This window comes from Pieris napi, chromosome 19, assembly GCF_905475465.1.
Source record: "Pieris napi chromosome 19, ilPieNapi1.2, whole genome shotgun sequence".
In the NCBI taxonomy this organism is placed as follows: domain Eukaryota; kingdom Metazoa; phylum Arthropoda; class Insecta; order Lepidoptera; family Pieridae; genus Pieris; species Pieris napi.
The window spans coordinates 4,135,854-4,259,852 of record NC_062252.1 but is presented as its reverse complement, the minus strand read 5'-3'; the positions used below and the strand labels follow the sequence as shown (position 1 = coordinate 4,259,852).

Below are 123,999 nucleotides of genomic sequence, written 5' to 3'. Positions count from 1 at the left end.
TCTAAATAACACAAGTGACAAAGCGTTTATTCTAAGTAACTGTTTAACTTCGACAATGTTCATAACTTAAATACATACACAGTTTGTTTCGACAAAATAATTATTGATAATACGACAATTTGTAATTAGAATACATCGCCTACACCCAATAACCTATCTCAATCCATAATCTACCATCTGAGATAGTTATCTTAATCCAAATGTTGTAACAAGTGTGCCAATAACCAATAGATGGATTGTAATAGCCATCTGTCGATATAAGCTATCGATGGGAGGTCGTATGGATGTCTGCGGATAGACCTTTGTATGAAAATGCTCGATTTCAACAGTTAATTATTTTAAAAGTTTTTTTAAATAATTAAAAAAAAACTGATTATTATGTTTTAAACATACTCATGTATATGTTAATGTTATTTTTACGGTTTTATTTACTTTATTTGGTTTACATTAATTATTAAATATGAGTGAAAACTTGGTAAAATGGAACGACAAAGATCAATTTATCCGTCGCCAAAAAATGGAATGATCTTCGTAGTGTTTGGTTATTGGGATGCAGATAGGAGATCGATCGACTGTCACGGTCTGATTTGATTGAAAACAATCTGAGATTGTGGATTGATTATTGGGTTCAGGTGTATATGGATAAACGTCTTGACGTGCCTAGATAGATTTATGGTTGTCAAGTAAAGATCCATATCTCATACGATTTAGTGGTTTTCAAGAGAAGTCATCCTAAAATGCCAATAAGGATGTAGGAGGTTGCAGGATAAAAGGTTGCAGGGGTCGGCAGATGTCTGTAGGCGGCAACTATAACTTATTGCTTGCGTGAAGTATCTCTATTAACAAATAAACAGACAAATAAATAATTTAATATCGACGCTGTGACACAAGTTATTCTTAGCTTATTATCTCTTTTACATTTTTTTTTCTGCATAATAAGCCAATTAATCACCGTCATCGTTCCTGCGATGGTTATCAAGATCCATTACACAAATATCGCCGTTTAGAGAAATCAGAAAGTTTACAAAAAAAACTTTGGTTTGTACAATATTTACTACAAATTTGATATTATTGGTGAACGCCTAAATAATTTTGAGATAAAATCTGAATTAATTTAACATCTATTAAAAACTCCTTACCATCGATTTTTAAAATTATTTATATACATATATATTCGGTATTAATATATAAAACTATCGGGTAAGCGAAAATAAGGCGACTCAAAGATAACATTATTAATTCCATTAAAATAAATTACAGACATTTTCGGAGCCACTTTTGTACAGACACATTAAGGTAAGACACTCCACGGAAGTAATAATACATCTTTTAGCATAAATCTCATATTCAGCCTTTTTCAAATCGTTTAAAAAACCAATACAAGAAGCAAAAGCTATGAAAAAGCCATCCAAGCAATCACTTTTGGATCAACACAACAATAGCCATAATCACCTTACTTTAGTGATTGCCATCGCATGTCAGCAACCAGATAACCTGGACCAGCTAGTTATCTGAGGTGGCTATCACTATCAGAGGAATCTCATAGTTACGCGACCTTCAGGAACGAAGAATGAATTAATAAGATAAAAGCTTTAAAGGTAGAATAAAAAAAGAGAGAGATTCCTATTATGCTGACAGCAAATAAAAACCTTGCGTTAAACTAAGTTTTTAGCTCGTACAATATCCTCCGATATTACCCAATATAGATATTATGCTTGACAAACATCAGTATATTAAATTGATATGTCAAACCTGTATCCGGCTGCAAGATGAACAAACTTTATTCAATTTTTACAAGATATGAAAGTATGCGAATGACATTTACTGACGACTTATTTCTAGAATTTACTATCAAATAGTTTCAATATCCTTAGCATACTTTACCTTACCTCGTACCTCGGTCGGCACGTAGACTTAAAATTTTGTAACTCAAGTCAGAATCACTATTTGGGGATAGAGAATACTTGTGAATGGTTTTTTAGTGCTTATGGTACAGTTTTCGCTCCGTAAGTAAGATACGTGACTATAAGGCTGCGGGTACGAAACTTGCGTTGGCCGGAGCGATGGCGGGGCGGGGCGGTTCGGCGCGGGGCGAAGAGATAGCGGTGTCTTGCGTGTGTACGAAACAAATTTCCGCGAAGTCGCGCTCACGTAGTGTTGTGATAAACATGAATTCACGTCGAAGAGAACTATTACCTTCAACATTCCCGAAATTGGCGTTTTATTTCCTCCCAACACTTTATTATACCTAACTGTTTAGTTTTTATGGTGTACGTTTTTACTGTCCCATATAGCCGATTTTTTCAATTTCCTTAATTTCCATATTATTACTGTGATAAAAATGCAACACTATGTACCCGCGCGAGCGGCGAAACCAAACTAGTTTGTTCTCGTCGCTCCGCTCTACCGCCGCCCGTGCATCGCTCGATCGCGCCGCTCGCCGTCGCCCGTTTCATACACAGCGCTTAATGTTTTTAATGCATTTGATTACATCGCCGTCGTGCTGCCCCGCCGTCGCTCCAGTCGTCGCAAGTTTCGTACCCGCAGCCTTAAGGTTTATGAAACATAAGAAGTATAATTTTAATTAGAATTGAAAGGAATGTTTATAGACGACTTTGGAATACCTTTTATCTTAAAGAAAATTAATTGCAATTAACGACTAAGTGGCTTTATACTAAAAGGCTTTCACTTCAAAGGATTATATCATCCACATTATTTATAAATGGAAGAAGCTATGTTGTATGGTCGTTGAAAGATTATTTCTATTGAAATAAATGAAATTATTATCATTAAGGTAAAAGTTAGAACTACTATTGTTTGATTTTTATTTGTTGACATTAGGCAATATAAATAATGCGTATGTTTGGTGTACTTATCATCATATATAGGATTATAAATATACAGAAATAACTTTAGTCTAGTTCGAGATTTTTAAAATCGATTAAAAATAGAATTTGCAGTTCCGTTTGTGGAGAATTTTATGCATAAAGTTATACTTGCAGTTTGGCTCATAAAAGCTACACGTAAGGTTACTAAAAGAGAATATGACATTGTGTAGTATGAATACAAAATTTTAGACGCTAGTCCTTGAACTCGCAGTGGACATCTTAGCTGGTCTCACATACACAAGGTACTGAATTTCAGTCCTGCAGATGAATCTGGTACGCATTACAAATAGAAATTAAAAATATAGAAACACACTTATTGTTTTGTGATTATGTATTTATTTTTTCTTATATGCAAATAGGTATCATCTAGCCTTCTGTTCCTGACACAGGCCATCGACTTTTTGTCGTTGAGAAGCGTTGCCGTTGTCCTGATGATGTTTTCCTTAACCGTATGAGTACCGTACAACAGAGACACCTGGACTTTCTGTCCATTTTTGCAAATCCAGGGCCTGAACTTACGACCTCAGGGATGAGAGCCCCATGCCGATGCCACTTAGCCATCACTGTTCTAGTTACATAAATGAATATGTTAAAATCAAAGTCTTTAAAGTCGTAATTATGTTGTTATCGCCTGTAACAAATTTATTAATAAATTGCCTAACAAACCTTAATTAAAATTATATGAGGATTGTTATACTTAAAATGGCCTATAGGTACCTATACCTAACGTCCGACCTAAACATTTTGTCTTAGTTTGTTAAAATAGCTGCTATATTTTGTTAAATACATAAATCTCTCTCTCTGCCTTGCGATTCTGTAACTCACTTTTCAAACTCTCACAGCGGCTGTCGCTGATGCTGTGTTTTACGACTGATTTGAGCGCGACCGCCGCTGTGAAAACCGCTGTCGAAGTTTGAAAAGTGAGTTACAGAATCGCAAGGCTGTACTCTGAAATCTTATAGCATAGACGCGTATCGATTACACCGCTATGGTGGCTTTTGTCAGGCGCATGATAATTGTACTGCGCTGGCCGTTAACGTATTTTATGTTACTTATGTTTATGTTTTATGTTACTCGTATGTGTTATCTTTAAAAATACCTACTCCAATATACACTAAAATGTATAAACGTATTTTTCTTGCTTGCGAATTTAAAGCGAATTAAATATATATTGTATTCAGTTTTTTTACAAATTAAGACCTTATAAGGCAAATGTTTATCGAGCAACCTTAACCGATAGGATGTAGGTTGATAAATTATGGATGCAAAAGCGAATAGCACAAAATATCGATCAATACGTCAATAGAAACCAATTTGTTGGTATAGAAATATGATTGTTTTTTATTTCAAGTGACCACTAAAAAAAATCTTACCCAAGTCCACTTTTAAGGAAGAAACTAAAAAACAAGTAACCACTTAGCTACCTGTTATTTAGATACTATTAAGAAATAGTGATTTCATAAGTGATGTTGAAATCGTACGGACCTTGGTCGTCCCACTTAAGAAAGATCTTGTCCTGATTAGAATTTGATAAATATGTCAAAACTACTCGAAGTTTACGTACATGGCAAACAAAGATTTTATCAATTTAATCAAATAAATATTTGTTGCCAATAGTAATAATAATCGTTGAAGATAAATTGCTACTTTGTCAACGTATGTGCAGGGGGTAATGCGAAAGCATACGCGGAATTATCCGATATAAAACTTTTACCATGAAGTTCTTCCCACAGTCCGAAAACTATCCTCTCACTGGATATCGCGACTCTTGTGTAATGGGCAAAGTAGCTTCTAAAATAAGTATTTCTATTGGATTATAGATGCCTTCACTAATGAGTGGATAAGTTATAAATTAAACAGTTTACCTATGCTATACTTTAAAAGTCACAGAAGCAAAAAAGAAAGTCTAATTACAACTTACAACAAGTCATAGCCATGTCATTCTACAAAATTGATATGGCCCAACGTTGATTAAGATATAAAATGTCGACGTGGCCATTCCAAGATTTCATTTCAGCGGTCACGTACGATAATTTTGAAGACAAGACAGAGAAATGACTTGTGATAAAACTTAATTAATCGATATAAACACGAATTTATTATATTTAGATAAATCGATAGATCGTGTACATCGTGGTTCTGGTCTCAGCCACTAAAGTAATTTTATTTCAATCTGTAGTACTCGCGACCAAAGATAATAGAAGAACATTTAATTTGTTGCAACTTAGCAACATTCACTGCTATGCGGATGACAGCACTGGGGATATTCTTTACACTGGCCGGGCAGGTATTTCTCGGGCAGTTGTTGATGAGTACCGGAACAAACTTGTGTCTGAAGTCGAAACTCTACTACGTGGAGTCTCAGACTGGGGCAGACAAAACCTAGTCCAATTTAACCCCAAGAAGACACAAGTTTGCGCGTTTTCCGCTAAAAAAACACCCTTTGTCGCTACTCCTCTTTTCGAAAACACTCTTCTTAAAGCCACAGCCAGCATTGGAATACTTGGCGTTGACATATCGAACGACGTTCAGTTTCGCGGTCACTTGGAGGGAAAGGCTAAATTAGCCTCCAAAAAGCTTGGTGTGCTCAGCAAGGCGAGGCGGTACTTCACTCCGGGCCACCGCATGCAACTATATAAAGCGCAAATTCGGCCCCACATGGAGTACTGCTCTCACCTCTGGGCGGGGGCTCCCCAGTACCAGCTCCTTCCACTTGACCGTATACAACGCAGAGCGGTTCGAATCGTCGACGACTATCCCTCTCCGAGCGGCTTGATCCTTTGGCGTTGCGTAGAGATGTGGGGTCACTCTGCATCTTCTACCGCATTTACCATGGAGAGTGTTCAGAGGAGTTGTTCGGATTAATACCTGCAGCTGAATTTCATCATCGGACGTCGAGACAGAATACGAAATTCCACCCGTATCACCTCGACGTCCGCCGTTCCACAACTGAGCGTTTTTGAAGGCAGTTTTTGCCGCGCACAACCACTATGTGGAACCAGCTGCCCACTGAAGTATTTCCGAACCAATTCGACTTAGGGTCCTTCAAGAAAAGAGCGTACCTATTCTTAAAAGGTCGGCAACGCACTCGCGAGCCCTCTGGCATTGAGAGTGTCCATGGGCGGCGGTATCACTTAACATCTGGTGAGCCTCCTGCCCGTTTGCCCCCCGTTCTATAAAAAATTCTGAGCATACAATTACAAATATACAAACAATAGCCAGCTAGTAGTCATTTATAATTTTACTGTATTACATGTTAAACAAGCAAACAAAATATGATTATTTTATAGGTACATTTATAAATGTCAATTCAAACAATTAAATGATTTTAGATTTAAATAACAGGCAAAAAGCTATTCCACACTCTATTAACGGTCAAGTTATTAAGCTATTGCATAGCTTCTATCGCGGGCCTCGAGCGTGGAGACCGAATCCAGAAATTTCGTAACGAAAAAAACCTTACGCGTTAGAGTGGGACAGAACGCATACTGCGTATTCACTCGGATCTCTCTGACGAGATCGGTGCAGCCGGTGCGCGTTAGAGTGAGACAGACTATATAGTAGGGTGGGTCAAATATGTATGAAGAAAAAAAAAAAGTTTGGTTTTTATAGGAGCACAGTGACTAAAAGGTGCTAAATGGTGACTGTAAATAGAATACGGAATTTGATAGCATTCGGAATTAATCTTCTGCCTCCGGAGTCATGTGAAAATTAAAGAAATATAGTAAAAAAGGGCCATTGCATATTGACAAGCAAAGATCTTTTGTTTTTAATATAAAGACCGAAAATCATAAGAATCTTTTGTTTATTAATAGAAGAATATTAAAATAGAGTAATAACAATTCTCATTAGCTAAATTATTATTTAATTGAAATGTTTAGGTGCCGTTAAAATCCTTCTTGCTGTCGAATTTTCGCATCGCATTCCTTCAATCTAGCTGGGCGTCTATGAATCCCTCTCTTGATGTTTTATCGCATATAGTGGCTGAAACTTCTGTCACGGCTTTAACGGCTCTTTCTACTGCTTGAGTGTGACAAGATAGACGTAGTAAATCCGGTTCTCCTTCTCCTTTCTGTTCAATAAATAATATATTTTTTTTCGGTAACAGACTTTAATAGCGGTGGTCCAGTAAAACTTTTCTGCCAATTTAAAAGGTCGTAGTATGCTATTGCGTCAAATTTAATCTTTGGTAACTGAAAAAGACACAGTGGTTTTAATATTGCTGATCTAACATGAGCTGAACTTTCAAAATTCGACGTGCAGCTAATTCGCGAATTTTCCGCTGGGGTCTGTTAACAATTCAAGCATTTTCTGGGTGCGTCAATAACAGCCTTCAATGCTGTTGGTGCATATTGCGTTTACTCAATAAGTTTAAAGAAAGGCCTCGATCCATCATTACAGCTTGAAAGAGTTTTTATGGAAAAACATATCGGCACGTAAAACTTAACAGCTTACGTTGCAAGAGTGCTTCATTCATCACATTCGTTTAAAGAGATTTTCAGAAGGAGTCTCTACTTTAGCATACAGATGCAAAATCTTATTGTCTCGTTGGTTAACCATGGGGCATGAGACATTATGCCTGGTGATTTGTTCGCTAAATTGCTGGGAAATGTGCCTGTTGAAACTGCTTCGACTATTCTGTACAAGTAGTTCTGGTCTGTACTAACAGAAAGCTCCAGTAGGTTCGTAGGAATAGGAGTAAACTGAGTTATCGAAATCTGTGAGAGGGCTCACAGATTTTAAGCTGCTTACTAATTCCTCTTAAATGTTTTGGGCCCAGACGTACTGCCGTCAATATGTTGAAATAACTAATTTTGTCATCTGTTTTGTTGTGTCGACATCTATACTACCAATTACCATTTTTCTCGCGGATCATCGATCTACTATGAAGCTGTGTTTTCTTGCAGGTACTTTTTACCCCAAAAAGGGGCAAATCTCGACACTTGCAAGTCGAAACGTCATTCCATGACGAAAATCTTCGATCTTAAATCTAGGTTTTTTGGGTGAGATTTTAGCAAATTTTTGCATTTTAAATGATATGATTTCAGCATTTCCTTCATTTTTTTAGGTTCAACTGTAGGAATAGAAGATTTCGCCCATATTTCTATTAGTTTTGCAATCACACTACCCTCAATTTCTTTATCTCCCGAATTTTAGCTTGTGTCGGTTTCACCCATACAAATTCATCACATATTCATATGTGGGCAATATTATGTTGTCTTTCAAATCATATAGACTACCAAATAACGGATAATTCCAACATCTTTTCGTACGTTTCATTCTTAATAATTCGTTTAAAAGTGACTTCACTTAATTACGTAATGCGTGCAGACATAGATTGTCTTTGCTATAAGTCGTGCGTTTCTTGTCAAATCTAACACCACACCACACTGGTACCAACCCCTCTTTACACTTTTGTCCTCGAACTAAACAAAACAAAAGATGCACTATTCTTTTTAAAAACAAATAAGCGCTAATAAAGATTTAAATAAAGTGAAAAAAAAATCTCAACATGGGCTCAAAAATTAAATTTTTTAATAAATTCTATCTCAATCCGGAGGCAGTAAAATTTAAAATAATTATATTTCAACTTTACGTATCAATCATTTACGGCATTTAGCACCTTTTTGACGCTGTGCCTGTACGAATAACTTGATTTAATTTTTTTGGCCCACCCTACTATATAGGCGAGTTTGTCTGAGTCTGGTAGATTGAATTAATTTATCAAAGAAAAAACTTGAATTAATATTAAAGAAAAAAAATACTGCATAAATAAATAATTATAATTGCATAAGTTGAAAAAAATAATTAAGCAATAGCTTTACCGCGGCAGTCCTCGAGTGCCACACGTTTTTTTATTTTTTTACAAAACACAACGCTGATCTAATGAATCCTAATCATTAAAAAAATAGAATTACGTTTAGTTAGAATCATAAAGAAAAATATTTATTTATTTATTTACTCTTCGTTACTTTATACAAAAACAAATACAATAAAAAAGGCCGGTTACATAAGTATAAATAGTAGGTTTCTACAAAGAAATAGTTTCAAGGCTTGACAATTTTGTGTAATAAAAGAAATTAGCCCAACAATGTCACTAGTAGTGTCGTAATTAGATGAATCGTCATTATTTAGAAAAATCACCTTCAAGTGTTTAATAGTGCATATAGCAGAGACGCTGACTCGATACAATTTATTTTATTTTATCTGCTTCATGAAGGAAGTTTTAGACAAATTTGTGACATATTCTATAAATAACGTATATTATGGATATACAATAATTTTCATAACAATATAAATCATAGAACCAAATTTTCTGTTTTTGTTAGATCCTAATGGAGCAGGCGAGTTCAATCAAGTATTATTAGATATAAAATAACTATTGTTTTGTCCACTGAATTGATTAACATTGTTCTATGCTAGACATTACGTATGTTCACCGGATACAGCATCCATCAAAATACTACGTGTACTTAATATTATACTTAACGATTGACCGATTGCGCGCAGTTGTTCCGCAACGTTGCGTTTGATTGTAAATTAAACTCAATGAAGAATTTAAAAAAGTCTAGCGTCATGCTCTATGTGAATTATTAAGACAGTCAAAAAACTGTCGCTGATAAATTATTTACGCTTCCGTCTTAGTTCATGAAATTACAAGTCAAGTGGGTAAAGTATAAATACTTTATTAGTAGTAGTTGTTTTATTAATGTACTCTTCGTCGGCTCTGTCATACTAAAACGCCACATATATAAAAATATAGCCAATGAAATAAAGCAAAACTTGAGAAATTAATAATAGAATACATTCGATCACTTAAAAAAGCGATGGCTCTGATGCGTCCAACTATCGTATAATAGCTATAACAACCTTGTTCTTTAAAATAATGGAAACCAGCCAGCTTCTAAGGTATCTAGAGGGCCACCAGCTGATTTGGGATTAATTATCGATAGTGGTACTGGTCCCTCAGCTGGTGACGTCCTGCACATAGATGGGCAGAGGCAATTTAGTCCAAGGGGGAGGCTTGCGGAAACTTTGGACATAGCCAAAGCCTTCGATCGGTGTGACCTGAAGTCGAAACTCTGTTACATGGAGTCTTGGACTAGGGTAGACTAAATCTTGTCCAATTTAACCCCAAGAAGACTCAAGTTTGTCAAGGATGCCATGGCGTTGCGTAGAGATGTGAGGTCTCTTGTATCTTTTACCGTATTTATCATGGAGAGTGTTCAGAGGAGTTGTTCGGTCTAATACCTGCTGCTGAGTCATAGGTTGGTGGACTCAGTTTCCGCACTTAGACTAATAATTGGTCCGTTGTGTGTAGACGCTGCTGCTGCAGCTGAGTTTCATCATCGGACATCAAAGCAGAATACAAAATACCATACGTATCACCTCGACGGCCGACGTTCCACTGCCACCACTATGTGGAACCAGCTGCTCACTGAAGTATTTCCGAACCAAATCAACTTAGGGTCTTTCAAGAAATGAGCGTATCAGTTTGTTAAAGGCGAGCCTTCCATCAATGGGACTGTCCATGGGCGGCGGTATCACTTAACATCAGAAAAGCCTCCAGCCCGTTTGCCTCCTGTTACATAAAAAAAAAGATTAGGTCTGATTCAATAGAGTATTATTTTTCGAACATGTCAACTGCGAAATGGGTATCTAAAGCCAGAATTGAAGTGATAAAAATCAATCATTGTTCTGAATTGAATGATCATTTTGCTACTTTTTAATTACTATTGTGATTAAAGTGTTGTCCATTCGTGACTTGTTTGCACTCGTGCACTTGTTATAATTAACTTCACAAATCTTAAAAATATTCTTACATTATAATAATATTCTGGCATTATTGTACAATTTTAATATAATATAAAAATCGCCGTAGTTTCCTTATTAATTATGGCTTCAGTCACATTTACGTACTGGATTTTATTTGAAATTAAGTTTTTTTTTGATAATTTTTATTACTACTTTTTAGGTTAAGAAAATTGTAAATACTGTTTTGTTAATTGCTGACTTGAATGACTTGAAAAATAAATAAATAAAACATATCGATTTGATTAATGTTGCTTGCTTACATTAAAATAAATACGACAATATATTGTTGGATATATCCAACTCAACTCAAAGTTGCTATAGTAATAACTTCGTATTCATTCGTAGTTTTTGAATATAGGTAGAAGTTAAAGTTCTCCGGATCAACTTGACGCGGTGGGATTGTTACAGATAGTTATAGAAATTTTTAATAAGATGAATTTTCCTTATACGATATTTCTTAATATAATGATCTAAAGGCACTCTAGTAAGTACTTTACATCTACTTTGACAGCTAAATAATATAATATATAAGTGTCTAATCTTCTTACGGTCTATACTAAGACGACGACACTTTGTTAATATGTTTTTAATTTTTTTTATGGCTTCAAACAAGCAATAAATTTAGACTAATCTTTGTTGCCATGGTAACAATGATAATAGTACGGGAGCTAGCAATGTTTTCGAGAAAGAATTTCAGGTCAGCTGATTTTGTTATATATCTTCCTTCTTCGGTTAGAGTCTCAATTGTTTCTCTCGAACTACTAGCATCATACTGCAATACTTTTCATGACTTTTTCATTTTAATTCAAAGCTTAACAATCGAATTAATGTCTGGAAAATTAATTTTTAGTTTTTCTTATCTTTAAATAACATAATATTAAAATTACAGACACTATAAAATACTTTGAAATTTTTATATAAAAAAATTGCGTATGCCACATAGCATTGTCAAAAATGTCTGGCAATAAAAAAAGTAAGTCAGGTAGACTTATTTAAAAACGAAAAATTAAAAATTACGCTTTTTAAAATCCAGGATTATTACCTGGACAGGTAGGATGCGCACTAATAAACGCAACTGCTACCGCCAGCCAGATAGCCCAGACTCTAACCGAAAGTGAAGAAACACGAAAATCAGCTGACCTAAAATTCTTACTTTTCAAACTTTGCTAGCTCCCGTACTATAATTCCATCTAAAAATAATGGTCAAAAATTCCGTTCTAACTTTAATTCACGAATTATGAGGCCTGTGGGGTACAGAAGCTGGATAGCCTCGACATTCACATTCGATATCAAGCAAAGAACTTACACTATTCGCTTCACTATTCAATCATCTGCAACAAACACTCTAACTACTACACTGAGGCAGATATAGTACTAGGAGTAGAAAGATATACTCAAATAAAAAGATGAGCGTCGAATTCTATAGCACTTATAATTACGATTTTGGCCGTCTTGAAGAAAACCAACCAATTTTTTTAAATCCAAGAAGGATACATATTTTTTGTACTTACTTTTATAATTTTCATTGTACGTAACTGATTCTATGCGGGTGCTGTAAGTGGGTGCTTTATCATCGCCATTTGGTGATGATGGACAGCTATTTTGAAAATTATTTTGTTACCATACTTCAGTCCCTGTGGAATAAATTGTTTCGATTGCGGTGTCACATGATTTGGATTCGCTAATCGATCCCACAGAAAGGCTTTGTAAAGCGTAGGTTAGTGTTCAGGATATTAACCGAATAGCCTTGAAATGATGAATGAATAAATGAATGTTTTATATTCTCAGTAACATTGATATTATGTTGAGAAATGTTTTTTGATCGAACTTTATGATAATCTCACAAAAAAATGTATTTTTTTTAAAACCTTATACGTTAATTTTTTTTAAGGGGATGCCCAATGTAATCTTTATGACCTTTGTATGTAAGTAAACTTATCAACACTAAAGTAAGAAAAGTTAAATAATACATACATTTTAGTGTTAATTACGCATACGGCAGCATTTGCGCATTTGTTTTATAAGAGTTCTGTATCAATTAAAATGCGATAGTTTGGTATTAAAACAAATATTTTACATTAAATTGCAATCGGTAAAAAAAAATGATAATGCTCTGACGAAGGGCGTTGATACTTAACAGCCTTGGTGGAATACACTCAACTTTGAGTTTTATATATTTGTAATAAAGCATAAACTACGTGAATGTCATAATGGTCAGTCAAAATCTCGCGCAAAATTCTTCGTTCAGCCAGTCGTATAGTAAATGTCGCAGTGCGCAGCAGTGGCTTTTTCTATAATGCGCATAACCTCGTGATTACTTACGCTTTTTGACTCAATTGTAAGTTTTTTTAATTATATAGTTTATTTACTAAATTAGTAGGTATTGATGCAGAAAATTATTTTTTCTAAACCTATTTTTCTGCATAACTCTATTATAAACTGCTGCCCTGCGATTCTGTAACTCACTTCACGAACTCACACAGCGGCTTTCGCATCGGCGGTCGCTCTCAAATCAGTCGTGAAGCAGTCATTTTATGATTTGGCATTCTGAAAAGGTGGGAGCTTGTACTTTATTGTTTATCAGAATGCCAAATCATAAAATGACTGCTTCACGACTGATTTAAGAGAGACCGCCGATGCGAAAACCGCTGTGTGAGTTCGTGAAGTGAGTTACAGAATCGCAGGGCTGGACTGAATTTAATGATTTTTTTTGGATTCAATTTATTTTTTAAGAATTATGACCTGCAATTGTGTAGGTTTGAGGTATACGGGTTACTGAATTTTAAATCGTCAAGTCGTACAATACTAAGTCGTACAATACTAAGTCGTATTTTATTCTATACTATTTTTAATTTAGTTTGATTTAATTTAATAATAAAACAATTTTTTACCGGATTGAAGTTATGTATTTACAATTATTTTTCATAATTTTAAATTTAACCGACGTTTCGCGTGTGTACAACACTATTTATTTATTTATACTTGATGACCTTAATGAAAAACATATACATAACAAAAATAAAAAAGCAGGTTACAAAAGTTATAAGGCAACGGGCGGCCTTATCGCTAACAAGCGATTTCTTCCAGGCAACCCTAAAGTGGAACAATGAAAAAGAAACACCTACAGAGGGTAGAGTACAAGTAATGCAAAAATTGCAACCATTGAAAGTTGTTGGCGAGAATATTTTGCCGTTCCTGTGCGGGTACTGTGTAACTTTAAATAGCGATTGCGACAGCTATTCCGAAGTTTTTATACTATTTCAATATCATTATTTTCTTCGTCATCTGAACAATGATGACTCATCCATATACTGTAAAGAATAAACTTATGCAGTCATCTGAATGCGCCGACATGAAAGAGCCGATCAACTAGCAAAGGAATCAAAAGGAAACTAGATGAGGCCCTCGTGTATATTAGTTTCCCCATATCGCATCTGAAGAATGATAGAAAAATCACTCAGGAAGCGATACAGCATATCAAAGTTATTCCTACCAAATGTTCTATCGGCCTTTTTAATGATTAAACATATAAAACCAACGGGATTGATAACGCAGATGTTGACAGGTCACGGTAGATGCTTGTCGCATCTTCACAAGTTCAGAGTTAGTGCTGCCAGTCCTTGTAACAATACAGCTGAAGAGACCGTGTTACCTCCTAATTGTCTTATTTATGGCTACGAAAGGTATAACACTAAGCATATGGGTAAAAGAAATAATGTTGGACATATACATAAGTTATTAAATACCTCCGACGATAATATCTTTTGATATTCGTATCTTTGACATTTTTTATGATATTATCTAAAAGGTAACACCAATATATTATAGGAAGTTATTTTCCGCGCAAAAACATCAGCGCGTGAGAAGATTTAAACAGAGATGGCTACGGTCACTAATATACAATGCTTTGAAGTGCTCTAGCAGTCCGAGTTGTCATCACTTCCGTACCTGACAAGTTGATAGTATGAGCTGATGTACTGGGCAGACGTCAGACTCCATAAAGCTAAATGTTCAAAAATCGACTGCATGTATCAGTAACAAGAATATTTAAGAAAACGGATACAAATCTGAGGTACCGGAGAAGGAGAACCAAGAGTTTGACATACGAGAGAATCTAAGTCTCCACTCTGAATTTTACTTCATGCGTTGTAGACCTAGTTTTTTGATGACATAACTGTTTCTTCTTAAGGAACAAATGAGTACAGTTATTAGAAGAATTACAAATTCATTCAATAATTTTTCATATAAAATCTTATTAAATACTAGCTCTTCGAAACACTATCCACGCGCCGTTTCATCTGGCTTAATGCGGTTCTAACGTAGATTATTAATGGACTATGCAACATAAAATATTGTTTTTAATACCCTTTAAGTACAATTTAAATGCCCTAGTGACATTGCTATCCAGAAAAAATATCAATAAAACCGAAATGACCCAAGCTTCAATGTTATTATAGGATCAGGGATCTTGAGTTACTGCACTTCACAGTATTATTTAAAGAATTTAATGAAATATTTATTTCTAACAACTATTAAATAATATTTGTCGCCCCGACGAAAATAGGTTAAAATAGTTGAAAACTATTATAACGTAAGCTTCATGAATATAGTCAAATAATCGAATCCCTGAATTGATAAGATTAATACATTTTATTACGACCGACATTTTACAACAAGTATTATTAGATGTTTGCAAGGATCGATCGTAAGTTCTTTACCTCTTAAAAACTAATATTTAACAATCGATGTTTCCATATTCATATCATATCAACTTTGGTCAATTGTCATGTTAAGATCCATGTTTATTGTGTCTTAGTGATCTGTGCGCATGGCTGTTGACTTGTGCATTCTAGTATCTAAACCTCTATCTTCATTCTGTCATAACTTGCACCCAGAGTTTTTAAACCCGGAGTTGTAATTTTTATATGTAGTTTTGCGTCGATAATAATAGTGTGTTTAGAAACAATAACTAGTTGTATTATAAATAATCATTCACTTTAAAGGTGAGCACAAAATATGTCTGGAGTCTGGCATATCTAATCATAAATTGTTATTTTATATTTGCAAAGTATTCTACTGCTGTTAAGCGTATTCAATTAAGTGTATACACGAAATTTAGGCAATTTAAAAGACAGAAGTTTATAATAACACACGTAATAAAAGCAAAATTATTATACCGACCTCGAGACTTCGTGAACAAGGATCGGTCCATTCATGGTAATTTCAATAAATACATTTCAGGGAATACGTTTTTTTCAACAAAATCCCTAGCAAGCAGCTGCAGCCATTACCAGTAAATAAATTCTAGTCACATATACAAATATAGCTCTTCTATTACAATATAATCTAAATACTTATTTGATTAGGTTTTAGTGAGCAAAACACACTCAAACATTCATAAATTGTAAAAAAAAAACAGTTGCAATTTACGTGACTTTAATCGATAGTCTTTTATGTAAAATAATTGAAAATTTATAATAAAACATAACTTCAAATCCGTTAAAAAAGTGTTTTTCTACGATCATGTGTTCTATCATAAATTAATATTATGATCTTTCTATATCATATTGAATCATAGAACTGATAATTTCGTGATATGGTTGGCCACAATTAATTTACTGATTTATCTTTCTCAAAATGTAGTCGACTGTTTTATTTATGTAATATATAAACACAACAATGGTTTCCATACTTCTACGTTATTATTTTTTGTAATTACCTCATGTATTGTCTGTGAATCTATCATCATACAAGGAAAACAGCATGTTTTTCCATTTCCTGTCTTGAGGCATCTGATTAATTTCATCGTTGCTTTTTTAAATAATTTTACACAAAAAAATATTTTATATAATCAGCATTGTTAGTCTAGACTTAAAATTATACAATACTAGCTGACCCGAAGGACTTCGTACCACCTTACAGTCAATGAATGTCGTGTTATAGATTAGCTGAACTTAATTTTTGATTTTAAGAAAGTTATACAATGAATATAAAACAAATAATAAGAAATAAGCGTATTTGTCCACTACAAAAAGAAATAAGTGTATTTGTCCACTACAAAAAGAAATAAGCGTATGAACGCACGCATAAATATTTGACCACCAATATTTATATGTCGATCCTTTTCCATTACTTATATTATTTTACATTTTTAAAATCTTAAATACCCCATAATCCGATTATTGTGGATATATCTTCATCATCTCCATTCTTATTTAATTATTATTATTTAATTTATTTATTCATTTCCTCCAACTTCGATTCTGTTCCCTTTGGAGTAGAACTGTACTCTTGGGACGTGGGGTTAACGTGCACAGGCGCTTAGTAAAGTTTTAAGTTGGCACCTGGTAGATAGTACCGGTGAGCCCAGAGCTGGTGCTTTCCTGGCTCAACGAATAAGTATCGCAATACAGCGAGGACATGCTGCCAGCGTTAAAGTTACACTGCCACAGGGACCAAACTTTTTAAATTTGTTTTGATTTTCTTTTTAATAATTTTACTAAGAAAATTGTAAATACTTGATTGTAATCAATGAAATTTAAATTGCAAATTTATTTAAATACGTTTTTCAATTTGATTTGAAACTCTCCGTTTCTAGACTTTTTTTTCTCAATTTTCTAATGTTTTTAATAGTTATTCTGCATTACATTCGGAGACACAAAAATACAAAACATCAATAACCATGAAAATCGATCCAGTCAACAAATCCAACTTTGTTATATATGATACTAGCCGTTTCGCGCCCCCTTTGCTGGACGAATTAAAATAAATTTTATGTTTCATTATTTTATTTTTTTTCATATTTTTATTATTCTTCTTTTTAACTTCCCGCTAAGAAAATTGAAATATTTCGAAAATCGAGTTTTTAACAGATGTTGACGTTTAGAGGTTCTAGGAAGCGTCCCCGAATGTTTCCGCGGTGAAGTCCGTATGGATAAATTTTCATAAAAGTAAAACAGCAATAAAAAAATGAAGGAACGTTGGAATTTAATAAATAAATAGCCATTAACCATCTAGGAAAAATTTCGCATCGAATGGTGGTAGTTTTATGTCGATAAGATCAGTGGTTTAGGCGTGATTGAGCCTCAAACGAAAACCATTTTCATTATATATATATAGAAGACTAGCCGTTTCGCGCCCGCTTTGCTGGACGAATTAAAATAAATTTTATGTTTCATTATTTTATTTTTTTTCATATTTTTGAAGTGAAACTTCTTTATCGGGGTTGGAAAAAAATTTAGTGTAACATTTTTTCGTTACGCGTCACATGTTTCGGTTACGCGTCACATTTGACCGTTACGCGCGTCTTTTTCTTGTCCCTACCACGGTTGATTCAAAGAGATTCTAAACCATTAATAACAAAAATGTATAATAACGATAACAATGATACCTACTAAAAATTCTATTACAATTTATGAAATTCTGTAATAATCTTAGTGGTAATAAGGTAAAATGAAATAATTGTATTATTTGTATTCAAGTATGTGACATTAAAAGCCGTTTGTTAAACTTTATCTAATTTAACTTAATTTAATCAATTTCTGTAAAGTTGCATATAGATAATTTTTCGAAAAATAAGGTCATAAAGAAGTTTCACATCTAAAAAAAGAAATTAACGTGTGTACACTAGTACACGCACATTTTTTTCTATTCTATCTATGTCTATGATAATAAAAGCCATTTTTTAACTTTATCTAAGTTAACTTAACCAATTCCTGTAAAGTTGCATATAGGAGATCATTTTTCGTAAAATAGGGTCATAAAGAAGTTTCATTTCTTACGTGTGTACATTAGTACACGCATACATTTTTTTATTATTCTTCTTTTTAACTTCCCGCTAAGAAAATTGAAATATTTCTAATAGCAAAATAAGTATTTAAAAAAAATAAAGTATCGACTGTTAGGCGGTACGATGTTCGCCAGGCCAGCTAGTATATATATAGATTACGTCAAAAATACTAAAAATGTAAATACTCGATAACTCAATTTCTACAAACCTAATGATTTATCAAAATCAAATTGGCATCCATTATTTACGGAGGATGGAGAAAAGATTGTAAATATAACATCAAATTGACACAGACACAAATTTGCATGATTAATTTGCTCGCAGTTTAATATAATTTCGTTGCCCTTGTACTTGGTCATAATGTTTTTCTAATTTGTAATAGCGGCCTCGTATTGTGGAGCTACTTTGCGTAATATCTATGATTGTCTGAAATAGGATGTCAAAATAATTACTATTCTATTATTATATGAGTAAATCTTAAGGTTTGAAGAAATTGATCGAGTATTTAAATTTATAGTATTTATTATTATAATTGACGACTCATTGGTCTAGTGGTTAGTACCCCTGACTGCGAATCCATGGGTTCAATCCCCGGCTGAGACGAACATCGATGTGATGAGCATTTGTTGTTGTGCTTAGGTCTTGGGTGTTTAAATATGTATTTATATGTCTAACTATCTATAATATGTATGTATATCCGTTGCCTAGTACCCATAACACAAGCTTCACCAGCTTAGCATGGGACTCGGTCAATTGGTGTGAATTGTCTTTAAAAAAAAAATGTTAAATACTTTTGAAATTCACGTGACACTACCACAAGGAAGTATGTGGTCCTACAAAAAAGACTCACGAGGGGTGAGAGGTGAGGCTAAACAACCTTTGATGTGTGCACTGCACTACACATGCGTAGCCGGCCCATGACTTCTACGTAGTCTGAGCACTAGGTAGGGCTTTTATAAAAATTAAATTAATGAATTCGTATACGAATATGGGGCTTAAAATTAGCTGTAATTAAACAAGACATTGAAACACCGTCTCTATATAGAAATGTTGAATGTTTATGTTAAGTTTTTATATTAATTACACACGTTAAACTTAAGTTCATTAATAACTTTTACAGGAACATTTAATACGTTCCATTATTGTAAAGATTTCTACCGTAAATAAGCCTCCATATATTTTACCTACCAATGGTGTATATGAAACACTTCTCTCATTGATCACGACTTGGGTCAAGTAAATAATTAATTCCTTTACATTCGAACCCTGTACTCCATTAAATCAATCGTTATCGGAAATTAACTTTAGGACCGAGTTGTACCATATACTTATTTTACTACAACAAGAAAAAATTTAAATAGTCTCGTTACAGTTCATAGGTTAGGTTAGTGTCGACATTTAGAAGACTTTCGTTTTATTATCACCCCTAATTTTATATTCAGTACATTCAAATTCAAACTCAAAATATCTTAATTCATATAGGTAAACAGTACACTTATGAACGTCAAAAAGAAGTTAAAATCATTGTAAATTTACATTTACTACCAGTTCGCAAGTCAAGGGCGTAGAGCGGGTAAGAAGAACTGGCTTTTAATCGCCAAGTATTGTCATACAAATTGTTTGAACTGGAGCAAATCAATCCCAATGATTAGGATCATTTAAGTATTCCTCAAATTTATAAAAAGCTTTATTGATTAATAAAGAATGTTGTATCAATACATTAAGATTTGAATTGTTGTCTGTTAAAGAAACGGTAGCGAGTAACGTACTTTGAAACAAAAACAAGCTACAAAAGAAGGGTTTTAAACCCAACAAACAACAAATTATGTATTTGTTAATACTGTACCTCCATTATTTGCGTAACAAAAACTTTGTGAAATTTTCCTTGTTGAATATATTTCCGTCATATTAATTGTTAACGTTCAGTGGGAAATAGCGGTCTCTTGATAGATATATAGCTAGCTTTTGATAAGCAATCAAAACGTTGAAATGTTCCTCAAAGTGATAGAATCTCCAAGGGTGTATGGCACTCGTTTGAGTCTTTTTCATCTATGACGATTTTGGTTTAATTATGTTCAATTTTCAAACGATAAATATTATTATCAACACGGGTATAAAGCTGAAGTTTTGAAGGTTTTACCGTAAAAGGACAATAATATTAAAATATTTCCTTTTGTTCGCATGTAAGTTATAAGGATAATTATAGTTGTTTAATGACATTTATGATTCAGGAAGTGTATTATTTTTTATAAAATAAATCATTTTTTATTATTAATTACATATTGTATTCTCAGAACAATACAAATATTTTAGTTAGCCAATGTTTTGTGTGTAAGCAATGAGAAAAGTGTTTAAAAATAAAGGATGTATTTTTTTTATAAAAGCTAAATATCACACGAAGCACAAATGCCTTTTACGCCCTAAAGTAATTTTATATTTTGTTAGGTTTGGTAGTTGCAATATACATATTTCTTTTTTGAATATATTTGTTTGTAAAGTATCACGGAAGCAAGAATATAATGTAATTATAAAATTTATCGATACGAAATCATAAGCTGAACAGGAAGAACAAAAACAAGGGGCAAGCGGGCAGGAGGCTCATTAAATCATTGTTATCGGAAATTAACGTTCGGAGCGAGTTGTACTCTTCTATATACTTATTTTACTATAACAAGAAATAATTTAAACAGTCTCGTTACGGTATATAGGTTAAAGTTCAAGAGTCGACATTTAGAAGATTTTCGTTTTATCATCACCGCTAATTTTCTATTCAGTAGGTACATAGATCATAATGTAGAATTATTAACTATTGTTAGAATATAATGTAATTGTAAAATTTATCGATAAGAAATCATTAACTGTACTGGAAGAACAAGGAGCAAATGGGCAGGAGGCCCATCTGATTTTAAGCGATACCACACACAGAGACTCTCAATGCCAGAAGGCTAGCAAGTGCGTTGCCGGCCTTTTAAAAATTGGTGTGGTTGTGGTGACTCAATTTTAAGATAAATCGATTACGAAAGACGTTAAAACCCTTTAGCAAACAATGTAAAGGTTGGTCTACAACAGACAAGGCGTTGTTTTAATTTGTAATTAGTGCTTATAATAAAAGAAGCATTCAAAGATGCTTTTACATTTTTTTTTAAATTAAAGTTCAATGAAAAATTTATAAGTATAGAAAATAACAGTACAAACGTTAAAATCTAAATATCATATATATACCTAAATTAATGTACATTTATGTAAGTCGATACAAAATTTATTCTCAATTTACATTTACAACCAGGGCCCTTGCCTCTAACTTATCGCGGTACCGAATGCGTTCCCGATCGCAATCAGTTTTGTAGCAATTAAGTCTCCGTTACTCAGCATAAGAAAAAACAAAAGTTTGGCCTCTATCAGCCATAGGCACTAGGCATCGGTAATATGAAAAGTAAAAAAGCAAATTTAATATGTACCTTTGACTCCATGTTTTGTGTAAGGCTACACGAAAGCCTTATTACAGGTAGAGGTTTATAAGTGTAAACATTGTTGAAATATCGTCTTATGAGAATTTTAACTAAAATAGTTCTATGGTTATAGAATCTTTATTTATATTTAACAGTTACACAACACAAAAAAGATTACAATCTTTTAACAAATCACACATATTTTATAGCCTATTTTATGTTAAATACATATAAGATGTTTTGAAATAAATAACTAACCTTAACATAATATAATAACTAAAATATATTATTAAAAGGAGTCCCTTTAGGCAAGCGTTCTCTCTTTGAATAGCTGGACTAAAAGACTAAAAACTTTGTCCGAAGTAGCTGTCAGATCTTCAGTCTTATGTGATGTCGACTAACCTTTTTGATATTTCTTTAAAAAGCCTATATTAAGATTTTTTTTTAATTAAACTTGAATACAGTCAAGCAATTAATATCACTGCATGAAATGATACTATAATACACAAAGTTAATTCGGTCTTGTCACCAAATCCTTCGTAATTTTTATTAATCTATGAACATTAAAAATAACCATTACTGAAACGACATACTTACTGTTACAGCTATTACGAAATTAGGATACCGTCTGTATGCGCCATAAAAACTCAGTACTTACCCAAAACTATCCGACTCATTTATTATAACACAATTTCTTACGTATAAGAACTACTAACTAATATTCTACTAACTGTATTTAGTATTTACTGATATTCTACGGTTTCGATATTTGTAAATATGTGAGGAACATGTATACTAACTTTTTTAGTATAGTAGTTTATTCTAAGAGTACATTGTCTTCACATATAATTATTTAACAAATGTAACAAAATATTGTAAACCTATTTTAAAAGAGTAAGTGTGGAGTTTCTTGCCCATTCTTCTCCACACGAAACTACCTTTTGGAAGGGGCAACTAGAATCTTCTTTGTATATTTTTTTTTGACGTACAAAAGTGCCATTTTAGATGGTCTAATTGAAATAAATGATTTGACTTTGACTTTGACTTTGTAACTTAGCACCTCAGTATTCAATTAAATATTCTATATAGCCTGTACGCTGTTATTAAATTTAAAAAAATCAGTAACGCCCTCATATTTCTGTATGGGTTTCGTGATAAAAAAAAATCTAATAGGCTGATCTTCTGTACATGATGCACGCTGTTGACGGCGTAGATGGCGTAAAATTTCCAACAGAAGCATAAATTACTAATTGTTATTTGTGATGTCGCTTCTCTCTGACCACAACTGCTTAAGCACCCGAAACGTCGAGTTCTGTTAATAATGTAATAAATTCGCGTTAAATCGGGAATCTAGGGAACACAATTAAACCAAAACGCCGTTACCGAAATCTCTAAATCAACAACTTTGACGACCGTTTATTTTTATTTTTATTTTGTATCTTAGAAACATTTACATTTTAAAAATAGTCTAAACTATACTAAGTCTATGTCATTTATGTTCTACACTAGTACTCGACCTCCTACAATTCTTCCACGTGGTATTCCTCGGGACAATTATTTCAATTCTGCCCCGCTATCCCTTTTATTCCATCTTCCCAAGTTTCTGGTGGGCGTCCGCTCTTTCTTCTTATTACTGGGCTATTCCAAGTAAGGGTCTTCTTGACCCATCTGCCATCATAAATGCGGGAAATGTGATCGGCCCATTTCTACTTAAACTCTTTTGGCTTTTATGTTTGGCTTCGTATTACACCGTTTTTAACTTAAAATATTCTTTAAATTTCAATCGAAGAATCGAACGCTCCTTCCTTTTAGCCCTTTGGCGTACTCCAATCTTCTTTTGTTTTATATCGTATTTTGTTTTATATTGAATCTTATTTATTTAAAATTCTCAAATAACGTCGCTAAAGCTTATCTCGTTACCTACATTATCTTTAAACGCGTAAGGGTTTAGCTGTATGACAGCTGAACACGTGAAGCAGATATTTTACGTAAATTGAGATTATCGTAACAACATGATTGAATATAGATTTTAATATCAGTTTCATCATTCCAATCTGACAGAAATCACATGATTAGAAACAGTAGTCCATATACCTTCAATTGAGAGGCTACATTCACGCCGTTGACCTTGGCATAGGTGGCACTGAAAGTCTTTAGAACCGGCTGGTTAGAAACATTGGCAATGAAATTATTAAATTTCGATTATACAACTTTGGTTACCCAATGTATTCAATTGGTATTGCATTACAGTTTTCACTTACGGGAGTCATATTTAACTTTACTAGCCGACTATTGAAACTTACACTGAGACATGCCGACTTCCTCGCAATATTTTCCGTATGAGCAAATGTTTTTCGTACAGGATTCGACTGCCCGACATCAGGGTGGCGAATCTCACGTTTACTAACTAGGCTGCTAATAATATGTTTTGCAGAAAATGCGAAAAACAGACATAAGGTAAAAAAATACGTGTGGCACTCGGGGACTGCCGCGGTAAAGCTATTGCATAGCATTTTTTTATAAACTTATGCAATATAATTATTTATTTATTTTTGCAGTATTTTTTTTCTTTCATATTAATTCAATCTACCACTTTATCAGACTCAGACTAACACGCCTATCTGATCAGTGATCACGCTAAACTGCACGCACTGTGCGTTCTGTCCCGCTCTAACGCGTATTGGCCGCACCTATATTACGTCATCGTGTGTTAGGTTTATTTAGTTACGGAATTTCTTGATTCGGTCTCCGCGCTCAAAGCTTGCGGTAAAATATATGCAATAGCTTAAAATAGCTTAAAAATAAAGTAGGTAAAATATGTAATAATCAAACTAGAATGGAATTTCTTGCGGAAAGGTGAACAATGTTCTTCCGTCAACATAATGAATAAAATGATGACACTGGCGGACACTGGCGGATACTGGCGGACACTTTGACACATGCCTCGTAACAATATTTATCTTAAGCCAACATACAAGACATGCCCTAATTTAAATTTCGTGATTCAGATACTTGGGTTCAAAGTCCGAAACATAAGAACCAATTTTTTGTTCCAAAAATATCTTTATGAATTTGCAAATATTATAACTTAAAAGTTTCGGAAAAAAAAACCCTGGCAAATTAAATCCTTCTTTATATTGATTTCGTTTGATTAATAGTATTAAATGACGTAGTGGGGGCCTTGTGATATCAGCGAGTAACTGTTATTCCTGAAGTCGTAGGTTCAAACCCCGTCTTATCACCAATGGAGTTTCTGTCTGTGCATTGCAACATTGCCTCAGACCGTGTAGGCAAAATCGTGAGAAAACCAATGTATCTTAAATACAAAAAGCCGACGGCATGCAAGGCACAGAAGGTTCACCTACCAACGGATTTTTTATGTATAATAAAAGTACTTATTGAAAGAGATTTAAGAATTTGTGCTAGTTCAAATGCCCATGAACTAAAGAAATTAAACTGATTATATTAGTCTCCGTTAGTAATTGCGTGATTAAATTTAAAAGCAACATATAATAATCACATAATTAATAGTTAATCATAATTGGAAACAGTTAAGTAATTATAGTATTCGTATTTTTAATAAATGAACTACCCATATTAATATATTAGTCAGCATTTCAAAAGATGTTTTAAATAAGTTATTGTTGTTACGTTATTATAACTAAATTTTTCACTAGACAAAATATGTAGCATTTTATAAATAGCCCTTTTATTCAGATTCACAATTCCCAATGTCAATAAGGATTTGTACTTAATTAGATTCATCATTGAATGCATAGGAAGTTTTAGTTTCAATTTCAATATACATTGAATTTTTGGTCGCTCAAAAGTGGTTTAAAGAATAGTTTTAAAAGTTAATGATGACGACATTATTAATAATTGCTTCATCTTAATTTGATTTCAATTTCACGCCAGTATTAATAATAGCAATTAAAAGAAAAATTCATTGTAAATCTATAAGTGTTCATTTGTTAAAGAGAGATAAGTAATGATTTATTAATGAAATATATATTAATTTGTAAGAAGTATAACATCAGAACTGTGATGGATTAGTCGTGCGACGGGCTTATTATTTGTTATAAAGTATATTCGTTTAAGTGCAGTATAAAAGTTTTCGAATTAATTGTGTTTGTGATAGTGAATATAATTTTTAGGTTAGTAAACATTTTTTAAACGTTTATTTGTCCTTTTTTGTATGTATCTATTACATGTTCATGTATAACATTCTTCTACCAACTGTCTTCGTACGCTAGGAGGGCTGTATAAAAAGGCTTGGTAAACATTTGTCTATAAAATAAATCAATTAATATTAAATTATTGCATGGAGCCACAAATGCTTCAGTTCCTCTACATTTAGTTAAATACCTTAATTTTAAGGACGTTATTCCCGTGAAGTGATTTCTTTAGTTTGGAGAAGGTGATACCTACTTTATACAATGAAAATGTAAAACAGAAATAGATGTGTGGTTTGTGGAAAAGCTAGGTACCCAAAAAATTAACTTAAAGCTGTAATTTTTCCTTTAAGACTCCGTTCATAGTATCTGATTAAAGTTAAATCCAAGATAAATCTAAAATTATTCTAATTATAAACTTAGACTATAAAATATAAATACAATAAAATGTCATTTTTACACATTGTGTTACGAGTAGATATGAAAAGAACGTGCATAATTTACATAAACTCTTGCAAAATAAAGTTATGTGAATCGCTTATAACTTTTGAACAATTGAACCGATCGGAATTTACCAAAAGGCGTTCTAAAGAGTTCCCTCAAACTTAGATTTCCTACATGGAAAGAAAATTGAAGGAGTTTTTACTATTTTATATATTTATTTATTTATTATTATTTTATTCATTTCCTCGAAGATCCTCTACAGGGCACAGCTTTTCATTCTCTGAAATTGAAATAGTGACTATTCACTATTTCGTAGTGCAATGTATACCAAGCGGTATTCTTCACACTACTAAATAGTGAATATCTCTAATTAAATTATGCGTGAAAGTATTAAATTTTACATTAATCTTGTCATCTTGTCAACATTTTAATCTTGTCGATATATTCACATTGTGTTTAATAACGATAGTTAGAAAACTCTAGATTTAGATCCCATAATCAAACGATGAGAACTATTTTATATACGTATGTTAATACAAATTTATTAGTTATCACTGCAACTAATATTCGCAGTAACAAAACTTTTACTATCCATGAAATGTTAAGCTATGACAGAAGGTTAAGGTTATAATCGACATTCAGTACATAAAAAAAGAGAGCGCATGAATATACTATAAATTAATTTATTTTTCAAATAAAGTCGCTTGCGACTTATAATTTTTAATGAGATACTTGTGAGTCCAAAAAATTGTAAGTCACTATCTTAGTCGACTTTTGGCCTTCGAACATTTAGAGTGAAAATTGTAGATCAAAACTGTATAAGATTTCATATTGAATTTGAAAACAATACATACAGTCCATCTACAAATTAACTAGACTAAGAACCGATCAAACTTTTAAAACTTTTTAGTCTCATTAGATTAGAAACAGCATAAAATATTCATAGCTGCTCAATTATTTTACTAAAAAGTTATTTTATACTTGAAACAGATCAAAAATAAAAAAGTAGATCAAATATAGATGAAAATGTTTTTAAAAATTCAAATATAGATCAATAAGTTCAAATGCGGATCATTTAGCTTAAAATCAGTTTAAATTTTTCGACCCAGGTTTTCAATAATCAATAACTAAAATCTTTCTGCGAATAAATTGAAAGAAATGGAGCAAATGAACTGATAAACACATATCACATGACTATTCAAGTAACCAACCAAGATGTTGGTAACAACTAGTAAAGCGTTACTACAGCATAGCGATGTTGTATGGAAAAAGAATAATAAGCTCCTTATTTTGCTTTATTGACCTATGACATCTATAAGATACTACATGCAATTCACTGGTAAAATAACTGATGAAACAAACAGAAATAGTGCCGTAAAAATGCCGAGTTTAAGGTAAATTTTTATCGTAGCTAGAATTTTCAAGTTGTTTTGAGGTCCTAACTTCTTAGCTAACGATAGATGCATATCATGCATTTTGAATGATGGCGATCTATTGATGAGTGAACTAATAGTGTCAGACGATACACAGCAGCATACAAAACTTACTATAACTATAAATAAGCTATTAGAACTTAAGACGTTATTTAAACCGATGACAATTTAATATAATCATAAATCATAACTAATTCAATAACTTCAATATTTTGGCGCTAAGCCCGTTAAAAGTTACGTGACCCTCGAACCCTTTTATCTAGTTCTGATAACAAGACTGTATAAAAGATTTAGTTAAGTTATATCATAATGTTCACTAGAACTATAATCGTATTCTTCGTGGCTGTCAGTACTGTGACGTGCAGTGTTTCATGTAAGTATTGATTATTAATATTATAATGTTTGTGTCTATTTAAAAAAAAAGTAAGTGTACTTATGTACGCGCGTAAAAAGTTATACTTCTTTGGCATTATTAAAAATAGTTTTTGATAGCATGCCAATAATTAATTACAATTAAATAATCAAAGACTGGAAAAAGAGTCATTATAGTCAATAAAGTTCAGTTTACATTTGAGAAATTAAATAAATAAATATTTATTATTATTCTCTTACATTAAGTGTAACATAAATTATATTATTATTCGAATGTTGCTTTTAAATTATGTCCAATGCATCTTCCGTGGGCGACTTCATTCTGTTAATTTTGTGTCACGGTGCGCGCGCATCGTAAAATTTCATTCTCATCAATTATTCATAACGCGCCTAAAGAAGTATACTTAACTTCAAAAATTATTAAACTAAAATTGATTATTGATGCATTGAAGTTATAAATGTGTCAATCTTTCCTCCCTAAAAGTGTTCTTCTTTTTTGTAGACGGTCAATCATGGGAAGATGCGTCGTCATAAAGAGTATGAGCCTTTATATCCTGATATACTCGACTTAAAACATGAATACATGGAACCACATGATGATATGGGACGTCTACCACCCAGATACGAGAACTTGGTCTACAGACTCTATGATTATCTGATTTGCCCAAGTGAAAAGTACATAAAGGTACTCTCAAAAAATAGCTTTATCTTCGAACAGCCCCCTGGCTACGAATCTGATGATATGTACATCTTCTGGAATAGCTTACCTGTGAAAGATTTTCTCAAGAATCCCAAGACGAGAGAATGGTTTGTGATGAACATCATTCAGGTTGCGCTGAACCAGCTTAGAGAATCTTGTGATGAACTAGAGAAGATAATTAACCCGCTGATCATCAATAATTATGAATCAACGGCTATGGAGAATGCTAGTGGATTGAATACTGAAGAAAATCAATTTCACATGAAGGTAATCTTGCTAGAAGCAAATTCAGCGACATTAGTGTTGCGGGATCTTCAAAATCGAATGGATTTCTACAAGAATAATATTGACCTCGCTACACAGTTAGAAAAGAAAATCGGAGGATTGAGTCTGCAAGGGCTTCTGAGGTACACCGTTTATGTAATGACATCAGTACGTGGCTCTTGGATTGATTGGAAAATCTTGTCACATTATTCCAATGTGGCTAAGCCTTGAAAAATTGTCACACCACTTGTTTGGAAACTATTGAATATTGAACCTAGTTATTTTAGTAAAAGCATGCATTGTATAATTACTTGTTTTATTTGAACAAACCCTTAAAGTTAGAATGTAAAAATCGATGGCAATTAAAATGCCGTAGCAATAGTTCTCCTGTGGCGCCAAGTTTCGTTCTCAAGCCAGACTACCGAGTGTGTATATATAGCAGAACGGTTTTTTGAGGTTAAACATTATTTTTCAAATTTATTTTGTTTTGTTTTTATATAATATTTTATAATAGTAGTTTTTGCTTTTTATTACGCGTATTACTTGATTATTATCAATTATCTTTATAATTTATATTTAAAATTATTAAAAATAATCAGCACAAACTACCGCGACCCAGATTTTTAGATTTTAACTTTTTTTATGTAAAAAGCGGACGGCCAGAGACTAAATAATATAAGGATGTATGCTAATCTTATAATCTGAACAAAAACAGTTTAACTGTAATAAATTGCACCAAGTACACGTTCACAACTTTTGATTAACAAAAATACCATGGAGAAATTATCACTTTACAAAAAGATGTAAAAAAAAAGACAGACCAAGTAGCTGTTATGATTTTTAATTGAAATCTTTTTGTGGTAAATTTAACAATTACAAACAACTTTTCAAACGTACTTGGCGTGCGTCATTCAGTACCCCAAATTTTTATTAAGTTTCATTTTAAAACTGAAACAATCTTTGCGGAAATTAACACAATGCCATAATTAATGCCTATATGTTTCAAAAGGACTGTTGCAATTACATATGTGAGTCTGCAAGCAAACAACGAAACGATAGTGGACTATGGTTGTTGTGGTCCAACATGCAGTGGTGTAGTTCCAATAGTACCGTATCACCTGATACGGTATACGATATACGGGTTAAACTTCGTATGCTGCGTTGATCTCTGTTATTGTACTAGAAATGTGACAGGGAAAAGACAGAAGACAGGGAAGAGTGGAGGAAGTTGTCCGGCGGCACTAACACGTCCTTCAGAAATGAAGTGTGCGACTGAAGAAGAAGAAGACCAGCCAACAATCAATCAGCAGAACTAGCACGTAAAACGCGACCCAGTTTGCAATGAATAAATATGTCATCTTATATTGATTATATTAATGTCAAGATGAAATGTACTTAAGATGGCTAAGTGGATTTAAAACAATATAAATTATGAATCAACAAGAACTGGTAACGCACGGCTAAATTTTTTTTATAAATTTAAATGCAGTTTGTTTCTTGTTTATTAGGAAGTATTTTGGTGTAAATTGAGTAAGTTATATAGGTATAGATATTATGCCTACGTCATTGGAGGCAATTTCTTATTGAATTGTGGCGACGTCAAACACATTACAGCTGTCCTTTCATTGATCGTTAATAGGGCTATCTATTATATGTATACCCATATACATTTTATTACATAAATAAGCATCGTTTGCCTGGAATGGAATTTTCTATCGAAATTGTTATCAAACAAACGGGAAGTATAGTGTCAGACACAGAAGATTTGTTTCATCTGGAGACTCATCTGCTGTTAAGTGATAGAACCGCCCATGGACACTCTCAATACCAGGGCTCGCGAGTGCGTTGGGAGCCTTTTGAGAATTGGTACGATCTTTACTTGAAGGACCCTAAGTCGAATTGATTCGGAAATACTTCAGTGGGCAGATGGTTCCACATATTGGTGGTGCGCGGCACAAACTGCAAAGGTTAAGTTATCATTGCCCATTAAGAATATTTATTAGAAACTAAAGAATGTAGTAAGATTTTTAATCTTATTAATATGTCATACTTAGGTTTAGCTTAAAATGCATAATTTGCTGATTAAAGTCAAGTTTGTCGACTTAAAACACGGTGTCGAGGTAATGCACGACGCAATGAAATCAAGGTTGCTTATATTAACGATAATTACTATGTACTACTTATAATAAGATTACGTGCGAGGCTAATATATAATACCCTAATTATACATCACCATCCCAGGTAATTTGCGAGAGCTGGTGTCTCCTTAATACCTTGTTAGAATGATTTGATGATTTTAGTGTGTCGGATCTCTGAATAGCAGAGATTCTAAAGTGAGTTGAATGACAAAATTAGTTTTTAGGACACAAAAATAAAACGTAGTTGTAGCAATGTACAAGTAATAATTTGTCGAAATACTACTAACACAGTGATGATATAAGTTTTTTTAGATGTGATTTCCTCTATCACTAGATATTGAGTGAATTTTTTTACCACTAATTGCAAAGTATCCAAAATACCATATAAAGCAAAACATTTTTTAAAATTTATACAATAAAATATAATAAAACAAAATTCAATTATATTTTAACAGCGGCTCGCAGTATTTTTAAGCCAGTTAAATCCAAACAAAATAACAACTTTTACTTTTTACAAAATTGGTATCTTAAATAAACTGAAATCAGGCTATATATGAAATAATAGTGACACAGTGGTTGTAACCAAACTCCTTCGCAACGGCTTGATATAATAAAAAACAAAATTATCATAGCCTAGCGGTCATATTAAGTGGCAGCTAGGTGAGGGGTACCGGGTTCGATTCCCGGTTCGAGAGCAAGTTTTAATTTAATTTAAATTTGTTCTCGGCCTTTGGGAGGGTTGTGTGGTACCGGGCAAGTGCCTAAACCGTACATGGAGGACATGGTCGAATTTCTAAGGCAAAAAGAATTATAAAAATCTTATACTTGACGCTGGTTAATGCACAAACCATGCCAGAGCCATAAAAAATAAGGCCCCATAAAAGTGGCCCACCTCATTTTTAGGACGTTTTTGTGTTTTTTTAATGATTTGGCATTAAAAAATACATATAACCGTTACTTAAACTTATAACAACGTTTTCCGGGTTTGCAAAATAATTGAACTAAACTATTTATTTCCGGTTCTATTTGGTTCTTGTTTGGTTAACAAAAAGTATATAGTACTTTATCAATTCAGATAAAGTTAGAGGTATAGTTTAACAGTAAAAAAACATTAATATTGGATATTACTTATGTATCTAATGATTGAATTAATTATAAACTTGCTTTTGTTTCAGATATCTATCATAATGTCTTCGAAGGAGAAGCCAGTCTCTGAAAACTTCAAGTCTACGTAAGCGTTTTTATACTAGCTAATACATGACACTTACTTGCTGTAGATTTCAAGGAACTTGCATTTAGGTATATCCGGAATTAGGAACAAAACATGAATAATCACTAATAGTGGTAAGTGATTTGTGCGGTGCAAAGCTAAATTCTAGTCAACTTGGGTAACATTTAGCTCGCCCACCGACTTACTCTCATAAAATGTCCTCTCAACATCCTAAGCCCTCTTCACTTGACATAGAATTGTAATTGTTACAAACCTTGTAACATTTATAATCCTTCCACCAAGAACATTACGAACTAACTTTCATATTTATGCGAAATTAATAGATTACTTGATCCTGCCGTAGTAGTAGTTACTGAGTTTCGAGAGATTTATTTAGTCGATACGAATATTCATGTAGTTAAAATCAAATGAATACTTGACGAAACATTTGGCTGTATTAATGCTTTCCTTATTTTTTTATTTAATAGATCAGATGATTTATTTTCAATTCATTATATAGATTCATGTTGTTAGCTGTCTTAATAATATATTTTAATTTTATGAAACTATTACATATTTAATAAATTCTATACATTATACATTGAAATAAATAACTAACCTTAACATAAACTAAAATATACTATTAAAAGGAGTCCCTTTAGGCAAGGTTCCGAAGATACTGGCAGCGTTCCCCCATTGAATAACTAGACTAATTCTTTGTCCGAGGTAGCTACCAGATCTTCGGTCTCCTGTGATGTCGACTAACCTTTTTGATATTTCTTTAAAAAGCCATAAAGCGCAGGACCCCACGGACCAGGGGTCTCGACACCGAATGGGACAAAATCAATCTGAGCCTAGACCCCAAAAATAATCTGATTAATAATAATTTCTGTCTTAATTACAGTTCTTTAAACATACTATATATAATATTGTTCAATAAAATTATTAGAGCATTGAATCGAAATCCTGGTGTAACGCTTTGGAAAGTCAGCTTATCATAAAACAACAATTCAATTGAGGATTAGTTCCACTTAATTTATTGAATGAAGTCTCATGAATTATATTGGTTAATTGCTAAGTAATTGTAAGTGATAAAATATCGATGGTAAATATTGATAATAAAGTTGTAAACACATCTGATTACGAGAAAAATATGAATTCGCAAACCACGATTCTATTGTTGTGACCAATTTCGGACAGTATTATTAACATTCAAGAATATAATTGAAGATAGTATCGATTTTATTCAGTACAAATTTACGTGTTCCTTGTATAATGTAACACCAATTACCATTTAATCAAAATTATGAAAGTATTTATTCTGTTTGACTGTTCTTAAGTGTTAAAATAATTTATGGAATTATCATGAAATAATTTACAATAGATTAAAAAAATCGTTCTAGTAAACTTTGTCTACAATTCCTATTCTCATTCACGTAATTACCACACCATTTACCTACTACAAATGTATGATAAGAAAAGATGATAACAAAAGCATTTATTTCCTTAGACTTGCGAAATGCGAAATTTTTATGCTGTATTTCAGATTATTTAATGAACGACACATTTAATTACTAGCCTACGTATTCAATAATTTTGGCCTTGTCATTTGTACGTTATGTCATCAACAACCCCCAGGATTTGTAGAGAACGAATACATTTGTTTAGTATCAAAGTCAGCATGGAACAATAAACAACAGCTAGTTTATTCTGATTTTCAAGACTGTCATAAACTTAAAATATATGCACATGTAAACGTACCCTAAAGCAATCGCCGTTACGTTTCTGCTGCTTTTTCGTTGACGGGCCTATTGCACATAAAACAATAATTGTGTCACTTGATTGAACACAAGACCTCGAAAACGAATAACAAAGCAAACACGGTAATTATTAAATTATCAGAAACACCACTTCAACCTTTTGTATTGTATTTATAACAATTCATTACTGGATATAAAACAAGTTTGACACAATCTTCATGGTCTTCTCACACACACATAAGGAAAATGTAGCACATCCATACAATATTACGATGGTTGCTTATAGAGTTTGAAGGGCTTTCGTTTTCCTTGTTAAATTTCCCACTTCCGTAACGCCAGAGGAATAGGGAAGTAAAACTTTTGTTTAATGATTCAAACCGAGACTCGTGAGGGAGTGAAATAAGGTATAATTCTTGTTGTAAAGTAAGATGAAGAGTGATAAAGGTGTGCGCCTTATGAACGAAATTCGTCATGAATTAGTAAGTTTGTGACATCGGCTTTATTTACAATATGAACACAAATTACATTTGAACAGAGCTGTTCGAACGTTCAACACACGATTTTAGGGTTCATAAGCTCTAGTATAGTCTAGTCTAAGTCACAACTCTGTATAATTTAAAACAATTATAATAAACTTGTATTGTAACAATTTAAAATTAAGAACTTTAGTCTATCCAACAAACTACAAAGATGCAAGGAACGAAGATGGTATCAAATAGCCACTTCTTCTTTGTATCTTTGTATGTGTATCATGTTTGTAGAATAAAAAAAAGCAAGCTTACAACCAGCTTCACATTAATACCTACAAACTAATTCCCGCGTCGGAGTTCTTAAGTTTATATTCAAAATACTAATAACTTATTATACGTGTAATTTAAACTTGTATTTCAGTGCTGACTTAACAAGCAATGTAGGATTCCAGTCGACTCTCAGCATCGAGTCAAAGGATGCTTGTCAGGAGAAGGCTTACAATCCATTTGAGCATAGACAAGTGGAACATCCTACAACGTGAGTTCGAATTATCTTATTAATTAATTTCTACTAAAAAAAATACACAGAGGTGAAACAACTCTTTGATGACGTTGTCTGTTTCTTGATATTTCAAGTAGATGTAATTTTGTATTGTATTGATTGTGATTTTTGGGTAAAAGAACCTATGCGGAAACAGGCGCGATGTCCTCACAATGTTTTCCTTCCCCGTACGAGCGAATGTCAAGTCGAATAGCCATAGAAAGACATATTTGTGACAAAAATTCGTGATTTAAATGAAGGATCTCCGGGCCGAAGTAAGAGCAGTAGTTTGGCGTGAGCCGCTAAATTACTACTCTTACTTCCACTAGCTCTGTAAAAAATATAGGATTGTATTTACCATTTTAGTTCCAACGTAGGTTCGACAAACTATGAAACTCTAAATTAAATGCGCAAAAAAGTCTTTATTTTGCAGTTGAGGGACCTTAGCCTTACTTTGTGAAACTCATAGAAGAATTACTAAAAAGGCATTGTCACCGGAGTTTGACAAAGGCGAGATATATTTCAAATTCAACTACAATAAGTGAGCTCCTATAATAATGATGGTTAATTAATTAAAGCTTAAATGAATTTAACGTATATCTGTCCCAGTTATAAGCATTATTTTCTCTAATTAATTAATGGAATGAACAGTGTTGGTCTAGTGGCTTCAGTGTGCGACCCTCATTCCTGAGGTCGTAGGTTCGATCCCCGGCTGTGCACTATTCTTTCTATGCGCGCATTTAACATTCGCTCGAACGGTGAAGGAAATCATCGTGAGGAAACCTTACCTTAGACCCTTTTGGGTCGACTATGTGTGTCAGGTACAGGAGGCTGATCAGTGATCACCTACTTGCCTATTAGATAAACAAATGATCATGAAACAGATACAGATATCAGAGGCCCAGGTACAAAAGATAATATAATTTATTAATTAATGGAATGTATAACTTGGAGGTCTGTATTATATGGAATGAAATCTATCGCCTAGATGTATAATATACTGATTAATTTAATTGTTTTCTTTTACATTAGAAAATAATATGGAACATGCCATTTATTCGTTAAATAAAATTCAAAACATATAAATATGGAATATTATGTTCGCATATCACCATACCATATAGCCACCCTTCTTTAAAGTCGTCATTGAATCCTATGGAATCAAAAGAGAAGCAACAATACATTCTTTTTGTTTCTCTTTTGTACTCACAACGTACTGAAAATGTACTTTTGTTTCAGTACATTTGGTGCCATAGCTCATATCTTGAAAGCATGCATAGGGACAGGAGTGTTGGCTATGCCAGCAGCATTCAAGAACTCAGGGCTCGTCGCAGGTGTTATAGGAACATTATTCGCTGGACTGGTCTGCACCCATACAGTACAGCTTGTGGTACGTATATGGCAGAGATTATGTATGTATACGTATATGACATCTTGCAGGCTGTAAATACTCAATGGGTCAAAGTCAATTTGTCAGTAGTGCGTTGAATTGACCGTTGAGTTCAGTTGCTCTTTTGATAGGCGTGTGCATTGGATGTTGGACATTGTTTCTTAAAATTAAACAAAAATGTCCAACGATGGTGGTGATAACTTCTTGGAAAACATTAACCGCTTGAAATATGCGTCAAAACCTATAATAATACATCCAAAATCATAAAAAAATTGTCCTGTATAAACAATACTAACCTTATGGGTTCACATATAAAAGTCGTTATTGCTATTTTAAGAATATATTTAACGAAAAGAAAAATATAAGATATTTTATTACTAGATTAAATGAGAAGTAATAACATAATATAAACATAAACATACGAAAATACAATTATATTGAGTAGCTTTTGACGCTTTAATGTATTCAGTGTTGTAGGAAAAATAGGTTGTACAGAAAATATTACGATCATTATTCATTTTCAGTTCAAGTAATCAAAAATTATTACTCCAGGGAGTGCGATTATATAAACAACTGAACAAGAAAATTTAACATCAATAAAGCTTAACTTTAAAGTCAAAAGTTACCCTAATAGAAACAACAAATAAATGCTTCTAATACTTTTAAGGTTTCAATATCGCAAAAGGTTTGCACCGAAGCTAAAAAGCCCTCGATGAGTTTTGCGGAGACTTGCGGCGCGGCGTTCGAATTTGGACCTAAAAAGCTCCGCCCATGGAGCTCCTTTGTTAAGTAAGTCGACGCCTCAAAGAATTTAAATGGCAAAGTTATTACATGGTAGTCTTGCTCTAATATTTTCGAAGGAATAAAAGTTATAATAATAAACATTGTTCCAGGACATTGATTGATTACTCTATAGCGGTTACTTACATTAGTGTTCTATGCGTCTATGTAGTTTTCATGGGTTCATCGTTCAAAGAGGTAAGGATTATCGATAAGTATCTGTTATTCTTATATAATATGTAGTTTCATTGATCCAGCATTACTGCGGTTGAGGTTCCGGGTTCGATTCTCGTGTGGGCCATTTACATAGATCACCGAAAAAATTTAATGTGCTACCAGTAAGTTTATGAGATTGTGGTTAAACACCGTGGTTTGTGGGGCGAATGAGTGTAAAGCTGTCAGTGTTTGCCCTGCTCTCGCGTTACCGCAGTTGTGTCGGACAAGCGATGGCCCGCTTTGTAAGAGTTATGAAATAGAGAGTGCACTTCCCTACGTATACACTCGTGCACTATATCCCCTGCATACTTAGCAATCTCAATGGGGATAAGCCGCCGTGGCCTAGTCAGGCACGAAGTAAAGATTGATAAAGATATACATAATGTATATTAGAATAATTTGTGTTTTTATGAACAATCAATATTTTTATCAGCAATTTCAATATTGTATAAGCCAAATACGCTTTACTGTGCCTTTCTATAGTTCTAACTTTTAATTCGGCTACTGAAATGTATACACAAGCTAAGCTAGACTAAAGGTTATTTCTAAGAAAGGATAACAAACATTTATTTTGAGTTGCTAAGACACTTTCATTTTGATATGTTTATCTAGAAGCTTTGAAAATAATTTTGTTTTTGACACATCTAAGTGATTTTTACTCCACTTTCTTTATTCACTATTTACACATCCCTTTGTTTTTTTAGTAAAAAGCAAGAATAAAATAAGTTAAAAGTACTTTAATATAATATTATAACTCCAAACTCGTATCAAGAATATCTACGTATATATATAATTGTATTTATTGTCCAGTGAAATACAGGAATTGCCAATTTAAAATAAATGAATTTTCTTTTCAGGTCGTCGACTTCTACTTTCCATCTGTAAATATTTCTATTCAGATGTACTGTGTTTTAACGTTAGTACCCTTAGCATTGCTATGTCAGATACGGAATCTGAAGTACCTGGTACCATTCTCTACAATAGCTAACATCTTATTGTTAGGTGTATTCGGTATCACACTCTACTACGTCTTCTTAGACCTACCACCGATCACAGACAGAGAAATGGTAGCAAGCATTACCACCTGGCCCCTGTTTATGAGGTAATAAAAAAAAGGGTGCGTGTACTTATGTACGCGCGTAAGAAGTTATACTTCTTTGGCATTATTAAAAATAATTTTTGATTGCATGCAAATAATTAATTACAATTAAATAATCAAAGGCTGGAAAAGAAGTCATTATAGTCAATACAGTTCAGTTTACATGTGAAAAATTAAATTAAAAAAAATATTAATTAGTATTGATTTAAATATTCAATTTAAATCACTTCTGATTACAATTCAGGCGCACATATAAAATTCGCACTTGTATAATGAAAACACGTGCTTTAAATGTAGAAACTCAAAGCATGTGGATAAATATATGTAAATACACAGTGAACAGAGGCGGCGTGCGTGCCAACATGCGCCACTAACTTCATTCTGTTAATTTTGTGTCACGGTGCGCGCGCATCGTAAAATATCACTCTCATCAATTTTTCATAACTCGCCTAAAGAAGTATAACGTCAAAAATATAATTGCTTATAATAATATATAAGATATTATCCACGGTCCAAATATAACCTAAAGATGAAGTGAAGTTCTTCTTCTATGTGTTTTAATTTATGGCACTAAGCATACCCATCAGGTAATTGGTATCCTACAATACAGATCTCTGTGTTTCTCTACATCTTAAGAATTATACAACACAGACACAACAAAAATAATTATGACAAAGTATACAAAGTTTACAGGTTTTATTAGATTGTCTAAAAAAATTATACATATTATATTATTTCAGTACGGTGATCTTCGCTATGGAAGGTATCGGTGTGGTAATGCCAGTTGAGAATGAGATGAAAAATCCTCAGCGGTTCTTGGGCTGTCCTGGAGTATGGAACACATCTATGGTTATCGTAATATCTCTATTTGGAGTTGTGGGTTTCTTTGGTTATGTCCAATATGGTGATGCAGCTAAAGGCAGCGTTACTCTGAACTTGCCTGAGGATCACGTGTAAGTATTATATTTGATTTTATTTTATTCCGTATTTCTTTTCATTGAATTTTATTTCTGTATTATTTTTTTACACCTATTCTAAGTGTTAAATTGTTGATTGTCATTTGCCTAAAATGAAAATTTAATTAATATCATTATAGTAATTATAACTATCGAACATTGAATTGTCGTTAATTTATATATCTAGGGATATTAGCGAAAAGAGCTACTATTAACCGTTTTGAACCGATTTGACTATGAAGCTGTTGATGTATAAGCTCTGTGACATATTATGACAGTGGCAGCTGACATTAACGCCATTGCTCCGACATATACATATTTAGATCGCTTAAAGGATGATTCACGGTACACCGTGTCGCGACCGGGCCGGGACAGTGGTTCATGTTACACCGGGCTGTTTGGGTGTACGCACGTACGTGTTTGGACGTCTATATCTGTTTTTGTCAAAAAAAAAAACAAAAAAAAATTTAACCTCACTAAGATTTGACGTTGACTGCTCTGCGGGTGCCCGGGCGCCTACGTTCATGTTACGACGTGCCGGGGCCGGACCGTGCCGGAGCCGGGAAACAATACCCACCGACATTACAACGCCGTGCCCCGGCCGGGGCACGGCCGGGGCACGGCCGAGCCACGGTCAGGCATGAATTACTTCATACAAAAGTATATCATTAATGTAAGGCCGTGCCCCGGCCGGGACACGGCCCGGTCGAGACACGGTGTAGCGTGAATCAGCCTTAATGGTTTAATAAAGACAACAAGATACATATTAATATACTAAACTATGATATTTAATCTAGTAGCAAAAAATTAACCCTTAAACCCTTATAACAGGGAATTAAATAAAACTGTAGAAAAAATGTTATTTCTTTTCAAATTTTGTCAAGGAATTCCGGATAGAATTTATTAAACAACTCTTGTATCTAGAGTCTTTTAAAATCCCTTTCCCAATTGCTCAGGTTTGGTCGAACACATTCCTGCGTCTGTTTCTTTGTCCGCTGATACATCCAAAAATATTACCAACTTAATATTGAAGTAGTTAATCTTAGAGGCCGTGTTAAATAGTTAATAAAGTTGTACAGTCTTCTAAAAATATTTTATTTATACCAGGATTGCTCAAGCCACAAAAGTGCTAATGGCGGTGGTTATATTCTTCTCATTCGCTCTACAATTCTACGTGCCAATGGAGTTCATAGGTAGATTACTGAAGAGCAGACAGTCCAATAGATATGACAATATTATTCAGATTAGTATTAGAACGGTCATCGTGACTGCAGTTGGTGAGTTATTAATTTCATATAACATAAAATCTCAATTATAAATGTCTGCACACTGCAACTGTTAACTGCAGGGTTAACGATTGCTGCAAAGCTCAGGTCAGCTGAGTAGTAACAAAAGTAACATCCAAAAATCAAAAGGTATTTTCAAAAGTACCTATTATATTTCAATTAAAGTAAAGCCCGAAATATAGATACTCGAAATAAGCAATTTTTGTAAAAACGGAATTCCAAAAATACGATTTATATATAATGTATGCAACTATTATAATAAAATTCAAATTTAAACTAAAACATTCTTAGAGAATGTTCTTGGAAAGATTGTAATAAAACTTTCAAATTAACTTTATTATGCTGGTTGAGGCTATCCATATTAATATGGGAACTATTACCGGACGTATTTTCATTTTGTGCGCTATTTTATTAATAAATTCCTGACATTGATTGTACTGTGGATTGTACGTTAAAATATTGATTCATTTCAGTTGGAATCGCCGCCGCGTTTCCTAATTTGGAACTTGTGATCAGCTTCGTTGGTGCTATCTTCTTTTCATCACTCGGCCTCCTGATTCCAGCAACCATCGACATTGTTTACAACTGGGACCGTGGTTTCGGATTCCTTAAATATAGGCTGATTAAAAACATTCTTATTTGTATCATCTCCATAGTGGCATTGATTTCAGGAGCTTATGTGTCCGTTGTAGGAATGATTGAAGATTTTTCTAAGGAACCGGAACATGTTAATACCACTTTTGTTTAATTGCCATAATAACTAGACCATAATGTAGTTAAGTAATGAACAAGTACACAAAAACTGACGATAATTTATTATTGTGATATTTTTACGTAAGTTTACAGAGTCAGTGAAGTTACTATTTAAATTATTTTGTGCTAATATCAAATTTCTGTGGTTTTGACATTACCATTATAAATATTTAATCAATACTAATAATCCTTATTATTTATTTTATTTCTTACAAATTGTTATCAGTACTTTGTCTTTAAAGTATTACGTATTATTCAGCAAAACATGACATATATTAAAAATAGCTGCCGATTTACAATATTAACAACAATTTCTTTAAATTTATTCTATAGTGTCACAATTACTGGAGAATTCAATTAATGAAAATGTTATATCATCCTATTTAAATAATTTTAATTAGAGCCTCGAATGTTTGTTTGAATTACCCCAATTAACTTTTAATTATAGATCAAACATAATTGATGAAAATTTATTTCATAAAGTTTTGAGTTTTCGCATACTTTGTATCAATAAATTTTGTTCATTAACAATCGACTAGTCAGACATTTTATAATAATGTATTAGCTTTTTATTTGTTCATACATTGATCATAATGTTAGTATGTAAATAAATGTGTAAATAAGTTTAAATAAATTATAAAAATTATGTGTTTGTTTTAATTGAAAACTGATTTATATGTTCCGGCTTATAGCTTTGTACTAAATGGTAGGTCACCATTATTTAAAAAAGGTATCATTTGTAGCCATTAAGTTCGTAACAAATCAACGTAAACAGTAACATGATGAATTATTGAACTTTAATAAAAAATACCATTGCAATACTACATATGTGACATGTACATTTATCCAAATCATAAATAAAAAGATTATTTGTAAATAAATATTTTATAGATCTATCGGCTTCAGCGTGCGACTCTAATCCCGCTGTAGAAGGCTTAATCCTCAGCTGTGTACCAATAAACTGTTCTATCTATATGCTCTAACATTCGCTACAACTGAAAAAACCGGCTTAAAATAGACGGCGTTCCCAGTCACATTGATTAAAGTCACAAGAGTCAAATTGATCACGGACCTCATATGAAGCGCAGCCGCCCGGTCATGCGCTACGCGTGCTGAATTCAATCTAATAGAATATAATAACAAAGCAATATGTTTTAGTATCCAAAATTGTACTTTTAGAATTATACTAGCTGATCCGGCAAACGTCGTTTTGCCATGTTGTTTGCCAAAAAAATAGGGGTTGATCATAGAGGGGTGAAAATTAGGGGTTGTATGTATTTTTTAATGCTGTATCATAAAAAAATAGAAATTAATTTTGTCTAAAAAATAAAAATAAAAATTTAGGGGTGGACTACCCTTAACATCTGGCGGGCTGATTTGTGAATCTAAACCATTCCCAGATCCCCTTGAAGACACACAAAAAATTTCATCAAAATTGGTCCAGTCGTTTAGGAGGAGTTCAGTCACATACACACGCACACAAGAAATATATATATTAAGATATACATTTTTGAATTTTGAGAAAGTCCCGTACCCAACTCGACTCGTGTGTAACTATTTCCGTCTTGCTAATTATAATCTAGTAATAGATAATTATTATCTTTCATCTCTGACATGCTTCCTTTCTAATAGTGCCGGCAGTTAGAGTGAAAATTATGTTACAGAGTTACATTAACTTATATAACAAATCAATTATATACCTCGACTAGCGAACAATTCCGCTCTTCTAACGCGGTACAATACTATATTTAAAAAGAGTGCGTGTACTTATGTACGCGCGTAAGAAGTTATACTTCTTTGGCATTATTAAAAATAGTGTTTGATTGCATGCAAACATTTAATTACAATTAAATAATCAAAGACTGGAAAAGGAGTCATTATAGTCAATAAAGTTCAGTTTACATTTGAAAAATTAAATAAATAAAATTATTTATTACTATTATCTTACATTAAGTGTAACATAAATTCTATTATTATTCGAATGTTGATTTTAAATTATGTCCAATGCCTTAGCATCTTCCGTGGGCAACTTAATTCTGTTAATATTGTGTCACGGTGCGCGCGCGTCGTAAAATTTCACTCTCATCAATTTTTCATAACGTGCCTTAAGAAGTATAACTGCAAAAATTAAGTAACTATGAGTAGTCAGACCAAATGATTTGAAATGTTTGTAATTATAATGTTATTTTATTGCACAGGGGCTAATTTAATATTAAAGTTGGCGCCTTATAGATAGGTCCGATGACTCGAGCTAGTGATTTCCTCGCTCATCGATTAAGTATCGCAATACAGCAAAATGCTGCTAGCATTCAAGGCACACTGCCACAAGGACCAAGCTTTTTATTTTTTTTAAATGTTCTGTTTATTCATTTTTAAGTTTTATAATTACTATGTAGGTTAAGAATATTGTTAATATTGTATATTTGTGGTTTGGAAATGAAATACATTTTGTTTATTAGATTATAAAGTCTATACAACTAACGATTTAATCAACGAAGTCCGAATAAATGGGATTCGAATCATCAAGCAAATGGATTTTGACATATTAATAATGTTTAAGAACAGTTTCTAAACGATTATGTCAATATCAAGTGACATATTAATTGTCAATGGTTTGAGTTACAATATGGAGAATGTATACTACCCAAACTAACGATAAAGCTTTATTTAATTCTATTAAATATAGAAGTTATATATACCACACAAGATATTTGTAGTAAGTAATAAAATAAAATAAAGTTTATATGAGGTCGTCAGCAAAAGCCCTCAAGGAATTTCAGAAGTTTGGTTGTCCTATATTTGGCCCATCTAACACAAACCTCATTTTGACGTATCTTGTATTAAGAAAAATACATATAATGGCTTTTTAAAATCGTTACCTGTATTCAATAAACAAGAAATTAAAAAATTATATACGATACTAATGCCACCTGTTGCGTTAATTCACATGAAAAAGCGAACGAAGTCGTTTTGTGAAATAGTAAATTTATATCGGGCCACGATCTGTGATTTAAGAAAAAAATTGGTTGGCGTAGTAAACCATTAAGATAATAGTATTTACGGTATATTAGTATTAATAATTACACGATAATACTTTAGATAAAATAAACATGTCAGTTCCTATTCAGTTATAAGAACCGATAAAGATATCCTATATCAGATTTTGTACATTTCGCGTCGCACTATTATATTATAATATGTTATTTACAAGGTATTAAATAATAGTTTCATTTATTTGACCATCGTATTAAATATAGCTATTCTGTTTGTCATGTTTTACCTTGTACTATCCTATTATCTCACTTGTCTTTTCTCCTCTTTCCGCCTGGTGTTTTTCTCTTTTGTCAGATAAACACATCGCTTAAACATTTAGCATTGAGTATAATTTTCAGTCACTAAACAGACCTTCCTTTTTAACTTCGACTATATTTGTTGATTTCATGTCAAGATAAAGGCGTAAACTATGTAAGATACGACCGCCGTAACTATGATATATAAAGATTTGGTATGCTAATTAGTTAATTTTCTTTCATTGCCCGCCTTGGAGTTGCACCGTATAAAAACTAAACATGGTGTCAAAATCACTACTGGAAGTTACAGAGTACTGGCTTGTTACAATAAAATTAAATAAATATATCAATGTCGCTACAATCTTTTTTTATTGGCTTGTTTCAATACCTGATTCTTTTCAGCTCGACAATACATTGGATCTGTAACATTACATATTCATACGACTGAGTATATCTCATAAATGTAATAGGAATGTCAAAAAGGAAATACGATCGAGGTTATAGGTGAAAGTTAAAAGACAAAGCGAATTAAGATTTCTCGAAAACGATTTTGTATGGAAAGCTATTGGTGATTATTGTTTTAATACTCTCACATATGTTTGTCATTTATATTCAACAATTTCATGTCATAAATGTATTTGTGATTTCTCTTGATATCGGCAGTATAAAGTATCTGCCTCGCGGTTTCAATGTTTTGTTTACTTTTCAATGCGCGATTGTTTTGACTTTCAAAACAAAACTTATTGATGTCTAATCAATAGCTTCTAACATTAGCGAGTTCAATAAAATACCTCTGCAATCCTTTTTTATATTAAATGATAATACTTATTATAAATTTATAGGTGCATTTCATTCCCGGCAACTCCAACCACAGTGCAAAGAAAATAGCAATTTAGTTGCCGCTAAGGTATAAAAGAATAAAATGAATATCTACAATGAAATTGCGCAAACAAGTGGTATTTTTAGAAACTAAGGCCGTTTGTCCACCGCCGCCGTCACCGGGACGTCACCGAGAATGAGATGACGGCGCCGATTTAGCGATACATACATTTAATATGGCCGTGTGTCCACCGCACGCCCGTCACCCGAGCGCCGTCATCCCAGCCGCCGATATTTCGAGTAGTTCGGCGTGACCGCTAGAACTCGGCCCGGTTTTACGACGGGCCGATGTGCCGGCTATACAAAACACGTTTGTTTTTGTCCACACGTGTTGTTCACACTTGTTTGCGTGTTGTTCCCACGAAAATGTAAGTGCTTACTCCTATTTCACCATGCCTCCGGCTGATAGAGGACAAATCTTTGTTTTTAATTTATTTTATTATTATTTATTACTTAAGATGTCATGTGAAACATGGTGTAATGGTCGCAGCTCCTTACAAACTGAACTGAACTACTAATATATCTATAATTTACTTAGAACTGAGCCACCGATATATCGGCGCGGTGGACACACGATCGCCGTCACGTCATCTTAAACTCGGCCCGAAATAATCTCGTTCTCGGTGACGTCCCGGTAACGGCGGCGGTGGACAAACGGCCTAAGAGGTCTACTCGTTTTCCCCTGAAAAAAAATAAAATAAAAAGATCATTAAAAATATGCTAATACCGTCCTCCTTTGATACACGACATAAAGGAAAACATTTTCACGGAAATAGAATCGGTATTATAATCACCTAGCGTTCAATTTGGCATCCACATATTCATCATTATTTGCAAGAGTGAAAGGCAAACGACACCTGCTTTCATACCTCAAATAGTTACAAAACCTCAGTAACTTTTGATATTTGATTTACTGATGTATTAATTATAAATACTTTCTCTAAATCATAATTTATATACGAGCATCGTTTTTAGAAATCTGAACAAGTTATTTATTAATTTATAATATATTTGAAAAAATTAGACTATGATTGAGACTTGCAGCAAATATGAGAAAAACATTCTGAATCCGTAACAGTTCTCTACTATAATACAGTACGGTACTCTTTAAATTACAGCGACTTGTTGTTATGCATTTTCGATGTAATAATAATCTCAGCCTCCTGTGCCTGACACACTCCTTCGACTGGCAAGCCGGTTAACGGTATCGGAATATGAAGTACTGGTGCTGGTCGACATGGTTTCCCTTGGGTAGAATGCCTGGCGAACCCTGACATCCCATCTTAAGGGCGTGTGAAGGGCTGTGGTGTTTTTAGTGGGTGGGGTCTCGCTACTTCTCTGAATAGCAGATGGATTTGAGTGTAGTGCACACTGCACAGTCCCCGCGTCAAGCTTATCTTATATATCGCGATATGCGCCGGCCTGCGTAAGGGCATACATTCACTTCGGAAAAAACTTACGAAAATCTTCAAGCATCCGATAACAGTCTGTGTATACTACACACAATCTAAACATGAGATTCCAACACACTTTTAACTAACTAGTCTTTGAGATGACGCTTTCCAACCCAAGCATAAAGCATTGTGTAATGTAATTCGTCTGTCGGTATGTTATATTTAAGATCATCGACAAGCTAAGGATGACTCCAATTTTACCCTAGGATTATAACCCCTAAGTTTAAAACGATATCTAAATCCCACCACAGTACCACATAACAGATTCGCTCATAGCCTTAGGGCTGATTGCAAATACCTGCAGAAGAAGAAAAAAGTATGCACGAAAGTGACACTAATTAATGACTATTTTGCTTAGCTACGACAAGATCATATATTTAATATAATACGAAAACGTAGCGATATATAAATTATAAATATTTTTTTAGAAAGTTGCTATAAATCTTTGTCTAAAATAATAATATACAAAATTATTTCCGGATTATTATACAAGATGAATGATGAGAAAACTGCTAAACTAGTGTTAATAAGACTTGATGAAACTTGGGTAAACTTGAAATGTACTTGATTGAAAAGAAAAAAATAGGAAATTTAAAATTTCCAACAATATTTTATATTATTTTTCCAATAACGTTTAAGCCAAACTGATATCTTTTTAAAGTCTACGCTAGGGATCTTTTTTATCGAGCGTTAGAAAAGCGTAAAAATTGAACATTCATTTCTACGTATAACTGTGCTTTTACAAACGAAACGTATGAAACTCCGTATTATTGTTGGGATACGGATACGGAGATAAACCGGGTTGGTTATATGTTTTTACTTATGTAATAATGTACACAATATTACAAATAAGATTTCAACCTGTACCATATACTATTAAGCAAGGATTCTATCTATTCTATATATATATTATTTTATACGTTTTACATTTATATACTACACAAGTTTATATAAAACACTACCTAACAATTTCTATGGACCTTTGCATAAGATTTTACGTAATATATTAAAGTTTGTACTCATTTCTTATCCCCGAAAGGTTGATGTTGGGTAGGAGGTTTGCGCATAAGCAGTTATCGGCAAAAGCCCGCAGAGACCACATGGTCGTCGTATTAACCGCGAGCGATTTTGTGCGTTGTGTTTATAGGTGAGAATGTTTTTAATAATCAACAAACGGAATTAAGTACTAGGACTTGTATTCGCTTTGTGAGTCACTTTGTAGTAAAGGTATCATAGTTTTAGCTCGTAATAAACGCTTATGTGGTGATAAATTTTGGCGTCCGCATTAAAAATGTTAAAGTTTCAAGTTTTAATGCGTTTAAAAGAAATATAAATAATTAACAAGATACATACAATTAACAAAACTATTTTTAAACCGTAAAAAAGCGTTAAAAGTAATTTCATGTTAATTTATTTATACATAATGTTACATTTGTTAAAAGTGAATAAAATTATGTAAATACGGCAAAAAATTTAGTAAAAATAGTAATTCGTTTATTTATAGCTATGAAACTTCTTTTTTTATATTTAGAACTTTGTTTATATTAAAATAATTTAAATTATTACATATTCTTAAACAAATGTGAAACGAAACAATGTAAGCGAATAATTAGTGTTCTACTGAATATCGAACGTGGTCGCCGTTAATTTTCGGTTCAACCTTTGATAATTGAGATTTATATTCATAAAACATTTTTATTAAAAAAAAAATAACGGTAAGTTTCTGTATACTTCACACAGTCATAGAAAGTAATTAGCACAACTCCTATTACAAATATCATCCTATTAACCGAAGTCACCTAATAATTACAATTAATAAAATACTGTTAGATTTAATAAATCTGTGTACTCGGAATTTCATTAATAATTTGATTGCATGTTAAAAATATTAAAATTAAATTACCCATCCGCGCTAGGTCCATACAACCATAACTGTAATATCCAGAAAGGATACTCTGTGACTCTTCCAATAGCACTCTCGACTTCAACTCCACAATGTGGCACAGGAAATATAAAATATATATATTTATCAAATATGTTATAATCTAGATTGCTAGTTCACTGATCATTTTTCCTTCTATACGTCAGTGCTGTCAAAATGATCTATTTATGACATTTATTATCAAACTAAAAAATATTACTTAGTACATACAAAAAATATAATTAAATGGTTGCATAAATAATTAATGTAATATTTCTTGTTTATGTTATTTTGTGACATAAAAATTAATACCAAATTCCTTTATCTATGGTAAGTTAGTAATGGTATTGCATTATCTGTTTCCGATTATTGTAAAAAGCGGACGAATCCCTGTCCCTTTTTACAATGTTTTCTTTAACTTCGAGAAAGTCACAGTCTAAAATCATTTATTCATGTAGGTAACACAATGTACACTTATGATCGTCAACGCTTCTAATTTTACATTTACTGCCAGTTCTCAAATCAAGAGCGTATAACGGAAGAGAAGAACTGGCAATAAACTCTCCGCCACTCTATTTTTTTCTGGTACTCGAAGTTTTAGTCTATAACATTATTGTTTAGTAAGGTAAATAGTGTTTTCACTTATTCCAATCGGTTTATTAATACTGCAGTCCATAAATAGATTATTATAAGCTTTGCTTTACATTATTTGCCATTCAAAGACATAGAGATTGTTCAATGGAACAAAAATGTTATAGATACTGTGTCTGTATGTCTGAATCTTATAAGTAGAAAAGACTTCCGCGTTCTATCTCAATGTAATAGTGAAGTGATGCGTAACATTACTTTCATCATATCTACGTATTAAATTTTTACTTTCACTCGAATACCATTGACCAAACCCACAAAATTGATTTATGAAGAGAAACTTCCATAATTTGGCTCTTTATACCACATTTCAAAGCGCGTTCGAGTCGAAGTTTTGGCTTTTGATAAAGCGATGTGAAAATTCCATTGATGAAATAAGATTTTGTCACTCAGAATTTTTGAAGTATTTAGTATGACCACAACTTATTTAAACCTCAGTTAATATTAGAAGAGTATTTTTTTTGATGTTATATATAACTAAAAACTTTGTCTACATGGAGTAGTAAACTAGAATTTAAATATCGAATAGAACCTTTTCCGTTGGACTCATTCATCAATTCGATCATTAATCGAATTATTGAGCTATCAAGACTTTCATCTCGAAATTAAACAGAATCCCATTATATACTTATCCACCTGTCATGGAAGTATTAGACGCGGTAGGGCATTTCAACAGCACAATTTCTCCAATGACGTAGCCAAATATTAACGAAGTTCGAAGGGAGAAATCTGTGTTTAGAGAAATGCTCGTAAAATATGTGGTTCTTAGTACAAACATTGAACCTAAGTGACACAAGCTTGAAGTTTATTTTGATAAAATATTATGCAATTACCGTACAAGAACTATTTTGCCAAAGATATTCATCATTTAACAGATATCTATGGAACTTTTATCTATTAGAATGACGTTTCGCCATTTTTAGTTGTAAACATGCCAAATAACACGAATAGTAATTAAAGTTATAAATTTATTTTCAGTTAACAAATGATGGCGCTTTTAGTGAATTCAACGCAAAATGTACTTCAAAATACGTATGATTATTATTTGTGGACTCTGTCTCTTTCTGGTAAGTTTTAAAATTTTCATATTCACATTGACAGTTGGTATTACATTAAATTATCTCTTTTCAAAAATGCGTCCTTACACGTGTATAAACCAATGATGAATATATTTTTGATATGAATACCTCCGAAAATAAATATTCAAAGAAATATTACAACAAGACAGCAAAACACATAGTTCAAAGGTTTCGTGTCTAGATTGCTTATAACAAGATCCTCATTTCATGTCAAATCAGTCTGCGCCCTAAATTACTGACAGCTTTTAGGAAACATTTATATCCTTACATTGTATCGGTACAAAATGGCAATTTATTTATCTATTTACATTTCGGTACTTTATACAAAAACATACATTTAAAAAAGCAGGTTACACAAGTTTTTAGGCAACGGGCGGCCTTATCGCTAACAAGCGATTTGTTCCAGGCAACCCTAGTATGGAAAACTAAAAAAGAAACACATATAGAGGGTAAAGTACAAGAAATGCATAAATAATTAACAAACAAAACATAAAATTACATGAACTAAAATAAAATAGAATCTAAAAATATTAATAATATTTAAACAAAAATGTAAAAGCTAATCTTAGGGTTGATGAGTCACAATTAATATGTATAAGTTTAATTACGACGCAGAATGAAAATACTCAAAAAGAAGGTTTTTATATAAATTTAAAGACTGAGCTCGTCTGATATCACGAGGTAAGGAGTTCCAAAGCAGGATACTTTGCACAGTAAAGGAGGAGTGATAGATTTTAGTTTTATGGTGTAGGGGTTTCAAGAATTAGCTTGTCAAGGAAACGCAAATCAAAACTACCGCAAGACAGGAACATAAATTTTGCTTTAATCAACTAGAAGTTTAGCAATTTACGTCAGAATATAAAAACAAATAAAAATTAAGTGGGCAACGTTAGCAACATCCGCCGAAGATATTTTCTATAATATTTTATGCCCTTAAGCCTAAAGAAATTGTTGTCTTTTCAAAGTAAATATTGCATATATTGTGTGTTGTTGCTGTGTAAATGTTTGTCTTCTGAGATAATACTTTGCAAGATTACTAAATTAAGTTAGGCTTAGTTAACACCTGTTATTACTCTAATCGGTCCTATCAATAGTCATATTTTGGTGTAGTAGTAGACCACTGTCAATATTTTCGTTATTTCTACAACATAATGTTAATACTTAGCCAATCCTAGGCAAGAATAATGACTAGAGCTTTAAGGTCTGAGGTCATTAATTATAATATTCAATTACTCAAAAGTGCACTTTGATGATAATGTCGCGTTAGCTATAATTTAGGGTAATAAAAACAATCAAACGTGTCCACTATATTTTATAAATATATATTTAATTGTCTTGGGTAATATTATTTCATAGCTTAAAATCGTAAGTATAATTCAGCCTCATAGGCCCACTCATCAAATAATACTTACTGTTATTATAAAAAAAAAAAATGAGATCTATTAATAAATAAGGGATTCCGAGATATTTAACTAGTTTTGACTTATGTAAAATTCAATTCTAAATTTGTCGATCACACTTTTTCATTTTAATTTTTTTGTTTAAGTCCATTAATACTTATAAGCGTAAGTAAGGTAAAGTAATAAAGTAGGTATAATAGCGTAATATCATCTATATCTGCACTATATTGCAATTTCAACGAACAATATTATAATAATATGAATATAGTCGCTAACCTAGTAAATTCTAATGCCGTGGCCATAATACTTAAAGGGAAATTGTTTTACCTTAACGGTAGACCTTTGATATTCACAAAAACATCACAATTTGACGCAAATCAGATGTATCATCTTAGAAAACACTTAGTATTTTCAGTACTTTTTAAAACTATGATTAAATCTAAAACACAATAAACTCGACATCATTTCGATATATGTATGTATAAACTTTATTAGTGACATAAGTTCAAATATAAATTGAATTAGAGAATAATTGGGAAAAGGAAGGTCATTAAAATTAATTGAAAGAATTTGTAGTACCTACCAGCTATGCGCATTGATGCGATTTTTTCTCGATTTGTTTATAAATTTTAATAAATTTCACCATTTACGTCTTTGTTACAGATAAACGTACAGTTGGTTGGCCGCTAGTCGATTCACCAATGCCAACAGCTGTTTATACATTACTATATCTATTTATTGTTTGGATTGGACCTAAGATCATGAAGAACAGACGACCATTCCAGTTGACCTGGTTGTTAGTGCCCTACAACTTGGCAATGGCTGCTTTGAACGCATATATTGCGTTACGGCTTCTAACGGCGTCGTTTAGGCTTCGTTACAGCTATATATGTGAACCTTGTCGGCAGCGATACGACCCGGATGAATTACAAGTAAGTTTATCAACGTAAAATATAGGAAAGGTTACTTGGGAAAATTAAGATGGAAAATTGTATGATGCGAATTATAGTTGAATCTGTGTAAAAAAATTGTGTCTAAGAAAATGGAATTAATAGAAACGTGAAATATCAAGTTTATATTTGATGATAAAACTTATCTCAGTTTACTAATAATTAATTATTGATCACAGATTGCAGATGCGGTATGGTGGTATTACTTCTCGAAACTTCTAGAGTTTTGTGATACATTCTTCTTCATTCTAAGGAAGAAAGACGAGCAGCTGACATTCCTTCATGTTTATCATCATTCTACTATGTTCTCTTTCTGGTGGATTGGTATCAAATGGGTGCCGAGTGGATCCAGTAACTATTACATTTATATACACCTTTACAGCCCTTTTTTACCAACGGATGAAAATCCTAAAATTGCTGGGAAATTGTGAACGTTCCTTATTAAATCCGAACAGAACTACTCCGTAATAAATGTAGCCGAAAATAGCATTTGCTATACCAGAAATTTCCTAGTGTTAGAATTTCATGCCCGAACAACTCCAAACAGAAAATATTATTTTAATACTTCAAAAATTTATGGATTATTGATTATTTCACAGCGTTCCTGCCAGCGATGGTAAATAGTGGTATACATGTCCTGATGTATACTTACTACGGCCTCTCTGTATTTGGTCCAGCCGTGACCCAATATCTCTGGTGGAAGAAATATCTGACTATCTTACAATTGGTACTTATCTAAAACCATTACTTTAAACCAATAATGTTTGATATTAGAGTATTCGTAATGAATTACTATAACTCCTCCTTGACTTGACTATAAGAGCTTCAGGCTATTATTATCTTCGTTTAATTTTTGTAATATTAGTAAAAGTTGTTAAAAATTTGAATGGTTCCTACATATGCATGCGAGATGAGAAATATATACTGTGCAATGAGCTATTAAATAATTCTACATTGTGTTTAAAACCATAAATGTTTTTTTATAAACTGAGTCTTATTTTTATCTCTAGATCCAATTCACTTGCGCTCTTATCCTTGGAATCAATGGCATCAGAACAGGCTGCGAATTTCCTTTGTGGATGCACTACGTCCTCATCATCTACATGATATCTTTCATCGTACTTTTTGGAAACTTCTACATGAAGGCATACATTGCTAAGGTAGGTGCTAGAAGATACGCCTTATGTCTAAGACATCCTAAAATCTCTATCTTACTTCGTAAAGTCCTTTGCAAATAGTCCAGCATTATAGAGAATAATACTTATGCCTAACTAATTGAATAAGAAATAAACTCAAAGGTTACTGAATATATTAAAAACTTTCACCTCTAGAAAGAACTACGCCATTAGTTAAGTGAACCAAAAGAAGAATTTACGATTTTAATATAATTATATTTTTATTATACATAATTTAAATTATATATTGTGCTTCCTAAAAGTTCATGCTCAACAACTGTTTATTCGAAATAAATAAACTTTATATTATTTTATCTATCTTCCGATTAGCTTAGCTTATCTGTGATTGATTAAATATTTTAACATAGAAATAGAAACTAGAAATCAGAATATTATAACTTATGAACGTCAAGGTTAGAAGCTTTAACCGAAAAGATTTAATTAATAAAATGATTAAATAATTATTATCAAGAAATAACTACTGACACTATTGTGGCTACTATCAGCTAAATATAATAATAATCTTAATAAGCCAATGTGAATCAATGTTCTCTTTATTTATAGACTGCAGAAACCAATGACACCATTTTAGTCTATACTAATATTAAAAAGAGAAAATATTTATTATAAATAAACTCTAAAATTTTAATGCCATTATAATCCGTCATTAGTAATAAAAATATTTGAAAATATAAATGATAAGCCTAGCGAATCAATGAAAAAGAGACAGTAGCCGCATTATCATTTTAAAGTTCATATTCGCTAATACGAGATAACTTTCTTTGTTTTACAGTATTTTTGTGCAACGAAGTGTTAAATAAATATCTAATACATAGTTATTCCCGCTACTTCCGCTGCGTAATAATAATAACTGAAAAAAATATCTAAGTTCTTTGTTCTAGAATTTCGTGACTTATTTATCTTATAAGCTATTTGAACGATATTTAAACTTCATATTTGAAAAAATAACTCTGACAGATTACATTAGTGTGCCCTATAAATAATCTCGTTTAACTGTAACTTTAAGATGCACAAGAGACTGAACTGCGTGATGTAACAACTGACTCGACAACTTTCGCTTTACGTAACGAAAGTGTAACTGCTTGATTGTTTAACTGTTACAAACCTCTTAAAAAGTAAAAGTTACTGTGCATTTTTAATAGACTAATTTGAGGGCTGTCAAAACTAGTTGGAGCGCCTCGACGGTTGCCGTCAAATGGTTATATTTATCATTAAAAACATGAATGACGTGTGAGAAAAACCTTTTACAATTTTGAATCTGCGCAAGTTGAATCTAAAAATCTGTATTTAAGAAAATCTTAGAACTAATAATTAATGTAAAAGTCCCATATACAGGTAATAGAAGATTGCGGGGACGAGAATAGACAAATACCATACTATAATATTGAACATTACATAAGTATTTTACACAGCCCTGCGATTCTGTAACTCACTCAGCGGTTTTCGCATCGGCGGTCGCTCTGAAATCAGTCGTGAAGCAGTCATTTTATGATTTGGCATTCTGATAAACAATAAACTACAAGCTCCCACCTTTTCATTGAGAGCGACCGCCGATGCGAAAACCGCTGTGTGAGTTCAAAAAGTAAGTTACAGAATCGCAGGGCTGTTCACTGTGCACTGTTTGGATTTTGGATAGGATTTGCAAATATATAATAAAACGTAGGCAACCCTATTTGATATTTAAACCATTAATTTTAACTTTCTTTTCTTACAGGGAAGCAAATGTATGGAAGTAAGATACGGTCAATGCTTAGACGACGAAGAAACCATTGAAAAAAGAAAATTAAAGAACAACTAAATTTGTATGCGTAATTAATTAGTTTTATTTAATCGTCATATAAGTTTACAGTAGCTTTTATTTTATCTCAAGTATAAAATGTTTAAGAGTTTTAATCATATGGTGGCAATACATGATGACAATTTTACCCGCCATGTTCTGTTCTGTGTCTGGAGGCAATACATTTTACATTTGCGAGAAGTATAGCTATTGTAAAGTTATAATTCGGTTTTAAATAAAACTATAAATAATGTATTTAAAATCGTAATTTATTACTTAGATATAAGTTGATTGTAAGTGACTTTGTTTAATATAAGATAAATAATTTGGGAATTCTGGTTTCATTATACTCTTAGGGCTGAATTTAGTGTCACGCCGACCACACGCGCACCGTCGGCGCTGATAGTCGAGATATATGAACTTCTAGGAAGCGTTTTTGAATGACGCATAGCTATCAGCGCGCACGGCTACGCGGCGCCGACGCGCGACGCGTACGGCCGCGCAGCCATCGGCGCTGACGATCGCTAGAGCGCCTCTGTTTTCAGTGAGCGTTGTAGTGTCGAACGGACGTCGTCAGCGGACGAGTCATGGCAAATCGCGAAGTGGATACAGGTCGAGTAAGGCGGTCAGTACGATACTAAAACGAACCACGCTGAGCGTCAGCGCTGACGAACTACGTGCTGATCTATGAGCGCTGACGGTGAGCGTGAGACTAAATTCAGCCTTAGTTTTATATATGTCATAATGAAGCATGGCATAGTTGACATTTCAACCATCAAAATTTACCTACCGATATGGTAAAGTCGGAACTATCGATCAATATATTTTTTTGTATTAACACCTGAAACAATGTTCAATCAATGTGCACTCTTACTAATAAGATCTTATCGTACGTATTGGGACATTTGGTATTAGTTACATAAATATAATAATTATATCAGAACTTTAATCACGCCATTTAAAAACGATCGGATAATTTTTTTTTATATAGACGTTTATGAGTAAGGGAAGTGATTAAAACATAATAATATAGTCTCTAAGGCGCTGACCCGACAATATTTTCGTGGTTAGTTTTTAGACAAATATATCTACTTAAAAAGAAGCAATAACGATCTATACGAATAATTTTATATTAGTTATGTAAAGTTGATTTCCTGGGTTTGAAAAGTACGCTCTACAATTCTTGATAGAAACATTTATTAATCGTATATTGAAGTACTTGCCAACGTACGTCGAGCCATCGGGCTTATACTCTTCTATGGATTTATCTATAATATTCAATAAATTCATACAATATAATTTGTATGTCTGAAATATTTTGTTAGATAAATAACAATTATTTATTCAAATTTCCCACATCATACATAATACTATATCTACGGTATACGTTACAAGCTCTTTTATGTGACAATTTAGGTAAACATGAATGTTACAAGAAATAAAAAATAAATACAATAAAATACTAGTAATGTTTGTTGAGCAGAAAAGAAAGTACCAGCAAAACAGCAGATTAGTTATGAAATAGGCACAATTGATTACCGAATATATTCAGCTCCGGATAAAACCTGTTTAATCCGTTGTAATCGCGAATAATTCGAAAGAGAGGTGTCGATGTAGAAATATTGCTACATTAACAAATGTTGGCTTTATTACTGTAATCATTTTGGGGATATTTTTATCTATAATAACCTAGGCATTTGCCTTGTTTTCGGGTGTCATTGAAGCGGCATTTTGGGTTATTGGATCATACTACCAATGAACTGCTAAGAAGCAGAGAATTTCCTCAAAATTTTGGATGACAGCCCCTAGCCTACCATAACATCCAGCCTATGTACCTCTTCACAGAGCTGAGACATAGATGATGCAGACTGAAGCTGGCCTAGTTCAAGCATCAAGAAGATTCATCAAAAAGCCAACTCTGTTGCATTGATCTCTGAATAGTTAGTTTAGTTAATAGCAGTATAACTGGGCCCTGCCATCTCACCACGGGCCTATCATCCTCCCAGCATAGATAGCTTAGTGAGGCACGATATTAATCAAAGAAGCCTGTAGCTCTAAGCGGATGCTAAGCTGGAAGGAATTGAGCTGGCTTAATTAGGCAGCGAAATATTCTCCATATTAAAAAAGGAGTCAATACATGTGCCAAATAAAAATACGAGTACATTGTTTTATGAAGACTTGAAAAACTGACTCAAGGATTCTCGTTACTTTACGATTTCAAATACTTTAGATTAAAAAGATATTTGATCTTGATTCTAATGTTTGTTAATATATCTATCATTCACTATATCATTATTCTGGTTACATTTGTTGGCACTGTGCACGAGCCATGTAGGCTACTTTTTGCGCGCGCTGTACAACTTCTGAACATCTCTTTCTGCGGATCATCTTGCAATCTTGGAAGAAACCCTCGTTCCTCGGGAAACCATTGCTGCCATCACAAAATGTTACCAGACCTAAAATGAAACAAAAGAGTATCAAAATTACTTAAAGCAAGTCATCATTATAATATTTTTTAATTTTGAGTCTTTAGAAAATAAGAAAAATGTTTTAAAGATAAACTCAAAGAAAGTATATCGAATGTAGTTTAAATTACAAACTCTGGTAAGTGTTGCAAGTATAAGTTAGTCTTCGTAATAATAAAAAGTCTGTTCCTTAATATAAAGAGGACATATTTCGTTACGCCTTGGTAAAGTTTAGATTTACGTAATCAAATAAATTAATAAAAAAAGTTTTAATGCTCATCTTCGCCATTCCGCTAGATTAATAGACTATTTCAAATACGTTCGTTACTAACATATACTCGTAGCATGCTTAGTGTAAGTTACCATGTAATTAAAATTAATTAATGTGGGTACATAACAAAAATCAAAATCAACGCACTAAATATTGATTAATATACCGAATGGGCCTTGATTGATGTAATGTTTTATCGAGTGCATTAGTTATTCTTACCAAGTCCCCATACTCGCCCGCCTCTAAACTCTCCTTCAAATTTCATACCATCAGCACGCCAAAATACTCCATGACCATGGAACCAGCCTTGCATGAACTCACCTTCATATCTGCAAATGTAAATTATTATTCTAATTAAAACGTGTTTAACCTAACGCTTGTAAAAGCGTTTTCAAATATGTATAATTCAATAATTTTGCTTTGTTACTACTAAAATTCTTCAGTTGTTTAGCTTGGTTTATCTAGATGACCTGCTGTAGAACAAGAACAATAATGCGGCAACTCTATGGACAGTTTAGACTGTTTCTGCCGTGTGCCACCACTATGTGGAACCAGCTTGAGTTGACCTATCTTACTAACGAACTGAAGATATACCCTAGTTACTAAAAATAATAAAGTTTATTAAAGGGAAACTTTTTTTTTTAAATTTCTTCAACGAGTTAAACCAAGTCAGTATAAAATTAAGCTGGATTATTCCTCTGATATTTGAACAACCGTAAAGATTAGTAAAAATTATTTACATACTAAACACAGTTTTATTGCTTAATTAATTCACGCATAGTTTTAACAGAAGCGCAGCTGCGGTAAAGCTTTGTGGAAAGCATCGGTACTTGCTAAAATTCGAAATATGTTCGCATCATATTAATGCCGCGCTTGTGCTTTGGTAGTACGTTAATTCTAGTATAAGAGAAAATATAAACGATCTCGTAAACATGAGCCTGTAAATCGCTGGCATGGCCTTGACATAAAATGTTGATATCAATACAAAATTATTGGTAGTTTTAAGTTCAGAAAATGGTTTCACCATATCAAGTCATAATCTTTATTTCTCCACAACAATATACAGTCAACGCTTCCAACATACAACAGAAAAGCTGCTTCAATTATTAATAAATAATAGTTAAAAAAAACTAAAAAACACGCTTTTAAAGCACATCAAACTAATCTATAGTGGCACAGAGCGCCCCACGCTTTTTCACAATAATACCAGTATTTTTTTATCATTACCATTTTCAGCCTAAATTAGGAATTATTTTTCACTTTTTAGTTTGATGTGCTTTAAAAGCGTGTTTTTTAGTTTTTTTAAACTATTATTAATTTTTTATTTTTTAGTTTATTTTTTTTTATTTTTTTTTTTCGGATTATTGCATTGTCATCGATCTTTGACAGGTGCGCAAAATTTGAATAAAATCTGTCCGTTTAAAGTGGGTCAAAATCGAGTCCGAAGGAGTCGGTTACATACATACATACATACATACAGGTGAAGCTAATATAAAGCGTGTAAAAAACGGCTTCTTGGATATATCACGTAAAAAATTCAATTTCTAAATTCAATTACTTATTTGAGACTATACAGAAATAGCCCCAAATAAGTAATATTTTTGACAAAGCCTTAAAAATAAGATCACGTTTTAGCACTTTCCAGGTAACTGAACCGCAGCGTCATCTACTGAGAATTGTGAACTATACCCACCAGATCTCTATATTTAATATTTTTAGAACAAAGTTATTTGTTGCCGGTTATTACAATTTGTAGCAGTAATACTCGTTCAGTATTAATAAATGACTTTGACAGATAATAACCCACGAAACAATGGTAAACGAATATTACTCGTACATTTTAGGAGCAAAATAATGAAGCGTTTTCTGAGTAATAATAATGATTTCCATTCAATATTGTTGATCACCGTTATCTAATGTTAAATTCATTTAAAAATAAACAAATTTTATTTTGTTGTTTGCAAATTTTACTTGTAGAGAGAAAGAATTGAATATGAATCTGATTTATGGATTTGATTGGAAAATTTAAAAAATTCTATGTTATAGGTTATTTTAAAAAATGTGTTTTTCAGAGTATTCTGTATAAATCATGGCTTAAAATAGCGTAAATAAGAATGATTAATTAAAAATAAATAACAAAAATATTGATTAGTATACAACTAAAACGTGACACAAAACGATTTCCTTCCTAATTCTATAAATATATAAAACAAAGTCGTGTTAGTTACACAATTTATAACTCAAAATCGGCTGGACCGATGTTAGTTATCTCTTTTTTGGTGTATTCTTCTCTAATAGCAGAATAAGTAATAAAATATCGGAGAAGTTATTGAATAACAATAAATAAATTATGTAATTAATTTTACGAATGCAAACAGCATGTGGTTCCATCTGTTGACAAAACTACGAACTACTAAAAAAAACGACGGCTAACCTGAGAAAGGGTTTTATGGAGAAAAAAAACTGGAAAAATTGCACGAATAAACCTAAAAACAAGTTTTCTTTTGCTGTAATTGTGAACGAAAGCAGCTTCTATGGGGTAGCATAGCAAAATATCATATGTTGGTATGTACTAAAAAGGTAAGCTAAGTAAAATCATATATAAGGCGGAACAAAGTTCGCGGAGGCAGCTAGTAGTATATATAGTACATATATACTCTAAGGAAGGCGAAGTACTATATCTTTCAATTGAATTTTGTGAGGCACTATTATTTGAAGATTTGGGTAATTTGAGGATAATAATTACCACGTTGACCAGAAGACCAGGCTCGTGAAGACACTTATATTCCCCATATTTCTGTATGCAGCTGAAACGTGGGCCTTGCGAGATGTGGAAGAGCAGAAAATAGACGCTCTGGAAATGTGGAGAATGCTTGGGGTTTCGTGGACCGAGTTTCGCACAAACGTCTCGATTCTTCAAGAACTCGGTATTAAACAGCGTCTGTTTTCAACAGTACAATCTCGCATCCTCACATTCTTCGGACACGTATCTCGACGTGGTGATCAGTCCATAGAACGCCTTGTCGTCCAGGGGAAGGTGGAAGTCACTAGACCGCGCGGAAGGTCACCTACGCGTTTGACTGACCAAATCAAGTCTGCCGTAGGAGATTCACTCAATCAGTGCAACAGGATGAGCTCTAATAGGCAACGATGGCGAAACGTCGTGAAGCACATCACATCCTTCTATTACCACTACTTCATAGCGATCACGACCGCTCTGTCAAGAGTGTCCATATAGGAAGAAATTACCACGTAAAGGACTTGACGAACCTGGACGAATCATAGAGACTAATGCGACGCCAACTTGTCTAGAGAAAATTCTTAACAGAATTAAAAATAAGAATGTGTATTGGTTCTATGGTCACTGATAAAATAATCGAAAATGGTTTTTATTATCTTGTCAAACAGCATATTACTTATACCTTATATTAACTTACTTGGCTCCGTCCGGAAACGACATAACGCCAAGGCCTGAGCATAGTCCACTCATCAATGATCCATCGTATCTGGTACCATCAGGTAGGACCAAATGTCCCATACCGTGTTTTTGGCCCTTGGAATTCCATTCCCCTACATACTTCGTGCCGTCTTCATACTTGTACGCGCCAGTTTTGGCAGCACACGGTTCAGCTGAGGATTGAAAGTTATAACTAGTATTAATAATTACTCGTAAGACACAATCATAATATTGAGCCCCAAAAGACGTAGTCACATATACATATTACACACAAAAATTCAAAATTGTTTATTCATTAGGTAACAAAATGTACACTTATGAACGTCAATAAAGAAATACATATTAACACACGTTTAATAAACGGTATTTTTTTCAACGAAGCTAATAATCAAGAAACTCGTAGACGTGCATATCACGAACATATTATCTTATTTTTTAGTTATATTTATATGTATTTGGTTATACTGTTTATTTTGATGTACCTACTTGGTTTTTGTTCCCTTTTTTGATTCTCAAAAGAGTCTGATTACCCACAGCACAGAAATATATTAGTGTGGGGACTTGGGTCTATAAAAAAATGAAGCTATTTATTTAATAAGCCTTTTAATTGACAATGTAAAAAATTATTGTACGATCATAATTTGCAAATATGTATGAAATATGTAAATACCCACATTATCACCTCAAATGATTTTACAGAATAAAATCACTCTTAAATAATTGCTAAAGCCATCTATTTAAATGGAAGATATTCGTATTATTTTTGAATTCATAAAACATGACATCTATGCCTTTCAAAAAGCGAAATGCTGGCTAAAGGTGGCAAATTATTACCAAAATTTAAAATAATACTATAAATCAAAAATTAAAGTTCAATATTTAAGTTCGCATTAAAATAATATAAAACGTACCGTCAATCATGGTTGTGGTAGTCACGGTCCTCAAAGTAAAACTGAAGGGATTCCTCTTTCACCTAATCTAATTTATACTTGTAATCTAATTATACTGAGCCAACCTGAAATTCACACATTAACATTTCGTTCAACTGGCGCTAACTGGTTAATGTATATGTTGTTTCTAGATTTACAAAAAAATATATTCTACATATTTATTTCTCTTCTGTAGAAAAAAAAACTTTTTTTCAACAAGTTCAAAAACGTGAAAAATAGAGACAAAGGTCCTAAAAATATGAGCGAAAAATGTTTTTGAAGAATTTTGGTGCAGGTTAAAAATTGCAATTGTTATTAACAAAATAAGATGAAAAAAGTGATATTTCGTTTTTTGTTAAGAACTCAAAAAATATTAACATTTAAGTAATTTTGAAAACCAACCAAACCAAAACAAAAAACAGGCATAGCTAAATATAAATTGAAAAAAACTATTTTATCAACATTTTTTAGATTTTATATTTTTCAATAATTATAAAAAATATAAAGGACACATCTCTCAGTATCTTTTATATTCATCGAGAAATTATTTTGTAATTTAAATATTGTTTAAACCCGAGTACTAAAACTACGCGCGAATAATTGCAATAAATTTATTTAATAACAATTATTAGCTTAAATCACCACTAAAGTATAATAGTGTTTTGTAGTTGGATGTCGAGTGTTAGTGCATGTTGTTTTATGGCGTAATGCGCTAAGAATCAGTGTGTTAACTATTTTTTTACGAGAAACGGTAATACATCTTTAAGGAAAAACAACGTTAAATTCTTGTTCACCCAAAATTGAAATTTTGAAATAAAATCAGATTCTAAAGGTATAGTACCTTTAGAATCTGATTTTATTTAGATTCAAATGTCATAAACAAACATATTATCTAGTATAAAGCAAATAAACTCTCTTCAATAATATTAAAGAAGCATAAATATCCAATCTATTGAAAACCATCGACAACCATTTACAAATTTATTTTACCGTAAGCTCTTACACATCGGATCACACAATACGCGAATGCCTTTGATGTTTTGCTTTTCCTTTAAAAATACTTTTTGATTTTGGAACTAATTTCTTAATTTCTACTATTATATAATACACCAAAATAACTCCCAACTGCTGGCATACTCCCGTGGTTCATATTTGTGCGTAATTTGGGAGCCTTTTAGGACACTCCAAAAGTTTTATTCATAATTAAAATATTTATTACTAGCTGACCTGGCAAACGTCGTTTTGCCATTTATATCATTTAAAATAAAAAAATAGGGGTTGATCGTAGAGGGGTGAAAATTAGGGGTTGTGTGTATTTTTTAATTCTGTATCATAAAAATTTAAAAAAATATACCTAAAAATTTAAAAACAATTTTTAGGGGGATGAAAAATAGATGTTGTCCTATTCTCAGACATACCCAATATGCACACAAAATTTCATGAGAATCGGTATAGCCGTTTCGGAGGAGTTTAACTATAAACACCGCGACACGAGAATTGTATAAATTAGATATTTATATTTTAAACAAATTAAATAAATAAATTATATTGAAAACAATACGGCCTGATGTTTTTACACGCTTATTGACATGGTTTAATTAGACTGCCCTGATTTGTTATTCCTATATCAAACGCACCCTCAATATAAAACAAGGAAAATTCAACAATTTCCTCGATCTGATAAAAACTTTTTGAGCAACTCCGCTATGTATCGAATATCTTTATAATAACATAACACACTAGAAATTAAAAATCATATTATATAATCTGACATCTTTTGTTTGAATTGCTTTGTTAGTGTAGTAACTCTCATTAATTATAACGAAACCAAGCGTCGTCTTAATTACATACTTTATAATTAGTAAAATTTGTGTTTTCTTTGTTATTTATATAAAAAAATGTAATTTTAGTAAACCTGTTACCTGTTTGAATATTTTTTCATAAATCAGAAATAATAGTAGGGGAGCCCAAGCGGGGATTTCGGGCTTTACTACAGCGTGGCAGATTAATATACAGGGAGATACCTTGTACCCGGTCAAGTATCTCTACCAAATATGAGCTCCATATATATGGCCGCCCGTCAAGGATAACTGGCCAGTTCTAAACATTTTTAGTGTTACCCACGTATCATTTTAACTTGTTTCTTTTTTTGTTTCGGGAAATAAAAAGAGTCGCTTACCGCTGCTTTCACGCTTAGGTCTTTTAAACTGTGCAACATAATTTAATGTGATGTCAATAATATAAATTACTGAAGAGGTATATCTAAAAGTACTAGATGGTATTTCGCGTTCTTTATCCGCGTATGATGCGCTCCCTTGTTTGTCAAATTGAATGTTCAATCCCAATATAAAATATTTTAACCAAGTCAAAATAGTAGTGTTGGTTAACATAACAACAGGCGTATCTATCACTATTCTTCTCTTTGCTAAGTCATTTTTATCAGGCGAAATATTTCATCGCAAATAGTTTTTTTTGTAATTTTGTACATCAATGACAGACAGAATTATACTTAAAAATGGATTATATTATTATTTTCTTACATCACAATAATTTTGGTTACATTAATGAAATAGACCGATAACAAAGAACATCTTTATAAAATCCGAAATTGGATTTTCCTCTCAATGCTTTCAATTGTCATTTAAAAAGTCGTCTACGTTAATAAAAAGTACAACAATAAATGACTCCTATAAGAAGACTTTTTTAGAAAACAGCCGAAACCGATCTCAATTAACTAAGCCGTAATTGTAGCGCAAGTCCACGACACATCCTTATTACTGTAGCACTGTTTATTGTCCATTGCTTAGGTCTTTCCTCAATTACCTAGCGGTACTCTGTCAAAAAAGAGCTGACTCACTAGGATTTACATGAACCTAAACACTATCAAAATTGAATAATAAAATTGCTATGAAAATGAAGAAATGAACATAATTTTTCCAAAATAAAATAAAATAATAAAACTTCATTATTATTAATAAAAGTGTCCATACCTTATTTATCTAAATAACTTGTACAAATTTAAACAGAGTAACAATCATGTCCATTCCATTAAAACATTTAGAATGGTTCAATCTATAGATTATGAAAACTTAATATTACCAAATACTAATTTATAAATTGTTAGTGATACCTTTCAGGAAATTAAACACATTTGAAACAATGAAATACTAGTCACACGATAGTTACCGTCCATCTCAACTACGTTGACAGCTAATCAGAAATTATCTGTCCGCGAGTACCCATACCACTCCAATGCATTCAACAAGTTTATACTGATTTTACTTATTAGAGTATGCGTGAAAAGAGAACTAGCGTGGTAGATATGCGAATTAATATAATATTTTATTAATTTGCTACAGGTCATTTATTCACAAAAATAACATATTAAACTTTTCATATTATATCTATGTTACGATATAATGGTGTAACAATGTTACAAAGTCAAGATTACAAAAAGGTAACTTCGCAATTCTGCGACGTCAAATTCCATGATGGCTTTCATTCTGGTCTAAATCTATGTTCTCTGATTTTTTCTACTTTACTGTTGGAATAACATTATACCAAAATATTATTTCTAAAATATTAAATAATCGCTATGTTTTATAGTAACCTTTACAATAACGAAAATGTTACGCAGTGCAAGAGTTAAAGAAAATATGTATAAAAAAAATTGCTTAATATACATATATATGTAGAAAAAACATACTTCAAATAACACGAATTCAAATCAGTAATAAATGATTGCAAACTTTTACACGGAAATATTTAACAGAACCCTATATATTTTATGAGAGAAACCATGGTGGTTATACTACAAACATATATTTATTTTTGTAACCGACCAAAAAAGCGAAGATTGGTAGACAGCCGTAATCCAAATAAGCTAATTTTTAATTATATATATAATATATAAACCCGTTTAATATGTTTTTATCGTTCAAATAAGGAACGTTTGTTTTTAGTTTAGGGTTTTTAAATGAAATTATTGAAACTCTACAAAGGTATGTTCAAATACGTGAACATTAAACGAGCAATCTAACGCTTCCCGTCACGGCAGTTGAAATGCACATAACTCAAGTTCATGGACGTAGCATTGTTGTCTCGATTCGAGAATACATCGATCAGGTGGCTTACTAATATTGCTTCGGGTTTTTTATTTGAATCATATTGATTCGTACGTTGAAATAAAATTAAGTGATCAAAGGATATTGAATAATACTTTAATTATTAAATTCATTTGTTGTTATTATCGCCCTTCGTTTATATTTGGGAGCGTTCAAGTATTACGTAACTAATTTTTGGAGGGGGCGGGGGGGGGGGCTCCTTTTGTAAAACGTTACGATGCGGGACGGGACGGGGGGGGTGTCAATAATCTCCAAAAATTGCAATAATGGCCTACAGGCTGCATTAACAATAACTTTGTAAATAGCCTAACAATTATATACGAACTTATAAGAAATCTTAAACTTTTAACAAAAGATTTTTCACAATAATACTAGTTCCATCAAAAGTATTAAAAGAAAGGCAGACAGAAGATTCTGATATATTTAGGGTCTGTTTCACAATGTACGGATAAGTTCTACATAAGTTCCAAATTAGCTATTTATTACTTATTGGTAGGATAAACAGTAAACACTATTGTTGCGTTTCACGACTGTCAGATAGCGCTATTCGTCACATAAAGTCCATCATAAGTTATGAGTCCGATGAATATCAAATAGCACAATTCATCTTCCAAATAATTTATGTGTTGCATAGCTATTTGATACTTTATCCATACATTGTGAAACAGACCCTTAGAGTACTCTTAGAGTACTGATTTTAAATAAAAATAAAATGTGAATGACTCAAAAATATTTGACTTTATTTTGGGAAGACATCCGAAAAATATTGAATTTTATTATGGACAAGTAAATACATTAATTTTTTTAGGAAGGATAAAGGATCACTGCTAATTCATAATTAATAAACGCAATGAAACTTCCGATGGTTTTAGGGAATTATTAAACAGATATACTTGTGTAATTTTTTGTCTTTTTCTTTCTTTTGGGCGAGCTAAAAGATCTGAGGTGATCCAATTTCATAACCGTGGCAATGTAGTAAGGTTACGGGGAAATATCTCCGACAGATATACATATAGTTCTTCTGGCGGCCATGTTCCTCAGTCTTATTAGACTACATAAATACCGCAGTCATCAGTGGATGCCGCAGACGGAGGAGCCAATGAAATAAGCGATTGTTACATAAACAAGGTTGGTAACATCAAGACAGCATGCTACTATCGATCCACGGGGCAAGGTCACGCCGCACTCACGGGGTTTTGTCGCCATAGACATGCCATTTATATTATATTTATTTCATACCTTAGTATAGGGTTTAAATGTGAAATTAATATTGTAAGAATACGCCGACAGCGTAATTAGCCCACGCATTTTTCCATACACAAATCGAATAACAAAATATACTAAACTATCTAACGATATCATACATTTAATACGGTCCCTGTAGGAAGCATATTCTCGTTAGATAGTTTGTGCATGCATTTACTCTTATTTATTTATTTACAAAAGCTTGCCAACCCTCGGCACAGTCATAGATTGGTACGTAAGAAAAATAAAATACAAGATTTAATGTACTGCACTTATTGACAAACATAACAAACACGAAGGAAAAATATAGATAGATTCATAAATTATAAAACTACAGGAAAATTTAATTCAAAGTGTGAGTGACACGTGTAAAAAACGTGTTCTCAAGTTGATTATCTTCTAAAGTACCATTAAATAAACATAAAATATAAAGGACAAACAGTATCAAATCAAATCAAATTAAAATCATTTGTTCATTTAAGGAGGGTTTCATTTAAGGAGTTTTCCTGGTAAGGAGACATTATAACGTGTATTGTATATGAATTCAGTACTTTTTGTTTTAGTATGAATTGTATATCGACGGCCACCGAACCGTTCTTTGTGGTACACCATACGTTGTATTAATTTCGGATTATCAAACACATCCTGAGCTACCTCCTGCTCAGCCGACACACCACACAGGACAATGTCTTGTTGTATTCAAGTTTAACAATGCATTTTATAATCAATTTTCGAGTTGAAAAATGTAGGTAATAAGTTTAAGCAGAAGAAGAAAAGTTATATGCACATACAAAACGTCGTAGATAGAATAGAATATATGTTATAGAAAAAATACATTACGTATTTTTTAGATTAATAAAGGTTCGGTTTCTATCGACCTTATGTGTAATTCCGTGAGAAGGGCGCAGTTGTTGTTGAATCATTAGCTACTGATAAAAACTTAAACGCATACTCGCGTATTTCATACGTCCTACATATCCTTACCATTACTAAAATATAGAATATTATTAATTAGTTCATTAATTAGTCATTATAAATTGTCATACAATGAAATCGCTTGTTGTTGGTGACGAGGCGAAGAATTAAAAGACTATTTTCGAAAAAGTGTGCAGCTGCGGAAGCAGTGTCGAGCGACGTGTAGTGTGGTCAGTGACCTCAGGTGAATGAACGAGACGATAGCACACCACACGCTCGCCCGGCCCCCGCCCCCCGCAGTTGCATCACACTATTTATTAACAGACTAAGCAAAGAGCAATTTTATCGTGCACATTCTCCCCCCAGTGCGTCCTACGCACTCTCCGTCAGCAGCACGATGATTTTCTTGGTTGGCCTCTTTAGTACTCCAGCCTTAGTCTGCACCTCGACCACGCGAGTGACGCCATCTTTACCCGGGAAAGTCATCCACCACGAGCACCAGAACTCCCAGCTCTGGAATCTTCCCTCAACCAGCCAGCCGTTGCCACGCCGCCAAATTCGCCCGTGAACCGAAGCAATAATTTGAGTTCTGTGGGATAAGATAATGAACTTTAAAACTCCCCCCGTCATTCTTATTAGGCGCATCCAGGACGAAAATCTGGATGCGTCAGGCAAGCTAGTGATTAGGCGATTTCTTGCACAACTATCGACAACTGACACTCGCTCTTCTCCTGTAGTTTCTTCAGTTAATGCTTCTTCTATTTTCTCCTTAGGCCACGCCTCTTCTAGAGAATATAGGAAATGGGATCTCCGAAACCTTCGATGATCCCTATTGAAATTTCGAGGTATATTTCTAGTGGCATCATCGCCTACCAAACAACCTGGATAACAATGAGGAATGTAAAGTTTCTTGTCCCATGCATGACCGACGCGCCACGATTTTTGTAATATCCCTCTTGCGGGCAAAGTTATCGATGTAATAAGACCCAAGGGGTTAAAAAGAGACATAATAACTCTTAGGAATCCTCGATTAGTGGTTCGCTTGGTCCCTTCGAGTACTTCCAGATTAGCCTTTTTAATATTTAGATTAAAAGTAAGGTGATCATCACTGGTTCTCCAAACTAGACCCAAAGGCTTTTCCAACGGAGCTAATGGGCTATTTCGAAGCTCGACTTCTTTACTTCTATTCTGGAGTTGCGGCTCCATCTCGGCTATAACTTCAGGTTCGTTAGTCGCCCATTTTTGTAAATAAAATTTACTTTGATGGTGCACAAAACTGACTTCTTTTGCTATACGCTTAGCTTCTTCTACAGAATCAAAACTTTGGAGATAATCATCCATGTAGTGATTGCGACAAATTGCATCCGCAGCTTCAGGATACTCCCGTCGATATTCTTCAGCATTTAAATTTTTAATATAAATGGCAGTACAAGGTGAAGACGCTGCGCCAAAAATCACTCTTGTCATACGATACTCTTGAGGTTCATTTTCGCGTCTATCACCTCGCCATAAAAAACGCAATGCATCCCTGTCCTCAGTCCTAATCTTGATTTGAAGAAACATTTCACGAATATCTCCTGACACAGCAATTGGTCTTTGTCGAAAGCGCATCAAAACTCCAGGTAGCGATTGTAACAGATCTGGTCCGGTAAGTAACATGTCATTCAAAGATATCCCATTCGTTTTAGCAGCAGCGTCCAGAACGATTCGCGGTTTCGGTTTTGATGGATTAATCACAGCAAAATGTGGTAGGTACCAAGTGCGGCCAGAACGAGACGAAGGTAAGGCCTCCTCAGCATAGCCACATTCTAAAAGATACTCAATTTGAGCATTATACTCCATCTTCTGCTTAGGGTTTTTATCTAATTTCTTCTCAATCGCTATCAATCTTCTTAAAGCATTCTCTCTATTATCTGGTAACTCCAGTTCGTCTTTGCGCCACAACAACCCCGATTCAAAACGTCCATCAGGAAGACGGTGGCTGTAGCTCTTTAATAATGACAACGCGCGTTCCTCTGGATCATTTTTTTGACGTTTTGGTTCGATTCCTAGTGAATCTATACTTAAAAACTGCTTGAACATATCTTCTAATTTATTTTCATTCTTTTCATCTTCTTCTTCACTATGATTCGCCAGCCTTAATACACTAACTTTTCCAGGACCCTTAGTAGGCCCATGCAATACCCAACCTAATTCCGTTAGTGATGCAACTGGATCTCTGCACCCACCACTTCTTATCTTCCTCGAAATAATCAAATGCCAGTTGTCCTGGCCAATAAGAAGAGTAGGTGTACCTCGATCATATGTTAGATCCTCGGTTATTTCCAGAAGGTGATCACAACCTTCTATCATATCTTCATCCACCGATTGGTGATTAAGATTCAAACTATCTATTGTTCGTGCTTCTATTTTATGCTCCTTATCCGTGTGAACACCATTAATATAGAGACTCACTCTCCTTGAACTGGAAGCCTCAGTACGTGCTCCTGCTACCCCTTCAATAATAAAAGACTCTTCTGGACCTGTAAGTCCAATCTCAGAAGCAACTTCTTTCTCTATAAGAGTGACCGATGACCCCTCATCAAGCAATGCAAATGTAGTCATGGTCCCCTTGGGACCTCTCAATCTTACTGGCACAATCTTCAACAAAGCTCTGCCAACTTTCTGTCGAGTCGCAGCTACAACAGCTGATTTTCCTGCTGGTCCTACTGGCGTCTCTGAGGGAGACGCTGAAAAATGCAGAAGTGAATGATGAGACGCCTTGCAGCCTTCGATCCCACATGGCTTATAGGAGCACCTATGACGATGATTGCGACGTCCTAAACATCTAAAACACAGGTTCAAATCTTTAGCCTTCTCCCATCTACATTTACTCTCCAAATCCATGAACTGTTTACAGTCTTCTATGTGATGTAAATGATGACAGACAGTACATTCATAGCTCAGTTTCTTTGGCGTTATAGACGTTCCAGGTGTTGCAGTAGTAGATACTACATTTGTTACAAACGGTCTTCTTTGTGATGACGAGTGATTAAAATTTTCAACTTGAGCATATCGACTGCAAAGGTCCGCCTCGCGGGAAAAGAAAGAAGATAATTTAACTAAGTCCGCCTCTTCCTCAGGTCGCCCCGCAGCGTAGTCATACCAACGGTACCTCAAAGTCGGTGTCATCTTCTCCACAACAGCTCTCACAGATTCCGGGTTAAACAAGTAGCATTCCTTTTTTAAAGCCTTTATGACTGTTACAATATTGACTATCTTGCTTGAAAAAATACAAATATCACGAGGATTATCAGAAAGTTTAGAAAGTTGTTTAATCTTGTCCATCTCCGTAATAACTAATGCATCAGGTCGTCCAAATCTTGCTTCCAAGAGTGACAAAATCTCTCCAGGCTCCACATCTGCTATAAACAAAGAAATGGCAGCTTCCTTAGCTGCCCCTTTCAGGCTTCTTCTTAACCGCACCAAATTTTCCAATTTAGAGAAATTACTGCTAGTTTCATTATATGCTGCTCTAAATGCTAACCACTCACTACTTGCCCCGTTAAAAATAGGTAATTCGAATAGCGTTTTTGGGCTCTGCATCGCTCGTGCGGCTTCAGTAAGCGCAGATACGAGTGTCTTAATATCGAGCTGCTGATTCGAAGTTGTTTGAGCATCACGATCGTTTGAATCCAACCAATCTCTAACTAAACTATCTCTCTCTCTGAAGCCTTTATTTTCCGCCAAGCTATCCAGCTCACTACCCTGCGCTTCAATAGCCGCTAATTCAGCTTCAGCGAAAGCGGCCTTAGCGCAAGCCTCTTCTATTCTTGCAGCTGCTAATCTTTTTAAAGCTTCTGCCCGCTGCACACTCTTCTTGCTCACCACCGATCGCTTCTCCGAAGGAGCCTTAGGGTATTCGTGTAATGACTTCTCTGATTGATGATGAACGGCTGCCATTGATGCAGGAGCTGGCGCTTGCGGATTTGCTAAGTTATCGTCTTCATGTGTAGGATGTACTGGGGCCGATTCACATTTTACGGCCTGACGTCTGAGCGACCTAGTAATTGGCATGTTTGGGAGAAAAAAAGTAATTAATAAATTTAAAAGAAATCTCAACACTCAACACACACGCCACGCCCAAACGCACAAAAAAATATAACTTTATTCACTACACATAAAAAGTTATTGAAAAGAACTCGTTACTACGAAACGAACACGAAAATAATTTACGTATTACGTACGAACACAACAGCAAAATACTATTATTTATAATTGTAATACCGCACTCGAGCACTATTATTTTATTTTATTTCAATACGCAACGTAAAAATTAAATCACGAAATTATTCACACTGATATTTCATAAACACACACTTTAATATTATATAAATATAACTTAATGTCCATTTAGTTTCACAAAATATACAACGAACCGAACTATTAATTACTCACTAACATTCACTAACGTAGGTACCTAGGTTCACTATTACAAAAAAATAATCAATACCGGTATGAAACAAATAACTATTTCAACAAGTATTTATTTAAATACTTAAAACGAATCGAACGAACAATAATTTTATAGCTATTTATTTCATAACAGTAACTATTTTCACCTCACTAACACTTAAACAGGTATATTTATTACGTACTTCGATGAAACGAAACAAATAACTAATTAACTATTTAAATAATAAAACGAAACGAACAATAATTTTAAATAGCTATTAGATTTTACGAAATACGTAATTTACCTATAAAATAAATCACTGTGCATTCCGCAATAAAAGTACCTAACATATAAGAACCGAGAACAAAGGAAACAAAGGGCGTGCGCGTGATTCACTATAATATTCACTTGCACACAAAACTTCACGATTCAAATCACTTTTATACGATTACACACTTCACTAATTGTCTATAAATGTTCAAAGATCCGGCCGAAGACCAAAATGTTGGTGACGAGGCGAAGAATTAAAAGACTATTTTCGAAAAAGTGTGCAGCTGCGGAAGCAGTGTCGAGCGACGTGTAGTGTGGTCAGTGACCTCAGGTGAATGAACGAGACGATAGCACACCACACGCTCGCCCGGCCCCCGCCCCCCGCAGTTGCATCACACTATTTATTAACAGACTAAGCAAAGAGCAATTTTATCGTGCACACTTGTCATATTTTATAAATCAGAGTTGTCATTGAAAGTTTCATACATGTTTGAATTTCAATTTTTCCTACGAATACCAGTTTTCCTTCCAGACCTTTCGACCTTGTCAGCTCTACTTCGCTGTAACTCTAGCTTTAAGCCCTGGCCTTGAAGAAATAAGTATAATTGATTGACGTTTAGAAATTGCTGCCAAGTCTTTGCCAAAAATATGATTTTAAATAGTTTTTTTTTGTATAAAAAAACTGATATTATTTAAAAAATAGGGTTAATTATACTAGATATGTAAGTGAAAATATTACATAACGTAGGGTTTTCTTACACTTTGGCAAAGGTTAGTAAAATAAAAAGTACGTAATAAATATATGGTATACAACAAATTTAAATATAAAAATGTGATAAAGAACAAAGGCATGTCATATAACTATAATTAGGAAAATAATAGAAATAAAATTGATAGAAAAAATTGTAAGAACCATTTATATATAAAGATAAAAAAATACAATAAAAAAGTAATACATAAAATAGAGAATATGGATAACGTTTTAAAAATAGGTAATCTTGTATTAAATAAATTGGTTACATACTTTACTTTTGGTATACTAAATATATGGTAGCTTTCCTGTCTCCATTCAGGGCCGTCAATGGTCAATGTCGAGGGCCAAGCCAGTGCTGCAAAACAGTTGTATGACACATTTCTAGCGACCTTTCGTTAGGGTTTATAAACCTTTTGACGTATGCGAAAAACTTCCTCGTAATATATGCAATAAAATATTTATGAAGGAATTTTCTGATTGTCGACTAGCCCTGTGGTCGTGCGGTCTAAAACCGTGGGTAAACCGCCATGCCTTAGACATATAAATCGATGGTGTGTGTCGTGCACAGATGTTCGCCTCAAGTAGGTAAACTTTTGAAGGTGAAATCTTAAGAAAAAAATATCAAGGAACAGCAAAAATGTGAGGCCAAGACCAAGGGTTGTAGCACCAATGTTTTTTTTTTAATACGATATTGCCATAGTCGGCGATAATATACAAGCAAAACGAGATACAAGTAGAAAATAAATATGTATGTAAGTAATAATAAAATGTCATGAGTACGATAAATAAATTGATATATGGAATGGTAATGATGTATCACAAATGAAAAAACAACAAATAATTTTCGAGGTATAATAAAATGTTAAACTTATAATCTTTTCTAAAAATTTTATAGAAAAATCTAGTCAATTGTACTTAAAATGTTATTTGAATTTCCCAATGTTTTATGATGCTATTAATAGTGGCATTCGTTTAATAATTATATTATTATTTTTATAATTTGGAAACAACACATACAGAAGAAGAGAGAAGAAATCAACTTGAAATACAAAGGACTCTACTGGCTGCTTGGCAGAAATTCCAAGCTGTCAGTAAATAATAAGCTACTCATCTACGAAATGAAACCAATTTGGACATACGGGATTGAACTATGGGGTTCGGCGTGTGACTCTAACATAAGTATCATACAGAGGGTTCAAAATTACATCTTGAAACAAATATCCAACTGTCCGAGGTTTATAAAAACATCGGAGATTCATGAGCACCTCAAAATCAGGACTGTCAAAGAGGAGAAAAGACCTGGAGTATGAAATACAGAAAAAGGCTAGAAATACATCCTAATAAGCTTGCTACACAACTAACCATACCAGACCTAATAAATGGGCTTAAAAGGTGACAAATCCTAAGCCTTGATTTGATAGACACGGTTGAAAGAGAGGAGCAGTTTCGTTAGAGATTTTCTCACACTCTCAACACATCTGCTCATAGTCTAGTTGACTGATTGCAAGATAAAGACTTATAAAAAAATCTATTTCTAAATCAGTAAAATTTTAAATAACTTTTAACACTTTAATGAAACTTGTAAGTATTAAATACTGAAACTTCACAATTGTTCAGTTCAGAACAAAAACCGATTTGTAAATAAATTTAATTTATAATTTCTATAAGAATAAATAAAATCTCTCAACAATTGTTAACATTTGGATTTTTGCCTAATAAAACATGCTTTTAAGTTTATGTAAAAAAAAAATCAATGGCTAAAATCGTATACCCTTTCCTCGCAGAGCGTATCGGTGTCGCCATTTAGTGAGAAAATCTTCCAGTCCAAAAAAACTAGTTTTCAAATTATTCACATATATATTAGTATAATCTAAAATATTTGTTTACATATAATAAGTCACTTACCTGCTGAGTATGACTTGATACTAGTAAATCAATTTATTAAATATGTTTTATTTAGAGTGTTATTTTAAGCATTGTTAAGCATCTACCTAACAACTCTTATAATTTTAAAAATTATTCAGCTAATGAATTAATTATTTTTAAGTACTTTCAGATTGTTTCAAAAAAGTTTTATTATATTACCCTGTAGAACATTGATGTATATATGACTTGGTATACATAAATAAAATAAATTATTGATCAATTTAAAATCTAGGATATTTGTGTTTAGGAACATATATAATGGCTGGCAATGATCCTAAAAATACTCTATACGTTAAGTTAGTAATGAAATAAATTCATTAAATTTCGCTATGATAAAATATTAAAGGTTGACGAACCCTGGTAAGCCTGGTGGGTCTACTAGCAAACACGCAAGCCGTTCTGCAGCTACTCAGTTAAAAGCGACGCGGCTATACTTCACACGACTTATTGAAATCCTTTGAAATAAAAAAAAGTTTTTTAGTTTTTTTGAAACAAATCAAACCTTGTGAGTGTTCTATTCTGGATTTTTCCATCATGATCGATTGGTGAGAATTTAATTCACATTTAAATTATTTTATTCTATAAAATGAACACCGCGCTAGTTTTATCATGGTTTGTTTCTTATGACAACTGTCATACATCATACAAGTGACAATAAACATTTTTAATTTATTTTTTCTGACACTGAATTTAATAAAATATTATTATAATAACTTGTAATAGTTTATTTTGTTCTCCTAGTCCGAAGTACTAAGTTCGATTCCTGTTTATATATTACATAATACACATCTCTAATGGTTAATTTAAGCAAATTCTAAATGAATTCACATGTTTCTTTATTAATAATATAAAGTGCTTAGCGCAAATCGTTAAAGCTAAAGCTTTTCGTGTCGCTGTCAATCACGTGACACGTCAGATTCCTGAATCCAAATCCAAAAATGACAAAGCAAACAAAGAATAAAACCGTTGCATTTTGGTAAACTAATTAAATTTAACATTTGATCACAATTGCCCATTAATTAAATTATGGCTTATAATTATCATTTTATTCGCTTGGCAAAAAAGGTTAATTTCCTTTATCCAGTGTTCACTGACCATCCGGAACGATGTAGAGTGGACCATTTATGACGTTAATCCACGATCTTCCTCGTTCAATAGGACATAACCATTTGTTTCACTTAACCTTCGCGTGATAATACTGTCCGACTTAAGAGAGTAATATTTCCTAATAACTTGTCAATTTATACAGTCATTGTCGTCTATGACTAGTGACTGGGTTATTAGAAACTACATTAAAAGCTTTTAAATATCTTATTAAACTAATCTCAGCTCTATAGATTAATTCTGTTAATGAAGTAAAAATTATTACACAAAAATTTATTTAAACATAGCGAATTATTCCTGCTATACTGTTTTTGAATATAAAAGTGTAATAATACGGTTCGATCCCCGGCTGAGACATACATTGATGTGATGAGCAGTTGGTGTTGTGCTTAGGTCTTGGGTGTTTAAATATGTATTTATATGTCTATCTATCTATAATATGTATCATGTATGTATATCCGTTGCCTAGTATCCATAACACAAGCTTCACCAGCTTAGCATGGGACTAGGTCAATTGGTGTGAATTGTCCAATCATATTAAAAAAAATACCTTAAATGATTCTCTAGAAACTGTTAAATTAGGAAGGTTGCATTTAGCCAGTGGGAGCTTTGAGTTTATCGATTCTGGGAATATTTCAACTGTTTTTTATACTAAATCAATCGCTTTTTAAAGATATTATCAATTTAATTACATCATAACGCGGCCAAAGATTTTCAGCCCCTGTTCGTGGAAATCTCACTCGCAACATAAGACTCGTGTTACAAGGATTCACTCTAATTGAATCTCTGAGGAAACTTGGCGATCTCTCGAGACTCGAGAAAACTCATAATGTATAATAATTAAGTTTATCTTAAACTCGTATTAAAATTAAGAGAACAAAACTGGCATAAGTATCACCTGTTTAGTTCGATTACTTGTTATATTTTAATTGGAGTGCGAACAAAAATAATGCTTCAAAACGTATTTAAATGTATACGCATAAACTCAAGGCTAACAATGTTAGAAGATGGTTAAGAAATTTTCATTATAGTGTCAACATGAAGTAAATATTTGGTTTGCAATCTGTTTATTACGATATGCTAATTTTCAATTCAAATGAATGTGATCATTTTCAGTTGCAGCTTTATTTAGCATGGATGACCAATTCATACTTTGTCACGTGTTTAGATTCAAAACTATAACAATGCAAAATTTTACGTTCAATATTAAAGCAATAACCTTAAAGAAAATGCAATAAGAACTGGATTGAAATTAATTATAATATACATGTGTTAAAAATTCGTGTTTAATTTTTCTTAGTTGAATGAACTACCAAAAAGGGCCTAAACATTCGTCTAAAGTGTCAAATTGATTGTCAGATGGTTTACTATTTTAGAAACAAGAAGAAACACTTTGCATATTGATAGCATTTTGTTTGGGATATTAACAAAAATAAAATATAAATTTTAAAGTGATTGAGAAATCTGATCTTTTCTACTTAATGTATTTTTTATTAGCAACTAAAAGTTTTCAGTAGAGATTCTATATTATATTATTAACGGTTTGTTTTTTTTATTTATTCATTTAACACAATGATATTTTCTAAATAAGTTTCAGTTACATATGGCCCCTTACTACAAATACATAGTTAACAAAAGTAGGACATTCTTAACTCGATAGTATTGATTTTATTCATATTAAATATTCTTAGCCTTCAGTCACTTAACAGTTACTTTTTCACTCACTGAAAATTTTTCATTACCCATTGTATGATTTGTATGACTTATTATACACTATTATAATTATTGAATATGGAATCAATACATTTAATAACTTGGAGGCTTAAGTATGTTTTTGCCAAAGTCCTTTTAAATATTTACGTATTGGCGCTTTGTTTCCTTAAAAACTTATTTATTTGTGTACCACATATTTTAACTATGTGTGTTACTGATTGTTAAAGTAGGATTTCACGTACGAATCGCGTATCGAAAAGTTTATCGTGATCGATCAATACACTGTACTCTTATCTCATGACTTTATAATTCATAAATGCATGTATAGAAGACGTAACATCGTGACGTAATGCCAATATGCCATTTTCAATATAATCCGAAAAATTCCAGTGTGTAGTTTATTGTTTTATTAACATATTTTCTTTTTTCAGATATTGTGCGGCATTGTAATGTCCGCCATCAAGCGACTCTCCACAGAAGATGATTAAATGCATATGGAAGACGGCATTCTTCTTTTTAGTATGGTGAGTAATGATTTCCAAAATCTGAATTAAATTGTCATAATTAATCAATTTTTTATATAAACGTATATATGTGTAAATTGCCAACAAAGAAAGCTAAATCCATTTGGTAAGCCGGAGTTCATTCTTGAGATTCGCATGCTTCACTGTCATTTCTACTTAAAAACAACAATGAAAACCAGTACACTTAATTCATGGTTAATAATTATAAGAAAACCTTCAACATATTAATGATACTATAATTAGGCTTATTAAGTTTATTTCCTATACCTTTCATTTAATTGAGCTGATAAGCTGCTTGATAGATCGTTGTGTGTGATTGCGATATGAAAGCATCCGAAGCACAATAAAACCATTTGTGTACTTAAATAGCGTTAAATCCTGGACAAATTAAAAAACCTTATAATATTTCTTATGTATGTGTATCATACATTACATTATTTAATATTAGGTCCTTATATATTAAATTGGTGTTTTATATGGGAGGAACAAAAAGTTTTTTTTTCACATTATAATATATTTAATTAATCAAAGTATGTTACCATTATTATCTATGCACTTTTGCCATTTTATAGGTAGTTTATTGATCATTTTTGGACGGGAATCAATAAAATCTTTGAAGGCGGTTTCGACTGCCCCATCAGAGTTAAATTTTTTACCTTGCAAGAAGTTATCCAAGTTTCGAAATAAATGGTAATCTGTTGGAGCAAGGGCCGGGGAGTACGGTGAATGTCTTAGCCATTCCAAATGAAGCTCCTATAATTTGGTAGCAGTCTGTTGTTCAGTGTGTGGTCTAGCGTTGTCGTGAAGCAGCAGTGGCTTAAAGCGATTGACCAGCCTTTGTTGTTTAGCAGCTAGCTTTTCCATCATGGTTTGCAGTTGCTGACACTAGACTGCTGTAATCGTCTGGCCAGATTTAAGAAAGTTATAGTGAATGACCCTAGCACTTGTCGACCAAATGCTCACAAGTAACTGTTTCAGAGTAAATTTTCGCTTGGGGCACGATTTGGCTGGTTCAGCTATTGCAAAGAGCGCATTCAATTATCGTACAGGATGCACTTTTCATCATATTGTGCCGGTTGAGTAATGTAACGCAGCAGTCGACGCGCGTTTGTCGATTTGCTTCACTCAATTCGTTTCACCTTTCAAGCTTTTTCACCTTCCCAATTTGCTTCAAGTAGATTATTACAGTTTTATCACTAACATCGCAGCCTGCAGCTAACTCAGACGTAGTTGCGATGGATCCGCTTCCACAATAGCCTTCAATTCTTCGTTTTCATTGTTTGGTCTCCGGCCGTCCACGGGGCTTGATCTGCCAATCTTCCTGATCTTATTTCCAGAAAGAAAACGTTGGAACCATAAACACACTGTAATTTATTTTGTGACTTCGCCGCCTTACAATACACATTAATCCTTCGAGCCGTTTCTGCAGCGCTGGTGCCACGGTGGAACTCGTACTCGAAAATAACGCGATATTGCATGTTTTCCATTGTATAAATATAGAAAGAAAAATAATTAAAACGGGAAAATTAAATGAATCATGGTTTTCGAAAAACAAATGCACGAGTAAATATGTAATAAATTGAATTTGAAATACCTAACAAATGAGGAAATATTTGCGGTCAAAGTGGGCAGACAGTGACAAAATATCATATGACGTAAGGACCTAATATATTAATACATATAATATATTTTGAACTTATTAGTTGCGCCCTGCGGTTTGTTTGATCGGATGAACCTGCTATTTTGTCAATATATTGATGATTTCGCAGTTTTTATCACGTTCACACGCTTATTCTACAAATAATATGTTTTGAAAAACTCATCAGTCCAAATTCATTGTATTTTTTTTTGTATATATATACCAAAAAGTTGCTAATTTGGTGGATTTGTTTCGAAGATATATTTTTGTACATTCGTTTCCATTTATATACATTTTACACTAATATAAAGAAAGTAGCACAAGCATTCTAAATACGAAATGCATTAGGCAATTTAGATAAGGAAGACGGTAAAAACCAATTTTATCCTACATATACTGTCGTATAGTGTAAACAGTTTTAATAAATGGTTAGAATGCTATCTTAATTACATTTTGAGCCTTGAATGGAAATAGCAGTGGTTCGTTATGTTTAATGTCTAGAGCTATCTAACTTATTTTAATTTTAATCTATCATGAATATATTTACGAAGACGGGACAAGTTAGAGACGGTTTCAGCTAATTTAAATGTGATTTACGAACGAGAGGCTTAATCAGAGAGGCTTTCAGGCTGAAACATTTTTTCATTTTCAGTTTATTTAAAACTAGCCGTTTCGCGCCCGCTTTGCTGGACGAATTAAAATAAATTTTATGTTTCATTATTTTTTTTTTTTCATATTTTTATTATTCTTCTTTTTAACTTCCCGCTAAGAAAATTGAAATATTTCGAAATTCGAGTTTTTAACAGATGTTGACGTTTAGAGGTTCTAGGAAGCCTCCCCGAATGTTTCCGCGGTGAAGTCCGTATGGATAAATTTTCATAAAAGTAAAACAGCAATAAAAAAATGAATAAATAAATAGCCGTAAACCATCTAGGAAAAATTTCGCATCGAATGGTGGTAGTTTCATGTCGATACAATGAGTGGTTTAGGCGTGAAGGAGCCTCAAACGAAGACCATTTTTCTTTTATATAAAGGGTTTTTCAACAAGAACTTTGTTTTCTAAAACAAAATAAAACAAAGAATTTAGAGGAAAATGAATAAAATTTTTATTGTATTACAAAGAGAAAAGTTTGGCAATTATGAATGAAAAATGATATCTGGCAAATGTCCACCACGACCACGCTGACAGATGTTGATTCTTTCATCAAAATTTTTAATCACTTTTTGGCAAAATGGAGGGTCTATTTCGTTAATGACATCACGGATTTTGAGTTTTAAGGCTGCAATCGATTCGATTGGCTCCGTATAGACTCTGTCTTTAACATAGCCCCACAAAAAATAATCCAGTGGTGTTAAATCACACGATCTGGCTGGCCACTTAACAGCTGAATTTCGCGAAATTATGCGCTCGGGAAATTTGGTTTGCAATAAATTGATCGTTTCATTGGCTGTGTGACATGTGGCACCGTCCTGTTGAAACCACATTTCAGTGATATCCATGTCATCAATAATAGGCCAAAATTTAGTGGTTAACATCTCGCGATACCGTGATCCAATGACTGTTACCGCATTTCCAACCTCATCTTCGAAAAAAAACGGCCCAATCACGCCTCCAGACCACATAGTGCACCACACAGTAACACGTTGAGTTTGCAAAGCCTTCTCAATAATTGCTTTAGGATTTTCAGAAGCCCAAATGCGACAATTTTGCTTGTTGACGTACCCTGACAAATGAAAATGGGCTTCGTCTGAAAAAATGATTTTTTCAGAAAAACCAGCAGGTTGTTCCTGAATGAACTGAGCGAATCTGCGGCGATTTGAATGGTCGATCAGCTTTAATTCCTGCACCAGTTGAATCTTGTAAGGCTTCAAAGCCAAATCCTTTCGCAAAATTCGCCATGTTGTGCTTTTGGATAACCCCAATTGTTGAGAACGTCGTGAAATTGACAAATTTTGATCTTCTTCAACACTGTGGCTCACGGCGGCGATGTTTTCTGTTGAACGACCCGGTCGAACACGTGTTGGTGTTGGCACATTTTGTACCGAGCCTGTCGACTCAAATTTCGCGACCAAATTCTTAACAGCGGTCTCAGAAGGACGATTATGCTGGCCGAAAATATCACGAATTTTACGAAATGTAACTTTAACAGAACCACCATTTTTATAGTGGATTTGAATTATTTTAATGCGATTTTCGAGCGAAATTGAATTCATTGTAATAATTGCCAAAGCACCTGCTACGAATACCGCCAAAAACTAAATGTCAAAACTATCACGTTCTCAGTGTTGCCACAATTGAAAAACAAAGTTCTTGTTGAAATACCCTTTATATAGATAAACCCTCGCGTCTCTATGTAATCCCCTAGCTCGTAACAATATCAATCTTTGACGTAATTAACAAAATATGGATAAATAACTTAACCCTTCTCTTAACTAAAGTCGCCTACGCCTTAAGAGAGATTTCCTTATCCCTTAATCTGGTCTATTCACAATGTTTCGCGAATTAAAGGATACATCAGTTATACTTATGAAAATGGTCCGCTTAAATGAATTTTTATTAAATATTTTTTCATCGCAAAGAAGAAACAATGTAACGTATACGTACGCATTTAATACGCGCACGTACATACGTGCAATGTTTTCCTTCGTGTATACGAAAGGTGAGGAAACCGGCATACCTTAGACACAAAAAGACAGGTGCGAAATCTTAAAAAAATATGTAAAGAAAACTACTCTGAATAAAATATGTTAAGTAGTAATCATTCAGTTACTCATTAAGTCATTTAGTTAAAATTTGTCACCTCGCCGCTGCCACCTGACAGCTCAATGTCAATAGTGATATCGAACAATAGGTAATGTTTTATTTATCGATGAGACGGTTTAATTGTTATGAATATTGAGAGCTATTGGAGTAGAGAAAGTATTGTTTGTATTACATAGAATAAAGTGTTACCGGCAAAATTTGTAAAAAAATATTGGTGATTTTTCTTCTTTTTGTGGCGCCTATTACTGAAGAATGGCTGTCAATCACTGAAATATCTGCTTGTTCATTGGAATCAGTAATCTAAACACATGTTCCACAGATTTTTCCCTCATCCAGGATATTCCGTAGCCAACGACTTAATCCATATTATCTCCAAACGCATCTTTTCGAAGGAAATAAGCAAATCGAATGGTATTTAGGATCTCATTCAAACGCACACTCACACACTTACATACCCTCACACATTCCCACAAACATCTCACACATTCCAACTTATAAATAAGTAAATGGTCTTGGTTAGTACATAATGTTCTTCGTATTTATGGTGAAATCCGTTTTGCCAATATTTTTAATTTAAAATTTGTAAATATTATCTTCAAAAAATGCTGTTGATTATCAATAAATTTATTAAATAAATAAATAAGACAATTTTGGTTTCCGTTTACTCGCCCATTGGTGATTCTTTAAACAGAAATAAATTCGTATTTCCTTATTGAAAACTTTATAAGTAGCATTATGTATATATATATATTTAATAGTATACATATTTTATCAAAACAAAAACCAAATCTCAAAACACAAATAAGGCTTCAAAGAAAAAACATTCATAAAATTTTAAATGTTTATTATAATAAATAATGATGTTAGCAAATATTCACGACGGAAAAAAATATCATACGCGAGTCAAAATATCTCAACGTGTGAGATATTTAAAAAAAAACTTTATTTAAAAGATTACACTTTTATTTTAAAAATACACAAATTATTTAAGATATAAAAGATTACACTTTAAAGATATACAAATTACTTAAGATTATCTAGAGCCTAGTGCTAGGTGGTGATGTGAATGATCAGTTGTCACGAGTCTTCTGCTTATATACAAAAGATGCGGCGTCCGCGGGGTAGGATGCCGGTGGTCACTGGTGTCGTCTTAGGAATGCAGACTTAATGACTTATTGTTTATTAATGAGCCTTTGTTCTTAATGACTTATTGTTTCATTCCAGGGTGTCATTGTTCGGAGTTGTTTATCTTTATGAGAGGTATCAGGGTTCTCCATAACTAGATCATTGTTATTTCTTTTAAAAAGAACCCTAGTGACTTGGGTGGCTTCACTCTCCCCTTCCAAATTCGAAGTCCTAGGTTTCCAAACCTTGGATCTGAGGATTTTAACAAAAATTATAATGACAATTATTATAGTTATAACACTGATCCAACTATATTGAATAATTTCATGTTGTCTGTGTTCACTAAAAGAATCTATAGTTTTTAGTTGCTTCAGCTTAGACTTGATTTTTGTAGCGTCATATACAATGTCTATTTCTGATGCAGTTTCTATCATTGGAATATCAATATTAGCAATTATCATTTTGTCTTTTGACTCTGTGGTTTTGAACATTTTTATACCAGAAATATTTAATTCACAGTTTTCACCGTACAAAATGTTTGATCCTTTTGTCCATAAAGTTTCTTGGTGATTATTACAATTTGCACTTACTTCTGTAGTTTTATTAAAAAACATGTATATAGCTTTTGGTGAAATTTGAAATACTTCCTGAACTGGGCATTTTATTGGAACAGCTTGACATTTGTCACTTTCTTTCTTGTTTAGTATTTCTGACTCACAAGTATTGATTTTAATTAAATTTCCTTTACATATCTGAAAATCCAAATTTCGGCAGTCCTCTACTTCATAGATTTCTTCATCGTTGTATGCTAAAGTAACCTTTTGCATTATAGGATAGGTACAGGTGGGATTATTTTGGATAATGGGAACAATTTTCCTTGACTTATAAACTTGAATCTTAACTAATGGTATATTAATAACAAAGTATATTATCTGATTAATAATCCGACTATTTACTGTTATAAAAGATTCTATATCATTTATATTATTAGATAACATTACTTCTTTTGGTATACTACTTATAGTATCCTGTAAAATATGAGATTGTAAAATGCTATAATGAAACATATTATGTTCTGCAAAAGTGATCGCAGTACTAAGTCTTTCAGATACATCTTGTAAAGTTTGTGCCTGTAATAATAAGGAAATCGCTACTTTTTGTTGTATTTTAGAATTAAATACTCCTTGAAATTGTTGATTAATTTGCTCTTGAATTAAGGTTATATTAGCAATTTGCTTATTATATTCTTCCAATGTATCGTCCGTTACAGATATTTGTTTATTATATGCTACTCGTAGAGTTTCTAAATCTTTTTGAATACTATCTAAATCGTTTTGGTCTAAATTACCAGTAATAGATTTGATTACAGATCCTAATCCATTAATTAATCCACGCTTTACACGACTATTACTTTGTATATTTAAATGTTTACAAATTTCCCTGATATGTTCTAAAATAATATCGATTCTCTGATATACATGCTTAACTTCATCAGACTTAAATCTAGTGAGAGCATTTTTCATAGAATTTTCAATACTATCTAGGTTATTCTTTATAGGTTTAATATCTAATTTATGAATAATCGCCCACCGTCCTTCTAGTAATCGGGTTGGTTTAGATTCTATTAAAATTACATTTTCTGATGGAGTTAATTTTCTGAACTTGAATGCTGTGACGAAGAAGATGAGTCTGGAACAATATTTAGTTCTTCAACATGATATGATCGACCATTACTCAATTTATACTTATTATGTGGCTCTACACTGACTATAGTGAATGGACCTAAAAATCTAGGTTTAGTTTTATGCCGATCTGCCATACTATTTTTTAAATAAGCGACATTACCTACTTTGTAAATTTTAGGGGTTTTAATTTTCTTGTTAATTCGTTCATTTCTAACTTCTTTTCCTCGTTTTAATAATTCATGAACATTTTTATTTAAATTTTTTGAAAATTCCCGCTGTTGAGCTGTATAATTTTGTATAACTACTTTGAGATTATCAAAGCTACGCAATTTTGCTTTCCTTCCAAAATGAACTTCAAATGGTGTCATATTTATGGAGCTATGCACCGTGTTATTGTAGGAATGTGTTATTAAGTTAATTTTTTGATTTTTTTCTAGATCAGAATCTCTTTGTAAACGATAAAGTTCTTGAATAGTATTATGCAATCTTTCTACATCTGAGTTAGATTTATGATGTTGAGGTGTAGTTGTATAATCTTTAATGTTATAAGTTTTAAAAAGCTCTTGCATGATAATACTACACAATGATTGTTCACCATCATGAATAATTTTATTAGGTGTACCTATTAACGCAAAAATTTCTGCTATAGTGTCGTATACTCTACTTTTTTCGGATGGTTTGACTATAGCGTACTTTGAAAATTTATCTATAACTGTAAGATACCATTGTCCTTCTAAAGACATGAAGTCAATGTGCCATATATCCATAGGCTCATAAGGAGTCTCTGTTTCTAAAGATAAAGATACATTAGGATGTCTGTTATATTTTTCCTTTTTACATGTTTCACAATTTAAAATATATTTCTTTATTTGTTTACGCATATTTTCCCAATAATATTTGTCTCGTAACTGTTTATATACACTTTCTATACCAGCATGTCTATGTTCAAACAAATGATATTCTCTAATTAATGTTAATTGTTCTTCCTTGTCATCTATTTCAATTAAATTTCTTGTATACCTAACTGGCTTAAATTTATTATGGTCAAAATACTTCCTATAAACTTCTGTAACTTTATAATATAATTCTTCATTAGGTATGATAAAAGCATATTTATCTTTACTTAAATATTCTAACATAAATTCTTTAATGATTTGTTCTTCATTATTAGGTGGAATATAAAAATACCACATACCTCTTTCATAATTTGCTTTTTTGTACGGAGCAACTTCAAACACTACACGTCTTAACCGTTTGGGTGGATAACTATTAATAATTGGTATGCCTCCATCGCTATTCTCTTGACAAGAGTGTATTGTGTTATTCAATGACCTATTGTCTTTATCTGATATCCAAGAATTAGTGTCTGTATTTACTGGTGTAGTATTTAATGATCTATTGTCATCGTCATGTTGTACAGCTAATGAGTCTTCACTTGTGTGGTGTAATTGTATTCTACTTAAGGCATCAGCTACATAATTTTCTTTACCTTTAACGTGCTCTATTTTATAATCATAGTCTTGCAATTTTAACTTCCAACGAGTTAACCTTTGATTTGGTTCTTTTAATTTTGATAACCATATTAAGGCTTTATGATCTGTTTTTAATATAAATTTCCTTCCATAAATGTAAGGTCTAAAGTGTGTTACAGCCCATAAAATACCTAATAATTCTTTTTCTGTTGTATTATATTTTTGTTCAGTTTCACTCAGTGTTCGCGATGCATAAGCTATTGGATGATTATCCTGACTTAATAAAGCTCCTAATGCTATATCAGAAGCGTCTGTAGTTATAACAAAGGTTTTATCAAAGTCGGGAAAAGCTAGAATAGGAGTATTACTCAATAAATGCTTACATTTTTCAAATGCTTCTATATATTTCTTATCTGTTATATCTATAATAGCGTTTTTCTTAGTAACTTCCGTAAGTGGTTTTATAATTTTACTTAAATTAGGAACAAATTTTCTATAATATCCTATCAATCCTAAAAATCCTCTAACTTGTTTTAATGTTTTTGGTATAGGGAATTTTTGAATGACCTCGATTTTAGACTGATTTGGTTTTAAGCCATCTTTATTTAAAATATGTCCTAAGAATTCAATTTCTTCTTTCATAAAAACGCATTTGTTTTGGTTTAACTTTAAATTAACTTTTCGTAACGCTTCAAAAACTTGTTGTAGTTTATTTATATGATCCTGTTCATTTTTTGAATAGACTATAATGTCGTCTAAATAAACTAAACAGATATTATGCGAGATCTCATTTCTTAATACATTATTCATCATTCTTTGAAAAGTTGCTGGTGCATTTATTAAACCAAATGGCATTCTTAGAAACTCATAATGACCGTTAGGTGTACTAAACGCTGTCTTCTCAATAGAGTTATTTTCCATTAATATTTGGTGGTATCCTGAAGTTAAATCTAATGTTGTAAAATAATTATTACCTTGTAATTTTGAAAATAATTCTTCTATATTTGGCAAAGGAAATTTATCGGATTTAGTTCCCTCATTTAATCGCCTATAGTCTATTACCATTCTCCATTTCCTAACACCTGATTGATCCATTTTTTTAGGAACTAAATGAACCGGAGATGACCATGGAGATTCGGACGGTCTTATTATGTTTTCGTCTAATAATTTACGAATTTGACTATCCACTTCTTGTTGTTGAGTTTGTGGTAACCTAAATGGTCGTTGATAAATAGGTTCCTCGTTTATTAACGTAATTTTATGACGTATTGAAGTTGTTGCGCGATTTGTTACGTCTTCGGTAAACAAATCACTATACGTTTTACATAAATCTTTAATGTTTAATAAGTTGTCATCAGACATATGAAAAATCAATAATTCATTTTCTGGTAAAATTAATTTTCTTTCCCTTAAATCAATTAATGCTTCTATCTGCTCTATCATGTCGGTACCCATTAAAATATCATATTTGTCACTAAAATTAAATACGTAAAATTTCATATTTCCCTTATCTACATCGCCAAAATATTTTGTCCAAAATGGTGTTTCAATTAAACCATCGTGATGTGTTACACCATGAGAAGTTCACACCGTGAATTTCTCTGGTTTATAATATTCACTAAAGTTTTCCGAAGCCTTTTTTGTAATAAAAGAACGTTGACTACCGGTATCTATCAAAATTTTTAACTTTGGATTACTTGTTTCGAAATATGGTAAATATGATTTAACATGATTAAACTCTATGATTTTTTTATTACTTTTTCTTCTGATTGAAAATTTTCTTCATTAATAACCTCTGAGGATTCATCAATAATTGCTTGTTCACTATATTCCTCGTATTCATGAGGGTATCCATAATATGCATCTTCCCCCATATTTTCCTCATGGAAGAAAACTTCTTCCGCTACCATACCTTTCCCTAAATTTATTTGCCCCGGTCTAAGGTGAGGAGCCGTTCGCATTGACACATCAGTCGTCTCATTTGGCAACCGATTTTGTTGAAACTTTTGATTAGGATAATGTTGTTGTTGACCCCTAAAGTAGTCATGTTTAGGTTTTGTAAATACATTATTTGGATTCGGTATCCAAGCGTTATTTGGTTTGTTTGAATGCATTCTTTGATTAATTGACCTTTGTGTTGGTGGATAAACATGTCTCGAATGTTGTTGCGGTATGTTATACGATCGCGGATACTGGTAACTAGGTCCCGCTGCATTATACATCGGATAGTGTGGTTTAATATAATTTTGTATAATCTTTGGTGGAGGTAAAATTTGCGAAAATTTTTGTTTTATATTATCAAATCTTCCCTCTGCTTCGAAATTTAATACCCGATTTACAGATTCTGTAAAACTACAATTTGAAATAAAGTTTTGATCATGATATGGAAGATTATTACGCAAAGTATTTTGTGCTACATTAACATATGGTATCATCATATCTTCTACCCTATTCCTATCTCTATAAGTATCCATTAACTTACTTTTCATATAAAATAATTTTTGTTTCAACTCAAAAATTAATTCACTATATGTATTTTTTCGTTTTAAATTTACTATTTCTATTAATAATGTATTAAGTTCACGATTATCACCACATTCACTTTTTAATATTTCCTCTATGTTTGCCCATTTTAATTCATGGTCCATCATACTCACGGCTGCGGCTGCTTTGCCTTCTAACTTACTTATAAGTAACATAGTAGTATCTGGGGACTCACCTCCCACGCGCATTAACCATTGTTTTGCTCTGTTTAAATAATTATACAATCTGTTTGGGTCACCATTATAAGATGGGACGTATGCTAATAAAGTTTTAGGATCCATTATTTCTGATCCTTCTTTTGTTTGTATACTTAAAAAATCTAATGAACTTGGAACACTATGGAGCAAGTTAGTATTACTATCTAATGAACTTGACACACTATGGAGCAAGTTGGTATTGCCCTCACTACTAGAAGGAGGGTGATTCACACCACAATCACTAACACTTACTCTATTATATACAAAAGTCGGAGGTTTGAGAAAGAAAGGAATTTTGGCGGGATTTAAAATGCAAAGGTACTTACAGAAGACCTTGTAGTAGTTCCCGGAACATGTCCTTCTTCACTTTTCCTCTTGATATTTTGACTTATTTATTTCTTGTGTTACCCAGCGTTTTGTTTTTAAGAAAACTTCGTAATTCCTTGGTCGTTGAAATCAACTGGATCGATGATCGCGTTGTTAAATTATTTATTTATTATGCGACGAGAAATTACGTTGCTGGGCCCCACGTTGGGCGCCAGTCAAAATATCTCAACGTGTGAGATATTTAAAAAAAAACTTTATTTAAAAGATTACACTTTTATTTTAAAAATACACAAATTATTTAAGATATAAAAGATTACACTTTAAAGATATACAAATTACTTAAGATTATCTAGAGCCTAGTGCTAGGTGGTGATGTGAATGATCAGTTGTCACGAGTCTTCTGCTTATATACAAAAGATGCGGCGTCCGCGGGGTAGGATGCCGGTGGTCACTGGTGTCGTCTTAGGAATGCAGACTTAATGACTTATTGTTTATTAATGAGCCTTTGTTCTTAATGACTTATTGTTTCATTCCAGGGTGTCATTGTTCGGAGTTGTTTATCTTTATGAGAGGTATCAGGGTTCTCCATAACTAGATCATTGTTATTTCTTTTAAAAAGAACCCTAGTGACTTGGGTGGCTTCACTCGCGTGTGGTTTCAAAAAATTCCTCAATTTTTCTTGAACATCCTTATATATACATAGAATGAAATGTAAGACTCTCTTACAATTTGAATTTTTTCTCAATTCTTATCAGACAAATATTGTTCTGAATTATGCCTACGGCTTTTATAAAAAATGTAGCTAAGACATTTTTTCCAAATAATATACTCGTAGACTGAAGTTTTGTAATTTTTTTTAAAGTTAAGTTTTCTTTGAGTGAAATTGGCTATTTAGTATTTTCCTTAAGATGTCGATACAAAGTTCCACATGGTTCTTTAATAATAATAATAATAATAATAATAATTTATTTTTTGCAAGAATATGGTACAAAATGTTAAGGTGATACAATCATAAATCGTTCGCATATTCTGCCACACACGATGGCGCGCAAATTTGTCTTAAACTATTTCACATTATTATTCAATGTCAATCCTTATACTATCTAGTCTATTATATTATATACATTATCATTAGATTTATATCAATTACGGTGTTTCATGCAAATAATCATTTATTGAATAGTACATTTTTTCTAAAAGTAATTCACTAAGTCGCTTTTTAAAGAATCTAGACGGAAGATCTTTTAATTCTTTTGGTAATTTATTGTAGACTTTAATTGCCATACAAAAGCTGTTTTTCCGAAACAGTTCCAGATTGATTTTTGGCACAGCCAATTTCATCCCATGTCTACTTCTTACTTCAACTTCTACATTCGACTTAAAAATATGTATGTTTCTGTGCACGAATAAGGATATCTCTAAAATATAAATACATGGAAGAGATAAAATTTTGAGCTTCTTAAATAAAGGTACGCAACTATCAAGACAGTTTGCTCCACAAATTGCTCTAATACATTTCTTTTGAGCCTTAAATACCCTATTTACTTCGACTGAATTTCCCCAAATTATAATTCCATATCTAAGTATAGATGAAACATATGCATGATAAGCAGCTAATACAGTATACAGCAGCAGCAGATAATAAACAGTTTCCCTTAGTCGTTTTAACACAAAAACAAAACTGTCTATTTTGTTCTGTAATTTTTCAATATGTGCCTTCCAACTACAAAATTTATCCATCGTTATACCTAAAAATACACACTCGTTCATTATGTCTAGTTTATTGCTTTTATATTGTAAGTCTAATTGTGTTTTAGAGTTATATGTCTGAAAATGGATTATGTTAGTTTTGGTCATGTTTATTTGTAGATTATTGGAATTCATCCAGTTAATGGCGTCGTCTAGAGATTTAATTAAGTTGTTTTTTAAGTCTTGTTCGTTTTTACTTTTTATTATAAGTGTAGTGTCATCAGCAAATAGTATACAGTTCTGGTGTATAGCATCTGGAAGGTCATTTATGTATGTTAGAAAAAGTAGCGGGGCCAAAATACTGCCTTGAGGTGTTCCGTACTCATTTTTCTTAAAATTGGATCTATAGGTTTTTTGCTCTAATTTACAAATCTTTGTTATCTCCACATATTGCATTCTATTTTCAAGGTAACTTTTCACCCAGTTATAAGCATTACCTCTTATTCCGTAGCAATCTAATTTTTTTAAAAGTCTTTCATGACATACAAAGTCAAAAGCCTTTGTCATATCTAGAAAGATACAACCTATAAGCATTTTATCATTTAAGCATTCAGTAATTTGTTTGACTAGGGAAAAGCACGCAAGGGTGGTAGAACAATTTTTTCTGAAACCAAATTGTTCTTTTTTTTAAATATCGTATGATAAAAGGAAATTCTCTATTTTATTATACATTACTTTTTCGAAAATTTTAGATAATATGGGAATTAAAGTTATTGGTCTATAATTAGTCATTTGTGTTTTTGCTCCTTTTTTATGTAATGGTTTGATAATTGATATTTTTAGTTTTTCAGGAAAGATTCCTTCTACCATCGATAGATTAATTATGTATGTCAGTGGATCAAGTAGGTATAAAGCGCATGATTTAATTGTTTTGGTATCTAAATTATCGTATCCTGTAGATTTTGTATTTTTTAGTGATGTAATAATTTTTAATATATCCGTGTTATTTATGGGGGAAAGAAAAATACTTTTATGATTTAGAGGGATTTTGGCTTCTGGCAAATTGTTTGTTTTATTTTTTGTAGGCAGTGAGGTAAAATAGTCATTAAATAAGTTGCATATTTCATGTGGTGATTCATATGTTTTGCTATCAATATCAATTGCTTCTATTCCTGAATAAAATCTCATGTCTCGTGTATTTGTTTTAATGCTTTAGTTTTGTTTTTTGCGCAATTTATGTATTCTGCATTAGTAAGCTGATGGGACTTATGTATACATTTTTTTAAAATAGATGAGTATTTATTATATGCAGATTTATTTTGTTTTTTATTGTGCTTATTTAAATGATATTTTAGGTATAACGTTCTTTTTTTTATACAACATTTTTTTAGGGCTTTAGTAAAGAATCTATTTTTGATAGGTTTGAATGTATTTTTAATTTTTAGGATCGGAAAACATAAATTGTAAAACAAAGTTATAGTGTCATGGAAGTTGTCGAATTCTTCATTTGTTGTGGTGGAGCTGTATACGTCCGAGAAGGTGAGGCTTGATAGACACCTAATAAATGTATTAGTGTTTTCCCTATTGAGTTCTCGTCTGTATATAAACCAGTATTTTGGAATATCTTTAAAATTTTCGTTTTCTTCGAGTGTAAAAGTCAGTGATTGTGCGGTCTCATGGTCTGAAAGTGCCAAGTAGTGGAGGTCCGAGTGTGTGTCATTTATGTTACTTGCTATTAAGTCTAAGCAGGAGTTTTTCCGTGTTGGGTGTTTTACATGATTTTGTAAATTATTATTTAGAAGAATAGAGATAAGTTCGTGGGAAATTTTATTATTTTTTAAAATGTCTATGTTCCAGTCTCCACATAATATTAGTTTTTTGTTGCGTTTCCTGCATAGGTTACTTAAAAGTTGTTCTAAATTATATAAAAAAGTTGTTACATCTAAAGTAGGAGTCCGGTAAATACATATTATTATTAAGTTGTATTTACTTATTTCAACGCCACAATATTCGAATTGGAGAGGAATTGGGGGGGGGGGTCTAGGGTAACAAATTTCCTTGTATTTCAAATTGTTTTTTATTAAGATGCACGAACCTCCTCGGCGTTGATTAGGCCGAGAATATGAAGAGACTAATCTATAATTATTTATTTTAACGTTGGATTCACTTCCTTGTTTAATAAAAGTTTCTGTGAAACATATGATGTCCACACTTCCCAAACTTCCTTGCAGGTCCGTGATGGCTACACTAACTAAATCCTGTTTGCTAAGCAACCCTGCTATATTTTGATGGACTAGTCTTAATTTATTTTGCTTATTAGTTGTTACGAAAAAAATTACAACTGGAAGGCTGGTTTTTATTTGTAATATTGGTACCTGACATTTTAAGAAAATTTGTTATTTTTAATTGTACAGTGTGAGTCGACTTGTTTGTGTGACTAGGTTGCACGCTGGATTTATAGTTAAGATTTGTCTTATGCTGTGTATAATATCGAATGTACTCAATTTCCGTGTTTATTTTATCACATAAGTTGAAGAGGTGTTTTGTATGAGAATAGGGTGTGTTTTTATCGTACTTCGAGTGGCGTATTTTTAAGTAGTGGCAATATTTATAATTAGATAGTATAGATTCTAGATGAAAGTTAATTAATTTTACATTTAAGTGAGTATTATATTGTACATTGGTTATAAACACCTTTTGCTGTCGCAATTGGTATAACACATTACACAATTGTGAGATGAAGGTATAAGGGCGTTTATCGTTTGCACCTATTATTAATACTATAATGTCTTTAGGTTTAATGATGGACTTATTAATTTCACTGATACAACTGCTTAAAATCTGTGCACTCGTAGCATGGGGCTTTATAAACGAAGTAACTTTGTAATTGTCCTTTTGTATATTTAATCTTGATTTTATTAATTTATGTGTTAAGCCACAAGCTTGCTGATCTCCAAATATTATTATTTTGGGTCGATTTTCTATTGCTTGACCATTTAAAGTCATGACATTATCGTTTTGAATAACTGGTTTTGTTGTTCTTATAGTGACATCTATTGGCAGCTCCTTACTATTCTGCTTGTGGTTTTCAATATTTGGTGGAAATTCTTGTACAATGCGCTTATTCTGTTCCTTATATTTGGAAGGGCAGGAACTACAGGCGAGTTCCGCATTTTCTTGGTTTTGCTTTTGTAGTAAGGTGTTGGTCGTAGTATTAATAGAAGGTGAAGAATAATTTCGTTTTAGATTATTTATAGTTTCCTTTTGTTTTATAATTTCAAGATTATTATCTTATTTCTTTATCGTGTATCCACTATTACATTTAATATTACCAATATTTTCGGTATTTTACTTTCTATAGTATTTTACGTAATTAATTTCATTTTGCATTCACTTGACAATGCGTGTCAATGAATTAGGATTAGAGTATGTAGATGATCGAAAGTGTTTAATTCAGCAAACATTCACTTAAAATATGTTATAATATTATATATAAATTAATGCTACACAGTTTGTATATATACCTACGTACATATTATCAACACGCTTAACTACAGGTTCCAATTTAAGTTCCAATTAAACAATTATTTTTGTGTGGGGATATAGCCACCCACTATGGGTAACAAAATTATTGTTTTATTATTTATAATATTATTTTATTTACACGCTCGTTATAAAATACATATTATAACAACAACACGATATTAAATATTTTGATTTTGACTCAAATCACTTTGAATTTCGCTTCAATTCATCCTCTCAATTAGATAGTCCTTTAAAGATGGGTAATTATTCAGAAAGTTCCAATTCATTTAACCCCTTTAGGTAAAAGTCAAGAGCGAATTAGATTCTATTCTGATTTTATCAAGTTCTTATCGCGGTGATTGATTGCCTGGCTACCGTAACAATATGCGGCCTTAACCTTGAATGTTTACTAATTTCTAATATGTAAGCTAACTCATAAATACTTTGTCCTAAAGCGATTTAAGTAGTAAGGGCAGATATATTGGTAGACAACGAAATACTACCGTAAATTAAAGCTACACAAAACCGCCTAACAAATGAGCTTCGAGAGAAACAGTTCTTATGTTAACGTCGAACACAGAATACAACAAACCTGAAATAAATACAGAAGCAGGAAATATTTAAAAGTGACATATCACTGAGCCTTAAAGCCATGCTCATGAATACATGTCTCCTACTGGGCTTACCTCCGCTTTTCAAACATGAAAATTCAGAAATGAGTTAGTAAATAAAGGAGTTTGTCAGACGGGCCTCGAGTGCTAAAAGGGTGTTGAACAAATCCAACAAATACGTCACGCAAAAATACGAGAGGTGAAAAATGGTAAAGATGCAAAGAAGAATTCCAAAAAATTAAATTGGAAGTGGGACGTGGCTAGGCTTTAATATTGAAGATGGACAAACGAGTGACATAGAAAGGATCAAAGGCAAACCACGCAAAGGACGGTCCCAAATGCAAGGACGACCTTTCTAAAACTGCTGGCTCACAGCCTCTTGATCGCTTATGTAAAGGCTAAAATTTTAACCTACCAGTTTAATATAATATGTATATTAGTTTTTGTAAAAATCATAATAGTTAATAAGTATTGATTATTTTAGTAGGAAATTAAAGGCTTTTAATTAAAGGTTTTTATATTATCTAACTCGACATTTTGATGACTTCACAGCAAAAGTAGTCATTGTATAATTTAATAAATTCGCGTTGGTTTAAGTCTTAAGGTTATAAATAAAATAGACTCTAAACTAATATATACAAATTAGAAGCAGGTAGCAAAATAAGAATTATTATTTGCTACGAATTAACTCGGGAACTACTCGATTCGATTTTCTAAATTCATTCAACATTAGGTTGCTACATTATTTAAGCCGGTCTTTAAGAGTTTTTTTTTATTTAGTGGTCGCATCTCCCAAGGAAGACCGATTCCACAGCTCACTAGTGCGTAAAAGAAAATGCCTAGACAAACGGAGTGTTCTAGCCATCGAGCTTGTGCGAATAAAACCTGGAATTATATCTTTACAAAATACTTTACATAATGTTCAGCTATGCGAAGGCGGGCAAAGATGCTAGAGTAAAATACGGTATACCTTCAAAATGACAAGAACAGTTTAAAGAAAATTATAAAAAAAAACTAAAAGTCGAGTTATTTAATTTATTTTAACACTACCCTATAAACGAAAATTTCCCAATAAACGATATTCTCACTAAAGGATATTAATCAAAAAGTAATTAAGCTTCATATTTCATTTACTCACTAGAGAAATCACTGTGTTAAGGTACGATTCCACCAGTAAGCTGAACTATGCGGCACAAATGTTTGTTTTGTCGACGCACTCAAGCGAACAATAACAAATTGTGCTGCAAAGTGGGCTGCAGCACAAAGCACAACGTTTCCTGCCCAGTCCTTTCCAGTGAACAAGTTCGTGAAGAAGTGTGCAACGCTGTGCACGCACAAAAGTTACACACACACAGCATTGCCGGTGGAGACAAAAGCCAAACGCGGCACGCGCTTATTCGTGTTCTGCTATTGTTTTGCACAAAATGTTTGTAATAAATGTGCGGCACGGTTTTTCGTGGAATCGTACCTTTATGCTTCTACAGTGTTCTCTGAAGTTTTCATTATAAATGAGAAATTGGTGTGTAACAGATTGGATAGTTTTGCTTACTCTTAACACCAATTCAATAGAAAAAAAAATAACCTAATCCTTTTCATAACAAATACTGGACAGTGCTACTCTGGTGAATTCAGCCAGTGTTAAACTGAATATGACAGTGTTTGCTGCAACATTATATAAACTCGAATTCTCCTTAACGACTTTCAACAACTTTTCATAATGAGAAAGCTAAAGTCCGCGCCAACACTCATTGCCGATGGAAACCCTGGAACTAAATTTGTCGTTACAGTGAAATATTATTTTATGCGTTTTAAGGTAAAACATTAGAAGCAAATCTTGGAGACTAGTTCACGAATTTCACAGTAATTTATGTTACGTTGGGGTAAATTAGCCTTCCACCTAGCACTAGCAACATACTCGTATTACTACGCCGCGCTACTCGCTAGCGCCGCGTCTACCAGCATTCAGTGGTGGCGCGGACTCTACATAGACATCGTAACACAGACTAATAATTCATTCCAGATATTGACAAGCTAACATCAATGTATATCAAAAGCTCTATTGTTGTAACTATACAGCAAAATGTCGTTACCCCATAAAATTAAAAAAAAAATACAGCACAATGTTGATATATTTGTTCTCATTAACTTTCAATGCAATCAGAAATAAATGCTCTATTAGGAACTAAACTAAACCTTTGAATTTGTAAAAATATATTTACATCAAGCAATTAATTACGAAACTTTTTAATAATTAATGAATGATTTAAACCTTTAATTATAATGGCTATCTGTATTTGAGCCGTTTTCTAAAGACAAAAGCTCCAATCTTTGAGTTTTCCAATTAATTATTGAGTTTATGGGCTTCAATACAAAACAACAATTGAAACTAAATATAGGATAGCGTGATGTAAAAGAATCGATATTTGCCTTGGCCTGAATATACTTATTTATAAATGCAATGCCAAACTGAAACAAATGAATGGCCAACTAGGGAATTCCAAAAAGCCACATAATTTTCCGCAACTAAACATTTTCTAATTAGAGATAAATTGTTATGACATGAAAACATCTTACAATGAGACAACTGTGTCGATTCTATGGATTTTTAAATTAACATGTGATTATAATATAATTCTCTACAGTTGTTAAATTAAGATGGTCTCTGGACATTACGAATAATTTACTTTAAAGTTTACTTACGTATTTACGTATATTATCGTAGAACGCGTGTATTTGAGCCACAAAATGAAAAAATCGTTAAGGCGATAATTGGTAGAATTACTACAAAGTACTATTGAAGAAATAAATAATTGCTTAAAAATACTTTATAGAAAGTTCAAAGAAGCATCCTGAAAAGTAGGTAGTTATTCTGATTCTTTGTTCTCGCTGCGTTAATAAGTAATTATAGAGGCAATGTTACCATACAATGTTGTTAGTCTTATAATGTTTAAGTTTAACGTGATGAATCGTTCTTATAGATGTGTTTGAATTCAAATTATTTAATAGCTACGCGTTAGTATGTGTCCAAATTTATAAGATGTCAGGTTTAAATCTCGGGTACGATGAAGTCATTGCGCTTTTTCTTTCATCATTTTCTCACCTCTACGCCAGTGCTATGTCACTTGTGAAATTCGGTAAAATAAGCTAAATATAATTTGCCCTATCTTACATAAAACTGTTAGTCTTAGTTAATACGAAGAATAATGCCTGGTCTCAATTCGTTGTCGTTTCGGTAGGACTTGTTATGGAAAGCTTTATATTTAAAAGAGAAAACGGAGAAACAGTATTTTGCTAAAGTAATAGTATTGTACCCGAGCTGGAGGATTTAATAGTGGCTGTAAATTTCTCAGTGGGCGTTGTACTCTCGTGTATTCAATATTTATACTGTATAAAAGTATAGAATAGAGATAAAAATAGCAGTAATACACTGCTATTTTAATAAAGAGTGTTTCTGCAGCATAAATCATCAGGTTTACCTTCGTGTCCAAACTCTGAAAAATCGTTACAAAATATTATTATTATGTGTCAGCCATGAAATATCATGTAGATACTTTAATCAAAGATAAATTGTAATTTGCTACCAGTATCCAAGTATGTAACGTCCTCTTTGTCCGCATATTCTATCCTTACCGCACCCAGCCACATTCCACTTGCCCCTCGGTCTACTTTCTGTCTCCGCCGCTACATAATTGAAAATTTTTTATAGTTGTACATTTTGAAATGACAAGATAATCGTGTAACATAAACATGATATAAATTTAAATTTTAAAAAATCTTGAGTTCAATTCACAAGTGAAGACTAAATTTTAAATTAATTCTAAGACCTTTCTAAATTTATTCTTCAAAAATTTAATTCTTCAAAAATTCTGGTTTCAAGATAATGAGACATTAAATAAAGATATTTATCAAAATCGTATCGTGCTTGTAGTTGATATCTATTAAAATCCTTAGGTTTTAAAGTATTCAATAAGACCAGACAGTCACGAACTATATACACGCTATCACAATTTCTATAGTTTTATGTGGTTTTATCACGTCCTGATTAAGTTAACCCAATTTCACCAATTTTACATTACGAAAATTTCAACTACTGAAAATACTGAAATAGTGACATATTTAATTATTGGAATTTCCTTAAGAATGAAAAATAATAATGTTTGTTAATAGGGTTATACTGAGAAAGGCGGCGCAACCTTTCAAAGCAAACATTTCAGTATCCCGAAAACACTTTATATGACTAATTCGTAACTAGGCTAGATTGTTTGCCACAGTTAAGGTGATTTATGTAGTACTCGGGATGCGGGATAAAGCGATTTTTTTTAATATTTTCACATTAATAATAGCAACAACAAACTTTTTCTACCAGAAATTTAGGTGCTGCCCCCGATGGATTCTTTTATGTGCGCAATCAACATTTGCTCGGTGAATTAAAACGTTATATGATAAAAAGAATATAATAAAAGGCTTATTACCTCCTTGCCTACGTCACGGTTGTAGTAAGCGTTACAAATGAATTTTTTGCCTATATTTTTTTATAGAAAAGGCAAAAAGTTAAACCAGTCGTTTGCAGCTGTGGTTGTGTCACAGCCACAATAATATATTTTCATATATGGAAAACGAACAACCTCATATATTGTTCAGCGCCTTGTTAATTGTTTACCCTGAAATCTCAAAATAACATCCGAAAATTGCAAGGGAAAAAGTAAAATTAAAATTGTATTCGTGTGAAATTTTTGGTCAACATGGGATATGATTGCTTGGCTCCATAAATTTAAGATCGATGTTACTTTAGTTTGTAACTCTTTAGTTTTTAATTTTAACATTTGTAGTGTAGTGTAGCCCTTTAGGCACCGAGGTTAAAATGTCTGTGAAGTTAGCAGAGCACATGGTGTTCTTGTAGTAATAGTTCTAGAGTTCCTTATAGTTTTTAGAAAGAGTTCTGAACATTTAAATACAATTTTTTTTAAAGCGTACGATGCTCTGCCAGTTTCCTTATATCACTACAGGAGAGCATTTCAGGATTCTGAAAAAAAAGTGAGAAAAAGAAAACAATGAGCATTTTTCTTAGTTGTTAAAAAAATTGCACAGACATGGAAAATTCGCAGTTTCGATTAGTTCTATTAAATATCAGAATTTTCGTTTTCTTTGAAACCAATTTTTTTTATCAAACCTGCTTGATAAAAATTGCCAATTTTATAACGTATTTTCGAAAAAATTAAAAATAATACTTTTGAGTCCTAGACATGGGAACTCCGCTCTTTTTATTACATATCTAACCAAAACAGCGTCTGGACCCAAAAATTTATTATTTTTTAATTGCTTTTTCAATATGTATTCCTAACAGTATCTAAGTCATAGTACAATATAGTCTTGAAGTTGCTTTAAAAATATTAACGAAACTGAAATGTATTTGCCCCAAACCCGATTAGAACGTTACGGGAGATATGGAAACAATCATGATATTTTTGTTGCAGGTTGTGCAATGATGTAGTGTCGAAGCGAAATCACACCCTGAAACCCAGAGTTGTTCTACCGGAAACATACGTCAAAGGTAATAATATTTTAATGTATTATTACAAATCCTATGATATAACAAAAAACCGATGATTGAAATTATCTTTTCTTCATATCATTTTCATTGCAATTTAGTTTTCTTTTCTTTCTAAAAAGCGTTTGCGAATTAAATGCAGTTAATATGCAGATTCCGATCTTCAAAATATGGTCCATTTTGAATCATAATACTCAATCCAGAAATTGAAACATTCATACAAATATATATATATCCTAGACAGAGACAAAGCTTGTCAAATTCAAAGCGACTAGGATTCTCCAGACCTCTCTACCACAACCTTGTTTAAATGTATTGCTAGAATTTCAATTGTCTTACATACTCTACAACCTATAAAAGTATACAACCTTTAAAACACTACACACATTATTAAGTATTAAATAGTTATGCATCAATCGTCTCAAGGGAATGATTTAGAAATTTAATAGCGCCTCGTGTTGAAATAAATGAAATTGGTTTTAGCAAGATCTTATACTTCCGTATACGATATTGCAGTATATCGTACTGCCTTGCGATTCTGTAACTCACTTTTCTCGGTTAACTCGCTCTCAAATCAGTCGTGAAGCAGTCATTTTATGATTCGGCATTCTGATAAGGAGGGAGCTTGTAGTTTATTGTTTATGATTTAGCTGATTTGAGCGCGACCGCCGATGCGAAAACCGCTGTGTGAGTTAGAAAAGTGAGTTACAGAATTGCAAGGCTGTATCGTAAAGGCAGGAATTGCATTCAAAGGCTTTCACTTCACACGGAGACCAATAAGCAGACGGCGAGTCCAGTTTTAGAGATATTTCTTTTAATATCCCGAAATCTGTGCACCGGGATACAATACTTTTTCGTTACATTTCATAACTTAATATTTCATCTCTTCAGTACACAAAAATCTTACTCGTCATTTATTAATAACGCGTCGTTCTTCGGGTTTTTGGAAAATAAGGCTTACGTAAAACATACATAGATAAAACTAAAAATAAACTTATGGCTTTATTTATTTAATATGTACACTGTACAGAGTAAATAAATCAGTAATATTGGGTAAAAAATCGATACATTATTTACATAACTCGACGTTGGCCGATATTCATTTACAGTTTATGGACTTTTCACTCGTAAATTATTAAGTATTAAGTCAGCGTCGATACAAGTAGGTCTTGGCCTAGGATGTCTAACGATTTTATTGATTTCTCTTTATATTCAGGTAACTAAGTATTATTAAATGAACGGACGAATGTTAAAAATTTACTCCTTATGTATGATTAAAATGCAATAAATTAGTATCAATATTATTCATATTCAAATGGAAAATAATATTCCTTATTAATGAGTTCAAAAGTTTTAAGTTTCATTTTCCGAGTTCAATTTTCACGAGTACAACTTTTCCTTATAAAAAAGTTTTAAAATATTAGCTTGTCAAAAAGACTTGTCTTACTAATTTTAATAAAAGCTCGTGATTTAGAAATGAAAATATTTTGACCAATGTTTATTTATAAAAAAATATACATTTATTTAACATAATGCCATGCTCGTTGTTAAGTATTTTTAACTTTTGTAGTTTTTATACATTTTAAGCTAGCTTAAGTCTCAAAGATATTACAAACTAAATCAAGGCGTTTCCACCTTACTAATGTTACATCTCTTTTTATCAAACTCTGTTTAAGCCGTGATGTGTGCCTTCTCATATTAATTAAACCTTAATGTATCGATATAAATAACGTTTTACAATTTAAGTTCTTTTAAAATTGTAAAGTAAACTTGTAATATCAAATGGGAAATCAAATTCATTAAAAACCTGTAATTCAATGTTTCAAATTAAAAAATACAAGTACAGCGGTTAAGCGTGTGTGTAAACACTGAGTGTTTGAATCCCAACTATTCGCTTATAGATTTTTTTTATGTGCATGAAATCGGTATCTCTTCAGATATATAACTAAATTATCCTTTCAGAAATGCGCCCCCCTTCACGCAAAGGACAACCAGTAATTGTGGAATTTAGTATATATGTTGTGGATGTAAATTCTATTAATGTTGAAGATATGGATTTTAGGTAAGTCTTATAAATTTAAAGAAAAAACTTTTTAACCGGATTAAAGTTATGTATTATTTTAAATTTACAATTATTTAACATAATTTTAAATTTAACCGACGTTTCGCGTGCTTTACAGCGTGCGTGGTCACGGTGACTGAAGACAAAAGGTGTTGGATGTCAAAAAGTATCACAGCTGCAGAAAAAATTGCATTATTTGTATTTATTTCCCTGGAGTTGGTATCGACCCGGTTAAAAAGTTTTTTCATTAAATGTGTAAAGGTTATGTCAATAACAGACAATACTAAGTCTTATAAAGTTAATAGAGTTCTGCAACTCAACTTTATGAATGAATTTTCTCGTGGAATAAATTACTTTGTTGTTTTGTAAAAATTTCGTAGGCGTAAGCTACCGTCATTTATTAATGAAGATGAATTCGTTTGAAAAAATCTTGTTGTTTTCTTTGCGTTATACAATTATTTAAAACAGAAGACTTTTAATTGAGTGATTTAAGTCTTTTTTAACTTCCGGTGATATGACACAAAGGAGAGAAATAAGTCCAAGTTGCTACTTGTTGTAGGCTTGAGTGAGTCATGTAAAGAATTAAAAGTCACAACATTCTTTATGCCGGAGTCAGAGCATAGGAAGAATCGACTGGTAATAAAGGAATGGGCTTTTCAACTAGATGAAAGGATTGGCCTTGTTGCTTTAAATCGGGGAATACCAAAGGAAAGTATGTAAAGGAAATGTTAGCGGCTGTGAGGATTTTCAAAGAATTTGCTGAATATATTCCGCTACAAAATGAGTCGCAGAAAGTTTTTCGCCTAAAGGCGTACACACGTGTAAAGATGCACTTGGACAAATCCAAGAAAGAAGTAGAAGTGCTTAAGAAGTCACTTCTTGCCTGGTCTAATAATGGTACGGAGGGTCTAACGGAGATTTAAAAATAATTTGGGAAGGATCTGAAATTATGCACTCAAATGACCCTTTGAAGTAAAACTTGACAGCTATATAAAACCTGAAAAGAAATTGCGTCCGCCATTTGTATCGTACCAGTTATTGACCAAATGTATTACGTTGGATCTACACTCCCCACTACAGTTGTTGGACGAGTAGGGCAAAAGGTAAAAAGATCGTGAAACACGAGGCGGTCTCTCCCTGGGGGATTGAGTGAAGTTGTTCACTGTGCCACGGTCAGCAGCTGTACTGGTGACAAGGGTGTTAGTAGAGACGTAGGGTAAGGTAATTTACAAAGTGAGGAATAGTGTAGGTTTAGCAGCAGCAGATGTGCGTCTTATTTAGGTAGAAGACGAGGCATATAAAGATAATGCAGTACCTTTACTCGCCAGTAAGTTATTCTGACTGCACTTGTAAGGCTATGTATGTCAATGTCATGAAGTTGGTTGCTGTAGCAGCTAGTCCCGGGGTCTCTTGGTAGAATAACGCGATCCCAAGTTTCCCCAACAGTGTTTTTTGTTTACATTTTTTTATGAATTATTACATCTATTATTGTAATTATATTATTAACAATCACTTAAATAAACCTTATCACGTTTTTCAGAGTGGATATGTTTATAAGACAAACGTGGATCGAGAGCCGTCTTCAGCTACCTGATGACATATTCGAGGAAGGCGATAATCACGTCACACTACCTCCAGAGTTTTTTGATAATCTGTGGCATCCAGATCCTTATTTTTTGAATTCTAAAGTCACAGGTATGTCAAAAAAAAACAGGTTTTGTATATTTTAGTACAAATACGTATACTTACCCGGACTCCCGACCGCCTCTACTAATGATTGACGGAAATGGCAGACCCGAACTTGCCCAGTTGGACTCCCAGCAAAACAATAATTGTTTCAGCTTGGTACTAACACTATTCCTATTGAAAATTTTGGTCATAAAAATGCCCCTTAGAAAGCTTATATTTACCGTTGGGTAAATTTCCGGAAGAAGGTATTATATTTCACCAATACAAGTAAATTAAACCTACTCGGTTCGTGAACGTATCTATTTGTCATTCGAAATTATAAATTCAGTACAAATTTACATTTCATATAAATTCAAACTCATATTCGACATACAGAAATTTAAAATTCTCTTTTCATTTATCGAATTGTTTTATTCTCTTTCAAATATGATACGCATATACATATTTTAATTTTATACCTCGTTTAGAATAAATAGTAACACACAATTTACCTAAACCATCAGATTGAACAACAAATGAACCGAGTTGAAATTAGTTCACAACACGTAACGGTCAAAATTTCTTCAGACTATTACACTATCTCGTTGTGTTCTTAAAGCATTCTTTTAATAAAATTCAATACCGTCATAGAATAAAGAGATAAAAAAATAAACATTCATAATTAGTATTCCGGATATTAGGCAAAATAAGTTATTTTATATGTTTATGATTTACTAAAATCAATTGACAAATTAAATAACAAAAGATAAATAGTTGTACTAATATAAATTATATGGTGCTACGCTATTAAAACACTATTAAATGCGACTAAAAGTTTGGGACTAACTAACTGACTAACTTAGTAAGTCCATATTATAATGTTTCGGCGCTTGTAAACTATGAAATGGTTTGGTTGGTACTAGCGTTTAGAAATATTATATGCTATAAATAAAACAGATTTCGCAATAACCATAGAAAAGTATTTCTACTATTTCTTAATATGTATCAAACATGCGACGTTAATAAATTATTTACCATTTAACAATCAGAAAATGTCTAGACAGTGGACACTATCATATCTTAGAGAGACCTACAATAAAAAAATATTAGATTTTCAAATATCGGTAATCGGATATCTTAATTTGGGTCTCAGTCTAGAGATTATGTATATAGTTGTCTATAAATAAAAATCACCTACTACAAGCTAAAAATGAATTTAATGTGAATAAAAAAAAGCATGTACCTGTACAATATATCAAATCTCTATACAATTCAATTGTGTATCTATGTATATTCTATTGAAAAATACCACCTTAGAGCAGTGTTGTTGAGAAGGTGGGGCCCGAGCCCCACAGGGGGGCAATTTGATTGTTTAGGGGGGCGTATACGAAAATTAAATTAAATTATAGGAATTAGAATTTAAGCTTTTCATTATGTTTTACTTACTGTGTATCGTTAACAAATTCCGAGAAATTTCTTCCTAAAAAGGAAAAATATGATGGGCATCGTTTGTTTCTTTAATTTAAGGATAAAATTATTTGAAATTAAAAGTAATGTATGTTGAATAGGGGCAGGGGAGGGGTGTTATAGTAAGACTAGCTGATCCAGCAAACGTCGTTTTGGCATGTTTATCATTCATAATAAAAAATAGGGCTTGATCGTAGAGGGGTGAAAATTAGAGGTTGTATGTATTTTTTAATGTTGTATCATAAAAATTTAAAAATTAATTTTTTTTCTAAAAATTAAAAAAAAAAATTAGGGGTGGACTACCCTTAACATTTAGGGGGATTAAAAATAAATGTTGTCAGATTCTCAGTTATACCCAATATGCACACAAAATTTCATGAGAATCGGTCAAGCCGTTTCGGAGGAGTTTAACCACAAACACCGCGACACGAGGATTTTATATATTAGATTAAGGTACAAAAAAGGTTGAGAAACACTGCCTTAAAGGGTCATATAGAACTAGAATAAATCTGATTATTTTGAATCGAACCTGAACAGAGAATGATTATTTATAACTGTGAATATATTTTATATTTCGCGTAAGGAATCAATCCAAATCTGTATTAAATTTTGTTTGAAACTTTGTTCCCAATATATGTTATCTTTCAGTTATCAAACTTCAATTATGTGATTCTAACATTGGACTTTGACTTTATAAAAATGCTATAAAAATAATTCCAAATTTCAAAAGATTCAAGTCGACTAGAAACTTACAGTAGTAGAAATTCATAAAAAGTTAAAGATATTCTTTTCAAATTCAAACTTGATAGATATACTTTTAAATTACTAATTTTGCTTTTATTTTTTGTTCTGTTGGTTCTCCAGTTATAATATACATAGAAATGAACACCATTCAGCGGTATATTACAAATTACTTCACGCCATCTAGTTAATATGGTAAAGAATTAGTCTAGCTATTCAAAAGGGGAACGCTGCCAGTATCTTCGGAACCTTGCCTAAAGGGACTCCCTTTAATAATATATTTTAGTTATTACATTTTAAGGCTAGTTATTTATTTCAATGTATTTATTTAACTAACCAATTTAAATTTATTAGATATTGATATCATATCAATTACAGGTAGCAGTGTCTTGTTGCGATAAATTCGCGTTTTTTTTTCATTTCAGATGCTTTTTTATAAAACGGTTAACAAATTCGTATAACCTATATCGGGACCATAAAGTCCAATACCACAATTGTACCAAACAAGTGCTTGTAAACATGTAGATGGTACACAATATTTACATTTATGTGTAGCATCATAGTTTTTTTTTAATTATCTATACATGTGAGCAAGGATAAAAGATTACACTTATTAGATACTTTGAACCTCCCAGAGGTACTTTTTAGTTGACCTCAAGCAATACATTTACTCTAGACTATTAATAAATGTTCTTGAGTTATAAGTAATTGAATAATTAATTAACATAATGTGGATATTGCTTTTATATTTTCTCTAATTCGCGTTTTTATTGTAATACTAATTTTACCTTCTAGGAGGGGACTGTCACTTTTGCCATCAATCAGCTGGTATGCATTTTGATATAACACATTGCACCAGCACCTACCTAGATTTAATAATTTATTTGCATATTTATATGTATGGGTAAAGGAAATTTTGTAATAAAGATTTTTGAGCACAATTTGCACTATCAATTACAATTATTAACGAAAAATATTAAAATTATTTTTGTATAGAAAACGGTCTCAATTATATAATCACTCCACGTTCACGCAGAAGGTGGAGCTTGATCAGAATATAATGACAAATTAAACGCTAACGCAGGTGCAGTAACATCAGCTATGTTGAGTACATAGATAGGGATATCGATTTTCTTGTTTCCGATATAGTTATAACAATATTCGTAGCGCTGATATCGCAAAAGTGGGATCGCGCGGTACCAAAACTTAACATGAAAGTTCTATTGGAATTTACAGAGCACTTATGCCTATTGCCTTTTTTTCATATAACATCGACAAGAGTGCCGTTAAAATTTTTAGAATTTAATGAGCAATCTGTCGGAACTCCGCTGCGTTGCCATGAGTCGTGTTATACTATTTAAACAACTACAAAAGCTTTATATTATTATAAATATGTATTTTATATTTCACCGTATAAAAATTACGAAATGAACTTCCGCAAGTTTTTCGCTTAAAGGATGAGAACCATAAGTGACGGAAAATTATGAATTATGTTTATATCTTAATTCTTAACAAGTACTGGTATATCCTAGTTTTTTGTGTTTTATCACATCTAGAATCTTATTTTTTTTTAAATAATGAATGTATGAAATTAATAACATGCAATACATTTTATATCCATAACCAAATAATTACGAATCACTCTTTTGAAATGGAAAACGAATAACCCATTCTGGTAATTCAATATTTAATGGAATCCTCACGATTCGTTTTCAAAAGGATTAATTAATAAAATATATTAGAAATGTTCTTGGTTTATACTATTCATAATTAAAATATATTTTTGAAGTTATACTTTTTTAGGCGCGTTATGAAAAATTGATGAGAATGAAATTTTACGATGCGCGCGAACCGTGACACAAAATTATCAGAATGAAGTTGCCCACGGAAGATTCTACGGCATTGGACATAATTTAAAAACAACAATCGAATAATAATAGAATTTATATTACACTTAATGTAAGAGAATAATAATAAATATTTATTTATTTAATCTTTCAAATGTAAACTGAACTTTATTGACTATAATGACTCCTTTTCCAGTCTTTGATAATTGAATTGTAATTAATTATTTGCTTGCAATCAAAAACTATTATTAATAATGCCAAAGAAGTATAACTTATTATGCGCGTACATAAGTAAACGCACCCTTTTTTTTACATTTTTAACAATACGCCTCAAATCAATGAAAGAAAAAAAAAGTGCGTGTACTAGTGTACACACGTTAGAAGTGTAACTTCTTTATGACCTTATTTTTCGAAAAATTATCTATAATATGCAACCTTCCAGTAATTGGTTAAATAAAGTTAAATTAGATAAAGTTTAACAAAAGGCTTTTAATATCACAGACTTGAATACAAATAATACAATTATTTCGTTTTACCCTATTACCACTAAGATTATTACAGAATTTCATAAATTGTAATAGAATTTTTAGTATCATTGTTATCGTTATTATACATTTTTGTTATTAATGGTTTAGAATCTCTTTGAATCAACCCTGGTAGGGACAAGAAAAAGACGCGCGTAACGGTCAAATGTGACGCGTAACCGAAACATGTGACGCGTAACCGAAAAATGTGACGCGTAACGAAAAAATGTTACACAAATTTTTTTTCCAACCCCGATAAAGAAGTTTCACTTCAAAAATATTAATGAATCAAAATCTTTTTATACATTAATTCTAATAGACTACGTTTTTTGTTTCTGCATTCATGAAAATTTAAAAAAGATTATCGCACATACAAGAAGTGTCTAGGTATATCAATAATAATCTTTAGTTGTATATTCTATTGTCATGCCTATTGACATGAGATGACATGTGTTTGATAACATTTTCTGGGTATAATGAACTTTCTGTATATTACTAGCTAAAAGTTTATATGTAGATAGAAAATTCGATTGGTGTACAACTGAGACTCGAACGCACAACCATAGGCTACAATATTGCAGCCACAGCGCCAATATTATATTTAATTTTTCTATTACAGAAATAGCAGAACTCACCCACAAGTTTTCTTCGGTAACGTTATACAGAAATCAAACTGTTAGATACGCTGCAAGGATGCACGCAATCATCGCATGTCAGATGGAATTTCAACTCTATCCTATGGACATACAGTCGTGTCCTATTTATATAGAAAGTTGTAAGTGTATTTATTTACCTTCCTTTAATAACTTTGTTGTTTTTGCTACAGACTAAAGCCCAAATATTTAAGGTACCGAATTATTATTTAATTGCCTAGACATCAAACCCAATAATGATATTAATAAACTATTGTTTTCCTTTTTCATTTTAATATCTCGTTACTGCATTGGACAATATACGTGCCAAAAAAACATATAAATTATAATAAACTAAACTCGTATACCTACATGTCGTAAATAATGGAATAAGGGAACACGATGTCATTTATTTTATTATGAAAATAAAACGCAATATCATAGACATATTACAGGTTGCAAATTGTCAATACATCAGTAGGGCGATGGATCGATCGTTGACACTTGAGGCTTGAGTTTTATGTTTCAAATTTCAATTGCTCTCTGATCGGCGCCGGCGCCAGACGTGCGCACTGCCATTTTGGTTCTTAAATCTTAATAAATCAAGATGTCGGACGAAAATGAAAACCATGTGGTTGTTTCCAATCTTTCTGAATCTACTATATATATACGTGTAAAAGTAAATAAATTAAAACAAAATAAATTATACTTTCTTATTCTGTCTCGGGTTTGGATCTATGAAATCGGTGTATATATTGTATCAATATTGAAAATAAATTGTAATAATTAATGAAAAAATGAAAATAATGATAATTAATAAATTAATTATCATTATTACTGTAGTAACTATCACAGTTACAAAACTTATCACAGTTTTGAATCCGTATGACAGAGGCGAGAGGTAAATCTACTTTGCATAGTATTGGCAAAGACATAGTATAAAAAAGGAGTTTATAATAGTCTAACAAGCAAAATCAATCAGAATATAATGCTGTAACATCACAAAATTAAAATTGGTTTTTACGTAGTTGTACAATCATGTATACCAAGTACTAAGAAATCGTGTTTGATGTTGTAAATTTGTTATCTCAGATATCACCTCAAATAAATCTTCCTATGGCCTCGTAATTTATCGCTTTATATAACTGTAAGGATGGAAAACCTTATTCATTTAGGTTGTATTGGTACCTATTTACTCGACTTAAGAACATGAGGTTTACAAATCGACGTGTATTTTATTTACTGCTTTTATTTTGGATACATTTATAAAAGCATATTGAATATCCATTAATAGTACAGTGCTTGTGTTGTTAGTTTTGTTTAGATGCCGGGGAAGGCTGTTAGTAAAACACTTTTACTAATATATAAATAATAATCACATAGCGGGAAAGCCGAAGAAAAGGTTTTTTAATTCTGCGGTAATTAATTGTAAATCAGCGGGATTGGGGCACTTAAACGGTAAAATAATTTTTGAAAACAGGTCTAATAGAGCGAGAGATTAGCGCGGTAACTAGAGAAACGTTTGAAGCTTATAATATTAGTATGGATTAGGTAGCAGGGGTCAACGGTTAAATAAAACACAATAAACTATAAATATGATCGTAGAATATGAAGAAGTCTGTCTAATAGTAATACATTTCTGCGTCTATAATTAAAATCTTATGAATTAAGAACATCTCAAACCTCTATACACACGTAGAAAGGTATTAAATTTATAAATTATATATTAATTTTCAGTTTCATACAGTAATCAGAAAGTGCGGTTCAAGTGGAGTGAAGCTGGGGTGACGATAAATCCAGAACTAAAGCTACTTCAGTATAACATCGGTGAGCCATTAAGATTAGAGGAGACTAATGGATTGATGATTGATAAAGAGGGTACGTTGATTGTACTTATTATATTATTGATAATTGAATTATGTTAATAACATTACTCGTACTATTTGCTTAATATAATTCGTTCTTAATAATAATAACCACTGGATTATTACCACAGACTTACGAGTCTTTGATTTTTCTTTCATAGATAAGTAGCCTTCTGAATCTGACCCATGTTATGGTTAGACATATCGGTATTCTCAAGATGTTTGCTTTCACAGAGGAGTAACTGTTAATTTCGCACACAGAAAGAAAAATCCGTTGTTGTACAGGCCAGATTCGGATAGACGACTTTAGGAGAGTCGCACGCTTACTAGGCTAACACTGCTCTAGGGTTTTCACTGACCACCAGAAACCATAGACTACAAATATATACATTAGACGTTTGCGATATCTCGATGCAAAATTTTTTGTTATGATTTTTTTACACTGTCATTATTTGTAACATGTTAATAACTAATTAGACAGTCCTAATGCATCTAATTAACTCAACCCATTATGGTGTTTAAAAAATAACAATAAATCAGAGGTTTATGTTCTAAAACATTAATTAAAAACTGTATGTGATGAGGTTAAGCTAATAATAATAATAATAATAGCCTTTATTTCCAAAACTTAACTATAATAGATTAGAACTTTCATTGATTTTGAATTGAAAAATTAACTTTTAACATTACGTAAGGTTAAGCTAATACAGTAAAGCAATTATGTACTTCATCTGTAGTCGGGATGCCCTAACTTTTATAAGTTAAATCGCAACAGAGTTTCAGATTTCAATACCATAACCTATATCTCCAAGATAATAATAGGTACGCTACTTTAGCCTCCTAAATGACCACAGAAAATCCCACATTAGTTTAAAGTTAATTTATACAGCCTGTTACGCAAACTATACAGTATTTAGCTTAATCACTTTTCAACGAGCTGTTTAATATGAATACAAAGTATTTAGTAAAAAGTAAAACTTTAGTGTTTTAAAGCTTATTATATTAAATACTGTAATTCCTTTGTGCTTTTATTTACAAGCCTCAGTACTTAATAAAAATTTTGATTAGGAATTCATAATACCAAATTAAATATTATGGAGGAACATATGCCTGGTTCTTGTTATGTTAAATGATTATAACTGTAATGTAATTCGGTTGAGCAGTTAGCCTAGTGGCTTCAGCGTGCGACACTTATCCCTGAGATTGTAGATTCGATTCCCAGAAGTGCACCAATGGACGCTTTTAATACTCGCACGTTTATATGATACCTAAGTATGGTATCTTTGTTTTTGTCAACGTAGAAATATTATTAACGTTTATATAAATATACTAGCTGATCCGGCAAACGTCGTTTCGCCATGTATATCATTTATAATAAAAAAGTAGGGGTTGATCGTAGAGGGGTGAAAGTTAGGGGTTGTATGTATTTTTTAATGCTGTATCATAAAAAAATAGAAATTAAAAATTTTGTCTAAAAAATAAAAATAAAAATTTAGGGGTGGACTACCCTTAACATCTGGCGGGCTGATTTGTGAATCTAAACCATTCCCAGATCCCCTTGAAGACACACAAAAAATTTCATCAAAATTGGTCCAGTCGTTTAGGAGGAGTTCAGTCACATACACACGCACACAAGAAATATATATATTAAGATATCAAACTATATTTTGGAATCGCCTGGAATCTTTACGCACGTACGTACGTATATAATATATAATTCATATGTATAATTGCAGGAAACTTCTCTCGCCTGGTGGTATACTTTCGCTTTGAACGGCAAATTGGTCATCACCTCATACAGACCTTCGCTCCTTCTTCACTAGTAGTGATGCTGTCATGGTTTAGCTTCTGGTTGGATCTGGATGCAGTTCCTGGAAGAGTAACTCTGCTTGTCACATGTATGCTGACCTTGGTCACAATGTTTACAGGCCTAAGAGCTGATATACCTCCCGTTGCTTATGTAAAGGTGAGGTAATCACTTTTATATTTAAGTTTTAATAATTCAGGTAAAAATACTTTAACATTCAAGCCAGCGCTGCCTGAGCGCGTTCAAGAGGCAATCAAATTTGTATTGGATATTTACTAACGCGACTATAAATTATTAGTTGTATGCGATATTCTGATAGATGGATTAAAAGTGTATAAATTCGTGTACTTAACTGTATGATTACTCTGGATTATATGGTAATGATATAGAAAGACGAATGAATGCTAGAAATAGAGAAAATGGACCTTTGCATTCCTTCTGTAGGCAGGAAATCTCAATCGACACTCGACTGGCCGTACATAGGAGAGTGCTTATCCCGACGTTATCATACGGTAGTGAATGTTGGGTATGGCAGAGGAAGAATGATTGTAGAATAAATGCCGTGGAAAAGAGGGCGTTAATAAGTATGTGTGGTGTTATATTGCTTGATAGGATAAGTAATAGTGATATACGTGAGCAGTGTGGACTAAAAGAGGACGCAATGACAGGGATACGAAAGGCAATACTTAGGTGATTTGGTCATGTAGAACCAATTAATGAGAAACGTTTAACAAGTGGTAACACAACCGTTGATAGTAAAGTCGTTGAGTAGGCCTTGTCATACATAGATGGACCAAATCCAGAAGGTCCAGAACCTTCTGGATTTACCAAGTCAAATGTACCCATTATCGACAAGCATAGTGAATGTCATAAAACTGGAGGAATCGAGAGAGGTATGTCGGGACCGTAGCAAGTCCGTGGTCTCAGCTTACCCCTGCGGGAAAAAGGCGTTAATCTAAATATCTATACATTAAGGAAAAATCTAGCTTTTGTAGTACTATTCTACTACATTGAGTTTATACTACTGTTAAAACCATCTGTCAATTGATAGTTTATAAATTTTTGAGAAAACAATTAAGAATTCTAGTAGCTGACGCAAAATCTAGTCAACAGTGTTTGCCAAGTGCAAATAAATCTATATTTTATTTGTTCAATACTCGCTGTAAATATATTGAAGTGGATTCTGATGTCAATAAAACCTTTTATTCTGAAATAAAATACAGGCATGCCATATATATTCTATATAAATGTGACTAAACGAAACATTCCACGCGACTCGATTTTAATAATTCAATAATATAATATAAAACCAGCTTCTTCTTTTTGACCAAATTCAGCGAAGGGCTTGTCGAATTGTCAATCTCCAATGTCTTACTGATCGGCTTGATTCTCTGTCTCTCCGCAAAGACATTGCGTCTCTTTGCGTTTTGTACAAAGTGTACTACGGAGAGTGTTCGGAAGAATTATTTGGGTTGATCCCTCCTGCCTCTTTTCAACACCGTACGAGCCGTACGAGCTCTAAATTTCACCAGCATCAACTTGATGGTTGGAGGTCTTCCATAGTCTCACAAGGCATTTTCTTTTGCAAACTAGCGAACTGTGGAATCGACTCCCGGTGGGGGCTTCCCTCAGAGATACGACCTCCAAATGTTTAAAAATCGAGTGTACTCCTCCCTCAAAGGCCGGCAACGCACCCACTAAAAATGGGTGTCTATTAGCTGCGAAGACTGCCCTTTATGGTCGTCCCGCAAGCTCGTTTGCCCCCCTATTATTAAAAAAAAATCTAATAATATCAAGCAAAAGTCAACGTTATGATAAGGGACATTTATTATTTGTAAGAGTTTTTTTAGCTTAGAGAGGTGTTGTATTGTGTTGTGAATGTCAATAATAGACACTTTAAGTCAACAGAATCTGGAAGACAAGATTTTAATGAAATTAATTATTTTACAGGCATTAGATTTGTGGATGGCCGGTTGCATGATGTTTGTATTTGCGGCCCTTAGCGAATTCGTCGTTGTTAAAGTGTTAGATAAGCAATATCAAATGAACAAGTCGAGAGCACAGGAAGCCATGCCACGAATAATACCAGTTGTAAGTATTAAAGCAATTCCTCAGATAACAGACACAACTTAAGAGAACGAATAAATGGAATGTGGAGTAGTCTACAAAACATTAGAAAATAGGGTATCTATTTCTCTAATATTTTAATACTCCTATTCATGCATGTAATGTTATCTCGATATTTGCGTGGTTACGGCCTATTAGTCCATTGAAATGTTACATTTGCTAAAAATTTGTTAAAAGACGCAAATTGTCCCCCAGCCGCCATCTTGGAAAAAGGCATGAAAACACGTTTTTGGCTATATCTCCTAAACTATCCATCGTATAAAAAAATTGTGAAGACATATTTTGTAGCAAATCGCTTTGCCTACAATTATGTCTCTGTAACTTTTTATCATAAACTTGGGTTTAAGCTTGTATTGACCCCCCCCCCCCCCCCGCCCCTACATGTTTTATATATAAAATTGCGTCCTCTAACAAGTTTTCAGTTTCGTCCTCAAACTGAAAAACATTTCGATGGACTATATATGGTCACAGATAAGTGATAGTTATTAATGAAATTTAAATTAGCTAATCCAAAACAACAGTACTATTTCAAAATATATATTGTGATGTACTGTAATTTTATAGTTTTGATGATACTGGTACAACTATATTTAAACCTATAATTGCATATTTTTAATGTAATAGGAAGCTCACATGATGTTAAATGATACCGCCGCTAATGGACACTCACATTGCCAGAAGGCTCGCCAGTGTGTTGCCGGCCTTTTAATAATTGGTACGCTCTTTTCTTGAAGTACTTCAGTGGGCAGCTGGTTCTACATAGGTTATTGGTACCGAATTTGTTACTATGGTTTGGTGCTATTTCTATACAAAATAATAGTACCTAAAAAGTAGCCTACTAGCTTACACGTGTATATAATGTCGGCAAACTTTTCCTCTTTATAATATAATTTGTGTTTTTGGACACCACAATGTTGAAATAGTCACGATCTCTAAATAGCATCCTATGTCAATATTCGGAAATTGAAATTCCAAATACATTATTGAAACCTACGTTGAAATCCCAAATGCCAATGTCCTCTTATTTCTTACTGGCACGACTGCTTTGGGACTAAATATAGCCTATGTTACTCAGGAATGATCTAATCTATTATATATGTATATATATATATATATACTTGTGTTATTAGTAACCCCAATATCATAATGTTGCATAATTATTTATATATATGTAGTACCTACCTATCTTTAAAACTAATTACTGCCATCAGCGTATAAATGGCGAGAAGGGATCCTGTGGCACAGTTGCCGCCTGGGAGGGAAGTGGGGTCAGATGTCGCAAGGTTGACCTCACCTCACCCGCATCTCCCCCAGCCACAACCCCAGCGGTGCATTCTAACCCAGCTGCCCCCACACACCTCGTCGGGGAGCGAAGGCAAAGTATATTGCAAGTAGGTTTGCCCATAAAAACTCATAAGGCGTGCTGAATTGAAAATGTAATGTTTTTAAGTAGTAGTATGTATTATGGGGCATATTACTAACTTAAGTTAATAATTAATGAAGAATTTATTTGTAAAAGCTTCTTAATTATTGTAAATGTGACAAATAGCATAATTAGTTTTGATAAAGATGCTAAAAAATGCGTACTTTTCGCTAGTGATTATATCGTTAATGAATGAACGATATAATCACTAGCGAAAGTCCAATAAATTTTATGATCGGCATCTAACTATATATAAAAGACGATGGACCTAACCAGTTAATTCCAAATTAAGGATTATGAGTAAAGTCGAAAAAATATAAAAGAGGCACAATTAAATATAAGATGTCCTTATGAATTCAGCTAGTTTCTATATGTATAGTAAATATGAAAGTGTGAAGTAATGATTAAAAAAGTTTGTCTTGGCGGATTGTAGTTTTACTATTTGCTTTATAGTAGATGAAATAAAGATTTTATATGAAGTTTTTATAATATTATGGACAAAACATTATGATCTGAAAACAAAAAAACAGTCCATGACTCGCAAGAGACCGTAATCTCGATCGAAGATCTTGGGCTATTTGTTCTATCAATGATCGAATTATTACCACCTCTTGGTTTTACCAAAAAACCTTAATCATATTACCTCTGACTTTGTACGCAGTACAACAGAGTTGCGTAATGAAATAGACTAGCAACGGCGGAGCGATACGGTGGCGGACAGAAGGAACTTCTTATTTCTGCGGTTAAAGAAACATTTCACAGGCCATACATTTGATGATGATGATGCAGTAGTCTCTGTAGTGCACGACTTTTAAGAAATCTCAAAGATATTTTTAAGAAGAGAATTTTACAAAATAGATATACAAAGTGTGACGTGTGTGTATAAAGAGTGTGAGAGGTGATAAAATAGTAATGATGTATTTATTTAAACTTTATGATAATTGCCTTTCAGGTTGCGTGGCTGGATGCAGATACAGGGCAAGAAAGAGTATTATGGCGGGAAATAGACAAACTATCAAGAATTGTATTTCCTGCTTTGTTTCTTCTCTTCGTTACCTTATACTGGCCTGTTTTGCTGTTAAAAACGAAGAGTTCTTCACATTAATTGATTCACGTCTTATTTCATTTAGAAAAAGGTGACATAACTTGAAAAATCTTAGCTAGAAGTTGTACCTATATATCTCTCTCAAATCCCGACATTCCTTTGACGACGCGCGATCCCAAGGTCGCCACATCAACGCTACAGATATTAAGAAAACATCGAACTTGCATAATAAAACGTCGGGATTGGGAGCACGGTCACTATTGGAAGTTACAGAGTAAGATTTCTGGTCTAAAAATCTCGAGATAAGAGAAAGATCTTAATCCATTCTTAATTATTATTATTGTGAACAAAATAAGTATAAGAAAATATTTTGTAACTTTTTCTTAAAATTCTAAGAAACTCACTAAAACATTGTAGAAAGAAAATTTTGTAACTAAAGATTGTGTACAAGGGAAAATTCGCAACGAAAATAATAATTAGCCTATAAAAATATGAAATGATCAAAGAATATTTGATATTTACTTGTTATGAGAATATTATTAATAAATCGTTGAACACGTCTGTGCCGAGGGCACTTAATATAATCTGTTATATTTTATTTATATTTAGCTGTAATTCATGAGCTTATAATATCGTATAGCGAGCCATCACAGCTTTAATACATTGTGATAATATATAAGAGTAATTATAAACGTAAGTCATCTTTCATATACAGTCAAACCTGGGTAAGTGAGAACTGGATAAGTGAGAAAACTCTATAAGTGAGAGTAATAGCCGGGACCCGTCATTTTAAGCTCCCAAAACCTCTATTAGCGAGAAACAGAAACCTCTGTAAGAGAGAGTAGTTTTTCCCTCATGGACCTCCGTAAGTGAGACTGCCACTTATCTACCTTTATAAGAGACAAACGCTACCCATGTACCGGCATTAGCTGGAAACTCGGGTTAGTGAGAAACCTCTATAAGCGAGAATGAGATTGTGCTCCCTTGAACTCTCGCTCATCCAGCTTTGACTGTATATAGCGCACATTCAGCAGCATAAGCAGTGAAATTAATAAATTGCTTGAGAGGTCAAGATTTTATTCAAGAGAACAGGTGTAGTGTTAGAAACAACTGTGGGTTACTTCAACTGTAAAGTTTTACTTAATGAAAACCTTTTGAGTAGATTATTTAACACTTAAAAACCTAGCCTACAAACATGTTAACACGAAGATAAGTCAAGTGTAAGTTCGTAACGAAGTGTTAGTTCAAAGAATATCAAAAATCGAACATCGGACAGTAAACAACAAAGGTTAAAGGCCTTACAAAAGTCCATTCCAAACTAATTTTAGAGAAAAAAAAAATATAGTTAAAAAAAACTAAAAAACATGCTTTTAAAGCACACTCGATAGACTAAAAATTTGGCACAGAGCGCCCCACGCTTTTTCACAATAATACCAGTATTTTTTGTTTATTACCATTTTCAGCCTAAATTAGGAATTATTTTTCACTTTTTAGTTTGAAGTGCTTTAAAAGCGTGTTTTTTAGTTTTTTAAACTATATTTATTTTTAGTTAATTTTTTTTTATTTTTTTTCGGATTATTGCATTGTCATCGATCTTTGACAGGTGCGCAAAGTTTGAATTAAATCTGTCCGTTAAAAGTGGGTGAAAATCGAGTCCGAAGGAGTCGGTTACATACATATAGGTGAAGCTAATATAAAGCGAGTAAAAACCATCTCGTTTTTTACAGGTTTTAATACAATTATTATAGGCCTTCAAACGGAATATAGCTTAACTCTGTGATCTATTTGTAAGCCGTACAGTGGAAGCAGAATATAAAGTACATCGTGACATGAAGGTTTATTACGGATTTTAAAAATAGACGATATAATAGGATGATAAAAGTTTTAGCCCTTTTTTATTTACAATATAACCCACTCAAAACGATCCTCTTCAATCCTCTGCCCGAAAACCGGAAAAGTCTCTCGAATGAAGTTTAATAAGCTTATTAAACGAAGAATGCTTTTGAAACGAACAAACTTAATTATTAGTCAACAGAAGCGACACATGTTACGTCTTTTCATAGTCCGTATAACATATTATTTTGCGGCGGAAATTGTCACATAATAATGGCATCCCATCACGCTTTCTCGATTGAGAGATGCTATCACAAAGTATCCTTGTCTATGGGTCACCTATTTTCGTTACGCATTACAATATTATTTAATGTATAATGTTTAGGTAATTTCTTAAAACGTTATAATTTATGTGTTTATGTGTGCTAATAGTGTATAATGCTATTTGTCTTGGTGCTGCAAATTATAATATAGTATATAATATTATATATAGAATAATTTATTTTATGTAAAAAAACTATAGATATGATGACAATCTATATTATTTATAATGAGAAACTATTGTATGGTATTGTAAAAAATTATAAGATATTTAAAAGAAAGTGCAGCTTACATTGTTTAAAAATAAAGTAGGAACTTCGACATAACTAAAATTATAATATAAAATGCCATCATTGAACAATCACACTTCTTTTTTCGTGTGTAAATTTAATTGATGCCTTTAAATCAAGGACTTACAACATACTTTGTCTAAAGGCCGATTTACATTATCTTAGTTTTTAGGAGAGTGCTTTAGGATAGTAATTTAGTTGAAACATGTAAACGCTACTTGCTTTAGTAAACGCTACGGTAAAGAACTTGCCTTTCAAGTTGTACTAAAGCACTCTCCTAAACACTAAGATAATGTAAATCGGCCATTAGTTATGGAGAACTGAAGGATTTGGAACAACTGTATTCTCTTTTAAATGTTACTCTTAAATAAATAGATTCAGTGTAAATAATTTATGTTAGTTTATACATATTAGTTGTTATTAACATTTCACAAAGTCTTATGAATTATTATGCAATAGATGGATATTAGTAATAGTAAAAATGTTATAATAAATGTTTTATTAAACGCACAAATTAATTTGCTCATTTATAATAATAGAAGTAGTAATACCTTTTATCGAAAATACCGA

The 123,999-nt window shown here is 32.6% G+C and overlaps 5 protein-coding genes across 7 annotated transcripts; 3 read left to right on the top strand and 2 right to left on the bottom strand.

Annotated features, from left to right (window-relative positions):
• The first annotated feature begins 12,952 nt into the window (after nt 1–12,952).
• On the top strand, nt 12,953–42,515 carry LOC125059380 (proton-coupled amino acid transporter-like protein pathetic). Of its 2 annotated transcripts, none has more exons than XM_047663784.1 (10): nt 12,953–13,041; nt 32,640–32,695; nt 35,326–35,442; nt 36,685–36,835; nt 37,503–37,624; nt 37,729–37,813; nt 38,689–38,933; nt 39,671–39,883; nt 40,994–41,163; nt 41,646–42,514. In XM_047663784.1, the coding sequence occupies exons 2-10, from the start codon at nt 32,652–32,654 to the stop codon at nt 41,918–41,920; spliced, it is 1,422 nt and encodes a 473-aa protein (XP_047519740.1). In that variant the 5' UTR covers nt 12,953–13,041; nt 32,640–32,651; the 3' UTR covers nt 41,921–42,514. The 2 variants fall into 2 exon arrangements, with proteins under 2 accessions (XP_047519740.1, XP_047519741.1); XM_047663785.1 differs by lacking the exon at nt 12,953–13,041 and adding an exon at nt 25,998–26,095 and having other exon boundaries at nt 41,646–42,515.
• Nucleotides 42,516–48,600: 6,085 nt separating this feature from the next.
• LOC125059415 (elongation of very long chain fatty acids protein 4-like) lies at nt 48,601–56,852 on the top strand. Its single transcript, XM_047663832.1, has 7 exons — nt 48,601–48,695; nt 51,096–51,184; nt 53,260–53,528; nt 53,726–53,897; nt 54,146–54,273; nt 54,557–54,706; nt 56,457–56,852. The coding sequence occupies exons 2-7, from the start codon at nt 51,103–51,105 to the stop codon at nt 56,538–56,540; spliced, it is 885 nt and encodes a 294-aa protein (XP_047519788.1). The 5' UTR covers nt 48,601–48,695; nt 51,096–51,102; the 3' UTR covers nt 56,541–56,852.
• Nucleotides 56,853–57,945: 1,093 nt separating this feature from the next.
• LOC125059435 (MORN repeat-containing protein 4 homolog) lies at nt 57,946–63,748 on the bottom strand. Its single transcript, XM_047663861.1, has 4 exons — nt 63,624–63,748; nt 62,693–62,885; nt 59,475–59,584; nt 57,946–58,975 (listed from the first exon to the last, which is right to left on the bottom strand). Exons 1-4 carry the CDS (start codon nt 63,631–63,633, stop codon nt 58,821–58,823), a joined length of 468 nt encoding a protein of 155 aa, XP_047519817.1. The 5' UTR covers nt 63,634–63,748; the 3' UTR covers nt 57,946–58,820.
• Nucleotides 63,749–70,297: 6,549 nt separating this feature from the next.
• Nucleotides 70,298–73,981, bottom strand: LOC125059073. The gene has a single exon (XM_047663273.1). It carries the CDS (start codon nt 73,979–73,981, stop codon nt 70,298–70,300), a length of 3,684 nt encoding a protein of 1,227 aa, XP_047519229.1.
• Nucleotides 73,982–77,724: 3,743 nt separating this feature from the next.
• Nucleotides 77,725–122,056, top strand: LOC125059296 (glycine receptor subunit alpha-4). Of its 2 annotated transcripts, XM_047663666.1 has the most exons (12): nt 77,725–77,855; nt 80,559–80,651; nt 103,704–103,780; nt 105,740–105,839; nt 107,380–107,534; nt 110,511–110,543; nt 112,706–112,861; nt 114,456–114,596; nt 116,320–116,549; nt 118,341–118,481; nt 119,729–119,908; nt 120,893–122,056. In XM_047663666.1, the coding sequence occupies exons 2-12, from the start codon at nt 80,608–80,610 to the stop codon at nt 121,043–121,045; spliced, it is 1,410 nt and encodes a 469-aa protein (XP_047519622.1). In that variant the 5' UTR covers nt 77,725–77,855; nt 80,559–80,607; the 3' UTR covers nt 121,046–122,056. The 2 variants fall into 2 exon arrangements, with proteins under 2 accessions (XP_047519622.1, XP_047519623.1); XM_047663667.1 differs by lacking the exon at nt 110,511–110,543 and having other exon boundaries at nt 120,893–122,055.
• Nucleotides 122,057–123,999: the final 1,943 nt, after the last annotated feature.

Bases quoted from the DNA above. Each gene is read 5' to 3' on its own strand.
- LOC125059380 (XM_047663785.1), top strand. From the start codon at position 32,652: ATGTCTTCGAAGGAGAAGCCAGTCTCTGAAAACTTCAAGTCTAC. The intron at 32,696-35,325 runs GTAAGCGTTTTT...CTTGTATTTCAG, and splicing joins TCTGAAAACTTCAAGTCTAC to TGCTGACTTAACAAGCAATG. The intron at 37,814-38,688 runs GTAAGGATTATC...TTTTCTTTTCAG, and splicing joins TGGGTTCATCGTTCAAAGAG to GTCGTCGACTTCTACTTTCC.
- LOC125059415 (XM_047663832.1), top strand. From the start codon at position 51,103: ATGATGGCGCTTTTAGTGAATTCAACGCAAAATGTACTTCAAAATACG. The intron at 53,529-53,725 runs GTAAGTTTATCA...TATTGATCACAG, and splicing joins ACGACCCGGATGAATTACAA to ATTGCAGATGCGGTATGGTG. The intron at 54,707-56,456 runs GTAGGTGCTAGA...CTTTTCTTACAG, and splicing joins TGAAGGCATACATTGCTAAG to GGAAGCAAATGTATGGAAGT.
- LOC125059435 (XM_047663861.1), bottom strand. The intron at 59,585-62,692 runs GTAAGTTAATAT...TTACATTTGCAG, and splicing joins TCGTTTCCGGACGGAGCCAA to ATATGAAGGTGAGTTCATGC. The intron at 58,976-59,474 runs GTAAGAATAACT...GTTTCATTTTAG, and splicing joins CGGGCGAGTATGGGGACTTG to GTCTGGTAACATTTTGTGAT.
- LOC125059073 (XM_047663273.1), bottom strand. From the start codon at position 73,981: ATGCCAATTACTAGGTCGCTCAGACGTCAGGCCGTAAAATGTGAATCG.
- LOC125059296 (XM_047663666.1), top strand. From the start codon at position 80,608: ATGATTAAATGCATATGGAAGACGGCATTCTTCTTTTTAGTATG. The intron at 105,840-107,379 runs GTAAGTCTTATA...CACGTTTTTCAG, and splicing joins GTTGAAGATATGGATTTTAG to AGTGGATATGTTTATAAGAC. The intron at 118,482-119,728 runs GTAAGTATTAAA...TACTGCCATCAG, and splicing joins TGCCACGAATAATACCAGTT to CGTATAAATGGCGAGAAGGG.